Source organism: Netta rufina (genome assembly GCF_964035555.1).
Source record: "Netta rufina genome assembly, chromosome: 1".
Lineage (NCBI taxonomy): Eukaryota > Metazoa > Chordata > Aves > Anseriformes > Anatidae > Netta > Netta rufina.
Genome location: NC_140123.1, coordinates 134,626,002 through 134,770,180, shown reverse-complemented (window position 1 = coordinate 134,770,180; position 144,179 = coordinate 134,626,002). Strand labels below are relative to the sequence as shown.

General features: G+C 40.6%; 2 protein-coding genes across 8 annotated transcripts; one reads left to right on the top strand and one right to left on the bottom strand.

The window, feature by feature from the left end:
- Positions 1-25,544: 25,544 nt before the first annotated feature.
- Positions 25,545-97,253, top strand: KIAA0930. Of its 6 annotated transcripts, XM_084289242.1 has the most exons (11): positions 57,615-57,690; positions 59,069-59,094; positions 59,639-59,787; positions 78,619-78,726; positions 80,042-80,119; positions 82,029-82,130; positions 82,574-82,714; positions 84,428-84,622; positions 86,734-86,896; positions 88,990-89,145; positions 92,261-97,253. In XM_084289242.1, the coding sequence occupies exons 3-11, from the start codon at positions 59,677-59,679 to the stop codon at positions 92,299-92,301; spliced, it is 1,095 nt and encodes a 364-aa protein (XP_084145368.1). In that variant the 5' UTR covers positions 57,615-57,690; positions 59,069-59,094; positions 59,639-59,676; the 3' UTR covers positions 92,302-97,253. The 6 variants fall into 6 exon arrangements, with proteins under 6 accessions (XP_084145365.1, XP_084145364.1, XP_084145366.1 ...); XM_084289239.1 differs by lacking the exons at positions 57,615-57,690; positions 59,069-59,094 and adding an exon at positions 25,545-25,797 and having other exon boundaries at positions 78,622-78,726; XM_084289238.1 differs by lacking the exons at positions 57,615-57,690; positions 59,069-59,094 and adding an exon at positions 25,545-25,797.
- A 4,880-nt stretch (positions 97,254-102,133) lies between these two features.
- NUP50 (nucleoporin 50) lies at positions 102,134-118,578 on the bottom strand. Of its 2 annotated transcripts, XM_084294192.1 has the most exons (9): positions 118,315-118,578; positions 117,706-117,750; positions 115,526-115,604; positions 114,264-114,347; positions 111,756-111,951; positions 110,626-111,285; positions 109,588-109,666; positions 107,843-107,961; positions 102,134-106,080 (listed from the first exon to the last, which is right to left on the bottom strand). In XM_084294192.1, the coding sequence occupies exons 3-9, from the start codon at positions 115,592-115,594 to the stop codon at positions 105,878-105,880; spliced, it is 1,410 nt and encodes a 469-aa protein (XP_084150318.1). In that variant the 5' UTR covers positions 115,595-115,604; positions 117,706-117,750; positions 118,315-118,578; the 3' UTR covers positions 102,134-105,877. The 2 variants fall into 2 exon arrangements, with proteins under 2 accessions (XP_084150318.1, XP_084150319.1); XM_084294193.1 differs by lacking the exon at positions 117,706-117,750.
- Positions 118,579-144,179: the final 25,601 nt, after the last annotated feature.

Genomic DNA, 144,179 nt, shown 5'->3' with positions numbered 1-144,179 from the left:
AAATACTGTATTGCTCCATAACTGTCCTTTCAGTTTTGACTTTCACAAGACTCTTAGAAAATCAGCTGTGAAATTTTACTCCACCTTCATTTACAACCAACCCTAAGTACAATGCGTGGTATAAAAAGCAGATAGTCTATCCAAGATCATTATATTAAAGATTTATGGTATTTATTAACACATGGGCAGATCCTCAGGAGTTTTAGACTGGCACAGCTCCATTGGTACACAGCCAATAAATCCCAGCTGATAAACCTGCCTTCAAAGTCCCTTCCCAAGGACAGTTTTAGAAGTCACTATTGATTTAAACAAGGTTTTCTTTCTTCATTCTGTCAATTTTTCTCTATTTTTTATCAAAGGGAAGGCCCTAATTGTATGTGGTTATGTATGAAACAAATGTATATGGTGTATGTATGTGATGTTCTTACATTTAGTTGCATTCTCTGAGTTTATTTATAACAGGAGAGTGTATTTTAATTGCAAATATATATATAATTTTTCAGATTGCAAAAGTTTCAAATTTCCATTTCTCCTTGGGCCCTAAAGTCATTCAGAGAACAAGATAAATTATGACTAGTAAATGGAATGATTCTGATATCTTCTTGTATCTTCACTGATCATTTACTCACCCTCTGTCTTACCAGGGTAAATTCAAACTCTTTCTACATGGAAAGAGGGGGTTTAGCAGAACTGCCACCCTGGACTTCTGGAGGGCAGACTTCGGCCCGTTAAGGAGAATGGTTGGCAGAGTCCCTGGGGAGGCAGTCCTGAAGGGCAAAGGAGTCCAGGAAGGCTGGACACTCCTCAAGAAGTAAAGCCTAAAGGCACAGGAGCAGGCTGTCCCCATGTGCTGAAAGATGAGCTGTCATGGAAGAAGTCTGGCCTGGCTGAACATAGAGCTGTGGCTAGGGCTCAAGAAGAAAAAGAGAATTTATGACCTTTGGAGGAAGGGGCGGTCCCCTCAGAAGGACTACAAAGATATCATGAGCCTGTGCAGGGACAAAATTAGAAGGGCCAAAGTCCAACTTGAGCTTAATCTGGCTGTTGCTGTTTGAGACACTAGAAAATGTTTTTATAAATGCATAAACAAGAAGAGGACTAAGGAGAACCTCCCTCCTTTATTTTATGTGGGGGGTCACAAAGGATGAGGAAAAGGCTGAGGTACTAGATGCCTTCGTTGCCTCAGTCTTTAGCAGCAAGACAAGTTGTTCTCTGGGTACTCAGTCCCCTGAGCTAGTAGAAAGTGACAGGGAGAAGCATGAAGCCCTCATAAAAACATCAAATATCCGAGTTGGAAGGGACGCACAAGGGTAATGAAGTCCAACTCCTGGGTCTCATAATTCACATGGAAATGTTTAACAAACTGCTAAACCACTTAAATGTATGCAAGTCTATGGGACCAGACGGGATCCACCTGAGGGTACTGAGGGAGCTGGGTGAAGTGCCGACCAAGCCACTTTCCATCATCTTATCAGCAGTCCTGGCCATCACACAAGGTCCCAGTCAACTGGCAGCTAGCAAATGTGACGCCCATCTACAAGAAGGGCTGGAATGAGGACCTGGGGAACTACAGGCCTGTCAGTCTGGCCTCAGTGTCCGAAAAGCTTATGGAGCAGATCATCCTGAGTACCATTACACAGCACGTACAGGACAACCAGGTGATCAGGCCCAGTCAGCATGGATTTATCAAAGGCAGGTCCTACCAGATGAATCTGATCTCCTACAACAAGGTGACTCACCCAGTGGATGAGGGAAAGGCTGTGGACATGGTCTACCTAGACTTTAGTAAAGCTTTTGACACCATTTCCCACAGCATTCTCCTGAAGAAGCTGGCTGCTCAAGACTTGGACAGGTGTACGCTTTGTTGGGTTAAAAAACTGGCTGGGTGGCGAGGCTCAAAGAGCCGTGGTGCATGGAGTTGAGGCCAGTCACTGGTGGTGTCCCCCAGGGCTCAGTACTGAGACCAGTTCTCTACAATATTTTTATTAATGAGCTGGATGAGGGGATTGAGTACACCCTCAGTAAGTTCACAGACAACACCAAGTTAGGCATGAGTGCTGATCTGCCTGAGGGTAGGAAGGATCTGGATAGGCTGGATCAATGGCAAAGGCCAACTGTATGAGGTTCAACAAGGCTAAGTGCAGGGTCCTGCGCTTGGAGCACAACAACCCCATGCTGTGCTGCAGGGGGAAGAGTGTCTGGAAAGTTGCCCAGAGGAACAGGACTCAGGGTATTGGTTGATAGCCAACTGAACATGGCCAGCAGGGTGTTCAGGTGGCCAAGAAGGCCTACAACATCCTGAATTGTATCAGAACTACAGCACTACTAGGGAAGTGATCATTCCCTGTACTCTGCTCTGGTGAGGCTGCACCTTGAGTACTGCGTCTCAAGTACTGTGTTCAGTTCTGGGCCCCTAAGCACAAAAAGGACATCGAGGTGCTGGAGTGTGTCCAGAGAAGGGCAACAAAGCTGGTGAAGAGTCTAGAAAACAAATCTTATGAGGAGTGACTGACAGAGCTGGGGTTGTTTAGCTTTTAGACAAGGAGGCTCAGAGGAGATATCGTACTTTACAATTACATATTAGCAAGGTGTATATCAGTCTCTTCTCCTAGGCACTAAGTGATAAGACAAAAGGAAATGGCCTCAAGCTGTGCCAGTGGAGATTTAGGTGGGATAATAGGAAAAATTTCTTCACTGGAAGGGTTTTGAAGCTTTGAAACAGGAAGTAATTGAGTCACCATCCCTGGCAGTCTCCAAAAAAACACACAGATGTCATTCTTAATGACATGGTTTAAATAGTGGACTTGGCAGTGCTAGGTTAAAGGTTGGACCAGATGATCTAGATATCTTCTCCAATGTAAATGCTTCTATGAATAAACAGCATTCTTACAGACATTCTTAAAGTTTTCATCATAACTGTATCTGATTATTTTAAAACCAGTGACTGCATTTTCATTCAATTTTCATGTGAGATGGTGATAAATATTCATCTTACCATTGGAAGGCTGAGTCACAGAAAGAATTGGTTAAAAACAATTACATTCATCTTGGGGAACCCAGTGTGAGAGATCAAGAGCTATATATTTTTTTCACTGCTATTGCATTTTGTGACATTTCTTATGTTCCAGGCACAAACAGCATAGACTTACCTGAGTTTGTCTTCAGGATACCAGGTAGCAGCTTCAACTGAGAGGTTTTCCTTTCTTTCACTGTAACTCCCCTGCTTCATTTACTACATGCATTACCAGTTTGTGCAACACATGAAGTACAGTGATTATAGACAAGCTAGTTCTCGACACAATCCTAAACCAACTCAAGAGCAGGTCCATGTTGGGGTTAAGTATTAAAGATAGATGTTTAAACTGAAGAAGGCTGTTCTCAGGCTGTGCAAATTAAGTGAAGGTTAGCATTGCAAAACTTCTGAGCAGTTGTGCTATTTTTTTCCATGCCTTTCTGCCATTCCCAACATTCTGCAAGTGTTGACCAAAATGATTTAAAATCATGACCAAGACCCAACAACATGACTACATAGTATTTGTAATCACAAGTCATTATCAAGTTTAGAACATCTCAATATGCAGGCAGAGCACTCTGCCACTTCACCTGGAAGGATCACCACTGTAGTTGGTGGGCATCCCTCATACAGACCTTCTGTTGACAGGATAACACTGATCTTTGACAGTAGGTTCAACAGCATTTGTGGGCAGACGGGAACAAAAGGGCTGACAGGAGTGGGACCTGTCTGGAGGGCAATATTCTACTGCAGTCACAGACAGCCCACCTGCTCTCATTCATTCAGCAATCCTGATACAGCTCATTTTGTTCATCTAGCCACCTGACACCAGCACCTTATAATTTGCTATAACAGGCAAAGATAATGACAATCACTACATCTGTGATTTCTGTACCTTCCAGTCCAATATGGTGGTTAGATGGCTCCCTGGCCAGCCTAAGGTCTGGAGCTACTCAAACTGCAGCCCACTGTCCAAGGCTTAGAAAAAAATGTTGTAGTCTTTAAAAAAAAAAAAACAAAAACAAAAACAAACCATCATCTTACCTTTGCTATTATTACCCAAACTGAAAAGCTAAAATTTCAGAGTTATTTACCAGAAGAAAAACACATATATAAACAAGAAACCAGCAGAAGAAAGAAATCTTAAATTGAATAACACAAGAGCAATGAACGAGGATGTATGTATGCATGTACATGCACGAGTGTTTGACAAATATTTATCTTTTCATTGACTTTTCCTAGAATCACTCATTCTATAAATTACATTATAACTTTAAGCAACCATTTCAGAGATATTGTGGCACTGCATTAAATAATTGACCTTTATTTCTGCTGTCCAACTAAGATATTGACTGTTCTAAAATTAAAAACCAATATCAATAAAGATATGATACAGCAATGTATGTGGCATCTCACCACTGAACAATTTTAATTCTAAGATGAAAAGCTCTGGCTTTTTTTTTCCAAGGTTCTTTCTGTTGCAAAGAAAAAAAAAACAACTAATTTTCTGCCTTAATCATAACAGGCTAGCTGAACTGCTTCAGAGCTATGTACTGTAATTCCTTTAAAGCCATGCCTAGAATGCAGCATGGATGCCATTAGGCAATTATACACCGCTCTGGGCTGCTTATCATACCAGTGATATCAGAGCAGGAAGAGAGCACTTCCTGCACTGCCCACAGGCTAGGCTTACATTACAATATCCTGTTCAGATGCGAGAGAAGAGCTGAACCATCACTGGAAGGCAGCCATGGCTTGAATCTGGATACAGATGACAGGGGAGGAGTTCTCACTTCAACCTCAGCACCAGAAGAGCACATTAAATTTCAGTTTTCTTTGAAACAGTATGAAAAGATGGACATTATCCCTTTCAAATGTATTTATTTAGACAATACTCGGTCAAGACCTGATCTCACTTGTTGTTGATCTCATCACATTTCAAGTTGTAATTTTATAAGCAGCTAATAAGAGAAAACATGCAGAGCTATCGTCCTCTTTAATAAACTAAATGCTGAGTCTGGACTGCTCTTGGTTGTATAGGTCTGGCTACGTTTTTCAGAGAAATGCATGGCAGAGCAATTTCCAACCTAGTATAAAGTTAGGGTGAACTTGCTCAGGCAGAGTTTCCTGCCAATGCAGCAAAGCCTGGACTAGCTTATTTCAGGCTACTTGAGGTATATGTGCACCATTATACATTGAAGATAAATCATAAAAATCTTGGAGCTAAGCCAGATTCAGCACTGCTTTTATACATTTATTCTACATTGGTTAAATAACAGACATTTTGATTTGTTGCTATTTGTCAAACTTCCATAATGAAAAATTGTGCACAGAGCTGATGTCTTTTTTTTTTTTTTTTTTTAGCTGTATGTGAACCAGAAACCATCATGCATTTCTTTCTCAGCATATAGAAAATTAATGTTTCACAAAGAGACAAAATTCAGAGTTCCAGGTTTATTTCTATGTGAATCAAGTATTGATGTCATAAGGAATGTATATTTGAGGAATCTTATTTATGCACAATCTCAAAGTCTGTAAAGGGATATTAGACTTAACGATTTCTTTGAGCAGGAAGAACAAAGGTGTTTCTCCATGTTTCACGCAGCTTTCTGTTGATTTTCACAGCATCTTTCACATACACTGTGCTATAAAATATGTTAACTTTAACTACAATCCACAAAACACAGAACTATCTTCAGCAGACATTTCAGGGTTTGCAATTCTCTACCATGGGGAGGGAAATTTTTCTTCTGTCTCAGTGTATCCATTTATTTTGATCAGGTTTGCTATAACATTTGCCTCAGATTCATCTGACAGCAGCTATTAGCATCTAATTTATTATCTGATTTATTTCATTACAGTAAAGAAATACATGAATATATTACATCAGATTAAAGAAAAGCATATATCTACCGTAACATTTAAGAACCAAAAATGCATTATTCCATATTTTTGCACACAGGATATTTACTTCTGTGGAAAGTTTCTTGTTATGTCTACAAACCAATAAAAGTATAAAAGCACATAAGCCCTTCAAAGTTCAACTAGATTTTTAAAAAGGCTGAGAATCAGAACTTTAGCTGACCAACACCAGCAACTTCTTAAGCTTTTCAGAGTTCAGTGACAACAAGTAACATGCTTGCCACTGCTTTTTCCAGATGAAATTACTGCCAGATATATGGAATATATATATATATATTTAAAAACTCAGCTTAGCTGTGGGCAGTTACTTTGAATGTCCTAGCCAAACAATGGTTTAAGCAGTGTGCTGGGTCTCTGTACTGATGTTAACTTCATGCACTAGTCACAGCAAGTCAAATTTGATTTCCTTCCGGGTTTAGGATGTTGTTTGTCTTTCTTACTTGATTTTTCCTTCTCCTTCCATGCCTTATATTTCTACTGAAATATACTGGACAGGCACAGAAAGCCATAACCCAGACTAGGTGGAACAAAAATAGTGCTTGTAGGTACAGTGAGAATACATGGTGAGGACATAGCCCTGAGTACTGGCACACAATTGTCCCTAAATTAAACTGTTAGTGCAGTCAAATACACACTTCCAGTGCAGGGCAGCAGCAGTCTCTCAGACATCACAAGCAAGTCAACACAGCTCAGACCATTACTAGTAAGGGAATTTGGAAGTGTCCATATTTGAAAGACAATTGTTTAGCTTTATTAGTGCAGGCCATGACATAATGACCCTCTAATCCAAAAAGTAGTCCCTGGCCCATATTCTTTGCCAGTACGGATGTAACCAGTAAGCCCTTCAAATCCATAGAACTTGGCTTATGAAAAAAATCAAGGGGACAATAAACTCAAAATTGTCAGAGCCTAGGTTCTAAATCTGGGGTGTCTCAGCTGTTAAACCATCTTGACCCATCACATTTGTTTTTTTCCCCATACCTAAGTAGCTTCAGGCAATCTTTTTTGATACTACATAGATCAAATAACTTCAGGAAGGAAGTACAGACAAATTCAGAACTTCACAAAATACTCTTGAACATAGACAAGTATTACATGTATGTCTGTTTTTCCTGATACAACACAAGTATTAGACATCAGAACCACCTGGGATTTTTGCTGATTTTCAACTGTTATATTATGGCATTGCATATATTCTGTCCGTTTTCACAAGAAAGCCACGTGTGTGAATATGAATAAATTCACAGGTGTCTTAATGGTAATTGTGCATTTGCTCATTAGTGGCTTTATTCAGATTCTGTCACTTACTGCAGGTTGGATCTACAGAAGATGAAAGCTCTGCTTTGCTTTTCTTTGGTTATGGCAAGGTGAGATCTAGCCTTTGCTGTTCACTAAAAAATAGTTTAGTTATATGATGGTGTGTGGAATTGGTGTTGTAGATAGCCCACTACATGCACCCTGGTAATTAAGTATATAACAATATTAAATATCGAGTGATGGTTTGCTTAAAAAGGTATCACATGCCTGTTCCCGTAGGGGAGGAAATAATTGGCTGCTCAGCATTGAGTTTGTCATTTTCTCCAAACAATTCCTGTCTTCCTAGTCATGTATTCAAGCCACTCAGTTTTTGTTTTCATATTCATAGAGCCAGTGAGCTCTCCTGCTCTTAGCCTGACCCTGTCCATTGAACATGTCATGGAAAACACTACAGTGTCACCATCAAAAGGTCTTATCTAGCACCATTCCACCAAAGCTAATCAATAAGAGCAAGGTAAGGTCTGGGGACCAGTTCTGCTATCTACAGAACTTCATAAAGGGAAAACCTACTCAAGATCCATATGAAGTTCTCAGTTGTTTAATCTCACCTTTAAAGAAATCCTATGACTGACTGACTTCCTTAAATACAGTAGATACTGTGGGATAAAGATGCAGCATCTTCATAAGCCTGCTAGGACAAATTAATTTCATTATTGCTATGATTTCTGAATTTTACCATGCCAGAATTTCCAATACTTTCTCTGCTCTAAAATTAGTTGTGTTAGGTAGCAGGCCAACATGGGAAAACGGAATAGTCAAGCACAATGGATTGCCCTTGCATACCTGTCCCTATCATTCAGTAGCTATCACCACAAACGCTGTGCTCATTTCTTCTGTTTCTAAAGTCTCTTTTCTAAACTCTAAGGTCTTCAAGCTCAGAATGGCACTTCCTGTCAACTGTTTGGGTGTTTCGAAACCAAGCAGAAAACATCATTATGTGAGGCATTCTTGACTCCAAACACACAAGACATATGGATGCAGTTGCTTCACTAATACCAAGTGTCATTTTGATCACTTCATAAAGGCCAAATATAAGGCAGGACTACTTTCTATACGGTTTGGATGGTACAGTTTCAGATCATGCTCTTTCCGGCAGTGGAAGGAGCTGGAAGCAGAGGCACAAGGGTGTGAACTGACTCATGTAAGATTACCCAACAGGTCAGCTGCACAGCCAGTAGAGGAGTCTAGAATTGCTGCATTCGTAGCTTGAGACAGTATCTTCTGATCTTTGCCACATACAGAGTGTTGAGCCTCATTAGTTGCTATAATGCAAAAATCATTACATGCCCAGCAGAACAGCAAATGCTGCTAGGTAGCCAGTAATACCTCGTGAAGACTAGAAAGTTCTCTATTGCTGCAACGAGCACCAACACCAGGTGCATTTGCATAGAAGGTGAAATTTCTGTTCCTCATTAGATCTGTGAATGGATCTGCCCTGAATGTTTGTTCAGCCTATGCTAATAACCAGGCTATTAGGTTACCTAATAGCAACTTCAAGTTCTTGTGTAGACACTTGTGGATGGATTGCAAGTGTTTTGGAATGGCCACGCAATTGTTTTGCACGTGTTCATTTTTTCTTTTTATGACTAGATTGCACATTCAGTGTGCTTAGGTGGCCAAGAAGGCCAACAGCATCCTGGCTTGTGTAAGAAGCAGTGTGGCCAGCAGGACTAGGGAAGTGATTGTCACCCTGTACTCGGCTCTGGTGAGGCTGCACCTTGAGTATTGTGCTCAGTTTTGGGCCCCTCACTACAAGAAGGACATGGAGGTGCTTGAGCGAGTCCAGAGAAGGGCAACAAAGCTGGTGAGGGGTCTGGAGAACAAGTCTTATGAGCAGCGGCTGAGGGAGCTGGGATTGTTCACTCTGGAGAAGAGGAGGCTCAGGGGTGACCTTATCGCTCTCTAGAGGTACCTTAAAAGAGGCTGTAGCGAGGTGGGGGTTGGTCTATTCTCCCATGTGCCTGGTGACAGGATGAGGGGGAACAGGCTAAAGTTGTGCCAGGGGAGGTTTAGGTTGGATATTAGGAAGAACTTCTTTACTGAGAGGGTTGTTAGGCATTGGAATGGGCTGCCCAGAGAAGTGGTTGAGTCACCATCCCTGGAGGTCTTTAAAAGACATTGAGATTTAGAGCTTAGCGATATGGTTTAGTGGAGGACTTGTTAGTATTAGGTCACAGGTAGGACTAGATGATCTTGGAGGTCTCTTCCAACCTAGGTGATTCTGTGATTCTGTGATTCTTTGAGGAAGACATTGCATTGCTGTTCTATTTGTACAATACCTGGCAAAGAACATTTCTGTGAATAATCACCATTAATGGTAACAATCTCCCCCTCCCCCTCCATTACAGCCAGGGAATTACCTGGTATCTCTCAAAACCATCTTTTTGTTGTTCTTTTTCCATTTCTTCACCATGTCATTTTCATTACATATGCACCATCTTTAGTCGCTTATAAAAGACCTTAGGCACTCTCATCCAATTATTTCAAGAAGTATCTCAGTCTGTGAGATGACAGCACATTTTCAGAGCACTCCTTAACCCCTGGACACTTTCAGGGTGTATCAAATACCATGTTATGAAGCCACCACCATGGCAGAAAGTGTTGAATGGTTCTGTGACAAAGTTGATTCTCATTATGAAGAGTGGAGAGTGATAAGGGATTTTCTGTGAAAGTGTCAGCTGTCCAGAACAGTCCACTGCAGCCATATTTAAAATCAACATCTCTTGGTAACTAAAAAGAAATATATTAATTTCAAACCAAAACTTTCTGATGAATTAGTAACAAATATTTCATGTAGGCCACACAGTCATAGCACTGTCTCAGTGCTGGACCATTTGAGAATCAGACTCCTACACCTCTGTACCACAATGTTAGTTCCAAACTAAAGTATGACACTTTTAGGTTGATGTATTTTAGTGTTAGAAAAAAACATTTACTGTGCAAACCCATGTCATTATCCATCCGGCAGTATTAGACTGTTACATATAACCACCACTTGCAATAATAGCTCTTATGATGCAAGATCATGACATGTTGCAATGACATCAGGCCCATGTGCTCCTTAGGGCTCTAAGGGGACACTCCAGCATTGCATCAGAAATTTACATTGGCTGGTGTTCTTCATGACTGAAAACATCTCCAGGGCCACATGCTATTGAAAGACTCCCACAAGTAGCTCCTGTGGGTGGGTGCAAGAGGATAGCCATGAGCCATGGGAAAACTCCATGGGGCTGTCAAGGCTGGGTCCTCAGCAGCCAGAGCCTGTCCCACCAACCCCAAACAGTGAGCAGAACAGGTTGGGGGGTGCCCTGGGCCAACACCAACACAGGGTTTCGAGTAGATTTGTGGTGACAGGCTAGGAAGTCAAGACTGCATGCCTGGGCCCTGTTCATTAGGGTATGTGGTCAAGCACAGCTGCCACAGGGTTTCAACAGAGCACAGACTACTAACTGCAGCAGTCTCAGCTTAAAAGAAGCTCACACCAAAAAAAGGAGGGACAGCCCTTGCTAAGGCTACTTAGAGGAGATGTTCAGAGGAGCATCTCCTGAGGCTGCTTCCATCCCTTTCTTTCAAGACTACCACCTACATTAGCTTTAAGCTCAGGCACCCAAAACTCCTAGGCCCCAAGAGCTCCGCTGAAGCTTTTCAATACTTCTATGCCATGTCAGCTCTCTGACAAGAGATACTTTGGTCCCTTGGGGTCTTATGTCTGTTTACATTTTTGATTTTTTACTGTTTGCTGTGATACACAGTGCTTGAATCCAACTTCAGCGAGTTCCCCAGTCTATAAGTGATTCCATGATATTTTCTTGATTAAATTTCAGTGTTCTCCTGTCACTGGTTCTGTTGGTAGACATATTCAGTAAGTCTTACTGCTCACAACTTTGAACTTCCCCCATTGAACTATTTACCCCAAATTCTTTCCAAACTCTCTGCAGCTTCAGACATGCTAATGTATCAAACAGGACAGACATCCTGCTGTCCCCATTACAAACTGGCAGAGCTGACATCCAGGCAGCTAAACTCCTTTATCCTCTAAGACAAATCACCAGCCCATGAAATTACCTGGACCACAGCTGGGAATTATTTCCCTAGAGTAAAGCACCACCAGCACAGAAGAGTTGTGGGCCACATTTCAGGACCAACCTTGTGTTTGGTTTGTTTGCTGGTACAGAGGTAATGAAACATCCCAAAAGTGATTAGACAGAGCCATAAAGGGGTTTCTTCTCTGCTGGGCTGCAGGATTCAGCTAGGTTTGAGAAACAAGTTGGAGAATGGACAAAAAGGCAAAAATAAAATGGAAATGAGGCCTGTAGCCAGCTGTAGGGAAGGCAGACTTTGGTGGATTGAATGTCAGGTCACATCCAAGTTACAGCAGAACATCCCAAAGACATTTTCATTATAACAATTTCTTTCTGATTTCTGTCAAGCCTAGTCTTTGAAAACCTTCAAAAGACATCTGACATCTATTTCCAAAGCTTTATGCATAAGATATTACTGTTTAATCTCCCCAGGACAGGAACTCTTGTGTATGCATAATAAATAGACCCCAGCATCATTTAGAGACTGTAGGTATTGCATACAAGACTGAAACATTCAAAGCTATATACATGGTGTTTTTCCTTTAGTTTAATTTGGAGAAAAAAAAAATGTACTTTTTCCATAGAGCCTAACAAAAGAATATGGTCTTCCAGAGTGAAATAGCCTCTTCACCTATTGCAAACTTCTACAGATGCACTTACATTTCTGAACATATCAGCCATACAGTGGAAGTCTTTACCTGAGCTTGTCTACAAAGGTGCAGGCAAGCTACCAGTACAGCAACTGACATCAGACGAGATCATCAAGAGAAACTCTGGCAGTTATCAATTACTGCTGAATGAAAACATTTATCTGAACTAATATACAAGCAGGCATCCATGAACAGACAATGAAGCATGAGCTAATTGCCTACCAAGTCTTTCCATCTACTTGATTGAGTTTGGCAAGTAGATTCAGCATGCAAAGTCACCATTCTGCAGGGACTTAACGCTTGCATTTAGAGACATTAGCTCTTCCTGACGGGAAATTACTTTTCTCTCAGTGTTTCCACAGAGAGTTAGGAAGATGGAGGATATACTTCTGCACGTTTGGTATCTGATGTTCACAAAACTTCAGTCACTATAAGTAGCTAGGACTCTATGTAAGAGTGGGCAATGCACGGCAAAATCTTCCACTCAGCAGCCATAGCAGCACCCCTTGGCATTCCTGACCTGTAGCACTGATTAGATCAAGGATTTCCCAGGAGATAAGTTGATAACTACAGTATTTGTTGGATGGATTGGAAAGACATCCATAACACTCTTCCTTTTGGCTTTAGGAGACAAATTTACTTTTCAAGAGCAAAAAGCTTCTGCCTAACTTCATGACCTCAAGTAATCACTCCACGCTCTATGAATAATTAGGACTGTGAAATGCTTTTTTTTTTCTTCAGCTTGTGTTGATGCTATGAAAAGCATTATTTCCTCCAGTGTAGAAAGGCATCTCACTTCCTGTTTTTTCTGTTACAGTGCATCATGAAAAAGAAATCCCATAGCCTTCTGTCCAAGATAAGCACATAAGCTCCCTAAACCTAACAGATGTCACTGCATTTAAACTGATTCAAAGAGCACTTTTGTCTAAAACATTTGGCTAAGGAAGAACAATACTGTATGGAGTTCTTTGCTTGGGGGAAGCCCCAGAAACTATGCCTTAGACTCTAAGCCATCTCTTCCCCTTCTGACTCCTTCAGCCTTAGATCAGCCTCACTCCTCAGTACCCACAGTAGGCAGAGATGGGCAAATAGTCACAGCTGTGACAAAGCAGGTTACCTCAACTCAGTTATTTAACCTGTACTTATTTTGCTTTTACTATTAATCCTGGCAAGAAAAACCTTAACATGCATTTCATAGGCTAGGATAACTCATCCAAGCTCAGCATTCCCTGGTGTGTGGGAGGGCATGCAACTGGATGGAAAACAACCTGCTGATGTGACCCAGTTTCCTTACAGAGGGAAATCTTGTCTATGAAAAAGAAAAGCTTATTTCTCTAGAATACCCTTTGGAAAAGAAGCTACAAGCCCAGTTAAGATTAACGTGTTATTTAATTTTACCAGGAGACTGTGTAAACAACAAGACAAACCATATACACCCTTCAGAAATGAAGTCACAGTGTTCAACCACATAAAGAAGATCTACTGTATTTCAAATAATTTGGAGTTATTTGAAACTGCACGAAGTGTAATGGCTCAAAATATATAGACAATTAAACATGAACTATTGGCCTGTTTTCTCCTAGACTTCTATATATCATTAAACCTGTGACTACAGAACAGCAAGGTGAACAAATAAAAGAGCAAACTGTTTGATCAGCAGATGCCAGTTGTATATATTTCTAGCTTTAGCCTTTATCCTTCAAAGAATCCTTATCGTAAACATGTTCAATGAAATGAGCATGTCGATGTTCACCCTAAGTAGATGAAATAAGCTGATACAAAAGATTGGTCCACTTAAACCTGGTCACTGTTTAATATTTGGTGATTAAAGTTGAACACCTGGGCAAGTGTATGCAGAACATGGGTCTAGGGCAAAATGACTCAAGACAATCAAGTCCAGGAAGGGGGAGTGAGAAAAGAACAGTGACTTGGAAAGCAACAATTCCTTGCTAGAGGACGTGGATTTTCAGGAGTTGGAAGCAACTGGCATTCAAAAGAGGAGGCCATATGGACATAAAGAGTAAAAGTGACAGGGCAAAAGGGGTAAAATGTTGATCAGAAGATTGTTTCAAGGAGGGCTTGAGAAGCATAGGGAGTGAGAGGAAGAAATTAAACCAAAGATATTATTTTAATATTTAAAAGTACTCTCCTATAGGTTCCCCAAGAAACATCAGTAGACAGGTGGCAAGATAAAGCAGCCATTAATTTGATTACTTGTTTGCACAATTTACAGTAACAATTAAGTAGTCTTAATGTAGATATTTACTGAATGAAAATGTTGAAAAGCAGATTTTGTAATAAGACTAGTTCCACTTTCTCCAGCTTTCCCAAGAAGTGCAGCATACACTAAGCTGGTCCAGAAAAAAATATATATATAAATAAAAAAATCAGATATTATCATCCCCAGCTGAAATACAAGGCTGACAGGAAACACTAAGAACTTAGCTTAGCTCTGTTCATATCAATAGGCTGGGTAAAGGGAAAAGTTACAGGTGAGAACAGGTCATGAAAATCTAGTTCAGTTCATATTGACTGTGCTTCTGGGAAATCCAGAAACATTTTTTAAAAGCATTTGAAATGTTTCCTTCCTCAATAGCCTGCTTCTAAAGAGAATTTGAAAATATCAGCAACCAGTAATGAAGTACTTGTTTATTAATGATACCACATACTTTTACATGGATAAGGAACCCAGAGCTCCCCAAAAGGCAGGCAGCACCAAATACCCTTGTTATTATGATTTATAAAGACATAGTCTATCAGTGTCAAAATGTAGAAGAGTTTATGCTTTGTTTGCCCGCCAGTTCTGTTTTCTAGCTCTCTAAAAACACGTCCTTTGCTGTCACAGATTACAGATGTGTAATTCCAGATTCCTTTCATTGTATGCAGATGGTCTTAATGAAGGCTACCGACTTTATTCTATTTTTTTTATAGTCATTTCTAGAACTTCAGATTATTTTATTCCAGCAAAATAAGTGATATGGGTCACAGCAAGCTAAACTGATAGGCATTTTGTGCCATTGATACCATGCTTTGTGCCATTGATACAATGCTTCTTGCATATCCACCTGAAGGATTTGGTGCCAACCACTGAAGTAAAATAACTGGTCTAAAGCAATCCAGATTAAAGAGTGCAAGTGACATTTCAATGCCTGTGTCCTTGTTAAAAAAAAAAAAAAAAAGGAATTACACCAGCTAGAGACTTGTCCATGATATTAGTACATCTGACAAAGGTACTTGTCTCGGAGGCTAGGTCCTAGCCTGGCAGAGATTTCTTGGTTCCTGACTTTTCCCTACCTCAAGGTCACTGTCCTTCCCTTTGCCTCATTAAGGATTGCATAGCAAGGGCTAATTTTTTGCTGGTGAGTCCTCTGCTTGAGCAAATAAGGTCCCAGGCTTCTTGAATCATCCAGCTGTTACATTTTTCATCCAGCTTATATTTCACTTACCGGGGATGAACTTGCTTTATTTTATAGATGTTCATTTTCATGGAGATAAAATTTAAATAAACATTTTCCAGTCACTGATGGCTGCACATAAAATATTATGCTTCTTTTGTATTATGCAGTAAAACTGCCATAAAATATTGTCTGAAGCTTATGGAGCAATTGCTTATAAACAAACTGGTTGAACAAAAGTTGTTTTGAAATTATCATACATTTTTATTGAGCTCACTAGAAGAATCCCAGTTAGGAAATTATACCTGTATTTCTGAAGTGGTAAGTTTCTCCAAGAATAGTTAATTCCATGTCTTATAAAAACTTATTAAAAAGAGTACTGCTAAGAGCTCTCAGAAGTCACTTGGCACTACACACTGCACAAGCCACTGAATAACAATTGAGGTCATTTTTACAGCTTATATCTATAGCTACACTAGCTAATCACATCTTCGGTTTACTGCTGGTATCAACAAAGTCTCATGTAGCCAACTGTGTGGGCTTTATACCTTAACATCTAAGCTTTAAGTGTGGACAAAATGCTTACCATCATGAATACAATGCTCAAAAGCATCAACCTAGCATAACAGTTGATGCCCTGTCTTCATAAAATTCCTAATGTTTAATAGGTTTCTTTCCCTCCCTCACCCTCTTGACCAAAAGAGATTGTTGCCTTTCCTCTCAAATATTTCAAATGCTTTCCTCTAAGCATGTTTATGCTCAACTAAAGTGAGCCTCCAGTTTGTTTTGCTTTAATAGAAATAGAAAATTAGATTAAGCTCTTCATATATAAGTGACTTCATCTTCATAAAAGACATTAATTTCTCTATGACTCTGAAGAACTTTGATAGTAAAGTACTGAATAATTTTCAATATCATGAGATTAAGTCCTGACCTCACTGGTACCTTTCTGCTACAAACTTGAGTCAGTAAGGCCAAGTTTCACCCAAGATCACCTAGTCACATACAGTCTCCTGACTTTGAAGTTCTCTTCTAAGGAGAGAATTCCTCTAAACTTGAAGCATGATTGCCATTATCCATGAAGTATATAAATTTTAGATTATACATATTTGTATGAGTACCGGCATATTTCACAAACGTGAAGAAATATCCTGATTAGATGTCATTGAAAGAGAATCTGAGCAGAGTTCAGCCATGCAATCTAGGGAAAACTTTTGCCCTAGAGGTAAAAATTAGAGAAAATTAACTGAATTTTCTTGAATGTAGTTGAATTAATCTGAATGGTTACTTAAATATGAATCCAAAGGAAACTCACTGTAATGAGTTCTTTATCTACAGATGCCATTTATGCCGTTTGTTAGAGCAGTCCAGCCCATAAAAGTCTTTTGCAGATTATATTTTGCTCTCCACTCACACATTTTACTTATTTTAAATATTAACTATGTATGTGAAGCAGGGGCTGGACTGTGTGGAACTTCAGGTCGGCAATGGCAAAGTTGAGAGCCTCTGGGTAAGGATCAAGGGACGAACGAATAAAGGGGATGTCGTTGTGGGAGTCTATTACAGACCACCTGGCCAGGACGATAGTGCCGATAAATTATTCTTTACAGAACTAAGAGAGGCCTCGAGATTAACTCCCCTTGTCCTTATGGGGGACTTCAACTTGCCAGACGTTAACTGGGAGTGCCACACGGCTGACACGAGCAAGTCCAGGAGGTTCATGAAGCACCTAGATGATAACTTCTTGGTGCAGGTGCTAACGGAGCCAACTAGGAAAGGTGCCCTCCTAGACCTGTTGCTAGAAAACAGAGAGGGTCTGGTGGGAGATGTGGTGATTGGTGGCCGCCTCGGTCATAGCGACCATGAAGTGGTTGAGTTCAAAATTTACGGTGACAGAAGGAAAAGTGCCACCAAAACCTCATCCCTAGATATGGGGAAAGCAGACTTCAGGCTGCTCAGGGAACTAGTCAGCAAGGTCCCCTGGGAAACTGCTCTTGAAGGCCTCGATGTCCACCAGTGCTGGTCATTCTTTAAGCGATGACTCCTAGAAGCACAAGATCAAGCAATTCCTAAATATCACAAGTCAGGCAGGCGGGGCAGGAGGCCGGCGTGGCTGACCAGGAACATTCTAATGGAGATTAGGCGGAAACAGAGAGTGTTTTGCTACTGGAAGGAGGGCCAGGTGTCATGGAAAGAATACAGGGATGCTGTTCGTGTTTGTAGGGAGAAAGTATGTGTGGCCAAAGCACACCTAGAGTTGAAGCTGGCTGTGTCTGTGAGAGAAAATAAAAAGGGTTTTTTTAGATATGTGAATGGAAAAAGGAGAACTAAAGAATACATAGGGCCGCTCCTTGATAGGGAAGGTCTCCTCACAGACAATGACATAGGCAAAGCAGAGACGCTTAACGCCTTCTTTGCCTCTGTCTTTAATGCCGATGATGGGCTTCGGGACCCAGGGTGCCCTGAGCTGGAGGACCGGGACGGTGGGGATGACAAACTCCCAACCAACCCTGAACGTGTGCGGGATTTGCTACTCCACCTGGATCCCTACAAGTCCATGGGTCCGGATGGGATTCATCCCCAGGTGCTGAAAGAGCTGGCGGACATCATCGCGGAACCTCTCTCAATTATTTTTCAACGATCCTGGGAATTTGGAGAGGTCCCGGTAGACTGGAAGCTGGCAAATGTTGTGCCGATTTTCAAGAAGGGTCAGAAAGAAGACCCTAGCAATTACAGGCCTGTCAGTCTCACGTCAGTGCCTGGTAAAATCATGGAGAAGATGGTTCTTGAACTTATTGAGGCGCACCTGGGGGACAAAGCAGTCATTGGTCCCAGCCAGCATGGGTTTGTGAAGGGTAGGTCCTGCCTAACTAACCTGATTTCCTTTTATGATAAGATCACCCATATGGTGGACCAAGGGAAACCAGCTGATGTGATTTTTTTGGACTTCAGCAAGGCTTGTGACACGGTTTCCCATAGGATCCTACTGGACAAAATGTCCACCATACAGCTAAATAAAAACATCATACGATGGGTGAGCAATTGGCTAACGGGCAGGGCCCAAAGGGTTATGGTAAATGGGGCTGCGTCAGGCTGGCGGGCGGTCACCAGTGGGGTCCCTCAAGGCTCCATTTTAGGGCCGGTACTTTTCAATATTTTTATAAACGATCTGGATGTAGGAATAGAAGGTATTTTGAGCAAGTTTGCTGATGACACCAAACTTGGAGGAGTTGTGGACTCGAATGAGGGTGGAAAGGCCTTGCAGAGGGATCTGGATAGGTTGGAGAGCTGGGCGATCACCAACCGCATGAAGTTCAATAAGAGCAAGTGCCGGGTCCTGCACCTGGGACGGGGAAACCCTGGCTGCACGTACAGACTGGGCGATGAGACGCTGGAGAGCAGCCTAGAAGAGAGGGATCTGGGGGTCGTGGTAGACAGCAAGTTGAATATGAGCCAGCAGTGTGCCCTGGCAGCCAGGAGGGCCAACCGTGTCCTGGGGTGCATCAAGCATGGCATCGCTAGTAGGTCAAGGGAGGTGATTTTCCCGCTCTACTCTGCGCTGGTGCGGCCTCACCTCGAGTACTGTGTGCAGTTCTGGGCACCACAGTATAAAAAGGACATGAAACTGTTGGAGAGTGTCCAGAGGAGGGCTACGAAGATGGTGAAAGGCCTGGAGGGGAAGACGTACGAAGAACGGCTGAGGTCACTGGGCCTGTTCAGCCTGGAGAAGAGGAGGCTGAGGGGAGACCTCATCACAGTCTACAACTTCCTCGTAAGGGGGTGTCAAGAGGCAGGAGACCTTTTCTCCATTAACACCTGTGACAGGACCCGCGGGAACGGGGTTAAGCTGAGGCAGGGGAAATTTAGGCTTGACATCAGGAGGGGGTTCTTCACAGAGAGGGTGGTTGCACACTGGAACAGGCTCCCCAGGGAAGTGGTCACTGTACCGAGCCTGTCTGAATTTAAGAAGAGATTGGACTGCACACTTAGTCACATGGTCTGAACTTTTGGGTAGACCTGTGTGGTGTCAAGAGTTGGACTTGATGATCCTTAAGGGTCCCTTCCAACTCAGGATATTCTATGATTCTATGATTCTATGATTAACTAATGTTATTAAATACTGAAATACTAATATAACTACACAATATAGCATATTTAATGTAATTCGTTGTAATAAAAATAAAAAGACGTTACAAAAGAGTTATGCTTAAGATACCCTGCAATGGAATTTTAAAAATAAAATTAAGTATTTAACCATTACGAGATGTATTCATACAATTATTATCCATTTTGCTCCTACATTTCTAGAAGTCTTGAGTATCTGTGTGTATACTTCAAAACCACATTTCCAAATTCCTATATATTTTGGAATTTACTGCTGAAATACTGCTGAAAGCTCAGTTTAGAAGCTTATTGCAACATTTCCCAAGAGAACTTAACCATTATATCCTTTATAAACTGTCCACGATTTGTAAGCAAGTCATTTCTTTTACACCCTCTATTACTGTCTGCTAGGATTTAGCTTTCTTCTTAAAGCAGGCAGAAACTTGTTCGGTTGTTATGAACAGATTTCACAGGTCTTAAACATCATTAAATGCCAACAGCAAGCACAAGATCCCAGTAGCAGTAACCGGATAGGTGCAGTCCAGTGTTACACATGGGGTCAGTTCACAGATCTGACTTATCTTCTCAAACTACTACAGACTTACCATCCAGTTCTGTCTAACCAGACCTGTCATCACACAGGACATAAGCAATACAATTCAGAAATCCAGCACCACTGTATTATCTCTACAAGCTGGACAATTCCTTATCTATTGCTGACCTTGTGATCAGAGTCTACAATATAGGCTAAAAGAACACAGATTCATTGAAACAAGACAGATAATTTAAACACTTCAAGGAGCTTGACAGTACATTAACATCAATTAACACTTCAGTACTAAGCAATGCTAAGTTTATCACTGCTTTGGACAGACTTCTAAGCAGATAACATGAAGCTTGCACAGGCCAGGTATCTCTGCTGTCTAAAGCAACTTCCCAGCTAGTTCAGCTCTTTCAGCAAAGCCCTGTAGTCTGACCACAAAGCCATATTCAGACTGGCAGGAATTACCTTCACTAAGGGAGTGCCCATTTTCTCCTAGGAGATAGGAAGCTATGTAACCCCAGAATTTACTATATAACCACAAAATTTAATAATTTCCTACTGGGACTTCAAATTTGCTGAACCAAGGGAAGGTTAGAGAGGGTTTGTAAGTAGTGAGGTATTCCTAGATACAATGCAAATACAGTTCAGGGAGAACAATGAAACAGATACTGTGCAAGTGGCTTATAAAACCCAGAAGCCTATTACCACAAAGTCTATGGTTCACACCTCATTCCAATTAAGATAACTGCACTCTCAGGAGCAGCACAGGAGCTACCTAGGATAAAAGGCTCAGGCACAGAAGACTCGGTTTTGGATGAAGAATAGATGGATCAAACTTGTTTGAAAATATTCGTATGAGTTCAGAGAAGTTTCCACTCCTATAGTGCAAGGCTGAACACCTCTGGCTTCTATTCAGCATATCCCAGGGCAGTTAACTAGTGAAAATAGAGACAGGTATGACAAGAATAGTACAAAGAGGACACAGAAGGCCACAAGAAAGCTGAACAGGTCGAACACTTCTAACTTCAGAAATAAAATGGCCTTAATGCTCTGGTGTACATTCAGGGGACTATCTAGAGTATAATTTTAAGCTGGAAGTTTTGTAACATTCTATAGTGTTTTGTTTTGTTTTGTTTTGTTTTCTTCCAGAAGCTTTAATTGTAGGCTTGATCTTGGGAACAGAATTAATCTTGCTCTTAACATTGGAAAGTTCCAAAAGTAATTTTGAAGCATATTGCAAGCCACCCAACTTAACACATTTCATTGTGCCAGTCCCCATACTGCTGTTTCCTGAGTGTATATGCCTTGATGCAGTTAGGGAGGCAAGTAAAAGCTGCAGAATTCATGCTTACATATAAACTCACCTAATGGCCCACTGAATCATGTGCATGCCTCCAGCAGAAGACAGCAAAATGTTAAGGATAAGGATATTGCTATATATGATTAAGATACCAGGATTTTCAAGCAAGTTATTTAATTTCTTCATAGTCTATTACCAATAATAACCAGTCCAAAAAGACAGTAAAATGAAGGCACTTTGCATGTTCGTAACAGGTTAAGTAGTACTTTCAAAACTTCAGAGTTTCAAGGGAACATTATTTTCCTGCAAAAGTGCTTGCACATACTTAGCTTGAAGTACATGAGGAACTCAGATTTTTGACAGGCTGCAAGTAGGTACACAAGTCTTGATACAGTCAGCACTGCAAGGCATATATAGCATTGACTCACCCACTAGAAATACATGTACATCTAAGTGTTATTAGATAAGCCCATATCTACTAACTGCCTAGGTCATTTTAATTGTTTTTTGTTTGTTTGTTTGTTTGTTTGTTTGTTTTAAACTCACACACCTTGCAAGCTTATTAACATATAGCATAGACTATCATTATTAGCTGCTGACTATCACTATCAGTTGCTAGTAAAATAAATGCAGTACGAAAAGCATAGCTGCGTATAGAACTGTAACAAATTATTTATGCAAATGCAGCAAAATCTGACTGTTGACTAATTCAAAAGACATAACTCACGTTAAAACAGCTGATTACTTACAGCAAACTTGCCTATTGTTTTATACTTCTACTGTATAACACATATATCTTAAATCCAAGCAATGCATCCAGCCTACCCATGTTGTTGAGCAGTACACAGTTTTTACATCAGGGCACAAAGTACATTACAACACCATTAACCACAAGAACCCGTTACTGAGACATAATGCAGGGAACACAGAAGGACAGAGTCCAATCCTGTCTGAATTTAAGAAGAGATTGGACTGTGCACTTAGTCACATGGTCTGAACTTTTGGGTAGACCTGTGCAGTGTCAAGAGTTGGACTTGATGATCCTTAAGGGTCCCTTCCAACTCAGGATATTCTATGATTCTATTCTATGATTCTATGATTAGGTACTTCCATAGTGATGGGGGAGGTCTACAGCTAAGCTGAGAAATCAGCCTAGACCAGCAGCAGCAGCCATAGCCCAAAACTCCTCGATTATAAGTCAGAGCCCCCGGCCCATGGGTGGAGGCTGCAGGTCAGTCTGGTCAGGGCCATCAAGACCTGTTTATTAGTGCTCCCCGGGTCTTAGTATCCTGTTGTAGGATATACAACTTTTTGTTGTGTGTATAAGTGTTCTCAATGGGAGACTGTTTAAAAATAACTTTTTTTTTTCACAACTGAGGATTTTGTCCGTGGGCCTGTTTTGACAGAAGCCAAGAAAAGTTGAAGGTAGGGATATTAACTGTTTAGAGACAGGAACACCATTTCTTTATACAGAATGCCTAGATGAGGGAGCAACAGGTTCACTTAATTGCTGTTGTTAAACTGGGTTGCTGGAACCATAGGGTAAATGGTAAAGGCTCAGCAGAGGGGCTTAAGGGACCACAGGAACAGCAGAAAAGTTGTCTGCTGGCTGGTGATACAACAACTGACAAGTATTTCCATGCATCTCTAACGTGATATTGGTACCGGAATCAAGCAGTAATTTACTGAGGGGAAATACTTGATCCTTAGGTATCAGGTAGATCCTGATCCTAGATCCTTAGATCCTGTTATAAATGAAGTCTCAACTCAATCTGAATTTAGTAATATTTATAAAATAAATATTTATAAAAGGTATAAAAGGCAAGTAAACAGCACTGGGTGTGCAGGGAGTCTATGCTCCACCAACACGCACACATGAACATCAAACATTCTAAATACATATCATCAATATATCATCAAACATTCTAAATATATAGAACAATGCTTTTAGATACTAAACCCGAGTATGCCTATACATACATACAATCAGGAAAGATAACAAACAATCCTTTAAATTCCATGACTTAACAGTCTCCATTTTCCATTCCTTTTCTTCACTACAAACAAGTCTCCATCAAGCAACTCGGTCTTCGGGCCTTATGTATCCTAATCTTCCCGGATCGAAGAAAAGCATATCCATTTCCTTTTCGAAGCCGATAGGGCCTGGGTCAAAAGGCACGTCCAGGTCACCAGGGGGCGGAACAGGAAAGGCCTGCGATGGCAATAGCGGTGGGGGGCCGATGGTGTAGCAGAAGGGTCAGTAAACGATCCCGCAACTCCCTCACTGTCTGGCAAACCACATGTTTCTGACTGTGGTCCCACATGGCTCTTTAAGGCCTCAGAGACTGCTCGCCAGGTGCCGAGCAATCCCACTGCAACCCTGTCGTTTTTAGTTGCAGAGTCCCACACCTTGACCTCAATTTGGTCCCATATTTCAGGATCATAAAGTGTCTGATTGTTAATAAGGAGAATAAGATGTAAGGTTACCAGGACAGTCTTTGTTTCTAAGGACGTATGATTCCCCATAATGCAGAACTGCTTACCAGCGAGGGGCAGTTGTGTGCGCGGGTCTGCTTCTCTCAGCTTGAGCTTCTTTCCAGCTCCAGCGTGCCATTTCCAGTGACTTTCAGTACAAGCTTCTCTGAGAAGTTTGCTGAGTCTGGCCGAACCTATCTTCATGAGACAATCAATGTGCCTGTTCCCGTCCTGGTCTCCGTTCTGCCAGCCTGTTTCTTTTCATTCCTTCTTTCTGCTTCTTTATTGATGACATAACTTCATTATATCGTGTTGCCTTTTATTATCTTGAGGGCAGGCTCCCCTCTTATACCCTTCTCCCCACAGCAGTCGTTTTCAAAAACAACTTCTCATTGGTCAAACAACTTTGCAAATAACAACAACAGCAAACACTCAGAAACTTTCATGCCTTAATGGCTGGAGAACAAGAAACCGGAGACTGCATGGAGTCTCCTGAATCACCCTTCTTTGTTCCCTCTAAACTCTTTTACATTCCCGATGGCCTCATCGTTAAGAGTCTAATGTTATCTTCAACCACGGGGCTTTCTGACCCCCATGGCCACACTCCCACATCTCCCCCTTCTTTATTAATATCAACCATTTTCTCGACACGACTACCACTCCATATATAAAAACACCATGGCACGAGGTAAAGGATACTGTAAATTCCTCTGGCAGCAGAGAGATTTCGTTTTCCTGTCGGAAGGGTCTCATCTTGGCCACGTCAGGAGCAACCTGGAATCTAAGAGCACAGGATAGTCTTCTGCTCTTCTCCCCTTTGTAAACCCAGGGGATAAATAACTCTAAAGCGTGCATTTGTGGAGCCAGCATGGGACTGTAAACCTTTGTTCTTGAAAAGCTGAGAAACGAAACAACCAGATACAACAATGGCAGAGGTCTTTAAGTCCCTTAATTGTATGTCCACGCTGCCCATTGCATTGTAAAAACTAAATATTTTGCTGAAAAAAATGCAGTGACTGCAAATTTCTCTCGTGTTCATTTCAGCATGTGGGCCTTCCACAGAAAGCATTCTTGTTCATGCCCCTGTAATAGGAAATCAGTATATAGTTGTAAAAAGCTATCATTGATATCATTGATAACTTATTTGTGTCAGAAGCTAGCTTGAAATTTAAACTAGCAATGCGGCATAAATGTCTGCTATTTTGGAGAGCAATCATTCATCATTTGGAAGCTTTTTTTTTTTTTTTTTTTCCTTATTAAGCTCTAGCAGAAAGCCAAGCTCTAAGGTGATGTCTAGCTTAAGTTCTCTGACCTCTTTTCTCCTCCGAATTATCACCTTCAGGACTAAGTTTCAAATGGGACTTTGGAAAGGGGGGAGGGGTCGGAATGTTGCACAAGCCTCGTGATGTTTTTAGGAAGTGAGGAGGGAATAAAACAATATCGTTCAGTGACTGGTTTGCAAAAGAAAGGCGATTGTGTTGCTCTCCAGCTGCAGTCACAAACTGAGGAGGGCCTGGCTACAGCTAGGGAGCAGCACGTGGGGGTGCTAGGCTGCCTGTGGGTCGGGCTGGTGACCAAAGCGTCCCGGACCCCTCCCCCCCCGGGCGCTTCTTCTCGAGGGCCGCAGCCCCCATAGGGTCGGGCGGCCGGAGGCGGAAGGGCTGGGGCTAGGGCTAGGGCTAGGGCTGGGGCTGCGGGGCCGAGCGGCTCCGCAGGGGGAGCCCGGGAGCCGCGGTGGGCCGGGCCGAGCCGAGCCGAGCCGGGCTGGGCTCGGCTCTCCGCTCCCTCAGCGCCGCCACGGCGCGGCCTCGGCTCCGACCGGCGGCGGCCGGGGCTGACATGAGAGCGTGGCCGACGGCACCATGGCCTCTGCCGGCAGCGGGCCGCGGGACGAGCGGGCGGGTGGCGAGCCGGGCCGCTCCCTGCAGCACATGCTGCGGGCGATAGCGGAGGAGCGCAGCCGCGCCGGGCTCCGCCAGGAGATCAGCGGCCTCGGTGAGTGGTGGCACGGCACGGGTCGGCCCAGCACGGCCCGGCGGCGGTGGGAGCCCAAGCCCGGCCTGAGGGCTCCGAGGGTGCCGGCGGGCGCAGCCCTGGGCGACTCCATTGTCTGCGCTGCCCTTGCAGCCAGCAGGCATCGCGTAACAACTATATATATATATACATATTTAATTTTTTTTCAGCGAAAAGTATTTTTTTTTCAATACGAGTATTTTGTTGTTCTGCTAGCCTGGTTCCTTGTGAATTTCTTCCCCACCCGGGAGCCCCCCGGGTGAGTGGGTGGCTGCTTGTTGTGGTCGGGGTGTGGAGGCTTCCAGCCCGGTTGCATACGGCTCAGCCCGTGTTGTAGCCTAACACGCCCCTGTTTAGCTGAGGGTGAAAACAGAGTTATGAAATGGGAGCTCGAAGCAGAGGTTTGGTTGGCTTTCGACACGTGGTACGTACAACAGCTGCCTTAACCTAGGTCATTCGCTATGGGAAACTCTCCCAGCCCAGGTAATGCTTGGAAGTGGCTCGTTATTATGTGCAACGGTGGAGATTGTAACTCTGGGAGACAAGAGACACCGACGTGAGGACAGCTTTCTGCCTTATTCGGGACTCTTGTGTATCCTGTGCTGTGAGGGATGGATGCCCAAGAGTGTTTGAAGAGGCAGGGCTCTCAATAGCATCTGTGAAATCATGCTGTTATTTTTTTCCATGTGGCCTCTGTTAATTACTCAACCTTCGTCAGCTTGCTTTTCCCAAATGTCTGTTTCCAAGTCTTTCTTTGGTCTCTGTAATGTGGGTTGGCATGGGAAATCCTGCTGGTTCTCCTGGGGCCCCATAGGGAGGAATGGGCTCTCCCCTCTTTATTTTTGTCCTGCATGTCATGAAAGCTTGTGAAAATAGAGAGAAATGATGAGTCTTTCTTGTTTCTTTACACTTTTCCTAGTAGAATTGCATCCCCAGATTATATTGGGGTATAAAAATGTTATAGGGCCAAATAAAGTGTTGTGGCAAAGACCCTGTAAGCAAAAGGGGGAGAAAATGACTGTGAGATCACATTTGTTGAAAAGATGTTGTCAGCTCATGTTTGGCCATACCAAGCTTGAATAAGAATAAAAGCTCACTGGAATAGAAATTCTGCCACTGGTTTCTTTTACTGGAATCAGCTGGTAAGAACACAGAAATGCTTCCTCACCGCTTGTGTTAGAACATGTATCCACAGCTACTTACCCTGAGAAGCCCAACTGTGTTGCTTCGGGATGGCCGTGCGAGCTGTGGGACAGTACTGCACTTCTGTCCTGCCAGCTGGAGACTTGTAAGGAAAAACCCTGGAGAACTGCTCAGCTTGGCGTGCTGAGAGCCTTATCTCAGCTGTGCAGGATCTCTCCTGTGCCCGTGCTGTGTGAGCATAGGTTATACATCACCACAGGAGCGTCTTGCGTGTTCAGTTTTTACATGCAGGGAATGGAGCTGAACTTCCACCTGCAGGCACCACGGCTGCTTGACGGGCTGTAGCTGTTGTGCATTTCCCACCATCGTGGTGTCCTGCAGGCAGAGGCGCTGTTGATATGGAGTGGGACCTCTCTTGGGATCAGAAATGCAGGCTCAGATTGTCACGTGAACACTTAAATTGTTGCAACATCTGACCAGTTTTTTTCTTTTTGAATTTGTACCTACTATTCCTTATGGTTTGGGAGGGATGTATTGGAAAGTTTTGGTAAGGCCTAGCAGGTAAAGCTCTTAGTGCTATGAATTGCCACACTTGTATATCAAAGGGTTTTCCAAGACTTCCATTTCATAGTGTTGCATGTTGGTACATAACGTTGTCACTCCCTGTGAATTTGTCCTTTTTCCTTACTCTGTGGTTTGTTACTAGGACAATGGTTTAAGTACTTCTCTTAAGTAAAAATACTGAGCTTTTGTAGTTGGGCTCAGCAGACACTGCAAATGGAAAGGCCATCAGGTGAAACCGCATGGCTGAAATTCACACACGTCTGGACCACAATAGCAAGTGCAAAGCATGAAAGGGAGCCAAAGTAGCCATAAGCTAGCTACATTTGGCCTTGGTAACACTGCAGGCATAAAGGTACAGGCTTTCCCTTGAGCTCAGTGCTCTTGCAACTGGTTGTGGTCCCCTATGGGTTCACACAGCTGACACAGAAGCTTTCTTCTGCATGCTATTATCCAAAACAGCCCTGATGGCTGTATGCTTACCTGGGCCAAGTCACATGCTGGGCTGCAGGACCAGCACAGCTGTGGCTGATTTTATGTGGGTGGTTTGTCTTCTTATAGTGGCCAAATCCTTTTCAGCTGTGTCCAGAACCATGGTAGGCCAAATCTGTTGTGAGTTCTACTTGCTCTTGAAATCAGCTGGCAAAGGCCTTGATCCCTTAAAAAAAAATCTGGATTTTCCTGAGTGTTGTTAACCCCTTTACAGTAAACAGGGACTCAGGGGTCAAATATGTGAAGCCTCTTCCTTTTTATGTGTTTCCTTTAAGTGATCCATTTCCCCACTTTAGGGAGAAAACTTATTTTTGCTGATGTTGGGTTTTGGTGAGAATTGCTTTTTCTCAAGAATATCATGTGAGTGGTTAGAAAAATGTTGTCCAAAGCTGTGTAAATCCCCTCATATGGGATTTTCCATGTTTTGCTGTTTGTGCAGTGTAGAAAATACAGCAAATCCCCTGACATCATGCTTCAGAATAATGACTCATACATGACTCTGTACCAAACTGCTTAGAGGGAAGGATGATGCCACTGAGAGAGGTCTGGGCTGTGCGTCAGTTTCATCCAGTTGTGTGGAGCATTATGCCAACATTGCAGTCAAAACTGGCTCTGAAATGCAGTTTGGTACAGCATTTAAAATTGTTCTTGTTCAGGGGGAGTGATGGGCTTGCTTTGTCTTTTAGATGCTGACAGGTTCATTGGCTGTCTGTGAGTACTGCACCTTTCCTTTTAGGACCTGCTTGATAAGAACATAAATAATGTTAACTGTGGACTTTCCAGCTGCTGATTTTCTGTCTGGAATCCCTTCCCGTGCTATATTTGCTTTCCTCAACTTTGTTGAACATAAAGCTCTGAGGGTATTTTGGCCAAAGCCCTGAACTGGGAGGGGTTTGGTTATGCCTGAAATGGCTGTGTAGTGTTCTAAGATGCTTAATTTCTTTGTGTCCTTCTGCCCTCCAGGGATGAATTGCCCTGTTTTCAGCGTGGCATAATGTGCTTGGATGGAGGTGTGACTTGCTACATACTGGAATTTATAATTAAAAAGGAGGAAAAAAGCAGTAGGTAGGTCTGAATAATGTCTTGAACTGTGGCTGATTGTTAATGGAGCTGTAGCGAGGCTCCTGGGAGGCAGCTGGTTCAGGAATAAGTGAGCTGTCAAAAACTGCTGTCTCTAGGCACTGGGGATCTGCAATTCTAGTGTTTACAGGTGCAAGTCAAGAGGCCAGACCCAGCAGAAAGCCTGATAGTCCTATCTGTAATGAAGTGCTTCCCTTTGGCTTCCTGTCAGTAGAGGAGATGCTTTGTGTCTCTGACCCACTGTTGATAAGGGGAGGGCAGAGGGATGTGTTGTTGGCAGAGGGACAGCAGAAAGAGGAACCTTTATCCTTAAAGCCTGAGGATTGTGTGGACTTGTTTGTGCAGCATTGCTCCTCAGAGCTTGTCATGTGAGTAAAGGCAGTGGGATGATTCATGTGCCAAATGATCTTGATGAATAAATCCTGGAAATACATAGGTCGCTGGCCTTCCAGAGAGAAGGAAAGGACGGGGGCATATGCTAAGTGCTCATGCACATGAGCCTTGTGAAAATATGACAGGAACGTGAAGACCTCAGTGGGAAAATGTAGGCAGAAGGATGAAGCATAGCAAAATAAGTGTTTGGAAAGCCAACTGGGTTAAAACAATAATTAAAAATTACAAATAATTCAGACTTGGAAGTACTAAATTCAGGCCTTAACTTCATCATAGTGTGGTAACTATTTTAATTAAATTATAATATTCAAAAAGGATACATTTGTTTTTGGAACTGAAGAAAGTGTAACTGCTGAGTAGGTGGAAATATCTGCTGGGGATTTGCTCAAACAGAACTAGTTTGACAGGAGTAACTTGGATGCAGAAAGAAAATACATTCTTCATTCATATTTGTAACTGGAGCTAGTTGGGTGACTTGTCCCCTCAGAGCTGAGAGACTACAAAAGCTGAGAAGCTTTTTCTTTTGATGTGTGAATAACAAGAAGGTGTGTAAATTGCTTCTGTTCTTCTGAAAGCTTGCAAACAGTCAAATTCACTAACTTACAGATAAGTTCCACTGTAATGGGTTAATTTATTATACTTATGTATCGCTAAACTTTCCTTTTATTCAACACATTTAGAAGGTTTTCTCAGTTTAAAATATTCTTTTATTAATTGTACCTTAATATTTGTACAAGTGCTTTTGTCCTGTTGACAAAACCTTTTGCAGCTAAGAATGGGAAATGTTCAATAAGGATGAATATTCAAAATCTGCAAACGTATGTTACGGTAAGTAACTTAAAAATAGTAAAATAAAAAAAAAATAAAGAAGTGCATGAAGTAGCTTCCTAATGAATAAAAATATCGTAGTGTTCTAGCCAGGAAGAATGTTTTTCCTTCTAGGAAGTGTTCTAGGAAGTATGAATCCAATGCAAGATAAAATAGATTATTTGAATCTGAGTTAAGTAAGTATATTTTGAAGTCAGTGATGTAACCAGCTTACCCAGGGTATTGAACCTCAGATCCACTGGAGAAATTTGAGCAAACAGCAAGCATATGAGACATAATGAGACAACGCATACAATTTTTTTTAAGGCAGAAGGGGAAGATAAGTTTAAAGCTGCCTGTTTTTGTTTTTGTTTTTGTTTTTTTCTCATGTGGGAAAACTAGCTAGGAGAAAATTCTGAAGTCAGGCGTGTCTGTGTACATGTGACCTGACCTGTAGTACTGCTTGGACATGGATGCTGGTGGAGAAGCTGTAGACAATGCTGGAACCCCTTCTGAGACCCCATCATGTTGGTGCTGGGGTGGGAAGGGGTGTCTGTTTGTCCAGCAGCCCTGCGTGCAGGACCAATGAGGATGTACTCCCTAGATCCTGTGAGGGATCCCCTTGCTCTGTATTGCAGCGAGGAGCAGGGCCAGCCACGTAAGAGGAGCCTGCAGTGCTCATCTGCAACAGACCTCAGCAACCAGCATCTGTGCAAGGAGTTCTGTTTATACTCCCAGTACATCAGGCATGTGAAAATCTGGTGGAGGGTAGCTCTGTGTGCTTGCTTCAGGGCTGGAGTGAGTAATCTTATAAACCAGGGTGTAGCACTGGTCTTTCAGGTAGCATCTCTTGCTGTAATGCATCAGTGAGGAGAAAGTGGGGAAAGGCAGATGCAGGGAAGCGTACTTTCATTGAAGGACAGGATATTTAAGAATATTAACTTAGGATCAAGCCTGTAACGTCTGCTTCCTTCTCATCTACTTTTTAAAATATCACCTTATGACAGCCATATAAGACAGCTTCTGGACTCTCAGGAAGCTGATTGCATCTGTTTCCTACTGACTACTGTGCTGTGGAGAACGGCGGTCTGGGGTACAATCCCAGGGCTGCAGCCCCCCAGAGGTTTTTTTTTTTGTTGTTTTGTTTTTTTGTTTTTTTGTTTTTTTTTTTTTAAAGAAAATTATTATTTAGTTATTCATTAAAATTTCTGTTTTGCTGGTTTATTAGAACCCTGCTCACACTGTTGGAGCTAATAGCCTGTCAGGCTTTCCATTACACACCGGTGTTTCCAAGGGATTTGTAACTTGGCTATGAAAGCTAGTGTCTGGCAGGAGCTTGACGGACATCATCTCAGATCAATAATATAATGTGGTCTTTCTATTACAGCTTTTACATGTTTTTGACCAGCTAGGTTATTAGTTTATTTTTGTTTTAATGGAGATGGTTTAGGGATTTCCATGTCCTGCTCAAGAATATAAATGTTCAATTTATAAGAGTCAGCCTGGAGATGTTGCAATAAGGAGGTTAGATTGAAACAACAACAAAAAAAATCGACAGCTAAAACCAAAATATCCTTTAGATCTCTGTTACCCCCAACTAAATAGGCAGTTTAGTTCTTAAAACAAGGCATGCTGGAGTAGTTTTAAAATCCCGATCTGTATGGATGTAGTTCTAGTTAATAACACCACAGTTTTGTTCTAGCAGTGTACTACATTAATCTTGAAAGGGACTACTGGTTGCAAATCTTTTTTTTGAAGTCTGGGTTCTGTTTTGACCTTTAAAATGAATGGGAGGTCTGGTTTTGGGATTAAAGTACAGTTTGCCATTACAGTTCAGGATGGATCTTTTTCCTTTTCCTTTCTATTTTCCTTTTCAAACATGAAGTTAAAGATTAAACAAGGGTAGGAGAACTGTAGCTTTCCAGGTGTTCCAGAACTATGTTTGAGGCCACCCAATCTATTGTACTGTCTGGTATCCTTCGTGGGAAATTGTATCATTGGACTCTGTCTTTCCCCTTTAACCATAACATGCTCACTCAGCCTTACTGAGACTGCCCCTGGCTTTGATGTCAATTTTTGGGTGATGAAAATCTTTACAGCTCAATCGTGACCTAGCTTTTCATGAGCTACCACACAGAGGAGAGAGGCCCTATATCAATAACTGCCAGAGGCCTCCTCCACGGCTGGATTCTCAGTTTCAGGAGGCTTGCATTAAGCATTGCTGAAGCTTTATCACTCTGTTGTGGCTGTGGAGTCAGGTTTTCTGTAGAAAGATGAGCAGTGCTAAGCTTTTGTATGCTTGGGTGGTGCTTCTCTTGATAAGATGGATGTGGAGGGTGCATTACTGCCAATTATCCGTATTTGGAAATAATACAGGTAGTTTTAGCTCCGGTCTCTGTATATCTAACTACCAAGTATGGTGAAAAGAGGAAAAGTGTTGGGATGTGGCGTAATGACAACATGGACACCAGGGTTCTTTTAAGATCAGTGACTTGAACTTCTTTTATTGATGGCAATAACTTCAACTTCTATCATTGAGGACATAACTTCAGCTCCTTATTGAGGACAGGCTCCCTTCTTATACCACTAGCTCTACAGCAGTACTTTCCCACTCACTATTCATTGGTTAACAACCTTGCCTGGCAACAGCAAACACTTAGCAACTTCCATGTCTTAACGATTGGAGAACAAGTAGTTTGAGACAGCACGGCTTCTCCTGATTCACCCTTCCTTGTTCCTTCTAAACTCTACATTCCTCATGGCCTCATCATTAAGAATCCGATGTTATCACCAACCATGGGGCTTGCCGACCAATACTCGCACGTTGGGACTTCTGGGGTCTGTCCCACAGAGCTCCATTTAATCAGCTGGTACTTGAGAGATGGATTAAAATGCCAGTGAAGCTAGAGCTGGTTTTGTACTGTGAAGAGTTTGATTTAATGGCACGTAGATGCTGAAACACCCTCACGGTGAGGGAAATGTTTTGAAATGAATTTACAGTAGTCTAAGGGACGCGAAAGATTTCACCGGGAATGTGTGTGTTTGTATGTCCGTCCAGAGAACAAATACAGCAGTTCTTGAATGCCTAACTGTTATATTTTTAGTAAAGAGCATGTTCACTAACCTGCTTTAAAGGGCCTTTGAAGATGGTTTTAAATTTCTGTAAATGGCAGTGATCTGCAATTCATGGGGTGTTTGGTTTGATTTAAGTGATCAGTTTTAAGGAGATGAATTTCTTCCCTCCTAAGTGCCGTTCCTGGTTGGTTGCTGCCTGCGCCCATGTTTCCCAAAACAAAGCAGCAAGCTCATTGTGGCATGTCGTTGAGATAAAAGCTCTATGTAAACCCATATGGCTTTCTAAATAATCGTAATACAAAGCTTTATACACTTCATAGAAATGCTTAAATTCTTTTTTGCTTGGTTTTAGTGGGAAGCTTAATTCTGTGTAAATAATGAAGATCTGAATATATGACCTGTGTTTTCATAACAAGGGTAACTAAACTCTGTAGTCAAAGCACCATGTGAATTGTTAACAGGCCATGTTTTACATGAATAAAGGGGAACTAATTTCATACTCTTTATCTTTTGATCCTATAAGTACAGATTACATTGTGCTGCGTTCTTTGGTCTAACTAGTTAGATATTCATATGGGAATTGCTCATAGGCAGCTTTTTTTTTTTTTTTTTTTTCTTTCGATTAAAAATGTAATGGATGGAGAGGTGCTTGTGAATGAAGGTGTCTTTAAAATGTTCCAGGATCAGAATAACCGTTGAATAGAAGTAAAATATTTCACAACTGTCAGGCCAGTTCATTTGTTGAGATGTATGTGTATACGTATGCATAATTCTACACGTTGTTCCTATGACAAGATTAAAAAAAACAAATTGCAGAAGGATGGATTTACTACCTGTTCTGTGTGTCCTTGCTCCTGGCTGCTCCTAGAAGTCATTGAAAAAGTAGCTGATCCTAATACTTGAAGGAAAAAAAAAAAGTGAGACCCAAAGTACATTCTTTGCTGTTTCTTAAATTTTGTGGGTTTGCATTTATTTAAAAATTAACAATACTAGGTGGCTCCAATATGAAGCTATTGAAAGCTTTGGCGTTGCTTGGAATCCTGTCTGGTGGCTCACCGTGTTCTGCACTGAGGCCTCCTGGTTTGGCTCTGTCAGTGATACTGGAAAGTAGGTATGGCACCCAGAGCAGGCGTGTGTCCCTTCTCTGGGAACTGTGGTCTGCTCTGTGCCACCCTGCCAGGAGCATCGTTTTCAGCCAGCAATATTTTACACCCAGAAATGTTTTTCCAGTGTCACTAGGGGTTTTCCAGTGTCACTACGGGCTGTCATCTACCTGATGTTTGCTTGGGACTCTGAGTCCTCAAGCAACCTGAGGTTTTATCATTATCTTTGTTTTTACTGGATGTTTCTGACCCTACCTAAAGAGGGGGAGGAGTGAGCCATTCTCTAGAACCTACTCGAGTTCTGTAACCCTGTAAAGAACAAGGCTGCACCAAAAATTAACACAGAGCTTCAGAGATACAGGTTTAGTTTCCATGCGTCTGTGGATTTTGCGTGTAATTTTGGGGAACTCTTTGTACTTGTGTTCCCCATCTGTTATGGGGTGATAAGTCATTGCCTCAGAGGGAAAACTCTCCTGTGGTTGACAGCTCTTCCAGAGTCTTAGGTTCAAAGCGTGGCTGGGATCTGAGAGCCCTCTCCATCAGTAGTGCCCTGGAGGAGGGGAATAGTGGTGGAATATGCTGTTTGTCCGGCATGGATGGTCCTCTGCAGCTCTGAGCTGCCTGGTGTGGCAGAAAGCAGAGAGCTAACAGGTTGTATACTGCAGCATTCAGGGATTTAAAGGCTTTATTTCCTGTCTGAGCAAGAACAATGCCTGTAAATAACACTTAATTTTGCTTTATTAACAAAACCCATAAACACGAGGCTGTTAGTGTCTTGTTTTGTTGTTATTGGGTGGGGGGGTTGTCAAAACTTGAGTTGTGAGCTCTCTGACCTGAATTATTCTGTATTCCTATGCACATGCCTGAGGTGAAGAAAACTACGGGTTCAAACTTTTGTCTTGAGGTATTTTGAATCAGGCAAAAGGGAAGCATAGGCATGTTCCTCTTCCTAGTTTCTTGGCAAGAAACTTTAAAATGAATCACAAATGTTTCTGCAGCAAAATGCTGTGAGAAACACAGCAATTAAAAATGTAACACTGACCTTGTACTTGGTTGTCACTGTCTCTTAAGCCTGAGCTTTAGGGTATTTTCTAAAGCTTGCAAAACACACAAAGGCTTGGGGGTGGAGTCTGGATTTCAGTGACTGTCTGAAGCTTTTATGCATCTCGTCAAATGTAAGGTCTATGCTGCAGTGCTATGATTGAGTGGAAGAGTATTAAGGTATATAATCTTTACTAGAGAACTGTTGTGACAGCATAGAAAGGCAGTGAACTCTGATCAAAATCCCATGGTAGGGTGTTTGTAACGTAGCTATTGGCTGGTGGTAGGGGAAAGCAGAAAAAGATACTGCCCTCTTGTGCTTTTGCTCAGGAATTTTCTAAATAAGACCTTTCTAGAAAGAAAGAACTCACCTACTCCTACTTGAGCCCTTGTAACTGTCATGAGATGGAGGTAGTGATTTCTCAACAGATGAACGTTGCAACTGCTCTTGGTTTTACAAACTGTGTTTCTTAACTATTTTTAAATCCAGCAAGAGTGGCTGTGTGGGTGCTAAGCAGATGTGATGGCTGTGAGAGAGACCCAGGGTTGGAGAAAAGGCAGAAGAAACAGAGCAGAAGTGTCTAACCACAGTCATGTTATGGGTCAGAGAAAAGGCTAGCAAGTTTCTTAACTGTTTAGTCTAGTATCATATTCCCTGGACGCCAGTTTTGTACACTCGTGCAGGCCTGCCAGTTCCACAGGAATTTGTAGTTGTGCAAAGGCCTGGAAGAGAAATTAGAATGGTGATGCTGGTTAGCAATGGAAAGAGATGGCATGTTTTCTGCAGCTAACTTGTGAATGGTAGGTTAAAATTCCATTAATTAAACCTAGTAGCAGCTTCATAGTAGCTGCTGTTTATCTGAGGTTGTAGGGTGCTGTACTCAGGGCTTTCAAGGAGCAATACCTTTCCTCATGATCACAAGTTAGCTGTAGCACAACAGGCTGGTGTGCTGTCAAGGGGATTGATGGTTCACAGATCTGCTCTTCTGCCAGTGCTGACAGGCCATCAAGAGGCTGATTTCTTGCCCCTTTGGGCAGTCTTACAGTGAAGTGATACGCTGGTGGAGGAAACCTTTTCCTTCTTTGTATGGATGTGGTGTGCTTAAAGAGGGGCCTATCTCTGCAGTCAGAGGAGGCTTCCTAGGGGGTGTAAATGGCAGAGGCCCTTCATTTTTATTTTTAGTTGAATAGGTAAAAGTGTTACCTGAGAAGTCTGTGTCAATAATAATAGGAAGGCTAAAGGCAGATCTGCCAAGTGAACTAAAATATCTAGGCATTAGCAAAGGCATTCAATTTGTTGGGCATAATATTCAATACCACTTTGCTTTATTATGAAGACTTTAGGAAAGCTGCCCTAAGGAGGATTGATTTTTTTTAAAATTTTTTTCCCCACTGTTTTGCTCTTGAGTGTGGTTATTTGCCCCTTTTCCCCCCCCAGAAATATCAAGTTTCCTGCTTCTGTAAACTAGTTTTCCTACATATGTGTGCCAATTTGACCACCCAGTTGACAGATCCAGTGTCAAAGAGGTTTTTGAAATCTTGGCCCCAGGATTGGGTGAAGCATTGGTCATCAGCTTCTTGAAGTGAGCAGGCTTGTGGTTGGGAAGGCAAGTGAGAATTACAGCTTTTGGGATGAAATTACCAAGTGCTTACTCAGAGAGCTGCTGCCAATGTTTCTACTTAAAAACAAACTGAATTTGGATAATACCGGGTTTTGTGTGTTATCATTGTGGGCAGGTGTGGGAAATTTCTATTTTCTTACAAACTGCTGTTGTAGTAATTCGTTCCTTCTGCCTTGATAGTGTGATGTTAAGTAGAAGCATGCCGTAGGGAGAAGATATTAGGGAAGGCAAGTACTTGAAAACATAAGAAACAAACATACTAGGTAGTTTCATAAGACCGGAGTTCTTCTGAAACTTGATTTCCTGGTATTACCTCCTCTACCACAATAGTCTCTTAGATAGTGCAAGAATATTAATTATGAAAATGGAAATATTAGATGCCATAAATTACAGTATTGGCAGACTTTGACAGGCATGAATGATATGGCTTAGAACAAAAATGCTCTGTGTATATATGTAGGATGTGCTTGTCTGTTCCAGACAGGTTCCTGCAGTCAGTAGTGCCAGCATGCTTTGTAAGTTACCTGGTAGTCTTCAGAGACTTCCTGGGAAGCTTGAGGCTGCTGCTGGCAGGTCCTGGAAAGCAGTGGTAGGAAGTATGTAACCACTTGTCCCTCTTCCACCAGGTTTGAAGTGATTGATTGCTTCCAGTGGAATTGTGGTTGCCTCTGTTAAAGGAGGCCAGTCCCAATTGGTACTTTTGCCACTTGTTCCCAATTAGGCTCACTTAGGCCTTCAATACAGTGAGCTGTTGGGATACCCCTGTCGCTCCAGAAACACAAATGGGTTCTGCCCTTTCATAGCGTATTGACGTTAGGGTGCACCAGTGTCCATTAGAGACTTCTGTGGGTCTGATGTGCCAGGCCATCGGATCCACGCAGTCCTGTAAATCCAGAGGCAAGGCCGTCTAGTCCTGATCAAAGTATCCATCACTCAGTTCTTCCAAATGCAAAGCAGAAGTCCCTTTGTTAGGGTCAGGAATAAGCCCTTCTAATCCCTCTGGGGGACTGCCCAACAGAAACTGGAGCAGTAGTTTTCCTAGGAGAACAACTTCAGGCTGCTAGTTTTCCCTGCATGTCATGTACCTGAGCAGCTAGGGTTGACATAGGTTTGGCATCCCACTTCTTTGTGTCCTCTCCATAGTCACGTGGATAAAGCCCCAGGGTACTGTGTGTTGTGCATCCATGGTCTTCTCTCCCTTGAGTAGAAAAATGCTTACTCTTAATAACTGAGATACTGGTCTGTATGAGTAAGGAGGAAGATGTGTTCTTCAAGCTGTTGGACTTGTTGTGACAGTTTCTCCCCAGCTGAGAAGCAGACCCATTGAGGGAGAGAGAGCTTTTCTTCATATTGCTGAAGCTGGCTAGTCATAAAATCCAGTGTTGGTTCCACTCCATCGCTCCAGTTCTTCGCTGCCAGCCTGCAGAGTGTTCCTTAAACCATCTGCCATGTGGACTGCTCGCATCGGACTTTTATCTGCATCCTTGGTTCTGCGCTCTCACTCTCCCTCCTCAAAGGTGTGTGGGGGGGAATATGATCGGAAAGAAAAAGGCTCACAGTTTGAGGTAAGGATAATTTAATTAGGGAAATTAAATTTAATTTAGGGAAAAGAAAGTAAAATGAAGTAAAGGCTCTGCAGATGTGAAGAGAGAACAATTATTCTCTACTTCCCTTCAATGAGCAATGTCCAGCTGCATCTTGTGAAGCAGGGGCTCAGTACATGTAGGGGTTGTTGGGAAGACAGCCATTTTGATAATGAGCATTCATCCTCTTCCCCAGCTTTTATTGCTGAATGTGACACCACACGGTATGAGATATCCCTTTGGTCAGCTTAGGTCATCTGCCATGGTGATGTCCTCTCCCCACCCCTTGCCCATCTCCAGCCTGCTGATACCTGTACAGTCAGCCCTCTGGTTTAGCTACTGTGTTACATTTGTCAGAGACCTCTTCCCCTTGAGGGTGCTGAATTGTGTTAACCACCATTTGATAGGTGCAAGCCAGGTTCCAGCACAGCGCAGCATGCTGTAACTCTGTGGCATTGCCAGGGTCAGGCCATACATCTTTCCAACATTGTCAGGTTTTCAGGGTTCCACACTTGTTCAGGGATGAAGTTTAAAGCCACCCAAGGAGACCACTGTAACAGGTACCTGACCATACCCTCCCTGACACCTTGCCACTCACCACCGTGCTGCCTTGGGGCAGAATCCTGGTGGTAATCTTATTCTTATCCTTAGTGGGGGGGGGGGGGGGAGGGGGAGGGGATGAAAAACACGTTCCGGAGACCTAGCAATGGGACTATGTTGGTTACCTAAGGATGTTCAAAGTGCTGAAAAGCTGCTGTAATTAGCCCAGAGAGAAAGGAGGAGGTACCATTCCTCATATCCTTCACCACTTGGTTCCTAAAGGAGGGAAAAAAGAGTGTAGCTGTTCATTCTCTCCAGGAAATGGTTCCCAAAATATGGAGATGGTAGCAATGCTGGGCATGAACACTGGACAAGGCTAAGGGCCAGTACTTTACAGCACAGTGAACTGAAGGAAACAAACAGCCTTCAACAAGCTCTCCAATGTGGTACATAGCAAAAGATAGAATATGGCACAGGTCACATCGAACAGGATTGCGGAACAACATTAAGAGCAAACCAAAGCAGGGGCTCAGTACACATAGGGGTTGTTGGGGAAGACAGACATTTTGATAATGAGCCTTGTTCCCCTTCCTCAGCTTTTATTGCTGAGTGTGACACCACGCAGTATGGGATATCCCTTTGGTCAGTTTTGGTGATATCCCCTCCCCGCCCCTCTGGCCCATCCCTAGCCTTCTGGCTTTGGGTTTGGAGGGAGTCTCGGTGCTGTGGGGCACAGCTCAGCGACAGACAAAACACTGGTGCAATATCGGGGCTGTTTGAGCTGCAAGTGACTGCTGTATGGGATGCTGTGGGGGAAGTTAACTCCATCCCAGCCAGACCCAGCACAGGCGATGTCCTGGTTTCAGTTAGAACAGAATTAATTTTCTTCCTAGTAGCTGGTGGAATGCTGTGTTTTGGCTTAGGATGAGAAGAGTGCTGATAACACCCCGATGTTTTAATTGTTGCAGAGCAGTGCTTATACCAAGCCAAGGACATCTCAGCCTTTTGCTCTGTCCTGCCAACAGGCAGGCTGGGGGTGCAGTAAGAGCTGGGAGGGGACAGACCCAGGACAGGTGACCCAAACTAGCCAAAGGGGTATTCCATACCATCTGACGTCATGCTAAACAATATATAGGGGTGGCTAGCCGGGGGGAGGGGGCCGGACTGCTCGGGGTTAGGCTGGGCATCGGTCAGCGGGTGGTGAGCAATTGCATTGTGCATCACTTGTTTGTACATATTATTATTACTTTCCTATTATCACCATTGTATTATTATTATTATTGTTATTGTTATTATTATTTTGTTATTATTATTTTCCTGTCTTATTAAACTGTCTTTATCTCAACTCACGGGCTTCACTTTCCATTTCTCTCCCCCGTCCCAGAGAGGGAGGGGGGAGGGTGAGCGAACGGCTGCGTGGTGTTTAGCTGCCGGCCGGGTTAAACCACGACAGGCATCTATCAGGAACTCTGTGTGTACGTGTTAGATTAGCACTGGCTCTCCTTGTCTTTAATCATGAGGTTCTGGTAATTCAGTTCCGCAGCCAAACTCCTTGTTAATCAGTTCAGTGTTACACAAACGAGTCATAATGAAAACAGTGCTGTAATGATATCTAATAGTGGGAGGCAGCCCGAGATCAGTGTTCCTCTGTGCGGCCTGGGACTATTTCAGGAAGAAGATGGGGATAATGAGCACTGCGGGGTTCTTCCTTCCTCGGGAAATAAGGCATTGACAGCTCTCCTCCAGAGCCTGCTGAATCCCTTGTGGGAGTGGGTGCCCAGACCAGCTGCGCTGATCCCCCAGTGAAACCCCAGGTGTCTTCCAAAGGTTTGTTTCAAGAGTAGAAATGGTGTATGAAATTGTAGAAGGTACTTGTTCAAGGGCCATGGCAGAAGTTGGGAAAACACAACCAAATGTGCCAGCTTCTGGAGAGCAAAGACAACACTCATCTCCGAAGCCTTAGGGAGGTTTGTTTTATCTTTCCTCTTGTGTTTCTGCCTCTGTTTTTGGCAGTCATCAAATGAAGATCAGCCAGGGGTATGTGTCAGGACAAGCTGTGCAGCGCTGGGAAGCGGACTGGGGCTGTGTCCCCATGGTGCGTCCCAGTAAGTACTGCTCCCCAGCATGTTGCTGTGGGGATGCTGTATCACAGTGGTGGGGGCTGGGAGGCACAAGCCATGACCCACACTCCTGTGACAACCACAGAGGTGACAGGAGGGACAGCTCTGTGGCTGCAGATTGTGAGTGGCACAAGCACGTCCAGGCTTTGCACACTCCTCGAGTGCGTGGTGGTGAGCAGCCCAGTGGCCATGCTGCACAGGGAAGGGAAGAGGAGCGGCCATGCCAAGTGTGTGCGGATCGTGCTGCCCACCAGGGACTGGCAGGAGGAACGCGAGTGGGAGTGGAGGGAGGCTATGGCCAAGCATCCCTGCCTGCCAGGGTGGAGGAGCCCCAACGGGGCTTGAGGGGCACCAAGGATGTCTGGCCATCCAGAAGATTTCTGTGGTGGAGGCGGCTCATTGCTTGTGTGTGATTGAGAGGACCCCTACGTGAGGTAGGGTGGCTTGCGTACGGCCAAGGATGCCACCTGTGTGACAAGGCACGGCTTGTGTACTGCCAAGAATGACCCCTGCATGGCCAAGGTTAACCCCAAACCCTCATGTGGTGTGGGATTCTTCTCCTTAGGGTGGAACCTGCAGATGTTTAGGAAAAGATAGATAGGCTTCTTAGTTTGTGAACAAATGTCAGCTGTGTCTCTGGTGATGTGTTGTGGTGGCTCTGTAACCCCCATCACAACTACTGTGCAAAGTACTTGTGTCCAACTTGTGCACAAGCCTTCACGCTGCACCTCACCCATCCACAACATGCTCAGGAGGGCTTCCTGAGGTGAAGCAGTTGAGCTTGAGAAGCTGAAGTTGTGTTCCTGGGCAAAGTGAAGCTGGAAGATTCCTGGCTGCGTTTTTGTTTTATTTTCAGCTTTTCCATAGTATTTGTTTGTTTGGTTTTCCTCACAGCACCTTTCCACAAGGCAAATTATCGCTATGGCCATGTAGCACAGTGCTATGATGCAAGTTCATGCCCAGTGCGAGGGCAGCTCCTGTCCTTCCAGCCCCCAAACCCCAAATTGAAAAGCTGCCCTTTATTGCACCCACCAGTGGCATGCTGCAGCCCTGAAGCTGGGCTCCTGTCCATGGTGCTGAGCCTCTGTAGTTGGTTTACGTGGCAAGGTTTTGGTAGTGTAGGGTCATAGGGGTAGCTTCTGTGTGAAGAATCTAGAAGCTGCCCCATGTTAGGTAAGGGCCCTGTGGCTGACCAGAACCGATTCAATAAGTGATGTTGTTTGTGCCTCTGTGAGAGCATATTTAAGAAAGGAAAACAAACAAACAAAAACATGCTGCTGCACAGCAGCTGGGAGAGTGAGAGGAGTGAGGAACAGTCTTGCAGGCATCAAGGTCAGTGAGGATGGAGGGGGAGAGGTGCTCCAGGCGCCAGAGCAGAAGTCTCCTGCGGCCTGTGGTGAGGACCATGGTGAAGCAGGCTGTCCCCCTGCAGCCCATGGAGTACCATGGTGGAGCAGGGTTCCATGCTGCAGCCTGTGGAGGAGCCCCCAGTGAAGCAGGTGGACCTGCACTGATGGAGGCTGCGGCCTGTGGAGGACCCCCACCAGAGCAGGCCCCATGCTGGAGCTGCAGCCCGTGGAGAAGAGCCTGAGCAGGTGACCTGGCAGGAGCTGCTGCTAGTGAGGGATCCGTGTTGGAGTAGCGTGCTCCTGATGGATGGACTCCGTGGTACGGACCCATATCTGGAGCAGTTTTGAAGAGCTGATGCCTGTGGGAAGACCACGCAGGATCAGTTTGGGGAGGATGGCATCCCATAGGAGAGACCCCACTTTGGAGCAGGGGCAGAGAGCCACTGAGAAGGAGTGGTGGAGATGAAGGTCTATAGATTGACCTCAACCCCCATTTCCCCGTTCCCCTGTGCCACTTAGGGTGGAGGAGGTGGAAGAGGGTGGATGGGGGGGAATGGTTTCTTTCCTTTCTTTTTCACTTCTGTAGGTTGTTAGTAATAGGCAATAAATCTTACTGTCTCCCTCTGCTGAGTCTGTTTTGCCTGTCACGATAATTGCTGAGTGATTTCTATGTCCTTATCTCAACCCTTGAGCACTTTTCATCATATTTTCTACCCCTTTCCCTTTGAGGAGGGAAAGTGGGAGAGTGACTGAGGTTGGGCTTGGCTGCCCACCCAAGCAAAACCACCATAGCCTCATATTTCGCTTTCCCAGCAATAAATTGATCAGTGGGAATTGGGCAGCAAAGGAGAGAGAACTTTTTTTTTTTTTTTTTTTTAAACTATTTTCTTCTGGACAGGCAGTGATGGTAAATTTACCTTAAACTTTGAGAGAACTTGTCTCCTTGTTCTGTTACTTGTGGTTTCTACAGTGACTTCATTTATTTTGGAAGGCTTTGAGTGCAACTTATTTCAGGTTTTGAATGAATTTGTCGATTATGTTTAAGACCCAAAGTGCCTATGATCAAGAGGATTTGGCATCCTGAGCAGGATAAGATGTCTAAGGGATCATAGGGCACTGTACGATTCCTGTCTGGTGAGGCAGAGCTCTAGGTAATCTCCTGTGAGAGGCGAATGCATAGATCTGAGAAGACCGTATGTGCTGAAATGTGTCAGTCTATGGCTGTTATTTGAGGATGTTCAGGAGGTTGGAGGGAATGTCAGGGCTTCTGATGCAATGCTGTTGTGGTGTTACCCCAGCTAAGCACCACACAACTGCTCGCTTACTCACCCCAGGTAGGATGGGAGAGAATTGGAAAGGCAGAAGTGCGAGAACTCGTGGGTTGGGATGAGAGTTTAATAGGTAAAGCAAAAGCTGCACGTGAAGCAAAGCAAAATAAGGAATTCATTCTTTCCTTCCCATCAGCAGACAGGACTTCAGCCACTTCCAGAAAGGAGGGATTATCTGGTGGAACAGTTTCTTAAGTAGACCAATACCACCCCTCTGAATGTTTTCCCCTTCCTCCTTGTTTACCCCAGCTTTAATTGCTGAGCATGACACCTTATGGTATGGATGCTCCTTTAGTCAGGCTCGCTCAGCTGTCCTGCCTGTGCCCCTTCCCAGCTCCTGGTGCACCCCCTGCCTCCTCACTGGCTGGGCAGCACAAGAAGTAGAAGAGTCTTTGGCTCTTTGTAAGCACTAAAACAGCAGGTTTTTATCAACAGTATTTTCATCAAAAATCCAAAGCACAGCATCACAGAGGCCTCTGCAAAGAGAATTAGCTCTATCCCAGCCAAAACCATGACAAATGCCTAGGGGGTGAATGATGGAATTTGATCTCCATTGGTTGGAGACGGGGAGGACATGTTGAAAATTACCTGTTAGCTGAAGAAAAGACAAATGATCTGTTTTATTAGGCAATTTGTACTCTTTCAGCCTCTTCCCATTCAAATTAACTCAATAGTTTGGTTGGTATCAAGCCACAGACTTGGTTAAAGGGGACTGGCAGTGCGAGAGGACTTCCTGAATTTGTAACTCCACAGGCTTGTAGCATGGTCTCTAGGCATGGATTGCCTTGAAATCAACACTTGCTTGGCTGCATTTAGATTTCGTGTCCTTTTTAATGGGTGTCTTGTCTCTGTTTTCTGGATGAGCATTAAGCTGGAGATGGTGTGCTTGCTGGGAAAAAATTTACTAGTCTAATTTACTAATTTAGTGCCTTTAATTGGTTGTCTTTCTTGTGAGCTCTAGAACACAGTTTTTGCCTGTAAGTACCACTAATCTATGTGATTCTAGGTTCAGGCTGTTAGGGATATTTTGAATAAATGTGGAAAGTCATGGTAGGTGATTAGCAGACTCATGCTGAGAGGATTTGAGAGGCTGCCATTCCCAGCTGTGTCCACCCCATTGTTTGCTGGAGGTGATTGCCTACACAGCACAGGTTGCAGCATGGTCACTGGGTCTGTTCCTCAGTTGCTTACAGCATGGCAGACTTACAGAAAGAAACCAATGTCAGTTCACATCAATACTTCAAGTCTACAGCTGTTTTGGTGCAAATCCAACACTTGTTCTGTGTTCCTTTCTGCAAGGACAGTCATTTATGGTAGAAAAAGGAACTATCAGCCACAGATGACAACCTCTTTTTTTTTTTTTTTTTTTCTCCAACAGCAAGCATCTAAGTGTATTGGAGTCACCCTTTTGTGCACCCATGGTGAAAAGGTGATACCTGTATGTGTTCCTTCCAATCCCAAGATTATCTGCACTGGTGCTTAGCAATTGAACCAGTTCAGAAGAAAATTTGTGATCCAGATACTGCACTAGGGTATTTTCTGTAGGTGTTGTGCTAGAGGGAAGCTCCCCCAAGTTTTCTTCATTATATGTTTTAGTCAAGAGATTAACCTAGCTGTACAGTTGTCTCTCAAATGGAAGTGTCTTCCTTATTGAAATTTATCATCCTGATGATTCAGGTTTATGAATAATTTTGTCTTTATTCCAGGTATTAAAATTATTCTTAATAATACTTATAGGAGAGATAATTTCACTTTACTTTTTTTGTTTCTCTAGCAGGGAATCCTTGTTCATAATGATTTCTCCTGTTTTCTTTTCCATATTTTAGTTTTACAGAAAAAGTCTGACAAATGCTTTCAGTGCTTAAACAGGACAACAGCAGTGATGTGGCAGTGATGTGAATGTTAGGCATCTTGACAACTGATACTCTATGAAGAAAGCTCAGCTTTTTTCCTGCAGAAAAAGATGCATGTGTCAAAGGTATTGAGATGTCAGATTTCCTATACAAAAGAAAGCTGGGTGGGAGAGCAAATACGAATTTTGGTTTTTAGTTTAAGAAGCACAAGTGTTGGGTCTCAGCAGTACCTCTTTTTCCACTTCCCCCTTTAAGGAGGGGAAGTGTTTATCCCTACTCTGTCATACTCCTTGTCTTTCTTCCAATTGCCCTACGTGCCCAAAACACCAGCCACTTACTTAGTTACATCTGCTCATGTGTATTTTCCAATGAAGTTCTTCTTTCACTAGAAGCTGGAAAGGTTAGGTTCCTTGTCGGTAAAAATAGAAGTACTTTATTTTTCTTGTCTGCTGATCATATGCCAAAAGGCTGTAGAGCAATTGTTACATGTATTAATGGCACTTAATGGTAGATTCCACCCTCCCTAAATTATTTTTCGTGTTCTGGTCTTTGCAGTGTTCTGAATCTTGGCTAAGAATGGTTGACTCAAGAAATTGATTTGTTGCATGTAGCCAGAAGCATCTGTGTCAGAATAGGGTTTGAAGCCTGACGATAGATTTCATGTTCTTCCAAAACCAAACAGGAACATCCATGGTTTCAGATGAAACTGGATGCTAATATGCATGGAGGGTAAATGGATGCAGTTTTCACTTTGAGATGGAGCTGTAAATCTGGGCTTTATGGTGAGAAAGCTAACAAAAAGAGGTTAGAAAGTATGAGATAAATCTTGTTGCCCTTTTTATTGTTTCTGTTGTACCCTATCCTACTTCTTTCCCTGAGGGTGAGTTACAGTTGCTGTAATACAATTTACCAACAATTCGATGTTGTTGTGCGCTATGTAATCTGCAGTTTGGCTACTAGGCAAACAGCTTAGTTGAGAGCTCTCCCATGACAGTTCCCTGGTTGTGGACAGTGTCGTCACAGTTTGTGTTTAAATTGTATTCTGCTTTGTCTTTTCAGAGTTGAAGTATGCCCAGGTAACATTCAAGCAGTGTTCAATAAAAACTCAGTTGGATTTAGGTTTTGGAGCATTTACAGATTAAGTCTGTAAAGGAAACTTGTTTCTCGTCCAGTCCCACAGCCAGAAAGCTAAAAAGAAAAAAAGAAAGTATATATTTAAAAAAAAAAAAAACAGGAAGGATATCCTTTCATATCTTTTGCAGCCTGTGTGTAAGGAATTTTACAGAGGTCGTGTAGTGTAATTCTGACATGTAATTCTGGTGTCACTTATGCTGTGGATGGGAAACAGCATTTAGTGTGCCCCAGCAACCAGTGGCAGAACATGCAAGCATTCCCATGTTACACAAGCCGTTACTTGGCACATTACTCAGTTACTGACATATAGACAAGTGTCAAATAGTGAGGGCTGAATAAAGCCTGTAAATAGTATCTTAACACCTACAGAATGAGATGAACGTAGGGACGGCATGCATTTCAGTTCTGTCTTGTTTTTTTCAGTCAATGTAGCTTCCATTGTATGTGTTGTTGTAATAGTGGAGGTTTCAGAAACCAACAGAGAAGTACAAAGCCTTGAAAAGGGAAAAACAATACAAAAGAACAACAACAACAGCTGGATACATTTCTGCAACTTAAATGAACAGTGCATGCCATATGATAAAGTGCCCCTTATCTTGTTTCCGTGTCAGCAAACAGGGCAGCTTCCTGGCGTAGCTAGAGTAGCCCATAACCAAAAGCAAAACGTCAGTGGGCAATGTAGCCTTTTCTGTGATGTTAGCCCTGCTCTGTGCCATGTGGTGCTTTGAAGTGCTGCTGCGTCTTTCTTTCTGCATGGTTGGTTTTTGAATTTGAGTAAGATTTGAATGCTAGCATATGAATCACAAAATCATCTAGGTTGGAAGAGACCTCCAACATCAACTAATCCTACCTCTGACGTAACACCAACAAGTCCTCCACTAAGCCATATTGCTAAGTGCTACACCTAAATGTCTTCTAAGGACTTCCAGGATTGGTGGCTCAACCACTTCTCTGGGCAGCCCATTCCAATGCCTAACAACCCTCTCAGTAAAGAAGTTCTTTCTAACATCCAACCGAAACCTCCTCTGGCACAACTTTAGCCTGTTCCCTCTCGTCCTGTCACTGGACACGTGGGAGAATAGACCAACCCCCACCTCACTACAGCCTCCTTTAAGGTACCTCTAGAGAGCGATAAGGTTGCCCCCGAGCCTCCTCTTCTCCAAGCTGAACAATCCCAGCTCCCTCAGCCTCTGCTCATAAGACTTGTTCTCCAGACCCCTCACCAGCTTCGTTGCCTTTCTCTGGACTCGCTCAAGCACCTCCATGTCCTTCTTGTAGTGAGGGGCCCAAAACTGAGCACAATACTCAAGGTGCAGCCTCGCCAGAGCCAAGTACAGGGTGACAATCACTTCCCTAGAACTGCTGGCCACACTGTTTCTGATACAAGCCAGGATGCTGTTGGCCTTCTTGGCCACCTAAGCACACTGCTGGCTCATATTCAGTGACTATCAACCAATACCCCCAGGTTCTTCTCTGTCAGGCAGCTTTCCAACCACTCATCTCCCAGCCTGTAGTGCTGTTTGGGGTTGTTGCGCCCCAGGTGCAGGACCTGGCACTTAACCTTGTTGAACTTCATGCAGTTGGCCTCAGCCCATCGGTCCAGCCTATCCAGATCCTCCTGCAGAGCTTTCCTACCCTCAAGCAGATCAACACACGCACCTAACTTGGTGTCATCTGCAAACTTACTGAGGGTGCACTCAATCCCCTCATCCAGATCATCAATAAAGATATTAAAGAAGACTGGCCCCAGTACCGAGGCCTGGGGAATGCCACTAGTGACTGGCCTCTGACTGGGTTTGACTCCATTCACCACAACTCTTTGGGCCCAGCTACCCAGCCAGTTTTTAACCCAACGAAGCGTACTCCAGTCCAAGCCATGAGCAGCCAGTTTCTTGAGGAGAACGTTGTGCAAAACTGTGTCAAAAGTCTTACTGAAGTCAAGGTAGACCACATCCACAGCCTTTCACTCATCCACCAAGCGCATCACTTTGTCATAGAAGGAGATCAGGTTCGTCAAGCAGGATCTGCCTTTCGTAAACCCATGCTGACTGGGCCTGATCACCTGGTTGCACTGCAAGTGCTGTGTGATGACACTCGATAATCTGCTCTATGAGCTTCCCTGGCACTGAGGTCAAACTGACAGGCCTATAGTTTCCTGGGTCTGCCCTCTGGCCCTTCTTGTAGATGGGCGTCACATTTGCTAGCCACCAGTCGAGTGGGACCTCCCCTGATAGCCAGGACTGCTGATAAATGATGGAAAGTGGCTTGGCCAGCTCCTCTACCAGTTCTCTCAGTACCCTTGGGTAGATTCCATACAGCCCCATTGACTTGCAAGTGTTGTAGCATGTCGCCAACCATTTCCTCATGGATAGTGAGGGCCACATTCTGCTCCCCTTCTAGCAGCTTGGGGTACTGGGTATCCAGAGAGCAACTGGTCTTGCCGCTGAAGACTGAGGCAAAGAAGGCTTTAAGCGCCTCAGCCTTTTCCTCATCTCTTGTCACTATGTTTCCCCCAGAATCCAGTAAAGGATGGAGATTCTCCTTAGTCCTCCTTTTTGTGTTAATGTATTTATAAAAACATTTTCTATTATCTTTAACAGCAGTAGCCAGATTGAGCTCCAGATGAGCTTTGGCCTTTCTAATTTTGTCACTGCACAGCCTTGCAACATCCTGAGTGGCCTGCCCTCTTTTCCAAAGGTCATAAACCCTCTTTTTTCTCCTAAGCTCAAGCCACAATTCTCTGTTCAGCCAGGCCGGTCTTCTTCCCCGCCGGCTCATCTTTGGGCACGTGGGGACAGACTACTCCTGAGCCTTTAAGATTTCCTTCTTGAGGAGTGCCCAGCCTTCCTGGACTCCTCTGCTCTTCAGAACCGCCTCCCAAGGGACTCTACCAACCAGTGTCCTGAACAGCTCAAAGTCAGCTCTACAGAAGTCCAAGACTGGTCCCCCTCCTGACTTCACCAAGTACAGAGAACTCTACCATTTCTGCCCAAGACAGCTCCCAACTACATCTCCCACACATCTGTGAACAGAGGGTCTTTGTGAAGGTCTACTGGAGCACCTCCCCTGGTAGGCTCACTAACCAGCTGCATCAGGAAACTGTCTTCCATGCTCTCCAGAAACTTCCTAGAATGCTTCCCCTGAGCTGTATTGTATTCCCAGGATATGTCTGGGAAGTTGAAGTCTCCCACCTGAAACTAGATTGGTGTGGGCTTTCATTAGCATCAGAGAGCAAAGCTATAGTTGCTACCTTCAGTTAGCTCTTTGCTTTAAAACTAGCCTTTTTTTTTTCCCTGTAGTATGTGAATGTAAGGATTCATAAACACCCTGGCAGAAGAGGATTATGTTTTGCATCTCCTCATTTTTACTGCTTGCTATCTACGATTATTTTTAAAAGAAGAACATGTTTGCTGTAGGAGTTATTTCATAATTATTTTTTTTTTGCATTGCATCTTATAAAATATTCAAGACTTCTTAACACTAGTTTGACCTTGTGATGTAGGTATTTACTCTGTATTTATGACAAATCGCAGTCCATTTGAAATTCCTGTTTTGTAGATGGAGGAAATACATGAGATATATAATGCATTCAAAGGGTTATCTTTTGCACATTGTTAATAGTCTGCTACTATAATGTGTTCTTAAGTGACATTTATTATAAATCCCTATCTATTGGAATGGGACTAAAGTGTAGACCAAGTCAGGTAGTGATGGCAGCTTACAAAATGTTTTGTCATCTGTGGCTCTGTTTTGGCTCAGTAGATCTGTTAGCATTTCCAGTAACTTTATCATGATTTAGTCTTTCTTTTTCTTTCCAGATGGTTATGTTTGCATTTAAGACAAAAAACAAAAAAATGTTCATTTGTTTTTTGTGGAAAAATCTTTAAAATAAATTATGTTTAATGGAGAAATTCAGGGCTTTGGAAGAGGAAGAAAGTGTTTTCTTATTTCATGCATAAATGTGTTCAGAGTTCAAATGGTCTTTTCCACTTAGACTCTTAGTTAGCTGTTTTGATATTCTTATTTTATGCTGTTGTATTTCTTACTCAGGGAAAAAAAGTGGGGAATCTGAAATAAAGCCAAGGAATGGAGCAGAGGAAAATAAGATGTGTATAGTATTAATAATGATAATACATATTACAAAGTGACACTTAAAAGCCAAAGTCCTTTGGCTTCCCATGAAACTTGCACTTCAAGTGGTTGCAGTTGCTTGGAAATTGGATCTGGATTTCTAAGTTAGATGTGTTTAAACAAAAAAAAAGTTACTATTTCCTAAAAGTGTATTTTGTTGCTTTTGAGTAGTCTAGTATGTACTTGTTTGTGTCAATATGTAAATAGTTGTCTGTCACAAAACCATCTGGAGAATATTTTGTCTGTACTCTAAAGTTTGTTTGTCTACAGTCATTGCCCTGGAAATTACATATTTACCACTAGCTACAGTAAACAGGGGCTGGTATTGCTAATCCATTTCTGTGATAATGCACAAGTTTCCTTTAAGCTGCAAGGAGAATTTTGACTTCTAGGAACATTTTGCTCTTTTGCAATGTGTTTTTCCAGAACCAGCAAAGTCAGCTTTTGAAATGAGCAGTGTCACTCTTTCTAGTGTACCCTCATCAAGATCAGCTCACGTGTTATCAACTTAAAGAAGGAGGGAAAAAACAAGGAACTTTTAACAAGTGATAGATAGGTAGTCTGAGTTTCATCTCTCTCGATTCTGCTGGGTATTATGATAAAGTACATTTTGAGACATTGTAGTTATTCATGGATGACTTTGAATTGGGAAGGATATGCGCTCCTGATAACCTAGGGAAATACTGTGAAAGTTTAATTTGTGTGAATTATTTTCTCTCCTAGGCAGAAAGGAAGAGATTGTTCATGATGATCACAATGATGCTGCAATGTGAATATGCCATTTCAAATTTTTAGGGAGACATGGAGTTGGTTGTAGTTGACATGCATGCTGTGTTGAAGAAGGTACAATATCATGATTACAAAGATAAACTGTCTGTGAAGTGTCTGCTGTTTGGGTGTTTGGAAATCATGTTATGTTGAAACCAAAGCCTTTTATCATAACATTTATTGCACGGATCTACTCCACCCAGTGAAAGAGACAAAGGTTAGGTAACGGTATGGTTATTGTGCAGGGAATCTATACTTCCTAAAAACAATCTGCAACAAATGTCCCATGACACGGTGATGCATTAATCTGATTGTAGTACAGCTTCTGTGGATAGAAGAGAAAGCTTCAGAATCTAGATGAAGTCTGCATCTAATTATATGAATGAAAGTGTTGTATTAGGTTACAGTGGGATCTAAGAGGGGAAGAGCAAGTCAAGAGATCAAGATGTGTGAGGAGCAGCTGAGGCACAGAGCAGGCTGAGGGGAGGCCTCATGGCGGCCTCCAGCTCCCTCACGAGGGGAGCAGAGGGGCAGACGCTGAGCTCTGCTCTCTGGGGACAGCAACAGGACCTGAGAGAATGGCATGGAGCTCGGACAGGGGAGGGTCAGGCTGGGTGTTAGGGAAAGGTTCTGCACCCAGAGGGTGGCTGGGCACTGGGACAGGCTCCCCAGGGCAGTGGTCACGGCACCCAGCCTGACAGAGTTCAAGGAGTGTTTGGACAAGGTCTCTCAGACACAGGGTCTGGCTTTTAGGTCCTATGTGGAGCTGGGAATTGGCCTCCACAATCCTTGTGGGTCCCTTCCAAATGGGAATGTTCCGATTCTAAACAGTCAGGAGGAGCATAGGCACAGAGAAGGGTCATCACTGTTGAATGTCAAATATGCTTTAAGGTTGTATACTTTGATGCTTAGAATAAAAAGAGGTTTTATCCTGACGTTTTCCTTCCTTTTTTTTTTTTTTTTTTTTTTCCTCCAGGGTGAATTCCATCACTTTGCAAGCAGAGGATAGGATAGGCATGTGATGTGATTGGCAGACATTTCACCAATACAGACCATGAAGTTGTATTGCTACAACCATGGCTTGACTTCAGAGTTCTAAAGCTCTGTGGTGTAGGAAGTAAGCTGTTACTGGGAGGGGCAAACGGTGTTTGATTTTTATAATATAATTGCATTTGTCCACTGTTGTTTTTGTTCTGTGTAATTTATATGTAGTCAGCTCTGAGCCATTTCTGTGCTTTAGGAAATAGAAGTTATCAATTAAAAGTGAGCACAGTTTCTCTCAATCTCAAGTGTTTTGGACCTATTATTCATGGAATTGTTCACAGACCTTCATGGAAGATTTTGTAGTCTGCTCCTGAGCATAATAATGTGTTTCTTCCCCTCTCCTCTCAAAGGACCAGGTTTGCATTTGATACAAGTAGCGGCTTCTGGCTCATGTTATTTTGGGCCTGTCGGTTAATTATTTGGTGACAGCAAGCTTTGAATTTGAGGTGTATGCTGAAACTTCATATTGATTCTGGCGATCATAGTGATGCCTAAAAAAGATCCTTAAAGAAGGTTGAGAAATGAGAGAGATGTGCTGTCATCTATTGGGAAATAAGTAAATATGGCACAGCAGCTGTAAAAATAATTGATCTGTTCTTTCATGGCTTTTCAGTCTTGATGGCCTAATGCTTGAAGTTTAATTTTTTTTTGTCTCCTTTATAGATGCACTATGAAACCGAAGTTAAATCAAGTTTCACTGTAAGAAGTCTGTAATACATGTATACATGTGTGTGAGTTGGAAAGCATAAGAGAATATATTCCTTAAAAAGTGCTCAAAAAGTAATGGAAGAGTAGCAACATTTCCATTTGATTTAGACTATCTTCATTCATTTCTGAACTAGCTTCCGTCTATCCTCCTTGTAAATTACTATCTGTTAGTAAAGAAGCATGGAGTGTATTATTTGTTACAGCTTTTTTCTTGTCTCTAATTATGTTCTGCTTCTCTTCTTTGTATGACCTTAATGCATGCAACATGGTGGGGTAGGGGAACAGTTATCTCCATTTTAGGATAAGGAAAGAGGAGTGCTGTGTCTGTGGCAGAGTCGTATGTTTAATCTATGGTATCTGGCTTACCCCTATCACTGCTGTTACCATGATGCCTTCTTTTTCTAGCTAGAGTTCTGCCAGAAAAACTTATGTTGGAAGTATATATGTATTTTCTGACAGATTTAGGACTTATGTGCTTGCAGAAACATGCTTCTTACAGTGCTCTGTCATTACAGCTGGCATCAGTGGAAGTGCTTATTTCACAGCACAAGTATTTATGAGATATGAATGTGCTGCAAGGATTTGCTCTGGGGAGCTCTCAGTTGATAATATGCACTCTGCAGTGCCTGGTTGGGAATAGTGGGGTGGTGCTAGTGAACTGCAAGTTTGGTGAAGTCCATGTTTAAATAAGGCCAAACTCAAGGGTTTAACTGTTGGCATTTTATGTATGCATGGGGAGAAGGCTGAACTGATTTTGTAATGATCTAGCTAGCTGGAAACTGTCATGGGACAGGGGACACCCATTCTGATTTTATGCAGTTGTACTACAACTTTTTAATATCTTTAACTACATAACTTAATCTGTGAAGCACTTCTCATATTGTCCTTGCAGAATACTTGGCTAAACTCAGAACAAAATTGAATTACATACAGTGTGGATTGCTCAGAACTCGTTTGCTTTCTATTCTAGGGTTGCAAAGATTGTCATAAGCATTTAATTAACCCTTAAAAATCTAAGGATGCTCATTTTATAGATGTTGGTACTGTGACAGAATTGGATGAAACGAGTTTCACAATGTTTCACAGATAAGTGTAGTTCATGGCAGACGAGAGGAATAGTGTAGGAAACCCTGTCTAGCTGAAATAATTGTTTCTCTAATCTTTGAATGCTACATGATGAAAAAGATTAGCTACAAAATGTGATTTTTTTCCAGTTTCTTCAAAGCAAAGTAATATGCTGACACTTCTTTTTAATCCACTGTTGTTTTTTTTGAAAGCGTTAATTAAAAAAAATAAAAATCTAACTTATTATCTGGATCTGGAGTCAGCTCCTTGAAATTAATGCTCAATATAAAAATCTAATAGGTAGAAAGAAAGATTTATTTATTTCATAGCAGCTGGCATAAATCTTGTTGCTAATGAGGATAAAATCCATGTAAATGAATCATTACAGTAAATTGTTGTAATTAGGATTTATTCATTACAAAGGTCTCATAATTATATAATCAACTTTTAGTGTATTGAAATTTATACTCTTGACTCAATTCAATTTTATTCATTGAGAAGCAGAATTCACTGAGGGAGGAGTGTTTTCAGAGGCCGCCTGGCTACATGCTCTCAACTAGAGATGGAATTTTCAATCCTGTGCAGATACTATCTACTTCTTGTGTTGCAGAAGGCTTGAATTCTCTGGCAAAAATAAAACTGTTAGCATTTTGAAAAGACTCCCCGAATACTGAAGTCAAAGCCTCCAGGATTTTTAAGTGTCAGGTGTTTCATTAAGTGCCTGTCAGCTTAACAGTCCTGTGTGTGTGTACATGCACATCATCTGCTGAGAGCTGTGCAAACCAGTGATGGACCGATGTGATAGAAAGTTACTGCCAACACAGGATTGTCTGGGCTATTTAAAACTGGACTCTTTTTGATCTCAGTCCTTGCCAAGTGGTTAGGAGTAGTATCAGATATAACAGAGTTAAGGCCAGCAAACCAGCTGAGAGCTGAATACGCCCACTACTTTGGTGGATGTCCTGTACGGTGGCCAGAATCCCTCTGAGCCCTACCATCTCAAGCCCAATTGAGGCTTCTCAACAGGGTACTGCGACAAAGTCTGAAAAATTAAGGCCTCTGCTTTCTCCTCTGTATTGAAAAGGAGAATTTTGCCTGCCTGGCCACTTCATTACCCAAAACAATTTTAAAAGCAGTGTCTAAGCATCTTCTTGGCAGAGCTGGAAGGCTTCAAGTGATACGCTGTAAATTACCAAAATATCTGTAACGGTATGCCTTGCTTTGAAGATCTAATAGTTGAAGACAAGATTGAATGGATCGATTGGATATGCCAGTTTCTGGCTTCAAATTGAAATTTATTTCTTGTTTTGTTTTGTTTTTTTCCTCAGTTAAGCTTTAGGAAGTCTGGGTTGCAATTACAAATTTTCTTGCTTCCTTTTCAAAGTTATTGCCATTTAATAGTAGATTGTAAAGGCTAATTCTTCTTATATGCTGCTCCCCATCCTTCCTGCTTCTACTAAAATTTAATAAAAGCAGCTGTATTGCTGTGGTTTGGCTCTTTTTGGCTTCAAGAAAAGTCCTCTAGTCAACACTGTAAGAACAGCTAGAACATCCTCATGTCATTCTTAATTATACAGTAGTTCTGAAAATATCTCTGAAGTTTGGAGGACAACTTTATTCTGATCTGTTGCAGGTAGGGTTTTGAATCGATGGCTGTCCAACATTGCTGTAAGGTCTGTCAGTTTTTTCCACTGCATTATGCTGCAGTGCAGAAGTAGCTGCATTACTGCAGCACTTCTGTCCCCTGGTTTTCTGTTTAGACTAATGATAGATAAATGCATTGAATTAGTTTGTCCTGTGTTCTTCAGCAAGGGCAGGAGTGTGTAAAAAGTCCTGGTATCTTCCTCTGTTCCACCATTCTCCTGCACATATTAATGGGCTGTTATAAGCACCCATAAATCATTCAGAAAGAACATATTAACTCTTGTATGTTATTGTGTAAAGCATTTAGCACCTTGTGTGACAGCTTCTCAGAATTTTGCAGGTACAACCAGAATCTAAAAATGATTCAGCCCTCATTTATAACCCTGGATTTAGTTAACTTGTTGATTTTTCTTCTCTAAGGGAAAAATAAATATTTCCCACTGATAAAAAACCAAACAAACAAAAAAACACTTTTCTATAAAAATTTAGGAGTGCCTTGCCTAGGCATATTTTGTTTGTCTGTGTCTGACGCAAAACTAAAGTATGCTTCTGAACACTAGGACTTTTTCAGAGATGATTCTTAAAATCCATGGATGCTTTTTTTTTTTTCTTTTGATTTTCTTAAAACTCCATGTGAATTCAGGGCAAACATCTTTCCCCATTGCTTCATCTCCCTGCTCTGCCTCCCATCCCCCTAATTTAAATAAGGCTGGGAATTTAGTTACTCGAAACCCTTGAGATTTAATAAGTTTCTTTGAGACTGTTAATGAATCATGATGAATGCATGCCCTATTTCCTACTCTTTGCTAAATATAGAGGTAGGACTGGGTCATGATGTCCTCTGGTGTCACTAGTACAGCCTTCTTAAATGAGTCAAGCTCTTTTTCCAGCTGTAGGGATTTTTGCCTTCACTATTCCTACTTAAGAGGTTGTTCCTGAACCTTATGGCTTGAATGCTTTAGAATCTATTTCTCATTTCTAGCTTACATATGGGTGGATGGGTACTTCAGACCAATTCATTCCTGTGTCGGCAGTACATCTTTAAATCTGAGTAGCTCTTCTCTCTTCCTGGTGTTTATCAGTGAATATACTGACTGATGATAATCTTGTCTTTTTTCAGCCTTTTTCTGGGAGTCTGAACACATTTGATTCTCCTCTTGTGCTGTAGGCTTACAAATATAACTTTGCCATACAGTCCTGTTCACTTGTGCCCAAGGGAGGGCTTCAGACGGAGAAGGAGCACAGCATCCTGGATCTGATCTCTCCAGTGCTTGGTTCTCTTTCCCTGCTGGTAAAAATAGAACTTATATACAGTGCAGATTTTATTCACAATTGCACATCATGTTCTGTGCTTGCTTAACTAATCACAAAGACTTCAGCACAGCTACGCAAATAAAGCGATTGCAGCTTGCCTTGAAATTAACGTGCACTGGAAACTCTCAATCTTGTCCTCTTCCTCTTCTCTCACAGCTTTTTCATTACTATTTTTTCCCAGATACAGTAAACTATATGCATGTTTTCAAATACCATCCTTTTATTCTGTGTATGTTCTATCGGTGGAATTTCATTTTGTTTTCAGTATTGCTTTTGGATTTAGCTGGAAAGACATAACATTTTTATTTCAATTGCCCATTTGTCTGCTAAAAAAATTTTGAAAGTCTAACCTCCTGCCCACCACAGTAATTAAAGATTGGAAGAAAGATTTGGCTTGCAAATATTGCACACATAATGAAGTAGGAAAATGTGCTGAGTTACACTTGTGGATTAGAAGAGCGATTGATTTCATTCATAAAGCCCTGAAGTTGGCCACCATTATCTAAGAAAAATCGTGTTCATTGCTATGGTATGTAAACTTTCTTTGCTATTTACTGGGAAATCTTCTAAAGCTTAATTCAGATACCACCATAAATAAATGTCACTTATTCAAGACTTGTCTCCCTGCAGAAATACTTAATATGCTCAGTGTACCGCTGAGAGGGAAACAGACGGGAATAGCAGCCGAGGGTTGGGGAGTGACACACGTGTACAAATCTAGCAGCCAGCATATAGCTTTGAGGGAAATAAGCCACTGTAAAGGATATCTGGTCTGGAGGCTGTGCTGGCAGCTGCACGTGTACACACACACATGCCTGTCTTGTACGTATCCCTGCCATCCATCATGCATTTCAGCTTTTTACTGTTTCTCAGCAATGTAGGTTTTTTAGTGTCATTCTCCTCACAGATTTCAAAACAGGTAGCCAGCACCTAACAGCTATAGTTATCTGCTAGCAGGGCTGCAGGGGAGGGGATGCAGTGACTCCATGAAGAAGCCTCCAGCAGGACTGAGGAGCACTGGAGAATTTCAGCTCCCATGTCACCAGGAGCAGTACTGGCTTCTCTGCTTGTCTGCGTAACTTACGGACTTAAATTGGCATTTTAGCATGGAAAACATGCAGCATCTTTTCTGTTTTTATTATAGTTAACTATGCTGAAGAGTTTCACAAAATGTGATGTTGCCTCTACTGTGCTTCCTTTTCCTGCTGAGAGATCAGTGCCATGCCATTGCTGATGCTGTTGTACTTTGTCTCCCGCCTTGAGCAAGACTTAATTGCATCTTCCTTTCTCATTTTTCCCCTTCTCTTCTTTAATTGGGATTCACGACTACAAAATGCTTTACTTTGTTGAGGAAGATCTGGGCTTTGTTTCTAGTCAGAGGGTGAGTTACAGTAGCTCCTGCACAGGTACATTCTTGTTTCTATGCATTGGTTTAAGAAAGGTAGCAGCTGCTAGTTTCTGAAGGACTGTCAGTACTTCCAAGAGTGTATGACAAACCTGTTGGCAGCTGAGGGGTTCATGTCATTAACTGGAGCATATGTTGGCACAACATGCCTTTGGGACCATTCCTTGAATGCATCTCTGACAAACTCTGACTCAATTTATTAATCCAATCTGAGTGACACAGGCATAAGCAGGATATATTCATCGGCCCTGATCTGTTTTTGTTATGCAGGGGAGCAGATTGGTTGGACAAAGGCAATTTTGGTTGACAGTGGCCAAAGATGGGTTCTGCATTCATGCCAAATGGTGGCTGTGCTATACAACTTAGAAGATCTTACTTACCATGAGCTGTACAAGAATGTTTCTCCTGTGGTTGGGATTGACTGCACCCTTGCAAAGACATTGTGTGTCGTATTAGGCACAGTCAAATGTGACATGGTAGTTCCATGACTCTTATTTCTCCTTTCTTTTATGCTTCTTAGGGTGTTTCAAAGATGATCGTATTGTGTTCTGGACTTGGATGTTTTCAACATATTTTATGGAGAAATGGGCCCCCCGGCAAGATGATATGCTCTTCTATGTCCGTCGAAAACTGTCCTATGTCAGTGGGGATAGTACAGAGGGGAAAAAGGTGAGTGAGTAATTAAATATTTTAATCTGGGAAATTTAATGGAATGTGGGGTTTGGTGTTTTGGAGTACCTACCACATCTGAAGAATTGCAAACTGATGATGAGGAACCTCCAGATCTGCCCACCATGAGACATAGGGAAATACTGTGGTTAACAGTGAACATCTGCAGCAGTTTAAGTGAGCTTCACTATCACAGACTTGGTGAGATAAATGAGTTTGCACATTTTTGGAAGCTTTTATGATGGTCTCCATCATAAAAGGAAAAGGAGGGCATCCACACTGATTTTTGTTTCCCTTTTCATTAATAATACTTTATAAATGAAGAGTTTAAATCTATAGAAAGGGGGAGAAAAAGGAGGAGGAAGATGGTTACTAAAGTGTTTCTAGAAAAAGGCTTCGTAAGATATTGGAGTATTTGAAATAAACAGTTACTAAGTACTCGGTAGCAGAATACAAGCAGACTCCTAGAACTGGGATGCAGTAGTGACAAACAGTGGAGAAAATACTGTACTTTCACATATATAAAACTACATTTAAGACAATTTGCGCTACTATAGAAGTACTGTTTCCTGAAAGCATGTAACTGGGTATTATACATGGGTATTTTTCGGTTAAAGATTAGAGAAACTTCTCAGCACGCTGTGGCAGTTTTCGCTTTAGTTGGGGAAAACAGAAGCAAGAGAAATTTATAATTTTATTGGGAATAAAGCAGATGACTGTAGAGGATTGAAAGAAGGAAGTTAATTGGGGTTAAGTTAAGAGTCTGGGGTTAAGTTCCTGGCATATGTAAATAGTGCATACTGATGTTGAGTCACAGATATATGTGTGAGTTACTTGTTTTTTTTCTTAAACTGGGTATACCCAAGTTCTTGAGGTCAAAATTTGACCATACAAGGAACTGTAATTGTCAACTCCCTTGAAAACAGGATTCTAAAAGACTTTCCAAAGGTTTTGTTGGAGAGACGGGAAATAGACAGGATTATCTTCTCTTTACCCCACTTCCCCACGTTTGGTCATGACAGCCAGTAAGGAGAAGATGGTAAAATATCGATCTTTTGCTGTCAGATTGGTGGTTTAGTAGTCCTCAGCTACAAATTCAGGATAGCACACTTGCACCTTTAAGACTTTTGCAGGAAACTTTGATCCTAAGTTGTGACTTAGGATGACATGTCATGACAAAGGAACCCATCTAAGGAATGACTACAAATTCCTGTTTCACATCAAACAACATCGTGGCGTTATTTAGCCTAATAAAAGCATGGATCATTTAACCTCTTGTTCTTCCCAACAAGAAAGGCAAACCTCAGAGGAAACCTGATTGCTTAAAATTCATTCTCAGACCCCTGATCAATCTCTGTTTAGCTTATTAATCAATTTAAAGTGTTTGAACCTCCTTTGGAGAGATGAAAGTGAAATAACCCTTGCATTTGCTCTGAGCTTTATTTAAGCCTCATAAATAATTTTGATTTGTGAGTTTTTTCGTAAGTGGTAGTTATTAGAGAATCGGCGTTAGTGAATTGCTTGCCATAACAACTGACTTGGGGAGCATGCATTATAGCACATAGTGTTTTGTATATCTCCCTTGACTGTTTGCATTTTGCTCAGCTTCTGAGAAATGAGCCTTTCCTGTGACTCTGAAGTACTTTACTTCAATCTGAAGTTCTGAAGTTCGTGAAACTTCAGTTCTGTGGTTCTTTGATATTTGTGTAGCTCTCCTTCTGTTTTATTTTAACTGACTGCTCTGCAGCTCCAGCTGCTCTTGTATCTGATTTTTGTGCCTGTTCTGTGCAGTGAGACACTACACTGGACTACCCCTGTTTTTTGAATTATAACTAGACAGATTTTTATTTCACTTTATAGTTTTGTCAGCTCTTTCTTGTAAGATGGGTATCAAAACACCAAAGTTATATCATTAAAAGGAGGAAAAAGCCAGAGAACAATTGTTTTTTAGAATCTCAAAAAGAACTTCCAAGTATCCCTGCCACCCACCAGACTGTGTGCTCTCATTTACATCCCCAGAGATAGACTGGCAAAGTGGAGAATGGGAGAAGTTTGAGGTTGCTTGTGACCTTGAAGAGGTACAACAAGAGCTACACCATGGCCTACCCCTTGTGTTGAGATGGTATTGAACTGTCAGTGGTGATCACCATCAGTGGAGATGATTTCTCCACTGGCTGCGCAGAAGCCTGACTGTTAGGTATTTGTAGAATTTGGTCTATGTAGCTTCAGCATAGAGTAAAGAAGGTTCATTTTATTTTTTTTCTGTAGACATGTATTTGCTCTTCGTTTGCCTGGCTACTGTAGATTTTGACTGAAGAATGCTGGTAGAGAGACGTGAGGTGAATCATTGTCCTGTGATATCTCAGTATTAGTTTACATTCATAAAAATAAGACCTGCAGAGCTTTGAGAACAGTAGTCTCCTGTAGGACTGATAACAATGACAGTGAAAACAAACTGAGAGAAGGGCTGTTTGAACACCAATAGTGATGTTTGGTTTCTGACGTAAGCTCACACATCATGTTCATATTATACACTATGGTGTGATGATTCACATCAACAAGAAACAAGTGTTGATTTATTACACTCTTGACGATTTTGATGTCCGTCCCATATGATTTAAGTCATTCGTCCTTGTGCTTTTTTCCCCTATGCTTATTGGAACGGGAGAGCATCAGCAATAACATTTGAATTAAAATGTAGCAGAGAATAAGCAGAGAAAAACTATTAGGAGCAAGATTAGTGAGAGGCTTGGTTCAATTTTAAGGCTGAATGAGAAGGGCTTTGAATTCAGCTTGAGTAGTGACAACAGCTTGAAGTAACACAACTCATAATCAGTAGATGATGATAAGCTTTCCTATCATCTGAAATTTCATTTTAAAGAGCCTTTTAAATGACCTGTTTCATAGGCTCCTTAGTGTAAGAGTCTTTACATTTCCACTTCAATTTCCAAGTTGTGTATATCTAGGTGAAACAGCAATTAAGCCCTTAATATGGTTTATGCCATATCTAATTCTAGGTTACATCCATTACAGACTTCTGGATCCCAGAGAAGTATCCTTTTTTTTCCTTGGCATTTTCCAGTAACAGTCCTGCAGTATTTCTTGCCAAGTTTAGAAGATAATTTTTCTCTCTGTTTTTAAGCAAAATCACAGACCCTATATGTCAGGATTGGTGAAGGCAGAGCAATGTGGAGCATAGTTCTTAGTTAATAGCACATAAAAAGCCTATTAAGTAAAAATTAGAAAAATCTTTTTTGCTGCTGCCTCACACACTAGCTGATATGACTGACTGGAAAATGCAGGCCCTGATCCTCATTTACAAAGGGTTCTGTACATTACCAAAAGCCACAGCTTTAAGAGATGAAAGCAGTTGGACTTGGGATTCTGATTTTAAAATGGCATTAGATCAAGATTTAATATCTCTGCCTCTTCCCCGTGCAATAAAGGGTTATGCTTTGTTACAGTTGCAAACTTCTGATCTTTCTGTAGAAAGAAGCTTTACTTTCCCATGGGGATTAAGAAAAATCGTAGTATGTTCTTAACAGAGGCAACGGCTGAGTAGGGGTTTTTCTCAGAGTGATGCATCAGCAGAGCTAGTTTGTAGTAGTGCCTTCAGTCTGGCATCTTGCTTTGTCACATGACAAGGGTACTGTATTACAGTGCAAAGTTATAAAAAAATGTATGCAGGACACTGTCAGTATATGTTCTGAGTGTGCCTGGATTTTAGAGTAGATCCTGTTTTCTTCAGTGTCCTATAAATATGGAGGAGTGAAGTTGCTGCCAAATGCACGTGGTAATCATTCAGGCTGCTGAATCTTCACAGAGCTTAAGCTACTGATGTTGTGGCTGCAGCTTCGGAAACAGAAGTGAGCAGGAGCAATGTTTAAATGTTTGTGTGCATCTGGACCTCTGACACAAAAAATACTGGCTGTGTTGGGAGACCGGTGAGTTTCTGAAACTAAATGGCTTTAGGCACATGACTCCCACTGAAATTCACAGCATTTCTTAGCTGCATCTCTAATTCACTTTAACCATCTGTCTGGCTGGAAGATTCAACAATCTGAACTGAGCACCCAGCAGAAATGAAAGGTTTTAAAAAATCTCCTGTTCCTGTCCCTATTGTACCTCTCAGACCAGTGCTTTGTGAACACTGTAAGCAAATAGGATGTCACCTGAAGAGCTACTTGATACAGTTTGTGGCTGGTCCACATCACCATTTGAATACAAAACAGGAAAGCAAATGGCCAAATTCTGCATTTTATTTGCCAATAAATTCTCTTCTCGTGCATGGATAGTATGCAGGTACAAACAATGATTATGACGTGCAAGTCGATACAGAGAGACAACTGTTCTGCCTCAGCTCCTTTCTAAGCTCTTGGAGGTGTTGCAGTGGGTAGGAACAGTGGCTTCTGCAGAAAAGGAGAACGTAAACATACTGCTCTCATTTTGAAACATGAAAAAGGAACACTGGTGTTACAGGGTTGATACTACAATTTTCTGTAAGGGACTCAATGTCTGAAATGCAAAGATCTGGCTTTTCTTGTACAACTAAGTCTCCCCAATCCCTGTGTTTTGCTAATGTTTGATTATATAAATACACGAACATAAAGGAGTTGCTATTTGCTAGTCTCTGCTCATATTACATTTTTTTGAAGACCATCTCCATCCATATCCTGTGTGTGATATGACAGGCTGCTTGGCAAAAAACAAAAATAATATCACGATGAGCGTAATGACATTTTTCCTGTGCAAACTGGATCCAGCTGTCTGTGACCTAGGACATGCATGTGACATTTCGGGCAGGCTAATGAGTATTAGGCTTGGAGATGCTTTCACTTTGTCCTTTTTCCTGAGTCAGTTTGTGTCTGAGACAAAGCAAGAAATACCTTCCTGGTATCACAGTCAGTAAACTCCCAACTCAGAAATGGGGTGTGGTCTGCAGGGACATTTCTGGTGAATTGCTTTTCCATTGATTCATGTATCTGAAGAACTCTTCATAACAATGCAAATTGGGTGACAAGAAAGCAAGGATCAGAGGTTAATTTAATATGAATTACACTGAAATTGTGGCAATGCTGAGTCTTGTGGCTGAGAAGGTTCTCTCTGTGTGACAAGGAGAAATTTAATCAGGAAGAACAGAAGTCTAGACCCAGTTTCCCCAACTGATAATATGGTAATGAGTGTCACAAAAGCAGCATACTTGATGCACCAGGGGTCTGAGGGACAGATGAACACTGCTAGGCTGGGCTGCTCACCCTGAAAAAGGTACAAGTGTCTGCTTGGAGCTCCCTGAAAGCCTCATCAGGCTACTTCTTCAGCAGAGCACTTAGTGTGTTTGACTTAACTGTGTTTGTGGGTTACACAGTCCATGTTGGCTTGCTCATGAGAGGTGTGAAAATGTCTGTTTTTGGTGTTCACACTTGTATTAATGTGCAATTGAACTGAAGGTCTGGAATATCATAATCGAGTCTCTAATGACACTAGTCATTAGACTAGTATGCCTACTCTACCATTTTTCATCTATTTTCTCTTCAGTAACCCAGTTTATACATTTCCACATCCAGCTGAGATGGTTTGAAATGCAATGATTTATTAACATTCTGTAATCTTCCTTCTCCTGCATCTTTGCTGCCTCAGTTAATGATGAAGCATGTCTCCTCTTGTTTTGCTGACTGTATTCTGCATTGGCTCACCATGTGTTGCTTCAGGCACTCATGCTTTTCTGTAGAGGACTTCAGAAAGGCTGGCAAATAGAGTAATAAGATGGCAATGAGCAAACTGTTGCATTTGAAAATATCAGTTACTCCGTAGTCTGGGGCCACAGTTGATAATGCTTAAATAGTCATGCTTAAATTAGTCTTTCAGTTCGTGAATGTTCATTTAGCAGATTTATAAAATGTTCAAGCCTGGGAATGAAAGTTGATGCAATTCACAGAGTCTGAATGTCAGGTAGCAGCTAGGATTATTGTGTCATTATCTGAAATGTAACGATTTCTTGCCTTTCTGATTCTTGTCAGTGTGTTTTAAATTCCAGCCTTGACTTGCTTAGGAACAGTTGCAATGGCTTTCTTGGTGCCTAAGCTATGCAGGGGAAATACATTTTCTGCACTCTGTGTGTCTCATGATTTTCAGGTTGTTGTTTTCCCCTCATTTGTTTGATAGACATAATCAAACATTCAGACTGTTCCGGTAATTTGAACACCTTCCAGTTTTTATTTTTGGATCTATTACATATATTTTTAATATATATAACAATATACATATATGCTTAGTTCTGTCTATACCTCTTTCAGATATATTTATAACGCCTTTGCTATTACTGGGATTGCAAAGACAGAAATGGACTTTGATTTTTTTACAGGAATCATGCTTGGTTGAAGTCAACTTTCAGGTGTGTGTGTCCCATTAGCTGTGTTCAGTCTCATAATTTACTCATTCTTACTACTGCTTCAAATTAAGCTTCTTCATATTCACTATAGAGATAATAGAAACACTAAGGTATATAGGCTTGTTAAGTCCTTATTTTCTGATTATGACTTGCCAATCTAGAATCTCTTGTGCTTATTGAAAATAAGAAAATGGAATACATTTGGTAGGAATTCCTTGTGATTAAGAATTACTTGTTACAAGAGCTATAATCAATTTTAAGGTGTTTTCTTTAGTATCGAGACATAAACTTATGTAAGAATCAAAAAAGGAAACAAGAATATATTTAGAAAACTAAATAGTTTTCTCTGTGCCTTTTGCTCTCATCTCATCAGAAATAAGTGAGATCTGACTTTAAGGTTTGCCATTCAGTTCGGAAACAGTCATGGAACAAATTCAGTTCCTCCCCCAGGAGCGCAGTTACTTGGAAAGTGATGATGCCAACAAGTCAAAGTGGGGTGATGTTCACGACTGTGCATTATACTTTCTGAAAGGGGTTGGAATAAAGAGCAATGTAATAAAATTTGAATTTCAGGGGTCAGGACTCCACAAATCAGAACATTTCTCATTTTAAGATAAACTAAGATGTTGACTTCAGGGCTGCCGTGTGCCATTAAGCTGTCATCTGCAATCAGATCAATAAATGACGGGAGAACAATTAGGTTCTAGGGAATTACAGCAGCACTGAAACCCGTGTAAGTAGTGAGAACAGCTTTGCAGAACTGAGTATCAAGAAGAAAGGAAATGTGAGAGGAATAAAGGCTGCATGTAAGTTGACTTTGCTGTTTTCAAGCTTGGACTGACACTGAGGTTGCTCGGTGAAGAGTGACTATGATGAGTCAACCAACATGTAGGTACAGTTTCCTTTTTGTTATCCTCCAGCCTCAGCCTTTCTGTGCCACTGCAGGTTAGTCAGTGGAAGGTACAAGAGGGTTTTGTAATGAGATGGTGCAAGAATAGGTTTTAGCATATCTTGCTCAGAGCTTTGTTTGTGGAACCATTCTGAACAGAAATACTAGAAATCTTATTGTTCAGATGATTTCAAAGGGGACAAAACGGGAGGCAGAAGAAGCATTCCTCTCCTTAGGAATGAAGTTAGGATAAACCCACGATGGGTTTATACCCTGACTTCCGTTTATTCAGCACTATAGTCAAAAGACCAATGGGGTAGGGTGCAGAGCTCAGCTTTGCTGGCAATAACAGTTGTGTGAGGCTTTCTCCCTGAAAAAGTCTTGGTTAGCCCAAGAAAAGGTTCCTAAGCCATCTAGTTCATAGTTATGGTGTTCCAGGAAGGATTTCCCAAATGCATCTGTCCAGTTTTCTAATTGCAAGTGGAACCTTTAAGTGACATCAAAATATAAATTCATTTTACAATGCAATATTTTACTAACCTTTATTTTTGTACCAAACAGAAACTTCTTATACAATCAAATGTTTTCTTTCTAGCTTCCCCAGCACTTACTACCTTCTTTGTAATCCTTACTGTTGCTTTATATATTCCTTATATGAAGGGTAATAAATTTTGTGAGGTTTGCAGCTTTTAGTGACATGACTGCAAATAGGACAATAAATCTAGCAAATAAATTTGGTCCTAAAGAAAAGACCCTGTGTGGTGAATCTTTGTATTAATGAATGTTATATGTAGTTATTCCTCTTTGGAATCTGATTAGTTACAGTGCCTTGCCTGTTTTTTTAAAACATTACAATCTAAACTAGTGTAGAGACAACGGTGTTAAATACACCGTGAAGCATGTGGATAGACATTACAAATACTTGGAAAAATCTGAGGTGAAGTCCCAGATCCTCTGAAGTTAATGAGAATTCTGGAGAATTTTGCCTTTTTTTCCTTGCCTTTTTTTTTTTTTTTTTTTTTTTTTTTTTTTTTTTTTTTTGCTTTTAACTTCAGTGGGTGAGAATTTCATTCCCATTAAATATAAAGTTCTAAAATAAACTGGTCAGTGAGCTGCAGAATTATATAGCTGGGTCACCATATATTTGGTGTCAAAAAAATCCTCCTCAGCTGCACTTGCTTCTCCTCTTGTCCCTTCCCTGGGCCCCTCCAGTCTCCAGAGTAGAGTTGATCTCTGCCCCCAGCGTCCCACCAGCAAGGTCCCCTGCCTCTTACCTGTGTATGTCCTTTTTCTATATGTTTTTCTTGGTTGCTACCAGAGCAAAAAGTAGTCTTCCACCTTGGTGGTTCACAGCCATTTGCTGTGAACCACCAAGAAAAGGTGGTTCACAGCAAATGGCTGCCAAAAAGTTAGAAAAAGACTGAGTTTCCCTGGCCCTTCTGCACCAATACTAAAAACATGGGGTTATCTCACTGCTGATTGTTGTGATGAGATAATCCTTGAGACCTCTGTCAAATTTGTTTCAAGTTGGCCAATCATTTGAAAGATGGGTGGGAGTAGGAAGGAAGTTGATGTGTTCTGCAAGTCCCATCTCCTTAAACTAAATGTTGAATTTTTTCCACCCATTATATGCAGTATTATATCAGTAACCCTACACCTTTTTATGCATGTAGCTAGTTTGCTCTAAGATGGAATCTGTCGGGTGATCCCACGTTCACATGAGGTGATTGCTGTTATCCTGAAGTCCTAAATACATGCAAGAAAATTAAAGGGAGAGGACGTTCTGCAAGAAGTTCAACTGCTTGTTCAAGGCAGCAGAGCTTCTTCAGGACAGGAAATACAGGAGCTATTCTTGCAATATAGTCTGAATGACTTTGACATGAGTGGGTCTCCCATTTACAGATAAATGTGCCAAAACATTGTTTGTTTACATTCCAATTTTAAAAGCATGTAAATTGGTAGCCCACTTTGAACCCTATGCTCCTGATGAGTACAGGCTGGAGTAGGAATGGTGTCTGTGACAGCAGCACCTTTTGTCTGTCATCAGCCAGTCTGCAACATGTGTGATGAAAGAGAAGGGCAATCCACTGCTGCTCTAAGGTTCTTATTCCATCTGCAAACACCCTCCCATGTCTTTGCCTACGAATTCAGGTAGCATTTATTTGAAGTAAATCAACCAAGTTGATGATAAAGCTAAATGTCAACACAGTGTTGTCAGAGGAAGGTCATAAATCTTGTCCTTTGGGATGATGTGGGCTGCAAAGTTTCTCACCTGCAGGTCATGAGTGAGTAGGAGAGGTTAATCACTCAATGTTTCTCATGCCAACAAATGGAAGAGAGAGTCCAAAGCCATGAACAGATTCTCTGGGGTAATCACAGAAAGATGAGAAACTGATGTTGGCATGCAACTTGTCCCATTTGGACATATGAAGGAACTTCTGAAAGATACTGGAGACTGAAATACCTTTTTGCTGTTCTGATTTATCTAGATACAGTGGCAAGTAAAGTCAGCTTTTTAGATTGTTTACTGTTCTTTCTTGAAGCCGTTGATACGGCTTTTGATTATACCGAAATGGTTATGGCAAGACAATTCTAAGTAACATTGCAACAAGTTTTGTTTTGTTTTAATTTGATTTTTTCTGTCTGTAGCTGAACTTTGTCTCTTGCACAAAATTGTACATAGTTCCTTTATTGCAGTGGGCTTTGTTTCAGCTTTACAGCCACGGTGCCTGTCTAGTTGTCATAGGTACTGGACTATGCTGCCTTTTATGTGGGCTCCAGAATGTGTTCTAGGAGTAGCAGGTACTAATTGTAAAAAATTAATAGTATTGGGGAAAAGGGAATTGGAATTTTGTGTTGGAGGACTTTTTCTTACCATTGTCCTGTGGAGTTAATGCCAATGAAAATTACAGTAGCCAATAATCCTAAAGACTATATTATATCTGAAAAAAATCTTTTTCTTTTTAGTACAATTGCATTGTTAAATACACTTGTCCCCTTTTAAATATTATTTTGAATATGAATATTTTAGGCAAGTCTAATAATGTAATCTGTTACTAATGTTGTTGTCCCTTCTGCAGCGTCTCTATATGACAGGACTAGGGATGCACCATTCCCACAGGGCTTCTCTGTATGCTCCAGAAAATGCCTGACTTCTTTGATTTTCTTCCCATTTAACAGAGACGGGTCTGTCGGTGCCGAGCAGATGAGTGAGCAGATGGATTTTCATGGGTGACTAGTTCAGATCAGTTCATGCTGTCTTATTGGGTATATATTCCACAACGATGCTTGGCAGCCTGTTACAAAACACATAAACTGCCTCATATACATGTCTGTATTACTACAACTAATTGCTTGGTAAATAGATAAGAAGCCAAAGTCTTTGGAGGTTGGAGTAGACCTTGCCACAGTCGGAGATATCGTGTTCTACAAAAATCCCATATTTCTGTGCCAAAGAGTCCCAGAAGCTCCCATCATTCTACTACTGTCATTTCCCTTCAAATTGTACCATGTTGTTGATTTGTTATAGTGCATGGGCAAAGAAGCCAAAGAGTGACCTGTATCTTTGTGCTTTGAAGGTGAGGAATTTTTGCCCAAAGAGGCAAACACTGCTGTAAAGGCAATTCCAGATGCTAGAGAAAGGTTGCATACACTTTGAAAGATTTTTGGCAGGTCGGCTTCTGTGCAGCCAGCCTTGGGTCTGATGAGGAAGAGATAAAGCCAGAGCCACTGCAAGATTTTGGCATTGTCACACAGATCTGTGTTGCCACTGGGTTTCAGGTAACAGTCTCATCTCCCATGTTGTTTTTATCTGTGTGAATTACTTCCACTCCCTTCCCAAGAGCCAGATGAGCTGGACTCACAGCACACAAACCCTCTCTTCTGATACTGTGTAACTTTGGTTCAGACTGAATTTACCTCCTGATATCTGCTAATCTGACACTGGACACTTACTGGTAAAAATACCATGGTATGTTCTGACCACTGTACAATGTTCTGCATTGAATCAGGGTCCTTGAGCTTATTGACTTCTGTTGTTGTGTTTTTTAGATGCAGAAATCGATATAACCCCTTTATCTTCCCATCACCAGTATATTAAATGAGCTTGAAACTTTTTATGAGGCTGATTCAAAACTTAGGGTTGTTACATCTTTAAATTTGATAGTATTCTGACAGTTAAAGCATGTGTGCACATATTTTGTTCGTTTTGTTAAAACTGTAAGGACCGTGTCTACTGGGATTTGAAGTCTTTCAGGGGTACAGTGAAAGTCAAATAGAAAAGTGCATGCCCTTTATGTTCTCATCGAAGTCCATGGGTTTTCCTTCTTGCATAAAGTCAGAGAATTTCTATCAGAGAACTTGGGCTTGAATTTTGTCCTTAATGCCTTTTCTGGAACCATCTAAGCATTGGAATACCTCATCACAGCTTGAGTGCTGCCTCCAAAGTGTATTTATATCTATGATAACCCTGTGTAAGTTAGTCATTGAGGTGATGTGGAAGTCTAAACCTGTATTGGTTTTTGAGAACATGCTGAAGTAGTGGGAGTGAGAATTGATGTCTCTGAGTATGTTGGGGGAAAAATAGATTAAAAATAGATTTTTTGGTGGAAGGAGCTAAAGAGGACTGTTTATGCTCCAAAGGTTGTTCTGACCAATTGGTTCTAATAAAAAGCCGCTGTAATAATAAATTCTGTCTCTCTTGCATCCATAAACTGCTTTACTACAGTAGCACTATTGGTGCTGTATGAAGCGTTTCAAGTTACTTTTAACATAAATGTTCAAAGGATCCAGAAGGAAAATGAGTTTTCTGCACAGCTTGTAAATATAACTGAATTTATAGTTAACCAACTGGACTAACTGCAACATTAATGTAATTTTTTTCCTTGGCATTGCTTGATTTTATCATTTGGCACCACTTTTTTATTGCACTTTGTTTTCTCTGATTTATTTTTTTTTTTAAGAGATCTTTCATTCTCCTAAATGAAAAAAAATTGTTGTAGTTTGTTTACACTGGTAAAATTTATTCATCCTTCACAGTCTTGGAAGGTAGCGCATAAGGAGAGAACAGAACAAACTAGAAATGTGCTTGTGGGGTGGGGAGGAGGGAATCTGAGGCATGGCAGAGGACATTAGTTCCTTTGGTGAATTTAGAAAATTATTTAATTTGATTAATATTTTTAAGAAACCACTTCGGAATCGTACCTGTGTATTACAGGGAAAAATAGTAAAGAGACAAACTAGTAAAGGGATAAATGTGAGAAAGATGCTTGAAGGTTGAAAGCCTCTGGGCTTTGCAATAGACGAATGCACCATGTGATGGACCTTTTAAAACTGCTCTAGTGAATGTGCTGGTGAATAATACTGTGTAGAAGGAAGAGCAGTTTTTGAAATAAGCTTTTCTCTTTTGCTGGTTTTCCCAATCTTTTGAACCCCGAAGTTTGGTAGTGTAAAATCCTATAAATCAAGCTTCAGTCTCTGTATGGCAGCTGGGTCTGAAGATGGTATGAGGGTTTCCTAGCTGAACTTGTAAGTTGTTCTGTAAATAAATAAATAAATAAATAAAAATAATAATAATAATAATCTTGAGTATTGTTTACTGTCTCATCCTCCTCTCTTCATGCTTGCCTCCCTCCCCTTCAACTGTTTTTTAGTAAATGTGGTCTAGGAAGCTGAAAAGTGGTACTATTACTAGCTAGGCTTGTAATCCTATTGGATTTCTCTTAAAAGAAAACCAGAATCTGCTCTTTTTCGATGGCTTCTTAATACCAACAAAATAGCTTCTTGTAAACTGTGTTCTTATTATCTCATTCTTTCCCTGCTGCCCAACTGACAGCCTGTATTGATTACAGATTTCTTCTGATGAGTTTTTCAAGGGCTTATGAGCTAAGCTGTGTAAACAGGGCGATTCTCAATTCGCACAGGTATCACCAAATAGCTCTAATGTATTGGGAACTACATGGGATTAATCCTGTCTTGCAGGAGGGATTTTGGGGGGGGGGGGGGTGAAAGCAAAGGGGTTGCTTAATATCCTAGTGTTCATATTATTAATATCAATTTAAAAGATTTGTCATGTTGTTGTAAGCTTTGGGGAGCAAATGGTCATGATAGTGAAAAAGTAACCATTTTATCACAAATATTTTAAACCTAGACTAGAGTCTCAGATGGATTTTTCTCAGGTTTTTTTTTCTCCGATTAAATGTTGTTGTTTTTTTCTCTGATTAAATGTTTCAGCTGTCTGTAAGTATATAACTAATGAATGTAGTATATTGGTTTCCAGTATAAAATCTGTGATTTTCTATCACTGGAGTTGTTCAGCAAGCATAATCAGCCTGTAATACATCCCTCTGAAAGGCATATTTCTGTGAATAAAACTCATCAGTGTTTGTCTGCAATAGATGCTTTGTTCCTTCTCACTTAGGGTGTTATTTCTGTGCAGGTGATCACTCCTGACAACAGCTCCAGTAATAACACACGTTCCCTGCTGCAATAAGCTCATGCTGGCCCTGCCACGCTCACTTCAGTGCCTCTGGTGTCACACCGGTGCAGGCACAGACATTGCAGTGCAGAAGGACGTGAAATCCTTGAGACAGTCCATAGCTTGCCTAGTATACAAGAGCTGTGCAAGAAGGTAGCCAGAATATTTGCCAGTCATGGAAAAGAAATGGGGTAAGGAATGGCAGGATGATGGAGGAGGGTGTCCTGGCTAGCTGAAGTGGCAGAACGGAGCAGGCAAAATCAGGGGAATGACACCAGGTGGAGGTGTTTGTAAGGGACCTCTGCAGGGACGAGTGGCAGGGACGGTAACATCACAGCAGATTCAGATGTGTGGGTGACACAGATTGGTGGCACAAGAATTACAGGGAGGGCAGCACCATAGGGCTGCGTGATCTGATCCCTGAGAAGTGTGGATCTGTTTGTTAATGTTACAACACGTCAGTGTTAGGAGTGCATGCAGGCTCTAGAAAAGATGCACAAGTTATTTAGCATGAGATCATTGATCCTCTGTGCAGAAAGGAAGCAATCCTGAGGTGTGTAAACAGGGGAGTAGTAGGAATGTGTGCCAGTGCTGTGCCAGTACCAGGAAACTGCATTACTGGGGAAATACTGAGAGTCAGAAAAAAAGCACAATCTGCAGAGCTGCCCTGCTGTGGGAGGCACAGAGACCTCCTAACAGAATTTTGCACAATCCTATCAGAAAGGTTAATGAAAAACAAATTTAAAGTAGGCACGCTCCTTCATGGAAAAAAAAAAGCGCACACACACAGAGATATAGATATACACACACACACACACACACATTGAATATTAAAAAGCTTCCTAATATAGTGGAAATACACATGGCAAGAACCAGAGGCTGAAAAATGAAAGCAGCTGAATTAAATGAAGTTGCACATTTTTAGCCAAGAGGATGATTAATCATTGGAACAAGTTCTCAAAACAAGGTATTTTCCTAGGCACTATGTAGTCAATTGTGATTTACTTGGCTTTATGGAGAAAATATCTGTCAGAGCAAAATGTCTGTGATGCATAGGAGGTCATCCTGGCTGATTTAATTCTCCTTCCTAGCCTTAGCTTGCTAACTCTGTGAAAACTGTATAAAGGTGTCATAATGGATTTCAGCTTGCTGAAACTGTAGAAGGGTCATTATCTTGACTTGAATGGGGAAATCTAGGTTAGCTTTTGGATGTTGTTGGTAATAAATAATTAGTATTTATGCAATTCTTTCTATTAATATTTTTTTTCACATGTGCAGGAAGGTGCCTCTAATCTAAAGCCAAATAAACAGGCGTCAAGGTGAGATATGACCAAGTGAATCAGCAGCCGACCTGGAAAAAGACCCAGTCTGAGACAGGCATGTTTTCATGGGAGGACTCAGCTGTGCCTGAAATCCAGTGTGTTCTTCAGTCTGTATCATTTCTTAATTCTGGAAAGCCAAACATGACAATGTGAATAAAGCCCAGAAAATCACAAAACTGTGTACTGAAAAGCATGAGATCCTAATCAAATTGTATGCATACAAAATACATGTTTATATATTATATAGTCGTTTAATATAATATATTTTTTGTTATATTTATGACATATATATCATGTATTATATATTTCTATAAAGGTATAATGTTAAACCAAACAACAACAACAAAAGATTTACTGCATGATTTCTACATGTATGTAAATATAGGGCAACACTTCTGTGTTCCTCTTCAGGTGTTTCTCTTCAGTCAGGAAACACTGTGCTCAGCGTTGTCAGCATTGGCTTACCTAAATTCATGTAATGGTTTCTGTTATGTGGGAACCAGCTGAGATTTTTGGCAGCTCTCCTATTTGTTGGTGTCTGAACACTTACAGGTCAGAACAGGGAATGTGTTGGTCTTCTGTTTTCTGTACTGCCAATCCCAAGTGTCTTCTAGCAGTGCTGCAGGTACTTAAATATAGAAGGTTAGTACCTACCCTTGATTTTTAGATTTTTGCATGAAATTAAGAAAATCCCATGATGCCAGTTGAAAGACAGCTAAATGCACCGTATTTGAGATCTCTTAACTGCTATTCTTTTGCACATAAGTAACCTGAGAAAGGAATAGGGGCTTCAGGTTTTGATTTTACATTCTTGGCATATATGCTGCTTCTATATAGTACCAGGATAACAAGCATACAGATTGAATGAGCTTTCCAGGAAAGTGAACAAATTAGGTCATCCTGCCAAAGAATTTAGATTGCTGATTTTAAACAGTAGTAATTAACATGTATGAAACAATTATTTTGAACAGAAATTGTGTTTAAAGTTCCTTGTGTATTTTTTAAATGAACATTTTCTTGTGAATGATTGATTTAGATGCCTCCTTTAGTAGCTAACACTAAGCAAATGGTTGTAGGCTCCATGTGGGGTCAGCCCCAGTCTTCCTTACATCTTTGGCCCTGCCTGGAACTACACAGTGTGCCAGTGGCAGTGGGATCATTTACTACAAGTTGAACCAAGCCTTCTGATTTATTTCATATAATATCAAAAGGCCACCATCACATGGCTCCATGGCAGAAGAGGGAGATGAAATTATTTTGGGAGCAATGGCACTTGCACAGGAAACTAAGCCCCTGGAAGCTGCCATTTGGGTTGGCTGATCCAGATTTAGCACGTTGTTCTATCCTAAGATGTCTTTTGGCTATTTCTGGAAGGTGATTGTTTGGAAATGAATGTGAGACAGATGTTGCAGATACTGTGGTTATAGGATACCAGATGAGATTTTCCAAAAGTGACTTGTAATTTGGGTGTCTTCACTATGTAGCACGTCAGCTGGCCAGTGGGGAGTGGTGGTGCTGTTTGTCACAAGGACAAGAGCTCATTGCATTTTGTTCCTCAGATCCCTTCTACAGTGGTGCCTGAAACCACAGGCTGCCACGGCAGGTGATGGCTAGCCAGGCCCACATTGTGGAGAGCATTCAGAAGTCCATTTTCTGCATTTCTCTGTTTGAATTAGCACTGCTTCTGTAGCCTCTGCCTTCTGATGCCAGCTTTCTCTCTGGGAAGAGACCGTCCATGTCCTGGCTGGTGTGACCTGTCAAACTAAGGTCTGTGCCTCCTGCAGTTTCTAGTCTGGCAAAAGAACCATCCATCTCCTTTTGAATTACAGTACAGTTTGAGTGCTTGGCACTTGAGGCAGAGATTTGCTATGAGCCATGGTGCCCTAACCTGTGTGTTGTTCTGCCTGGGAATCAGACCCTAAGTTAGTGGAGAAACTTCCCTAACCTAGGGAAAAATGTCAGTTGATTAGAGAGAGGCTGTTCCTTGTTGTTATCTGTAACAGGATGGGAGGTGTGTTAGGTGAAAAAGGACTGAGGTAGTGCCTGCTGTGCGCTTCATCTCATTTAACCTGGTATTAGCTAAACCTGGAGTTGTACCCTTTAATCGCTCAGTTACGCTTGCTTCCATCCAATCCTTCATTTCTAGACAGCCTGACTGTCTCACAAGGTATTTCTGGAATCCTGTGACTATGTGTTTCTGTGCTGTTAGACAAGAAAATGCAAAAATCACCTGAAGTTTATTTGGAGATGAATTTAGATGAGATTATTGCCCTCAGCTGCTCCCACCTTAGTCTCGTTTTTTTTACAGTAACTCTCAATACTTTGTGCAATCGTGCTGCCAGTAGAAAAACTCATGGTTAGGAGGTTTAGAAATACAGGAATGACATCTGTATGTGTCTGTAATGTTTTTAAAAGATATTTGTAAGTGGGAAAAAAAATCATAACAAACAATGCATTCAGCTTTCATGCTATCCAGTGATGGTATCAGCCTGAAATTTTGTAGTGTTTTGTTCATCTTCACTGTACTTCAGCCTGGTAATTTTGTCCTTCCCAGAGGACTTGAAATAAATACGTGTTTACTATAGGACATAATCCTACTCTGTTTGATTTCATTCATGTATTCAGGCTTCTGTGACAATCTGTTTTCTAATAAACTATTTCTACCCTTTTTTCTCCGCCCTATTCAAAACAAAATAAAAGGTTCAGGAATTGCCCTGTTTGCAGCTATGTTAACTGGTCACAGTATTCCAGATGTTTTAACATATCTCTAAGAAATGTTAATGTTAACCAAAAAGATTTTTGACAAAGAGAAACAAATGTTTTTCCAGGTTTATCAAGACAGTACATAGCTTTGGCATCTAAAAAGTGTACTACCTACCTATTCCCCTATTTTGTTTTACTCACTATTTCAGAGGGTAAGCTGTCCTGCAGATTTTTTGTAAAGTGTCTTTAAAGCAGTTAAAGATGCTTTAAAGCATCTTAAAACTGCTCTTTAATTCTGCACACTACATTAAGTGTTAGTTATTGTCTTAGTTGCTTCAATTTATTAGCATTTGTGGGGTTGTTCCTGCTTTCTGAGATTACTTGAGCCTTTTGGTTTTTGCTTCTTTTTTAGTACAAATGAAAATTTCATACTGGGCCCGTAACTGGGTCCAGTTAGTACTGTCAGTGTGTAACTTGTAGAAGAGGGATTGCCTAAATGATTTCTGTGAACTTCATCATCCCAGAGTCTTCCACTGCACTTGTGAACAAGCTCAGTTCTTTCCTCCTGCCTCCACAGTGATGTGCAGATCTGTTTCATTTTCATCGTATCCCTGGTGACATTCAGCTGGCTTTGGGTAAAGGGGATTCTTCGTCTATGGGCTCCTTGGGATGAAGGTTTCTTATTGCCGATAAGATGGCTTTGGATCCCATTTCCCTCTGCATTGTGTTTTTCTTCAAACAGCTACCAGCTGACAATGGTGTTAGTCTAGTGACATGTTTGATTCCATGGGATTATGTTAACAGAAATGTGTGTGTGTGGAAGGGAAATTTTATTTATTTCACTTACGCTAAAACATAGCCATCATAAGGAATAAATGAAACTTCACTTTTATGCAAAGTCTTCCACAAGAGTTGGCCTTGCATGGTCAGCAAAATCTGATCCTGACAGAAAAATATATCAGGAAGCTACACAATGTGTGATTTCTGATGTCAATATTATGTATGCATGTAGGTACCTTCAGATAATATTTTTCAAGATGTGATATTTTCTTAGCAGGTTGAAGTGGAAGTTTACCGGAGAGATTCTAAGAAGCTTCCTGGGCTGGGAGACCCTGACATTGATTGGGAAGAGAGCGTCTACTTGAACCTCATTCTACAGAAGGTAACAGTGATGCTTATTTAATTTTTATGAGCTATTTATGCTAGAGAGATTTTGTGGAAGGCTTTGATCTGACCTATTTCCTCTGTAGCTTTGGGGATCTGAACACCTCTGGAGAACAGAAACAAAGCATGTTTTTTATTTTGCCTTTCAGAGTCTAACTGAACAAAACCTGAGATAGTTTTTAGTAGAGTCCTGATAGCTTTCTTCAAAACCTTTAAGTACACCCAGTGAAGCAGAACTGAATTTTATTCTCTTAAAGTTTTACAAAATGGAAGGCTTTGCCAAGTATAATAGTTTGAAAGTGAATGAGACTGTTAGACTAGCAATGTTTTCATTAGAGTTCACAACACCAGTACAGCTAAGAGAGGAAACTGTGAAGTGAAAATACAGTAAAGGTGTTATGTATTGCACTGGGAGTTTGCTGTTCTTGACATCAGAGCTTTAGTAAGCCTTTTCTCTTTGTTGATGGGAAGATTAAACTAGCATGTTATATTTATTTTTTTTAATTAACTTACGTGTTCTTCAGTTATTACATACGTTACATTGGTGCTTAGGGAAGGTGAACAATATGATAGTCATTCTAGATCTCTGAAAAGTTTTGTTGATTATGATTCCAAAATGAGAGACTGCTGGCTCATTGCACACATTCTGGAGAATAACTTGTTTTTATTCTGTCCCCTTCCTCCCAAAATTCTCATTGCAAGCCTTCTCTGTAGAGAGCAGTTTCTGCACTTATTTAATGATGAATTAAAACAGAATCTGTTTGCTACAGTCAGAATTCAGAAGATAACATTACAGCTGGCATTGCAGTCCAGAGTTGTAACACATGCACCTTTTAAGTTTTTTCAAGTTGTTTGGCAGGCTACGTTAATGGTTTCTGATCTCTCTAGTGTATTGCTTGTGTTTATTATTGCTTCAATTTCTTTCTTTTGGAAGGGAGGATATATTTTCCATTCCTACCTTAAAGTGTTCTTCTGTGTGGCATGCGTATTCCACAGCTGACCAGTAAGCTTAATGGTAAACAATGCTGATAGGAGTTACTTTACCCATAGCTTGTGCACTCCTTCATGTATATTTGTAAAAGATTTCAGTACCACTCATATAGTAAATAAACAAAAATATCGTGGACTACTAAGAGAATTGAAGGAGTTTGGGGATAGTAATGAGAATGAAGGAAATAGCAATACCAAAACAGTTTACTTTTAGTTAGAGCTGAAAAAAATGAAGGCAGAATGTGTTCTGCTTCGTCCACATGTGTGGTTTTTATTTTTTCTAACTCTAAATCTTCATTTGTCTATCTGGTGTGCTGTTTTAGCTGGATTATGTGGTGACGTGTGCTGTGTGCACACGCTCCGATGGAGGAGACATTCACATTCACAAAAAGAAATCTCAGGTGAGACTAGCCTACGTTTACTGTGGGTAAGAGCATCCAGTATTACCTGATCCTAAAAACTGTATCAACACCAGGACGGCAGTTCTCATGCTGTGTTCTGTCACAGATTCACCGTTGTCAAGCACCTCGAGCCTGTCTGCTAACATTTCCTGCCAGTCAGCTAAAAGCACTTTATTGCCCCTCGCAGAAAGCCATAAAGACCTCTCTGTGCTCTCAAGATTTGTGTCATTGCTTACTGCATTTGGGGAGAGTGTGCTGGAGGGAGTATGTCTAAGTGTTAAAAATAACCTGAGGGTAAACCCAAAATTGTACTAGACATGAGTTACAAGAAACCTTCAGAGTTAATCTGTAAGGTAGGGATATTAAATGATAGACTACTTACTGATTACCGCTTTTTCTATTGTTTTATGTGATTCTTGTTTTCTCCCTTCAACTGCTCTTTCCTTCCATCACTACACAGAAGGCTTTATTACTTATTTGTGTGCAGTATAGAGTTAATCCAAGTTTTAGCGTAGTGGTGGAGACTGAATAATTAAGCATGGGTAGGAATAAGAAATGCTAGAGTTCTTCAGTTTCCAGCAGAACTTGCAACAACTTTTCCTAGCTGGCAAAAATTCTACATCAAAAGGCTTCTGTTGCATAAACTGTTTATCTCAGGCATTTCCATTCCTTTAGCTCACTCAGCTGCTTGTGTGGCTTTGCCTAAAATAAGCCAATATTTTTTAATCCTTTAATATTGTTTTACCATACTGAACTCAGTTGTTGTTTTGCCTACAAAGAAAACCAGCAATGCTGATTATCTTATTTGTAATTAGTATGTTGAGCACACTATTCCCTTCTGCCATTTCTGTTATACCATGTTAGATCACTGACAACAATCCTTTTATTTCTCATTGCTGTTTCTGCTGTGTAAAAGTCCAAATTTCACCCAGAGAACTTCTGCACAGTTCTTTTTAGAAAAAGAAATCTCTAAATATTGCACGCCCGTTTGAAAACTAGGAAAATGAGGATAAGAGGCCTGTGCGAAGCATGTGAGCAGTATTCAGAATAAGGAGAAGGTTTTTTGTTCCTCATTTTTAGAGGCTTATGCTGTGAAGCAGCTTACAAATTTTTATTTGTCTCCCCTTTTCTAGGAGAAACCCACATTAGAATTTATCAGTACATACAAATAACATTTGTAGCTGTTATATGAAGAGAGGAAAAAGGCAATTCTAGGTACTGTGGAAAGCATATTTGCATTAAGGCATTTCATTGGAACATGCACCATTGAGGCCATTCATTTTAAATGAAGAAAAGCCAACATTTTAAGATCTTTATTACTCTGTTCTTGCTTTAGAAAGCGTATATTACCCTATCCATGCACAACCAGATATTGAATAGGGAGAAATCCTGTGCAGGATTATGACATGCTATACTACTCCAGAGCTGTGACAGAGCTACTGTGCTCATACCAGGAGAGTACCTAGGGCATGAAACCAGTGTAAAAACAGGCTAACTTTCCCCTAAATTATTTTTCAGACTATATCAGTTTTCTGTTGGCTCAACAATAAGATCTCTACAAACTGTATTTTCCTTTCGTGTATGTGACTGGAGATGAGTTTGGGGTGTTTTTTTCTGGATTTAAGTTGGATGGCATAAGAACAAGGGTGCCTGGAAGATGTCCTTGTTTCAGGCAAGCCTGAAACATTGACAAGTCACATTACTTTCTAACGTAATTAAATTAGCCCATGGTGAATGTGTTGAGTTTCATCATGTTACTTTAATTCAAAGCTTTGCAAATGGAGGTAGAAGCAAAGAAAGCTACTCAGTATGAATTCTTCTCCCTCTTTAACTGTTTAATATTGTTGGAATGATAAAATCTAAAACCTATATATATATATATAATTTTCTTTTTCAATATTTTTCTCAGCAAGTGTTTGCATCTCCTAGCAAACACCCAATGGACAGCAAAGGAGAGGAGTCAAAGATCAGCTATCCCAACATATTTTTCATGATCGACAGTTTTGAAGAGGTGAGTTCCTTGCTGCAGCAGGGTTTTGTCCCTGTCTTATGTCCAGAGTGGTTGTTTTCTGGCACCTTTTGAACAAATGTTTTTGGAGGGTTATATTCCAGGGGGTTTTATGGGGCAAGTCCATGATGATTTATTTGATATTCCTCATTTTTTAATATGTTTGAAATCAGGATTTAGAGCTGGATTTTGGCACGCATTTTTATGATGGGCTGAAGCAAGAGAATCTGATTGTAAGAGCTGCTTACCCAAACACGACGTGCAGTGGACATTTCCTGGAGTCTGTGGTTTTTGGAAAAGCTGTGATAGAGCCTACATCTCTATTACTTTTCCCCATTTTACATTAAACCTACATTGGGCCTGAGGAGAATCACGGGAATCTCAGTGTATTTTTGATTTTTACCAGCTGCAGTTTTCCCTGAAGTGTTTTGTCTTGCACTTTGCAGGTTTTCAGTGACATGACTGTAGGAGAAGGAGAAATGGTCTGTGTGGAGCTGGTTGCCAGTGACAAAAGCAACACCTTCCAAGGAGTGATTTTTCAGGGGTCCATCCGCTATGAAGCACTCAAGAAGGTCTATGACAACAGGGTAGGGTGCTTCTGAAAGACAATGTCTTTTGTAACAATGATACTGACTACAGTGTTTCTGTGCTACTGTGAGGCTGTTGGCTTTTTGTCGTGTTAGATATCTGCATCATGACCTATCCTTTTTGGTTTTGAAAGCTGCTCCAAAGTTAGTGCTTTTGGGTGCACTGAGGTTGCAGCTGAGGTTGCTCAGATCAGGTTTTGTTGCTCTTGTGTTTGCCAAAAGGAGTGAAGCTGATGAAGATGCAAGAGCATGACATCAGAATGGATCTGAGTAACAGAATTCTGGGAACCCTTTCATTTTTCTGAAAACTCATGGATTTTTCTAGTTACTTCAGTGAAGGCATGTTTTACATGGAGATCTTAAACTCTGATAACTATCTTGTTAAATGTAAAATGTGTTTGTGTTTAGTGTGTTCTGAACTTGTGGATATTTTCAAAAGGCCACTGTAGTTTCACTGCATTGGAAGGAAGCTTTCATTGCTTTCCTATAGAAACATGAAATGCGTTCACTTGTAGCTTCAAATTCAGTATTTAGTCAAGATTATGCATGAGCCAATAAACTTCACAAAATATTTACTGTGAAGACAGTGCTGAAGGATTAAAAAAAGAAAAGAATGCCAGTCACTACCTACTGTGACTGTAAACTCCTTCATCTCCCTTTGTTCCTACCCTCTTCAATAGAGGGCCTGAATAATTACCTTCTCCATTTTTTCACGTGTGAGTAGCTTATACTCCTATAGTCGTTTTTCCAAAGAACAGGAATATAAAAATTCTGCTTCGTATTGTTTAGTTAGATGGAATAGAATTGTTTGTTTAAACACTTGATTATAGCCAAAGGCAAAACTTGAAATCTGATCTGCTTGTATTTTCACTCTTCTTAAGAGAAGAGAAGCAAGCTCTCTGTACTTCTGAAGGTTACTTGATTTCAGTTGTCTGTATTAATTCTTAGTGCAATATAAATTGTTAACGTATAAACAAACCTGGGCCTTTGATGGGATAAACTGCTGAAAGTTGTGATAAACCACTTAAGCTTATGCGTAAGTCCTCCTTATTTCACTTGTCAAAACCTCGACTGTTTTCATATTGGTCTGTTCCTTTTTCTAGTTCTCAGTTCAGTTCTCAGTTCAGTTGTGTTCACTGGAAATTGAACCCTTTTCTCTGTTGAGAGGGTTCAAAAGATGTCAGGGTTCTGTGGTGAGCAATGTGATACAGGTTAGTTGTGCATGGGAGCTCTCTTTTTGCTTTGGGTTTGACAATGTGAACACAAATGTCTGAATTGTACTTGCCACACAGTAGTGCTGGAATTGGGCTGTGTGCCTTGCTGGTTTTTGTATGTGTCTGTTACTTTTTGGGCTCAAACAATTGTCCTTGTGTGGGTTGTGTTGAGTTATGTGTGTGCTTTCCTGTGCTTCAGTGTGCCACGTTGTGTGGGTCTGAAAAAAGCTTTTGTTTTATATCAGATTGTTATTGGATAACTGGTTTTTGGATAGCTGAAGGAGTTGATTCTCCTCTGAGCGTCTATTTTTGTATCTGTAAAATTGCTTCCCCTTTGGAAATCACTTCAGGCTTTGGCTTAAAGTTTCCTAAGAATCAAGATAATGACTATTATCTGCTATGTTTTTGACTTATACTTAGATAACTGCTTTCAGAGAACATTGTTTTATATTTGAAGGTGATATTTTATGTATTTCTCTCCTGTCTTGGTGCATTGTAGGTGAGTGTTGCAGCAAAGATGGCTCAAAAAATGTCTTTTGGCTTCTATAAATATAACAACATGGAGTTTGTCCGAATGAAAGGGCCACAAGGGAAAGGACATGCGGAAATGGCAGTGAGTAGAGTTTCTACTGGTGACACTTCACCATATGGTACAGAAGAGGACTCAAATCCAGATTCCCCAGTGCATGAGAGAGTAAGTAGTAGACAGAAATACTGACTTAAGGTTAAGCATGGATGTTTTGTTTAATTCCAGTGGATGAACTGAAGCTGGCATTCACCCACATCATGGTTCTGAACTTAGTTTTGCTTGTATAGATTTCAGAGCTATTCAATATATGCAGATGGATTTTTGTCGCAGTTTCCATTGATCGAATAATGAGTACAGAGATGAGAGCATGATTCATACTCCTGGAGGAGTGTTTTGCTGAAACAACGGTGATGTTGATGCCAAGGAAAATTATGGTTCTGCCTATTTTTATGAAAATTAATAGATCCCATTTCTGTACAAGATGGGTGTTACCTAGAAACGGGGAATTTGTATGTGGTGTAGGTTGCTAACTAAACTTCACAGATTTTGAGGAGTGAATACCAGCAGTGCAAAGCCTGTATAATATTAAAGCAAAGACTGTGGATCAAGATGTATGACCATATTTATGCTTAATGTTAATACAAGTGCAGTAAAATACCAAGAGTCTGTCCAAAGATCCTGATTTGGCCCTTTTTCAGTTTTGAGCATTGATTTCAGTTAAAGCATTTTACCTAGTTATTGGGAATTAGGCAGTGTGTCTTTAAAATACCTATACAGATGTGTCCTGACTCAGGCAGAGTGATTACTGATTCCAGCCTGGTTTCCTGTGTAACATCAGTAACCTGTGGAGTTTAAAGGCCAGCATGTCTGCTTCCAGTGGTGTCCATGGCGAAATGAGCTGTCAGCACAGAGCTCATTAACTCTGTGCAAGCTCTGTGCTGTAGAGGTACAGCCTGAAGAAACCAGGCCTGGAGGGACTTCCTGAGCTTTTGACTCCAAGACTTCCAGTGCCTCTGTTTGATAATGTATTATCATTGCTCTTTGCTAATGGCTTTAATGGTAATTTGTCTGTGTCTGGTTTTCCCTGCAGGTGTGATATGAAATGGCTACAGAATTAAAAATAAATTGAGACAAGCATAGGTTAGAGATCAAGTGCACTCAAAAGAGGATCAGTTGCGTGGTAGAATGCTTCTGGTTTTTTTATGTTAATGATAGAGGGATGACATAGCGGGTTTCTGCAGTGCAACATCAGCTTGGCTTGGCTGTCATCCTCACTCACACATCACCTCCCTCCTTATTTGTAAGGACAGATCTGAGCAGTGATCTCGTCTCAGGAAGCATTATGGGATCATTAAATTAACGGTGTGAAAAAGTAAGAATGAGATAAAAGTTGATCACCTCTGTTAGCCTAGTAGTTATCCTTTTTTTTAATTTGAAAGGAAACAGTTAAAATATTACCAGCAAAACCAGTCCACAATTACTGAAATTGAAATTGTTTCTGAAGTAGGTATGGCTGACTATAATTGTGGTTTACCCAACAGCAACTGCTGCTCTGAAGGAACGGTGTCTCTGTAGTTCTGTGCCTAACCTGCATTTCACCATAGACAATTATATCCCTATATTTGTCATCACTTGTTGTAACCAAATCATCACTGGCCTTTCAGCTTGGTTTTGTCCGTCCTATAGAGAAATAATATACATAGAGTTGCTCATTGACTTGTCTTTTGCATCAGCATCTTGAGTTATTGTCTTGTGACCCTGCTTCACAGACACAGTGATCTCTTGTGGCATCTGTTTAACCAGGCAAACAGCTACCTAATCTTTACCAAAGAAATGAAGATGCACAGTTTCGTGTCCAATACAGTACATTCTTAGCCTATTAAGTCTTCTGAATTTCAACATATAAAAATAATACTGACATTCTTGGTGCCTAAATAAATTATTAATCTGCATTTTTATTCCTTTGTAACTATAAATCCCTTTGAAAAGTGATCACATGACAGCTCTAGAGTTCTTTTCATTATTTACATAATAGTTGAGGGTACTGATGCACCAAAATACTTTCATCTTGATGAGTGTCTTGAGATGACTGTGCAGTTGACACAGTCAGTTTATCAGACCACTCTGATAAAACTTGCAGCTGGGCACCAGTTGTGATTCTGATTTTCACATGTGATTACCTTATGGTGCATATCTGAAACTGTTTATTTCCTACAAGAAGCACAGAACTTCTTAAACAAAACTTTCCCTAGCATTTCCTTTATTTTTCCTTTCAGGTCACTTCTTTCAGTACACCACCAACACCAGAACGCAACAATCGCCCATCCTTTTTCTCCCCATCCCTCAAGAGAAAAGTGCCCCGAAATCGAATTGCTGAGATGAAAAAATCCCATTCAGCAAATGACAGTGAGGAGTTCTTCAGAGATGATGATGGTGGAGGTGAGAGAAATAACACCAGCTAAGCAGACTTTCAGAGTGGAGGGGGAACACATTTGTGGAAAGCGAAAATCCAGTGCTGGATTTTCCAAAAGGTTTACAGTGTGAAAAATCTAGCTCCACAGAAACTCCTCTGATGGTGTGTCTCAACCAGTCCATCTCTGGTGCCACTCTGAAACTGGGGTTATTTTTTCAAAGCATCCCTCTGAAAGCTGGAGACCAGCGTGCCTCCATGTTTAGTTATAAAAAGGCTAGAGCTTGGGTCAGTTACTATGCAGTGTAGTGAGAAGAACTGCTTTCCCAGATGGAATCTTCTGTCTTTGATGTATTTCTACTGGAGGCTGTGCAGGATAGAATGGAGTTCTAAGCATTCATCCAGAAGCCCTCATTGGTGGTGGTAGTGTCTACTCAATAGTTTTGCAATATCAGATCCTAGCATACTTAGTCATAATTAAGAACATCCTTATTATTTTCCATTTTCTTTTATTTATGTGAGTGAACAAATTCCAGGTTTTCCAAATGTTTTATAGCATACATATAATATAATATACATATAAAATACTGAGAAGTGTGGTTTTATTTATGGTTATAAATATTTATGGTTATAAATGTTTTGACTTTATTGTTCCTGGACCTTATTTAAAAAATAATATTATTTTAATATATATATATTAATAGCTTACACTAGGAAGTTTAATTTATTCAAGAATGAGCTTTCTAAAAGGGGAAGTATCTAAATTCAATATGATTGCAAATTAGAGAAATCTGAGTGTCCTACCAGTATTTGCTCAGGAGCTGCAGTAATGAAATTCTTTTTTTTTTTTTTTTTTTTTTTTTCTCAGCTGACAAAAAGATGGGCTTTTTGTAAAAGTAGGGAAATGTTGGTGTATATTGGCCTTGTGGGTGGAGAATAACTGGCTTGTCTGAAGATCAGCAGTGTCCTTGGTCTGGCCAGTGCTGCTGCAGACCTGACCCCAGCGCAGACAGAGCTGTTCTGGACAGGAACAGTCTATTAGGCTTTGCTCGCTTTTGCTGTGGGCATGCATGACACAGCAGGAGAATTATGCTTATTCCAGCTACCAGAGTCAAGTCCTTCTGACCTGATCACCACAGTGCTCTTGACATAGTGGTAAAGTGTGGAAACCGGGAATAGACTGTTTGGCCATACATACTTACAGGAAAGGAAGGAAAACAAGTTTTGTTTTGTTTTGTTTTTCCCTCCATATCGTATGTACATTACCAGAGTAGCTGCCACTTTTTTCCTCAGGACTTACTTTTAAACAAATGACTCCCAGAGCTTGGATTGCTCTGGTCCAGAATTATCTTCACTTCAGCATCTGCTTTAAGCACTGTGAGGCTGGACTGAGTTTTACAGAGGAATGGAGAGAAAGCCTAGAAACACTCAACAGATGTAACATATGCATTCCTGTCTGCAGCTATAAATATCTCCTCTAGTTTAGAGTGGATTCAGTGTCCTTTTGTTTTAAAATACATTTTGGATCTCTTAACTAATTTAATGAAGAATAAATAACATGGCAGAATAATCCCAGGTTTGGCTGGAGGAATGCATGGAGATTTGCAGTGAACTTCCTTATTAATACTGACTCTTCCTGTGTCTTGTTAGATATTAATCTTCTTCATAGGATAGATTTTTCCTTCTGTTATACATTTCTGCATGAGTAACTACTTAATTGTAGAGATGTTATTTTGTATATAAGGGAAGGCTGGGTTAAGATTTTGCTTGTGCAAGTGCTTCATTTCCTCTCCTGGCTGGTTGATAGTAGATGATGATTTGATTTACTACTACTGCCAGTTGTTGATATAACTCATCAGTTTCAATGTAAATGGTGAATTCTGTACTGGGCATGATCTGACTGATTTAAAAAATAATAATAGTAGTAATAAGCAACCTGTGTGCAATTTTTCTCTATAAAATTAATAGATGGCTTTCTGGTTTATATATATATATATATATATATATACACACACACACACGTGTATATATATATATATTATTTTCAGAAGCTTTCGTTGAATCTTTCAGTAAAATGCAGAAAGTACAATCATTTTAAACATGCTGTCTTTTACCCTTACAGATCTACACAGTGCAACAAATCTGAGGTCACGGTCCTTATCTGGAACAGGACGGTCTCTGGTGGGCTCGTGGCTGAAGCTGAACAGAACAGATGAAAATTTTCTACTCTATGCACACTTAACTTACATCACTTTGCCATTGCATCGAATTTTAACAGGTGGATTTTAATGTCCATTACCCATAAACAGTCATTTGGTTCCCAGGCAGCCTTCAATGTTGTGGGATTTTGCTATTAAGATAGAGGAACAAGCCTTTCTCTGAAAGCAAACATGACTTCAAACCTTATTTGCTGACTGTAGTAGCAAATCAGTTTGAGTAAGTGGAATGATGTCTAACTGTTCTCTGGCTTTGGGCTAATTTTGCTTGGTGAGAGTTCAAACAAGCTGGTAGGTTTTGTTTCTGGAAGAGTGTTAGTGGCTTTAATACTGGAATATAAAGTTCATCCATCTCCTGAGTGGAGGGCAACTCATTGTGAGCCTGTCCACTGACAGCAATAGTTGTAGCAGAGACCTGTGACTGAAGAGGGTTATGTGGTTTTTTTTATGCAGTTTTGGATTTGGAATGATCTCCTTTGCCAATTTTGAGTCCTAGATTTATTATCCACGTGAATTGCTTGAATTGATCAAAGTGCCCACACTGATAGCTATAAATCTCTCAGGTGCCCAATTTCTTTAATCAAACTAAGTAGTGGTTATGTCGCACCAGGAGCAGTCAGTCCCATGTTGTTGTCTAGCTATGCCAGTTACTACATTGATGATGGCCAGCTCTGCATTTGTTCAGCTGGGCTACAATATCACAATAAATTACATCTTACAGCAGGCAAGTACTGAAGTATCAAATATGACATCCATGTAACCCTTGTCTGCCTGCAAATATAGGTGGGCTAGTTTGAACAGATGCCTGCATCAGCAGGAATGCTAGCCTTTCAATGGTATAGTTCATGGTATGAGGTAGCTCATGGGACTCTGAGATACTTAGGAAAATTGGGAAAGAAGTAGTGGTTTCTCTTCTCTGTCTAAATACAGTGGCGGTTTCTTTCATATAGCCATTACTAGTGTTACTGTGGAAAGTGACATCCTGAAATGTATTCCCTCTGAAAATACATATTGATTGTCTCAGGTACAAAGAAAGTTTGGTCCAGGTGCATGATAGTATCTCAGGCAAAGCTGTTGCTCAACTCCAAATTCTATACTGGAATAAAGTTATCATCACATGGAATAAAGTTATGATCGCAGAGCAATTTTTGAAGTCCTGTCTCTAACCTTTGAAGATCCTTTTAATTTACCTAAGAACTTAATCTTTTTTCTTTTCATCTACCAGATCAGATGACTTATGAATAGCTTTGTCTAGATTGTGGACTTCTGATCAGCGCCAGCTTTTTCTTGTCTGGGTCTGAAAAGAGAACTCAGTGGTTATTTCCAGATTGTTCCCAAAAAGTAGCTAACAGGACAGGAATTGAGAAATCTGTTGTTAAACAGATTAATCTACTGCTAGAAGAGATAGGAAGATAGCATGGGTGTGTTCTTCATGTCATTAGTTGTACTGTGCTAGTGTAACAGTAATAGCTACAGTCTTGTCCTCCTGGACAAAAGTAGGCTGGCTCCTTCCCTACAGATAAGGAAAACTGTAGCTGATAAGATGCAAAAACATACTTAGCAGAGAGATGTTTCTACACCATTTGGCCTTTCACTCTATGTAGAAATTGATTTCAGTTTAGAAGAAATTACGAATTCCAGTCAGAATTGATCCTCTATAATTAAGGGTGGATTTTGAACAAAGTTCCAACAAAATATACAATTACTCCATACAACAATTCCGTTGATACCATTAGAGCTGGTTAGCTAGAGCTCACCACAGGCATTTTGGAGTTCACAGAAGATACATTGTTCCTGCTGGCATTTAATACTTGCTCAAGTGGGTAGCATAAATGCCTCCATGCTCAAATATTTGCTTTTAGCTTGAATGCACTTTCTGAGACTTAATTTGTTTAACATACAATTGCAGGAGTCAGTGTATTTATTGAGACACAGTGAAAAGAGACATAAAATGTCTGGGCTGTAAGGCAGAATTTTAATCTGCAGTTTTTTCATTATCTGCTTTAGCTTGGTGCTTCGGATAGAACCCATTTCCAGTGCCTTTTTGTAATTAATGCATTTGTGCCAGTGGCAGCTTTCCAGCAGAAAGGAGCATTACACATGGGGCAGGATGCAGTGGGAAAGACATTCATCTCCTTTGAGTAGTTTAGGCAAGTCTGTACTACAAAATTAAAATGCTAGGGATACTGATCAAAATATTCAAAAATATCTGGAGTTTGTACATATTGAGAAGACTTCCTCTGCTGTGAGTTTTGTCTTTCTCCATGCTAAATGACGCAGGTCTCAGCCTTTCCTTGCGTGTCAGATGGTCCTATCCCTTTTAATCATCTTTATGGCCCTTCACTGGATTCACTCTATGTTTCATTCTTTACAAGCATGTCTAGAACCCTCTGAAGGTGTGGATCAATTTTTACTCAGGTCATGCCCTTTGTGTGCAGCTATGTGTGACCTGCTGGTTAATTAAGCATATGCTCCCTTTTCCGACATTCTTTATTCTTTGTGTAGCCTGGAAAAAGACCTAGCAGCCCAGTTTCCAGATACTTCTGCAGACTGCTGTGCCAGTGCGCTAGTTTTATTATCCACATTTGGAAAGATGCCCATTATGATAGCTATCTGGCAGGTTCATATTCTGTCACATTTGGGCAATATGGGGCTGAGGAGCTAACAAAACGAATGTTCTTATTGCAGCCTTTTGAGTGCAGAAATGTAGGCTTCAGGCTATAAAATAGATGAAACTGTTGAATTGTTTGTGCCAACATCTTCTGAGCCAAAAACCTCTGTAAGGGACTTGGGGATGGTTCCTTTCGGGAAGGAAAAAAACCTTTGGCATAATGTTTCTTACACTTGTTTCTCTGAAGATTGCCACCATCTCCATGCCTGACTCATGTTGTTTCATGCCACTATTAATGATACTTAAATCAGCTCTCATTTCTATATGATGGTTATACTTGCAGTTTACCATCCTTCAACTAGGATGCACCTTGGGAGGGATTAGAATAGATTTCATTAATAGGCAAAGTCTCATTGCTATTTGTGATTTAAATTCCTTTAGTGTTGTAACCAGGGGTCTATGCAGCAGTCTAGAAATGAATCTTCAGTTCTTACTTCCTTGTGCAGTGGCTACTTTCAGGAACCTCCTAAATTTGCTGTTCCTTTTTGTTTCTTTCCCTTCCCCAGATATCCTGGAAGTGCGTCAGAAACCAATTCTGATGATATAGCAGAGTGGGCACAGCCTTGGAGCCTTGTTGCCAAGTGCCTAACCACAGTGGTTTTCTGTGCTAACACTACCATCTAGTGTCAGGAACATAAACCTCCACTGGAAAAAGGGAAGTCAAAGAATACCAGCCGATCAAAAGTGCCTCTTTCTTCCTTCCTCTGCTGTCATACGCCGTATGCACATTTGCAGTACATCACTTGAGTGTTTCCAATTGGAAGTGGACTTTCAGCAAGATAAAACAAGAAGGGGCTGCGTTTAAAAGGAGTCAATGCTTTATGAACAGTTTATTACTGTGTTTACTTTATAACTAAGAAACCAATAATATGGACAGAATGTGTTAAACTTTATATTCTTTGAGAGAAACAATTTGAGAATTTCATAATGATGTGCTAATGAACGTTGTTCATTATGGACTCTCGCCCATACTCTCCTTGTTGGATTGACTTAATTTGTGTGAGTGCGTCTGTGCATGTTGGGATTGAAGGGATGAGAAAATTTCCTGCTGAGGGAGGAAAAGGAAAATGATATCATAAAGATACATTGCCATTTGGATATGTGCAGTCGCATAGGTCAGAGTTTAAAAAGAGGCTTAAGATGTTCCCATTTGTTCATGTGTCAGTGTTAGGACAGGAGAACTCTGCTGACAGATTTCTGTATCTACCAAAGAACAGCAACATTTTCATCCTCAAGACCTGGCAAAGAAACTGAGCCAGTGAAAAGAAGGCTAAAATGTGCTGCTATACTAAAGCTGAGGTTAATATCCACTACTAATGCTGCTTATCTCTGTTAGTTGATTCAGTTTTAGTTTGAGGCTGAAATGGAAAAATAGGAGGCCACAAATGGACTCCAAAAACTGAAAACCTTACCAGTAACCAACACGCTCCTGCACACACTGGACCAAAGTAGGTAAAGTTGTCCTTAGTGATAGTGTTCAAGGCCAAGGAGGGCATGAGAGCTGATTAATGTTTTGGCAGCTTTCCCAGATTCATCTTTTCCTGTTGTTTTGCTGTACTGTTACATGCTGAAGCACAACAAGTTTTCTTTTGAGACAAATGTTTTAAATGTAATTCTGCTCTGAAAAGTGACTAAAAATAGCATTAGTGGGAGGTTTGAAATTTGTGTTTTGGGAGGTCTCAGGAAAAAAAAAGCCTTATGTTTACAGGTAAAATGCCGCTTTCTTAAAACAGAAAAAGTTTGCACTCCTTGACACATGAAATCTAAATGATAAAATACTGAGACTACTGCAGTTTGATTCATTGCTTCGATGTGAGAACTAGTCATACTTCACATTATTTACAGCCACCTAACAGGCATAGCAAAGGGTGGGGTAGCTTGTCACTTATGGCAAGTGACACTGATACATGCACAAAGAAATCTATGAAGAGTGAAGGTGTCTTTTTTTTGTCACTATTCAGAGTCTGAGCACCTAACCTCTCTAATGCTGGTGCCACACTTACATGTGCTCTGAGCCTGGACCTTTGTCTCCCTCACACCCAGCCCTTCCTAAAGTACTTTGTTACTTTCTTAATAGCCTGTGATGACTTAACCTCTCAAATAGGACTCTGCCTTTTTTCCTCAGGCCATGTTCCATGGGAATAGCTCCACTTCAGTGTTAAAGGTAGACTAACTTTATCATTCAGCCCTACATGATGAATCCAGTATAGTAAGGAGGTCTTTTTTGTTTGTTTGTTTTTGAGGCTAGCCCTGGAAGTAGTCACCATAGTCCAGAGTGATGGCATTTCTAATACTGGCAGCATGACTGCATAACAGGGACAGCTGACCAGTAGTTAGTTCATTTCGTATGTTTTGCAACAGCATTACAAAAAAGTTCACATGGTCATTGCCAGCACAGCCACTTCTCATGTTGCAGACTTTGAGTCTCGTTCCATGGGAGTATGTGCTTGTGTGTGTGTGAGGGTGTTCACGCTGTCTAACCTGAGGCATGCAACTCAGGTGCCTAGGTTTCCTACCTAATCCCAAGGAGAGAGACTGACTCCTAAATGAGCAGCTGAAAAGCTCTCTCTAGGAACTTCAAAGGCAGTCCAGGTGCTTACCTGAGATCCCTGGGTAGTGTGCCTAGAGCCAGACAGCACAAAGATTCTCCTTCCCAATGTCCATGGCAACAGTTAAACCACTCTTCAATTAGAACACCAGTCCTACTCTGAAGCCTCTGAACATGTTTTATTTTTTCTGTGTTTTCATATGGGCCTGGGCAAAAGCAGTGCTGTTTTCCTTCAAATATTCATCAGGGATGGAAGGGAGAGAGATCTAATATTTGTCGTACTAGTGGCAATTGATACCTTTTAGTCAAACAGAGAAATAGCAGACATGGAAAGGAAGCGGATCCAGATCGGAACCTGAGTCATGGGTGCCTGAGTACTGCCTAGTTGACAGTAATTTTTAATGCTTTTCTGACATTGGTATATTAAATTTAGGTAGCTTAATTTCATGCATTCTGAAAGACTGGAACAGATCTTACATAAGATTTCAGAGGAAATAACAAATGAAGAAAGATTCTAAAGTAGTACAGTAGTAGAAAGGCAATGTTACAGAAAAGACAGCACAGATCCCTTGTCTATTATATGAGAAATATTGTCTGCTTTGTTATATGTACACAGATGAGTTCTGATGTCTGGTTTTTGAAGGGATGAATATAAAATTCCTATAAAAAAAAACTAATTGGCTTATTTTATCCTGCTAGCAGGTATCCTATGTCTGTATTGAAGACAACTTTTTTAGTAGAAAAGGGCTACAGGTATGCCCAGATGGACATCCATGGAAAATGGAAATGAAAAAGTCTACTGAATGTCAGTAGTGCTTTTTGGAAACAAGTTAGATGTACAAGATTCTCAACTATTTCCTCTCTAAACAACTGATGTGCAGTTCCTATGTGTCACACATGTTTTCTTAGCTTGTTATCAGGTAGGAGGGAAAAAATGCATATTTTGTTTTGCTTTTAAACCCTTATAATTTATTGTCCTCATACAGACAGATTAACAGAGAAGGTGATCCAAGTTTTGCCTGGGTCAAGGTGGCACGGCTGGTTCCTTAACTTGCTATTGCACTGTACTAAAAAAAGAAAAGGGAATGTTAGATAGAAACCTCTCACGCTTTTAATTTGGAGGGGGTTTTAATTCTGTAGCTCCGAAGCAGTAAACCATTAGATTTGAGCCTCTGTTGACCATTTACGTTGCTGAGGAATGAACCGGAATGTTCTACATACCATAAATAGTGCAGGAAAGTGCAGCTGTCCACATCCTGGCTGTTGGAGTGCAGCGGTTTTCATTAGTTATATTGATGTTGATACTTGACATCAGCTCTGTATGAGAAAGCAGCACAGTTAACAGATTTGGGAAGCTTTGCAGAACCTTTTTATTTATTTACAGAGTCCCACCATACCTCATTCCGAGTTAACTTCTTCCCTCGCTCTACCCATTTGCTCCCTCTGGAGACCTGGGGCTTATCACTTCAACTCTTCACTGATGATATATGTTGACAGATGTCAAATGCAAGACTGTAAATTTTTTCACCCTACACAGGTTTTTCTCTGTTATCAATTTAGCAAGTAGAAAGCCTTTGGTTTTTAAAGAAAGCTCTTAAATCACTTATTTTGTATTAGCGTATTATTGCTTTGCCTTAGAGACCACAGCATATGTGAAATCATGTTCTTATTGCCAGCCAGTGCAGGATGGGTTCCAAGTCTGCTTTTAAAAGAAGCCTTTTTAAAAAATGTAACAAATCTTTCAGCTGTCTCGGCTAATGCAGGCAGCTGAAAATCCCAGTTTGTGTGGGTTCATGTTCCTTCTCTTTTTGTTCTCCCAGTCCTCATTGTTTATAAGGCTTGAGCATGTTGGGGATGTGGATCACTTGGTTTTGCATTTCTCATCACAGTTGGTGTGGTTGGTTTCCTAAAAAGAGTTGTTTGTAAGGATGAGTTTTCACAGTAAAATGGTTTGCGCAAAGTATGTTATTTTACCATGTTTTAATTTAAATAGTCAGGTCCTTGGCTCTGCAAACACACTTTTCTGGCAGATCCTCATGCACAGAATCCCATTCTAGTCACAGAGGTTGGACATGGAGACCACATAAACAGTCTGCACTTTAAGATTGTTGAACTGCTGCTTGCCAATTATGTGTTGTTTTTTTTTTGACTTTCCAGATGATTACTTGTGCTGTATTTTGCAGTCTAAAGATTCCCCATATTAAAGGTAGATATAAGACACAGTCTTCAAAAGTGCCTAGGTCCTGTTGTTAATCCAATGGGGTTTAAGAACTTTTTTTTTTTAATTTAGGAAGTTAGTACTCTTAAATTCTGTGTGGTGAGTAGCAGTGTCAAAAAATCACAAGTTTATAGTTCTTGGAAGAACTGGCCATCTCCTACACACTCACCCTTCATGTTAGGTTCTCATGGTCTCCAAAGGTTATGACTGAAAGCTCTAGAAATTGGATTTCTTCTGGTCACAGCAGTCAGTTATCTGCCAATGCCTTATCTTGTTTTTTGAGGTGCGACTGAAAGTGTGTGGTGTTGGTATATAGAAATTCTGTGTCAAAAATAGGTGCAGCAGAATCCAGTAAAAGGCATTGTTAAATAAGTAGCTGTTACACCAAACCTTAAATGAAACAGTATTTTACACCAGAATGTAGCTGTTTTGACCTTTGATCGAAATAATACAAGACCGCAAGCAGGATAGAATGTTGAATGTGTAAATATATAAATACTCTCAACCTAATTTCATCAAACTAACACTTGTTGCATGGTATGTTTTTTTGCCTCATTGATGATTAGTGTTGATAAAACGATGATGGGTTGGAAATGATGCTGGCACTGTATTGAGCCCTTTGAACAAAGAGCAAGGAGAACCTTTGTGCACCAAAAACGGAGTTGATTTTGCATATGGCAGCAGTGAAGAAAGCGTTGGACCCTGCAGCCAATAAACAGACCTCTTAAACGACCATGAATTTTGTTAGCAGTTTTTACTCTCTACTGTGCCTGGTGGGATTTGAGTTTGAATGTATTCTTTACTGGTGGCAAGCACGAACAGTGGAATAACACTCTGTGGTACTCATAATAAGCATTGCCAAATAGACACTCATGAGAAAAAGTAGTCTGTTTACTCTTTTTTTTTTTTTTTTTTTTTTTTCCACTTGGGCAAAACTTAACTTTCTGACTGCTTGCTGAATCTTTCAATGAACAGCCTCTGGCAACTTCACATTGTATAATAGGGGAAGAAGGTAAAAGTCAGTGTACTTCTGAATTTGTTTTAAAAGGCTTTTTGATGTTCCCATTAGATGCTGGCATTAAAAAAAAAAAAAAAAAAAAAAAAAAAGTCCTTCTAAACAGGTGTGTTTTCTTTCAAATTAAGTTATATAACCATTAGTATTTGGGTTTGTGTAGAGTGGAATATTGAGACTGTTGGCTATAATGATTTCTTCATGATAAATTCAGGAAAAAACTTCAATATGGATTTGTATAGTATTGTTAAAATTTGATTACTTTTTAGTACTTCCATGTTTATACTACCATAACTTGTACTTACCAACATTGAATCAGTTTTGGTTTAAAGACTTGCAAGGCACTACATCTTCCCTCTCCACCTGATTTATGTGACTAACATTTCACAGTAGGCTTTTTGAGGGGATTTTTCTATATAAAAATATAGAAAAAGAAATACCAAACACACCAGTTATAAAGTGGACCTGGTGATGGTTCCATTTCAAAGAAACAGAGACCAAGACTGTTTCACAAACTGTGTGGTGTAACATCACTTCTAAGATATGCATGCTAGCTTGGTAATCAGCGATAGGTGAGGCAAAAATTAAAAATAGAGGTTAGGGAGAAAGAGAACAGGGCACTTAGGTTCTTTTAGGTTTTTCACTATAGACATTTGAGTAGACTGTTGGCAGTGTCATTCTGTGTGTGCACGTGCAAGTGGAATCTTAACTGGTTAGAAAATGCTAAAATACATCTTGAAAACTAACAAAGACTTTCCTTGAATGCTCTACATTGAAAGCTTTTGAAGGCAGCCAGACTAAGAGAATGCATTAGGTGAAATAGTACAAAAGACTAAGACAGTGGAAGGTTACAAATCATGGTAAGAAAGCTCACCTGTTTGTTTTAGTAGGCCTTTCAACATCAGTTTGTGGAAGGAAAAGGTGTGCCTTGTTTGTTTGTTTCCTTTTAATCAAAATGCTGTAGGGACAGAAGACTGATGCATGCGTCTTTGAAAAGTGTTCATGACTTTCATTAATAACTTCCCTAAATGTTGAAAGAAGAAGATTGTTTTAACAACGTGCCAGTATATCTTGTTCAGCAGAGTCCCTGCTCTGGAGAGGCAAGTTAACTTGCTTCCTTTCATCCTGATGTAGTTTCTGTTGTCTGCCCTCATCTGGAGCAATGCTCCCAAGAAATACCGTAACATTGCTTGGCATGCAAGTTTATCATCAAGGGCTGATGTCCTATAATACCCAAAGATCAGTACAAAGTAAAATCACACATGGCAGACTGAAGAAAAATATGAAAAATAAGAAAAATCTTTGCTAACAAATGGTTACCATGCTTGCTTACTCCTGTCAGAAATGTTTCTGAAACTTGTAATAAAAAGTTTGTAGAAAGCAAAGGAGTAAAATTTTCAAAAAGACCAGGTTCCCTATGCAAATCTGGGTAGAGCTTCTACTTTTAAAAGAGCTTTTTCTTGAAGTGTTAATTCCAGCTGCTTTAATGTTTTCCCTGTCATCAGTTTATGCCAACATTCAGTTGGGTCTGGTGATTCATAACAGTATTTCACAATATGCAATTGCTTGATCCATTCTCTTCTCCTTCCATCTCCTCACAGCATAAAAGGATGTTTATGTCTGGCTCTGCTTCTTCTGCCGGAGCAGTATTACTGGGGAAGTCCAGTGCAAGCAGTTCTACTGGTCTCCAAATTCTTCAAAATCTCATATGCACACTTTAATTCAGATGCAACCAATGTGTTCATCAAAACCTTATGCCACTTAGAAGTAGACTGACTGCCTTATGCCTGCACTACATCTAGAGGCATTCCTTTGCTCTTGAAGGAAAAGGTTGGCAGAGCCCACTCTTCCATCCCTGCTTTTCCATGCAAGTGTCAAATTAGATAATGCTTGAAAATGGTTGAGTGATAGATGCTGTGTCAAGGAGCATGAAGAGTTATTGTGCAAGTCCCGTTCCCAGCAAGAGGAATTCTGAATCACGTGCTTCCCGGTAAGTACTCCCATAGTTAACCTGCCTCATAGATATGGTCATCATAGGTGGTAATTCACAGTGATCATTTCTGACTTTGTTTTAAAGGTAAGGAAACACGGATGTCATAAACTGTCAATATTGCTGAATTTGGTATATGACCTATGGTTTTCTCTTCAGTGTTAGGAACTTACTTTTCACAATGGAGAAACTCCCTGTAAGTTTTTCCTGGGACTGGAGTTGACAGAGTTACCGTTCGCAGGTAAGAAGAATGCATTGAGTGCCCACCAATTAGGGTGGGGCTACAAAGCTAGCACTGGCTGTAACTGAGACAGAAATTTGTACTGTATTATGTCATTTGTGATAGAAGATAACAAACCAAAGTTAGAAACTTCTACACAGAGGTAACTGCCTGAGCAGACAAATTCTAATCATGTCTTTGAAGCCTATGCAGATTTCCAGAGATGATCAAATTACTACGCTACCTCTCAGTAAAGGTTGTTACATTCCTAACAGTAATACTCACAAAACTGGTGATAATGACTACTTACTTGGATTATAATGCTTACTAATAATATTCAGAATGTTTGGGTGCAAATAAGAATTTCTAAATGAGTATATCTTTAAAGAATGACCGTGTGCTACCCTAACAGAAGGCTGCCAGAACTTGGAAAAGTGTATCAATGACTACGTCAAGCAGTCTAATTTTCTTATAGCTCTTTACTCATCTTGTGTTGCACCACCATCCTTCCTGTGGATTCTTGTGTGCCACTCCTGTGTTTCATGCAGCTCCGTATCATAACTTGTGGAGCAGTGCAGAGGTTTGTAACCCAGTCAGCAGCTACTGAATATTCAAGGAAGTTTGTTGCTCTTCTGTGCCTGAGCTTTACTTGTCTGTGTTATGACAGTTGTGTGAAGTAAGCGTTTTACCAAAGCAAGCAGTTTACTAAACTTTGAGTCTGAATTCATACACAGCTTCAAACCTTGTGTCATCTGGAAGGCTACGTTAAGCAAAACTACTTGGCTGGCTGTTGCACTTCACTTGGCCTTCAATTACATCTTTAGCACTAGATCATTTAGAGCCAGTCATCTGGTGATGCATTGTTAGGATCGTGGTAAAGTTATCTTCTCATCTTCACTCGTTTTTATAGCCTAGGTCATGTACATAGCATTTAGCTTATACTTAATGTGCTTTTTGGATGAATCAGACTTCTATATGTCTCAGTTACTGCAACTAGTCTGTGAAGAGCAGCATTTTCCTGCTGGAGTAGGAAAGCGACTGATTTTGATTAATACGCGCTGTTCCTGAAGTGCTGCATTTGTAGTCTGGACATTCAGGAGTTGCTGTCTTCTGGAAGATTATATTTGCTTTTTCTGTTTTGCAAGTGGTAAAATCCTTGGTTTGATTAGAGTTTCTGCAGCCACATTTTTTTTTTTAAATGCAAGGATACTGTCATCTTTCATCTTCTATTTCTTACATTTGTGAATATTATGTGTTAATATTACATGTACTATTTGTATTTTCATGCAACCATTTTATTCTAACATTACACGCTTTCAACTGGAAACGAAACAGTAGTAGAAACCTAATAATTTCACCTTGAGCAGATACTATATTACTTTTGCTTTCTTATCACTAAATTATCTGAAAGTTTGTGGCTTTGTTTTTTTTTTTTCCCATTGTGGCATGTTGCAATATTTGTGATTATAGTTGGTGTCATATAATCTTGATTTGAGTTCTCAGCAACATCTGGGGTGGGAGGATCAGGAAAAAAAATAGGAAATTGTATTTTATGATTTTTTTAAAAAACTACCATCAGATAACTTGGAAAAATTAGCATGAAATTCTGTGCTGGTTTAGGAAAATCATGCCCCAGCATTAGTTCTAACGGTGTGTCACTTATACTTTGTTATTTGCAATAAAAGCTACTAAGAGCCTCATCTTTGCTCTTGAGAACTAGTGTTACCTTTCTTTATGGTTGCCCAAATCTAGGGAGAAGCAGTGCTTTCTTTTTTAAGCAGAGGGCAGTAAGGTACGTCCAAGATGTGGACATAGCACAATAGTGGCTAACATGAGTTAGACAGCAGCCATTTTCTTGTGGTCTGAGCAGGTCAGAGTGCAGTGGAAAGCTGATCATCCACTCTTGACTCTTCTTGACACAGTTGTTGATTTTATTTATTTTTGCTATTTATCATACTGTTACAAAACCAGAGAAGAATCACCTTATGGCCTAGCTTTTGGGTAGTGCTTTTAGGCTAGATCTAAAAACCTCGTGTTCTGGATACTTTGTCAGGCAAACACAGGCAAAGTGTTTTTAATCTGGAGTCTTTTAATGTTTAAGTTGCAGGGATTTTTAGCTGTCAGCCCCCACAGTAATTCTCCTAATGTTCAAGAACCAGTTTTTCTCTGTCTAGTAAAAGGTCACCCAAGCTCTTCCCTCTGAGCTGATTCAGCTCACTCTCCTTGCAACAGGAAAGCGTTTTGTTGAACTGGCTGTTACTGATGTGCCAGCAGCAGTAAAGCCATGTGCAGGATTTCCAAGGCTGGAGTTCACCTGCAAGCAACTGAATGTAAAATTCATTTTATTCATATAGTGTTTAAAGTCAAAGTGAAAGGAATACACACAAGACATTTCTCCCATTCGTTTATTCACATTTTCCATGGATTTTTGTACACTTCCTCAATGTGTTAGAACTAATGAAAACATTATTACATGACAAGTTATGTGAAAATTAAATATCCACTGAAAAATTCAGAGCAGTTTGAAATCTATTAAACTCTACCAGATCGTCACATTCAACATTTTAATTGAATTTATACTAGCTCATGCCACTTTAAATTGTTTAATGTCAGTTATTTCTTGCCTACAGGCACCAGTTACAAAGTTTTAGCAAATACAAATAAGGCATTAGAAAGATTTTAAGGACATTTTAAGTGTTACGGTGCTGCAAAGGGAGCTGAACGGGAGTTGTTACTAAAGCCTACCTCTTAATTGTTTTATGTTCCACAACATATGGAATTTTAAATTTCACTTGAACTTTCATGTCCATCAGCCAGAGATTATTGGAAGACACTCACTGTTGTGTTCCCAAATCGATCATTTAAGTATACTACAAAAAAATAAAATACATATAGCAATGTGGTATTTTAAAATAAAATTCACACGAACTATAATAATTTCCCGTAGTGATGACTCTGAAAATTAAAAGAAACTGAAATCTTGATTTACTTTTTTTGGGGAGTACAAAAGTGGGAGTGAAAAGATCTCTAAGATGCTGAAATTTCACAATCACAGCAAAAGGAAGAATGCATAGTATCCATTAGATGCTTCAACACCTACGTACAGTTTTACCAGTCAAGGCATTAACTCAAATTAGGGAGGACCCTTACATCTTTAACATCAGGCATTTGATGTCCAGCTGTTAAATATAATATGCACCAACCAGGAATGCTTCATTGAGTTGAAATCCCAATCAAAATTCCTTCCTTGTATAGCATATGCCACTTTGTTATGAAGGCATTAATTGATTTCTGTGCTATAACAACTTGCTTTTAACTCCTTTTAGGCCTTTTTTTTTCCCCCTATGAAATAATCCCTGGCTTTTTGCAATAACAATGTATTTCAATATTTAACTAGAAACTGAAGCATCAAAGATTTGTGATTTTTTTTTATTTTTTTTTTTAACAGTCCTAGAGAAGGATTGTGCTTTATACCTGACCAAGTGCAGTTTGACTTCCTTCTCTTGCTTCGTAGTCCAGGTAATTGCAGTCACTATGAATGGTTTTGATTCAATCTCTTATTTGCAGTAAAACTCTTTCCTACTCTTAGTGGCAACTTCCCCCTTTAAAAGTTTTAAAACCATATGTTTATACATATATCTGACATTCTTATTAACACAGGATTCCTATGACTTTCCGTTAGGCTTTACTGATAAATATGTAAATTGCTAAAGAATCTTGATTTCTCATCTCAATTAGTCTTTTGCACAGCTAATAGAAAATAGTACTTGCTGACATGGATGTTGTTTTCCAACACATTTATTACTCTATTTATCTTTCTTTAATATTCTGTGCTCATGCTCAGAATGGCCACCCTTGAATACAACAAAGATGCACTTGCCAGTTTTAGAACCAGGCCAAAGATGTGCATGCAGAACACCAAGTCTGCCTCAATTTGGAGGCAAGTCACTAAGGATACATAGAAAGTTCAGTTTGTCTCTAAGTGGTTTCAGTTAATTGGTCCACACCTCAATAAATATATTAAATCTATATAGCCATCAGATTGAGGAAGTAAACAAACATAAAACTAAGGCCCCTGAAACGCTCCATACTGAGTTGTTCTTAAAGTGAGATATATAAAAAAAAAATCCGCTTACCCCATCCAGCAACCTAATCTAAAGACACCTCTTCATGGAAGCATGTTTAGAACACTACAGTCAAAAGACAAATGCACTATTAACTGAGCCCTTGGACGTTAAATCTGAGCCTATAGTAAATTTTCAGGCAATGTTCTGTTTTTCATTCATACACAATTAACATGCAAGCTGTCAGCTTTTGTGCCTCCAATCAAGGTATCAGAAAGACCAAAAAAAAAGTCTCACTTATTTGCAATGGTTAAACACTAAGCTGGATGAAAAGAAAAAAAAGGCAAAAGGCACCACTTTCAAATAATACTTCAAATGGTATCTCCACTCCTTTTGCACTTGAATATTGAAAATGCAATTCCTGTGACCTCAGCATAGCTAAAAGGGGAGCAAAGGCCTTTGTTTTTTAACTTTGGTCTAGCAGGCTATAGGTCTTCTACTTTAGTTAAGGGGTAGAAGGCCTTAACCTGAAGCATGCAGTAAATTAGGAATCCAGGCTGCCATTTGTTCTCCCATGGAGAGCAGCAGAAAGCAGGTGTGCTGCATCTCATCAAGAAGTACTGCTGCTTTTTCCCTACCATTCAGCATTGCAGAGTCCCTGTGAGAATTGCATCATGCTGCTGCTTTCACCTGCGTTCCCCATGCCCCATTAGCCAGAGGCAGGTTGGCATGTTTCTTTCACCACCCCAAATCTGGTCAGTGAGACAAATACGAGGGCAGTTTAAGTTAACCATTAGCCTCTAGCTCTTTGATATTTTCTAGAGCTGGAAATGAAGCAGAAAAAAAATATTTAATAGGGAAGGAGTTTTCAGACAACTGGGACAAGGTTTGAAAAGGATAAAAAAAAAAAAAAAAAAAAAAAGTCTGCTAAAGCCCAGATGGAAACTCAGAACAGAACAATTTTCTGATCTGTGAATTATTGCCACTTGGTTTAACTCTACTGAACACAGTTACATATCAAATGCTCCCTATTTGTGAGGGAAAACTTGTTCTAGAGCTGCAAACTACTGCTCTGTGTTAGGTACTACAGTAACACACTGTATTTTTAGCACAGGGGAAGGGTAATTACTGAAATACAATTGTGCACACGGTCTTAGTAGCAGCCCAAGACAAGGTTTTATAAAAATCCTGAATTTTGTCTGTGAAAAGCTATCTTCAATTAAGTAGCACAACACGTACACTTACAGCTCTGCCTCTGCTGTGTTTCAGTTTTAGCCCAACAGATTAGGGAAGAATTCCTCTGAGTGACCATAATGGAGACAGAAGCCTTTGCCTCTGACTTGTCAGATAAATGCCATCTGTGCTTCTGGTCCAAGATAAACAGTCTTCCAGTTGTCTGCTTATAATATTGCACAGTGTTAGCTTGTTGCTACAGAAAGAACAGAACAGACAGTTCTTCTCTAAGAAACACTACTGTCAACAAGACTATGCAAGCAAACTTTGTTTTAAATGGCTGGAGATGCAGTCTCCAAGTCCCCCAAAATCACACAAGTCTGTAAGAGTTAAAACAGTACAATATATATCATTATTGTTTGGGTACATTGTCATCAGTGACAGTTTAAAAAATTAGTCTCAACATAATATGTTAAAGTTAAAAATCAGAGTACAGAAACCATTTAAACAATTACATTTGAACATTCTCTCAAAACAGGAGGGTTTTGCATTGCACCACAGTCTATGAAGAATCTCTGGTACCATAATTTTCTATTCTGATTTCAGTCCGTTCAGTCAAGTTGGCCAGTGTTAAAAACATGCTTTAATTTAAATCGATGTGGTTTATCCAGAAGAGGTCCTGTATTTGGATGTTGAAAGAAGGGAGCACAGTCCAACACTTGTGTTCTATTAAAGCTTTTATTAGCTAGTTTAGATTTTCCTCACAGATTTTTCCAGAGTTTCTCTAACAGTTCTTAACATCAGAGTAAGATTTAAGTGTTCAAGTGAAGTTATGGAAGAAAAACAAAGAACAGCAGCAGTTTGGCAATAATTTCTGAAATCACTGACTGCAATATACTTAAGCCTCCTTCTTCTCCAGTAAGATTTTGTGCAACTCATCTGCGTCCTCACTTGTTTTCACCCTTATTAACATAGTGACAGGAACAGCTGGATTGTTCTCATCAACTGGTGGATTAGGAACACAAACTATAAGAACATTGTTTTTTCCGGTTCTTGTACATGGCATCTTGGATGGAATTATAACATTCAACAGTATGTTTCCTGCATAGGCAAGAAGAAAAAATTAAAGTTAAAAAAATCCATCTTTTACTGTAATATGGATGTTAGTATACTTACTAAATAGCAATTTAAGTTTGTTTTGAAGGAAGGCAATTGACAAGTGCCATATAAACTTGTCTTATTCTTTTCTAAAGATCTGTGCAAAGCCACTGTTCCTGATTTGTTTCCTTAGTAGTAATGAGGAATCTCTATACTATATCCACCCTTTTTAAAGGGAGGAATCTGAAGAATATCAGATGATAGCAGGGCCACTCGAGGAAGAGGAAATGAAAAAAGGGAGAATCAGCAAATAAGGAATTAAGTCACAGTACTTAGTTTATGCTTACTCAAGTTATTCATTCTTAAGCATAGACCATAAGCAGAAGCAAAAAGTTAGCTTTAACACACATACAGACAAAAAATGGACAAACCACTGTAGAATAAGTACTTTGTATCCTCAAATCATACACCACAACTGCTGTTGATACCACCAAGTTACTAATAACAGCTTTATGTCAACTTCTTAAATTCTGTCATGAGTATGAGACACTCAGTATTAGTGGTGTATTAAAACAATTGAAAAGAAGCTCAAAATCTACTTCAACAGAAGATGGACCCATTCTGTAAGCCTGGTAAGTAGTTCAGAACATGGTAGTAGCATTTAGGAAAGTCAGTCTTTGCCTTCCTTTCCTGTTCAGTTTTTCAAACACAGATTTTAGGAAACGATTACAGCACTGTGTGAAGATAGTAAAAAAGGAAAGTGTGCATCACTATGACTGTAGCAGCTTGTACAAACCAATGCTTGAAGACACCAAACTAACATGTCTTAAAAGTGTATGAGCTTAAAAGGGATTTCCTGATACATCACCTCAGATGAAAGTAGAGGGAATTAAATCAACATAATGAAGATTAGTATCAGCTGAGTAAAAACAAAGACTTCTGTTATAGGGCATGCAAGTTGGAAAAAACAAGTTTTCCCCTGCTCTACTCATTCAAACCCCTAAAGAAATGCTGAGAGCAATGACAGCTCTGCCATACATCTGCCTTCAGTTTTATTGCTAAGAAGAACTGCCTTGATGGAACCTCGTCTCCATCAAAACAAGTAAATGATTTAGAAGTGACTGACACAGGAATCCCAATCTCACCAGACATTTGAAAGCTTCACCTAATGGGTCTGCAGAAGGTTTTTATAGGCTTACCGGAACACTATAGAAAGTGAAACTGAGATTTTATCGGTGACCTACAGGTACACCATGGCTTAAGTTCTCACATCTTTTATATGCATAATTTATTCTGTTTTGCTGAAGTTGTGAAGCACTTGTGAACTCCATATTCACATTTGCTGAAGTGAGGTACTAAGAGGCAATAAATTTTCTCAACAATTAATATCAAAACATGTGACAGTTTGCCTGCATCTTAGCAGGAAATATGTTGATCTTCATTCTTCACACCTCTGATACGTTTATACATGATTGTGGCATCTTAAAGCCAAGCTTCAAAGCCTTTAAACAAATCAGGAATAGAGAACAGCCACTAAAACATAAAGGGGAAAAAAGTATCCAAACAGAAATCATAACCTATTTCTTCCTTGCACTGCTTAAAGTGTGTTATTTCAGAATACTTGTTGGAGGCATACAATTGCTTGAGATTATTCAGAAGAAATAAGTTTTTCATTAACCTTATCACTTACACTGTGTAACAAAATCAGGGGATTTTTTGCAGGGAATTTTACATCAGGACTTATTAGTAGATTGAATTTACTTACCTAAATTGGTATCTGCACGGACTAGGAGCTGCGTTTTTTCATTTCCTGCTGGTTTCAAGTGTAATGTTCCTACACCTTTTTCTTTAAACTCATTATCCTTTTTGTAGAACAGTTTGCATCTGTGCACAAAAAAAGCAAACCTAGTTTGTGTAGATATGCAGAGATAAAATACAAACATCTCCAAATATATACATATGTAGATATATGCATGTACCTGACTCCCAGTAAGCCATTTAATAATCAATTAATATGCTGTGAGTAGCATAAACATTTATTCTTCCTGATCTTGACTGTTTCATTGCCTAACAGATGCACTAGAACAGTTCAGTTGGAAGGGACTTTCAAAGATTCAATCCAACTGCCTGACCTCTTCAGAGCTAACCAAAAGTTAAAGCCTGTTACTGAGGGCATTATCCCAGTGTCTGGAGCACCAACAGCCCTGGGGTATCAACCACCTTTCTAGGAAGCCTTTTCCAGTGTCTGACCACACTTGCAGTAAAGATTTTTCCTAATATCCAGTCTGAACCTGCCCTAGTGCAGCTTTATGACACGGCCTACCATCCTGTCAGCAGCAACCAATTCCATTTCCCTTCCTCAGGGAGCTGCAGAGAGCAGGAAGGTTACCTCTTGGCTCCTTTATGCCAGACTGGGCAACCCAAGTGTCCTAAGCCTCTCCTCACAGGACGTGCCTACCAGCCCTCCTACCAGCTTTGTTGACATCCCCAGGACACTGTAAAGGACCTTAACATCCTTTTTATATTGTGAAGCCCTGAACTGCACACAAGATTCAAAATGAGGCCACACCAACACTATATATAGTGGGGGAATCATCTCTTTTGATCAGCTGACTATGCTGTGTTTAATGCACCCCAAGATGCGGTACAATGGTACTTATCAGTTCAGAAAAAGGAAGGTCAGTCTTTCAGTACTGAAATGAAAGATGTTACTTTCAGGTGAAAAAAAGACAACATACAGCGACTTGTATTCAGGATCTATCAGGAATAATTAAGGAGTAGCAGCTGTAATTACTGTTAGGCACTATTTTAAAACAGTGATTGCAAAACACTACAAACTTACTGTATTATCTGGACTTATAATAGGACCTCTACATAAGATTTGAAAACACTGGAGCTTGTCTTAAAACAACAAACCTAACACCATTCTTAATAAATTGGTTTGCAACTTCTCATAGATAAATTAAACCGCTTTTGTACATGAAAATTCTCTGCCAAGTGTTAAGCAGACATACAATTACTTGGACTACTAAACGTGATTTGAAAAACTGTTTGAGGTGGAGTTAATCTCACTTTAACATTAGAAGTACAACTTATTAACTCCTTCATACAACAGTTTGTATTTTCCAGCTGAAGAGTTGTAGTTTAGGTTACACAAATAACTAAGCATCCAACTGGTTTTGAAAGTACTGTAAGTTATTTCTGTAGTACATGCCCTACAATTTAAGCTTACAAAAGCTGATGAAGACAGAAATTTTTTTGATCACTTAAAAAAAAATGATCACAAATGGTGATCACAGCTGTGTCCAAGACACAATATTACTAAGATCCTACTTATCTTTGTAAGTACCTTTTTACAAGTGGAACTTCCTGTTCTACATAGCTTCCTAAGAAACTTTATTAACTAGGAAGTCAAGAACATGTCATTAATTTTTACCCTGCAGTGGTTAATAGCAAAACATAGATATGAATTATATTTTCAATTTGCTATTCTAAGGTAACGTCACTTACTTCTTTGAGTAGAAAGCATCATCCTCTTTTATTTCATTAACAATGACTTTTGGTGGCTCTTCTTCCTTCTCTTCTCCATCTTTTAAATAAAAAGTTTTAATACATCCCATATGTTAATGTCATAAGCATATAATCTGGAAGGTGTTTTGGCTTGTTAATTAGAACTAGTTTATGCATGCTGTATGTTACATAAGCATGCAGAGCCTGTCAGTAATTGCCAAAATACCTTTAAGTCAATGTGGGCTCTAAAGAAGCTTTACCTACAGAAAAAGTCCTTATTTTCATTCAGCCGCATGCCTCAAACAACTTCATGCTCACCTTCAATTTAAACTGAATGAAAATACCCAGCCATTAAACAATCAAAAAACAAATTAAAATACAAAGTTTAATGAGTAAAATTTAAGTTAAAGCCTCTTGATAGGGAAAAACAGTTGTAAAATTTCCAAGAGTAGCCTTTACAAATTATACATACCCGCAGAGACTAAGTTTAATTTGGGGGAAGGGTAATCAGGTGCAGGAGTGACAGCCAAGAAACAGGGACAGGATTATGCCTTTCCAGTCCCTACAGCTGCTATAGCATTTCTATAGCTGACTATACCCAAATTAGCTAAAAACTTTCAAGTAGCATGCAATTTTATTGTCTCTTGTGGTCTGGTAAATAAGATGTATGAAATCACGAGGGATCTTTTAATTAATCTATTGGGGAAAGGCACCAGGTATGAAGTGTCCCACAGGCTCAAAGCTGAACATACCAGTTGTTTTAAGTTTTCATTGTTTCAAGTCTTATATTCAGCTAAAATAAAACATTCTATTACAGAGAGTATAAATTTGACAGACATGCACAGGTCTTGGTAATCATACTTTGAGTGTTACTTAAGCAGCATGCAATACTTAGAATTCCACATTGCTAGTAAAATTTTGCAGTTTTCAAATTCAGTAACTTAGTTCAACTTAGTGTTATTTCATCTTTGCAGATGAAATAACAGTCACAATCATTCACCATTTACCATTAAAATGGTTTTTGAAAATAGATTTTACCTTTATCATCACTATTCCCACTTTCTGTCTGAGCTTCTAACACATTGGTGGATGCTGCAGTTAGAGACTTTGTTGGGTTTGTGTCTTTTCCAAACAAACCTGAATTTCCAGGAGAGAATGAGAAACTACTAAGTGTTCCTGAGCCAAGGGAACCCAAAACAGAACTGTCGACACTCTTGCCAAAATTAAATGAGACAGTTGATGTAGCTCCTAATGATGGGCCTCTTTTTTCTGCTGTAACTTCAGGTTTTTTGTCCGAGGTATTCTCAGTTTTGTTGTTAAACAAAAATGTTGATCCTTGCTGTAGCTTTGAATTCCCAAATGTGGAAATAGACTGAGTGCCAGGTGTCTTGCTGCTTTCATTTTCAGATCCACTATCACTACTGCTTCCATGTTGTTGTTCAATAGTTGCTAAATACTTCTCATAGTCTCTAAAGATGGGTGTCAGATCACACAAGGGGTTTGTGTTTACATGCTTAACTATCCAGTCACGCACAGAACAGTTTAAAGCTGCTAACTGTTTGTGATAAACACTAGAGCTGCAGACTTTACTCTGAGTATAGCCAGAAGATGATGGTTGGCTGCCACCATTAGCTTTTGGGCTTGCAGCCTTCTTTTCAGTAAATGCAGTAGTAGCCGGACCATTTGATATGGTTGATCCTATTAAAAGAAAAACATGGTTTAGAGTTGTGTTTGTTTTTTTTTTTTTCTCCTACAAACTGCATTTCTCATGAAACCCTAAGCTAATATTTCCATTACCTCTGTATTATATCTATTAGTTCTGTTCAGTTATTACAGTGTAGTGTGTTGCATCATGACACTGTATGCTAGATAGCAGAGTTTCAAAGTGTGCGATAGCAAATGTGTTCCATCACCTTTACCTCTAAAAAGGTTTTATCTCCAGTATTACATCAAGAATGACTTCACTTTCCACCTCTTAAAACTGCATGTATTTGATACCTTGTCTCTCCACTAGTATAAAAATCTCTAGGAAATTTTACAAAGATCAAGTCTTGAAACATTAAAGCAGAACTACAGGGCTAGTGAAAAATCAAATTCCATCATTACCTTACCCTACAGAATTTATGGCTGAATTTTCTGATGAATACACATGCTTATTTAAAACTTACCAAATACAGATTGCGTTTCAGAGGTTGTCTTCAAACTGCTGAACGGAGGAGTACTAGAGATACTACTGCTTCCATTAGACAGGCCTTCTAAGGGCTTTATTCCTGCACCATTACCAAACCCACTGAAGCCACTGCCTCCTTTTCCAGAAGGCAACATAAAGCCTTTAAACCCTTTAAATGCTCCTCCACCTTCAGGCTGGGGAGAAAAGAGAAAAAGACAACCAGTTACATATACCTCTATACTTCTATCCTCACTTGATATTCCATTTATTTTACCCTTGTTCAGTGTGTCATTTCATGTCCCTTACTCTAAGTCAGCTATGTAAACAGAGTTAATAGCTTCCTTATGACACATACTGCTGCTATTTTTAAAAGACTCAGATGTTTGGAATGAAAATAAACTAGTTATAGGAAGTGGATACCTAGAAGCTGTTTAGAGCAGTGGATGTGTCTGATTACCTATTTAGAGATTCAAAGCATTTTGTTTTCTTTAAATAATTACCTACCAATATATAATTGTAGGCTTATTTTCAGGAACTTTTAACATTTACAACCACAGTTAAGAGTCCAACACTTCAAACCACTCATCAAAACAGTGTATTTTATAGTCACCTGTGTAACATAAGTGACTTACAAAAAATATTCCTATGTCACTGATGGGAAAACTTGATAAAGTAACACGTATGCTTTCTGCGACTTTTTCATTACCTAGTTCTGAACATGATCTTTATGACCATAATATTTTATGGTGTAGTTTCTTACATGTTTTTAGAATAGGGTCATACAGCACGATTAGCATCCAAACAGGTACTGCTACTTTTAGCTACTACATATAACATCTTTTGAGGTAGTGAGGACATACATATTACTGGAGTAGAAATTCTCTACTTCCAATGTCTTTAGACAACAGTCAGAGGAAAAGGAGAATCGTTTCCAAGTTTCATCTGCTTTTGTTACTTAGAAATAGCAGAACTTCGCAACTGTAGGTTCATTTCCAGTATCTGGCCTCACGGGTCTGGGCTCTGCTTCCCTTCGTGCTTTACTTTTTCCAATTAAGTCCTCAATTCCTCATTTCACAGAATCACAGAATCACAGAATCACAGAATTTCTAGGTTGGAAGAGACCTCAAGATCATCAAGTCCAACCTCTGACCTAACGCTAACAGTCCCCACTAAACCATATCCCTAAGATATGGTCCAATTACGGTTACAGCTTTTTGTCTCTTACTGTCAAGTAGGACCTAAAGGTTGCCTTATGGTATTCTTGAGAAGTGCTTTGCAACCTCTGGTGTGGGAGGCATGTGCACAGCACACTCTGAGGAACCTTCCAAGGCGAGAGCTGTATTCTAGTTAGCTATTTTTATTTTTGTCTTTGTTCAGTCCTACCTCTCTCTCTGGACATTCCAGTTAAACAGCAGTCTCTGTAGCATTCTGCTTGCTTCATTTAGGAACTTCAGCAAATTTCAAGTTCGTTTTTGTAAATGTTTCACAGATTTATCATGCAGACTCAGCTGTTCTGCCATCTCTTCTGCTTTTTAGACTTTGTCTAGCCTACCCTACCTTTTCTTCCAGCTCTGATCCATAACAGTTAACTCCCAGCCTTCTGACTATTTCTTTTGCAATCATCTAGTCCCCTTTCTCAACCAATTGTTTTTCCATTTGCTATTGTCCCTGAATCTCTCCTGTTCAAGTTCTGGTTTTTGTTTTTTGTTTTTTTGTTTTTTGTTTTTTTCCTTACATCAGAGTCCTCTACCACCTCTGTGGCTAAAACTACCATAGGCAGAAGTGGGATGGGACACAATTTATATTGGCTAGAACAGAAGGAAAGTGAAGAGCACAAGAGAAAGTAACCTAACCTGTAACTGTGCCTAGTCCTGTTCTATCTAAAGGAAAGGTTGGATGTGGTGCTTATGGACATGGTTTAGTGGGTGATGTTGGCGGTAGGGTGATGGTTGTACCAGATGATCTTGAAGGTCTGTTCCAACCTTAATGATTCTATTGAAAAGCAAGTCATGATGACAGGTAAAATTTCTGCCCTGTTTCTAACACGGAACGTGCACTCTTGAGAGAGCACAGAAAGATATATATGACAAAGCATCTGTCGAGGATTTTTGAAAGGACCCACAACAAAGTCCAACTTCCTTTCTGTGTTCATTTGTTATTGCAAAGAGTAGGAGGCACTAAAGCTCTTCAGTGGGAAAGAACATTATCATTCTTTAAAAGAAACATCTCTTTCACTCTCACGTCAACGTAACAATTTGGCTTTTACTTGTTTAATGCCTGCCTTGGACATCCTCCAGCCCTCCAGTATGGTTAACTAGTATCTTTTGATTTCCAGGCTTTTACCCCTGCAAAGACGGGAAGCGCAGGGAGTTGAATAGTTGCATATACCCTTTAAATTATAATTTTATGTAGTACTGTTACAGGCCCAAAGTAAAAAATTTGAACACTTATGACATATTTTGCAATTGAGTCAAACTATGACAATCATGTTCAGTGATTACATTACCTCTGATCCAACATTTCGGCGCTTTGCTTTTTTAATAGCTCTGTTCTTCAGGACTTCCTCACTAGCCAGTGAGAAGGTTCCCACCTTTGAGAAGAAGTTATGAAATCATTAGTGAAATTCTCAGAATGCATAAAAGTATCAGTCTGAAGAAATGGCTGAGATGCTGAGGTAGGGAAAAATGTTACAGATGTGTTCAAAAACTAACAACTGAGGAATGAAAAAAATTACAGTACTGTGATTAGTAAAATATAAAAATATTATAGTACTGTTGATACTGTCACAGTTCTGTCTTCCCTGTTCTACATCTAATTTCCTTTCATACAGACTGCAATTTTTCTAAGACAAATCATTCAAGAAATTTTGTGTGTTTTTTTTTAAACAAGAAAATAGTATCTCTGCTGAAGGTAATCTGTCAGTATTGCACTGTTACAAACAATATTCAGCTTGGAGGAGGCATATTGAGATATATTGACAATATTCCACAATCTTGGAAGTTCAGTTATTAGGGAAGGTAGATCATTATTAATTCCTACCCCCAAAATAAATGAGGAAATTAAGTTTCTTTATATTCATATTTCTGAAAGAGTACTATCAGTTTTCTTTCTTACATTCTATAAGCCTAAGCATTCAATATTTTTAGTAGCATAGAAGCTAGCATAATTTGTTTAGAGATGAAACACAGGTCTTAAATAAATACGAGACACTAACATGAAAGTCTGTTTAAAACCAGATGAAGCGTCTCATTTGACTGTTTACTTAAGCTCCCTGGCTGTGTAGGGGCATTCTGCTAAGCACTCCAAACTAACATACTTATGAAATTAACTACTACTGACCTATAAAACAGCTGGTAGAGATATGAAGAAAAATATCCAGACTGGATTATGTCAGTGAAACTTAAAATCAACTATTTCAAGAAATTTCAAGAAACCACTTTTCTTGTGAACTGAATAAATGTCCATCACACAGCTGGAGGGTTCAAAAGTACTATACATTCTAACATGACTGGGTTTCCCTTTAAAAATGTAAAGTTGCTTTCCTTTAAGCCACTAATGTCGTTTTAACTGTTAAAAGCTGCTTTGCCACATGGTCTGCATATACTGGAAGCTTTATTAAAAATAACTAAGTTATATAAAATAATCTTTAATACACTTTCAACCAATTTCACTGTAGATTTCACCCACAAGATGAATAGCGCACGTAAATAACTATCCTGCTACCTCCTGCAGGGAAAAAAAAAAAAAAAATCAAAATGTATCGTTTACCTCCTCAGCTTCATCCTCCTGATCCCAGTTTCTGTCAGTCAGTTCCTTTTCTGCAATTCTCTTTGCCATTCTTCCACGCCTGTGTATAAAAACAATCAGAAATGCAGAGAATCAACTACACAGGAATTAAATTCTAAGCAACCCTGATTTGCATTATTCAGAGCAAGTAACGAGAATCAGAGTTCATACAGAAATCAGTCAAAATTGGAATGACCGTTGAAAACCGAGTGTTTTTAAAAACAATAAATAGCACTGGACAATACTGGACAAAAACTGGAGTTGTGGTTATTAGCCAAACTTGATATTAAATTTAAGCAACAATAGAAACATGCAGTTCAACTACAGGTTAACTGTTTAGCAGCTGAGCTGTCTAAAAAAACATCCTTTCAGTCCTATGACCTATTCCTTGTCACTGCTTACTCTGAAGGGCTGGGGAAAAAACAAACAAAAAAAAAAAAAAACACTGAACACATAAAAAAGGATCTGGTTAAAAGATCCCATATCCCAGTCCATCTTCCTTCAGGATACCCAAGGTAAACACCAAGAGTCTTGCAAGAGTAAAGTTGCTTGACAGCACCTAAAATGAATACTGGTAAGGACCTACTGAAGCAACTGCCAGCCAGCTTACTTTGGTTAAAGATTAACATATTCTGCTATGAAAAACAGGGTTGCTAGGACATTAATGAGAATGTTGGAAAAAAAAAAAATCTATTGCAAATGAATAGGTGACTTTTCCTCTAAAAGACACCTAAGATGTGTTACTGGTTTTAGATTAACTAATGTAAGCAGCTAACTGTTGCTTGCATTACTTACAGAGTTGTAACTCTGCAATGTAAAGCAAAAGCAACTCTGGAGAAGTAATGCTTGTAGTTTTAACTTCCAACTTCCATTTTAGTAAAGTACAATTCATTAGCTGTGCTCAAAACACAAGAACGAATCCAGCTATGTTATTTTATCTGAAAGACTTGGCAAACAATTACTAAAGTTTTAAATGGAAAGAAGTTATTTTGACTATGATTTTATCATCTGACATTAATATGAAAGCTTTTCAGAGAACGTAGTTTTATCTACATTCTTTTTTTCAGAAGATGTAGTTTTATAGCAACACAAGTCTTAAGCAAGTGCAAGAATTAAAATTCCTAAAAAAAATATAAATAAATCTTAGGTTTATGACTGAGACCTGGACAGAAGATAAATCCACAAATAGTTGAATTTCAGAGCCAAAAATGACAATACATGATTACAGAACATCTTGCTTAGCCAATTAAATATTTTTAAACAGAACAGTAAATCTGCACAGCAGTCTTACAAAGGTCATAAGTCAAAGCAGTGAGTTTTGGTCTGACACACAAATTTCACAAGCAAAGTTATTAGGATCTTTCATAAGGGCAGTGACAAAGACTGGTTTATATAAATAGTTTTAAATGGCATAACCCACACCATACATAAAGCAGGTGTCCTACTATGCAACTCATGATTCTCTGCAGACTGGCTGTTTAAATCTAAGCCAATGAAAAAACTAAAAATACTTTTTTTTTTTTTTAAATTGGTTCTGTGATATAGCTTCCCACAAGAGTATATACAAACACATCAGAGGAAGGCAAGACTGCATCTCTTTGGCAGCAGCCACAGCCCAAAGGCTTGTGAGACTGTAACCTAGAATTACTCCATCAGACCCCACAGAAAATCAAATTACCACTCTTGACGCTAGCCACTAAAGCATTACAAGCACTATGTTTACCAGAAAGCATATTCTCAACTAAAAGGAAAAAGCACTAACCAAATTGGCCTAGGCTCCAGGTTCTTTACACCTACCTCTGTTTACATTTTTCTAGATCAGTACTGAAAATAGGAGCAGACAAGAGTGCCTAACATACACAAAGACAGCAGCAAGAGAATTCTAGACATTTCTAACCTGTGAAAGAAGCAACACAAAGCCATCTCTATTTGATGTTTTCTACATATACAGGACAACCTTCAAGAAGTTTTTGTACCAAGTGTTCTGAACAGGTCGAGATGGGAGTACTTTGAGAAACAGCTTTTTACTCAAGAAGCACAACAGAGAGTTTTTGTTGAGCTACTGCAACCCATCTAGTAAGTTATTTACTAGATCTTACTTCATGTAACATTATGACAAGTCTGAATTTTAACATCTGCATTCCACAGAACAGTTTACTTACTGTAAGGCTTAAAAACCTGCCCTACTGGAATCTGGAATGCACGACCTAAAACCGGGGAGCAAAAGAAGTCATTAGTCCCTCATCCACGCTGAGAAGCCTTCAGCCACGCCACGTGAAGATGCCATGTGCACTGCAGCCACTTTTTAACTCCTGCTCCAAGGCAGGACGCACCCGGGGCTCCTGGCAGTGCCAAAAGCCCCGAGACCAGGCGGGCGCAGAGCCGAGTTTCCCCCTTCCCGAGGCACTGCTCCATTTTAGCGCAGCCTCCTGCCGCAGCACGCGCGGTCCCTCTGGCTCCCTCGCCAGGAGTCCTGCAGCCGCACCAGGGAGGTCCGTCCTTTCCTCCCTTCCCCCAGCCGTTAACGGCAGCTCGCACTTCCCCCAACCGCCGGTACTGCCCTCCCCAAGGCGCCGCCCGCCCTTCGCAACGCTATGCGTGTCCGTGAGGCCCCGGGGGCTGCCCAGCAGCACCCTCCCAGCAAACACGGCCTCGTTTGGGTGTTGGGGCGGGGAGAGCGGCACTTTTTCAGACCGATCCTGCCCTACGCCCTGCGGGAAACCCGCGCCTTCTCTCGCGGGCCAGACACAGGGGACGGTGCCGCCACTTACCCCCTGGACGCCTCCCCTCGCGGGGAGCGACGCTCGCTACGGGGCCGAGGCTGCTGCGGGTGGCTGTCAGAGCCTGCTCGCGGCCTTTCGGGCTCCGGACCCCGCTCAGCATCCCCCTGCCGGGCTTCCCGACGCCGCCGCCCAGCCTCAGGCGGCCGTCGCCGCCATTTTGTGCCTGCGGGAAGGCGGCGAGCCGCGCGCCGAGGCACCAGGCGGACACCGTCCCCCTGGCTCTGCGACAGCGCGCATGCGCCCCTCGCCCGACCGCCGCCTCTCGTATGGCGCATGCTCGGTGTGACGGGCGGGCGGCTGTTCGAAATGGGGGGTCACGTGCGCGCGCGGCGGTTGCGGCCGTTGGCTGAGCCGTTGCTGGGGGGAGGGCAGCCCGCGGGTCACGGTGGCGGTAGGTTCGCGGCCAGAGCCCGGCTCGTCGCCTGCCTTCCGCCCCGCGTGATTAAACCGTGGGGTTGTAGCTGGAAGCCACTGAGGAGAAGGTGATGATCTCCCCTGTAGGTTTAAAACAGTGGTCTCCAAGCGCTTTTGCACGATGTGCAGTGCTCGTGTGGCCGTAGGGCAGTAACGGTGACAATGAGTGCCGTCAGAAGGACCTGAACACTGTAACCTGAATCTTAGGATGCCAAGCCAGCAGGTGGAAATACCCCGACCTGAAATTAAAACAACGAACTTTTCACAAAGAACACGCTCTTATAAAGCTTACCGCTTCAATATATGGGATGGCACCCCCCCCAAAAAACAAACAAACAAACAAACAAAAAACGCTTTGCATCACATAACAGAGTGGTTTTCAGCCTATCATCCTATCCAGGACCCTAGGATTCATGAAGCAGAGAGCCCTTCCTCCACTGTTACTGACTTTCAGTCTTCAAATGCTGTATTTTCACGTGTTACCGTTTTTCTTTATAAAACTGTAAAAATATTTTGAACCATTTTCAGGTAATGCTTTGGAAAAGTCATTTTACCTGCTCTCTTGGGATTCTAGATATACTGTTTTAAAATGTGGATCACTGCACAGTGATGGCATAAATGATCATTAATGCCTTGAATTTAAAGTTAAATATTTCTTAAATACCTTGTTATCTTTTACTGTAGAAATAGGACTGTGGTGGTGCAAGCAAATTTTTCTTTAGTTGGCACTCCGCTGGTTATGCTTAGATATCATATATGTTTAGATCCCATCAGTGATGCCATATTTTAAATCTTCACATAAATGCAGGAGCACACTAAACATTCTCTTGCATTTTATAGTATTGTCTATGAGGTAGTCCTTTTGAAAAGCTCTCTCCTTAAAGTAGTCAAATCAAAAGTGTGAAACATTCCAACTTTATTTGCTCTTCTGCAGGTTCCTAGTAGTTTAAGGATATCCTTTCCCAGAGTTTGTGTGCACTCTGGTTTACCCCTTCATAGTTGCAAAGGCAGTCAGAGACAATCTTTAGAAAGAGTTTCTGGAATAACTGCACTTTGCTTCTGTTTGCACAGAAGATACTCAAGGCTCTTACTAACAAATATTAAGACTCTATTGTCCAATTTTCACAGTTTTCAGATCAGTGTTCCTAGACTTTTGTCTGTAAACCAGGGTTTTTTCCCCTGAAGTTCTTGTTGTTTGTTTGGCTTGCTTAGCCCCAAAACCTCAAAGTTGCTTCTGTCTGCAGGCAAGTTTTCTTGAGTTCCTCTTTAGTGAGCTTTTCCTCTGTTTTTTAAAGACTGTTTTGGTGCTAATATTTGGTGCTAATATTTTCTGTTTGGTTTTTACTCTGTCTCTTTGAAATGTGGAGAGCATTTGGGCTGTAACAACTGTGGGAATATAAATGTTGTTTTTGCAGAGTTACATTGTTTAGAAGGAGGGAATGTGGTACTGAGATATGCTTACAGTGATAAGAAAACTTAGCAGGTGACCTTGTAAAATGCAGACAACCAGACTCCTTAGGACAATTAGGTGAAAATCACGGTGTGAAGTTAAGTCAGGTAAGTGAAGAAACATTACCACTTCAAGCAGTAAAAATGTCAAAAGAAATTTGAAATTTAACAGGCCGGCAACTGAAGGCCATGCATTGTTTGTGAAGCATCAGATAGATTGTGAACCTGGATTACCCACTCAGTGGGGAAACAGGGGAGGGTCCTGTCATCAAAAAGTATATAAACTGTGTTTTGGAACTAGTAGATGCGCTCTCTCCTGTTTGTGGAGTGCCCGCCATTGCAATCGCGAATAAATTACTACTTCACTGAGATCCTCGCCTGAGCCTAAGTTATTGGCTATGGAGTGTTTCTCACACAACTATTTTACTGAATCACTGCTTGACCTCTTCAGTTGCTGGGAGCTGTTAAAAGCTGCTTCATTTATACCCCTCTAAGGAGCCTTAAACTCTTCACACAAGTTATTTCTTTAACAACAAGCAGATAGCAGTGCAACTATGAGCAGATAAACCTAATCAATATGAACTTTTGTAAAAATGCAGTATTCCGTGTTCTCCCTATGAGTTCTGGGTCAGGTGGCCAGTTCTTGTCGCTCTCAAAGAGCTTTCAGTTTTCAGATACTTTTCAGTTGTCCTTGCTACTGATTAGGCTCAGTGTAATACAAAACAAGATGGGAGTCTGTGGATGAGGTCTGTTGGATTTACCAGGTGTTCTTGATTATTTGCACTCAGAAATGCTGAGGTGACAAAGAAACCATAGCAAGAGGCAATAAAGTGGTCAAGAATATGATGGTCATGGTAGAATAGATAATCTTATTTTTATTTAATTCCATAACATAAAAACGGGTTCAACTTCATGAGATATTACAGTCTGTTGGCATTGTTCAGATGAAGTGCAATTGTCAGTGGAAATTCTACCTGGTAGAAGGCAGTGACTTAACAGATGCAAGTGAGAAAAGTTTAAAGTATGACCTGAAAAATTAAATGAATAGGCCCTGAACAAATGGGAAGTGTGGAATAACTGGTACAACAGAAGCAGGCTGGAAAGGTTCGGGACCGTTATTTTAGAATGTTGTAAGAGGAATGCAATACTTAAGGCTTGGAAGTTTACTGTTGAGTAATGTCAAAAAATTACAAGCCCTCAGGTGAAACGTTTAAAAAAGATTTGGGCACTAACATTTCAGATTGATGCAAAATATCCACATGATCACAAGAAATTATAAAACTGAAGAACAGGTGGCTGATGAAGCAAAGTCAAAATCATTGTTCGTCTGATGTAGAAAAGTAAAGGGGCAAAGGATGATTTGTCCTCCAACATGTTGCCAGGAAAATAGTAACCCTCCTGTACGTCTGCTGAGGGATGAGGAAGTAGTAATATGCTTTATTTATAGCAAGGGAAAGTAGAAGTTGACATAAGAATTTCTGTAAGTGTAATTAAGTACAGGCTACCAAGGACAAATCACATAATCAAAAATTTTGAATATGTATTAATGACAAGTATCTTCCTGTTACATTTTGTATAATTTCAGAAGGTCTTGTCTGGCATTGTCCTTCTATTGCATTTAGTTAAAATGTACTTCGAGCAAAGGCATGTGGAGGATACACAGATACAACTCCAGGCCAATCTGGTTGCAAAGCAAAACAACATGTGTGACAACATAATAACTGTCAAGCAAAATGCCTATGGAAACCTTAAAATGAACAAACTTACACCAAAATATATCTAATTCTGTTTCAGAAAGAATGTACTGATTAAGAAATGCATGAGAATATACAACATTTTTCTTACCAAACAACAAATTTCTAAGGACAACCCCCATGTGATTTATACAAACACTAGCTTTGTTGTTATGCTGTCTTCCCCCTTGCTTCTGTTTTTCTGTTCATTTTCCTCCGGGATGCTGTCAAAATGCTGTACTCCATGTTCTCTGAGATCGGGACCTGTACAGCTTATTTACATGTGTAGTTTCTCAGTGATGTCTGCAGTGAACACTATCAGTTCATATTACAGTGCCTCTTAAACAGATAAAAACATTATTAGTTCAGATTATAAAGCTTTTAGCTTTATAAAACTCTGTTTTTCTTAGCTTTGTACAGCACCCAGCACATTGGAATCCAAACAGAGGAAGTGCTCATCTCTGCATAATAAATGCACATAAGAGTACTCACAATAGGAATATTCTCTGCCACACATACTCTTCAGGACAGGTTTTTAACACAGCTAATATGATGCTATATAGGATGCCATTTGCTCATAAATGAGTTATGCTACAGATTGAAGTGGGCCTTACAGAACTTGTTTGTCTTAAAGACTGGAACACAAACTGGAGCTAAAGTAACATGGGAAAAGAAGAGCTGATATTTTGGCATAGATGCATAAATGTGTATTTTTCTGTTCCTGCATATTGATCATTTTGACTAAATTTTCAGGAATGGTTGTGCGTGAGTCGCTTGCTGGGTCCAAATTTCTGGTATACTGAACACTCAAACACTGACAGAGATAGTGACCTGTCTGCAAGCAAGTCATTTGATGTCTCTAGTCATCTTTGAAACATTCATTTATGAATATATTTTGCCTGGTTTATACATGTATACTTACCTTGTAGCACATTGTGATAGAGAATTACATAAAATTATAAAGCTGTCTGTTTCTAAATAACTTTTACTGTAAATTGAGTCATCTCTGCTTTATGTAACTTTGCTATTGTTACAATACATAAAAGTTACATTCTGTTTTCTTCTCAGTGCTTTCTTGTACCAGGTCTTGAAATACTGCCACCTGATATGTAAGGCAGTTTTCACTGAATGCAATAGCACTATTTTTAGGTCTTGAATCTGCAATGCTAGCACATCTGAGCAGTCTTAAACTCAGTAGGCCTTTTGACAGGTGTGGGTGTTAAGAGGCTCAGGGTCTTACTTTGAGAGGTTCTGAATTGAAGTGAGCTGCTATGTCCAGACAAATGTCTACTAAAATTATTGTTATAGTTAGACCTCAGTGGGCAGAATTAGACCTGTGGGTAGAATTTATTTAAGCTTTCAAGTGAAAGTAAAAACTAAAAGCTGAAGTACTTATTTATTTATTTATTTATTTATTTATTTATTTATTTATTAACCATTAACATTGACAGTAGGGCTGAGCATCCCATTTGTTTATATGCTTCAAGAAATCACATACTTTTGAGAAAAGTGATGTGTCTTAGAGACCTTGCAATCCTTTATGTAGTAAATTGAGCCTCTCTGATTTTCATGGGAGAGCAGACCTGTGTATCAGTTTGTAGAAGTCATATAAGATTCCCACCCAGTGAAAGCAATCCTGTGCTTTTGTAATGACTGATTACTTTCCAGCATGGGAAATCAAAGTATAGTAAATGAAAATACTTTTTTGCTTGCTAAGTGAGCTGAATTGTCTCACTAACACCAACAGGAAGTCCAATGTTTACAGTCCACACAGTTCTCTTAAAATCAGCGTATCCTGTTAGAAAAGCCTCAAAATCCTTCCCATTCATTATTGTAACATTCTGAGGTCAGAGTACCTCCAGCATATCCCCACTGGGGCAGCCCAACCTGTTCAAATAGAGATTGCATCCAATTGCTGTCTGGCAGGTAGGCGCTAGCACCTGTCTTCCACTGAGCAGAAAGTGAGAGAAAGGGTGTTTGGGGATGCCTGCACCCCAGCCAGCCCTAGCTGCCAGCTGGCCCTCTGGGTCCCTCTGCGAGCTGTCACAGGCAAGAGCAACCCCATGACTCATATGTGCACTGCAGACTCAGGGAACCGTAACCCGCCCTTAGCAGATTTTGGCACAATTCTGACCCACAAAGGGTTTGAACTTGCTCACCAAAAAGCACAAATGGGCAGATACAGTCCTAGTGATATGGGAAAATTTCCCTGGAGAGTTTGCTTGGGAAATATTCAGGTTAGATCCAATTAAAACCCTAAATGCAAACTTGTGCTGGAGAAATATTAATTCACTCCAGCATTTTTAGTTAAGCTCTTTGTTCAGCCAGGTTGAGCCAAGCCTCAGGTCTGCAGCTACTCTAGAGCACTGTGAAAATGTAAGCCAGGTTTCAGTAGAAATGGTTGTAATTTAAGTCCCGTTCTAGAAAACACTATATAATGTCTTTTTCTGGCAGCAAGAAGTCATCAGAAGTAACCTTATGAGACAAGAAAAATGCATGTATCATCCGCAGGCAGGGCTTTGTGTCCAACTCTGTCTTCAGCCTGAATGCTGAAAAGAAAGATTGTAATTTTGTCTCAGTAGGGGGCAGAGAGGAACTGTAAAGTTCCATGTAAAGAGAAACTGAAAGACATATCCAGCACTGCCCTTACAAGACACTCTATTTAAACTGAAAAGGTCACTGCCCACGTGATTGCATCTCTCACTACGCCATGTTTGCATACAGTATGAGGCTTTGACAGGTCATCTGTTTTTACAGAGGGTGAGGCATTTCAGGTGTAGTTTGCTGAAAAAATGCCAAAATATTAAATACAGGTATCATGTTGAAAAGTAATCAATGGAGAGGAAAGAAAAGGAAAAAAATCTTTGTAATACATTTTCATTAAAATAGATGTTTTCTCCACTGTTTACACATTTTATTATTCCAGGAGTGTATCTTTTTAAACTGCTTTGTCTGTCAACTCTCATTCATTGTAACTAAAGTACCCATAGTGTTTAAGGAAAGGTCCATTTATAAAATGTTCTTTCAATATGGTTTATTTTTTATTTTTTTTCTTCTCTGGGGTCACTTAGTAGGATTCTAGGCATTTACTGCTTCTGGTTTTTACACTTGTATGGTTGTACGTTTTTCTCTGGAAGGTCTCTGAGGAATCACTAGCAAGTATTTTAATTGGAAATGTATTTGTTAGGCAGTATAAGAACTCCTGGTCTAAACTATGTGAATGACTCCACGATTAGAAAATATTCAATGCTGTGTAGTTATACGGGGGTTAGAACCTACAGTTCTGTTGGCAGGTAACAAACTCGATGTTGATCCAGGGTTAGAGTGTCATTCCAGATTTTCTTCTTGTCATTTTCTCTGTTTTGTAGTGTTTATCTGTTAAACCTCCAACTACCTCAATAGAACTATCTGTGAAATGAGTTTGCTTTCTTGGCTGTTTCTTTCAAGTCCAAAAATGATAAAGAGAGAATTAAAGGAATATCTTCCAGCAGTGAATTGGATTTGCTAAAATGTCACCATCAATCTCATAATTAGCCCCTCAGAATACCATGTTGTCTCTTGGTCTTCAGTAAGAAAGAATATGAGTGGAAATGAAATGCAGTTCGTATTACTTCTAAACAACAGAAATCACAATTACAAAGTCAGGGCCCATGTGAGAAATCTCTTACAGAAGCTGCATTTTAAAATACTGATTTATTTAGAAATATGAAAGTTGACAAAAATAATGAGACAGAATTATAATTCTTACAGAAAGATTAGTGCTTGTGTTTAAAAATAAACTGCACTTGCATGTGAATACCCAAACTTTTTTTCCTGAGTATGGCTAAGAAACTGCAACATTTCTTCCAGTGGTCTTTAAGGTGTGTTGACTACAGCTGTTAGCCAGTAATCTATTTACATTTATTTACACTTAGGCCTAAAACCTGTGTTTTCAAAAAAATATATATAAAATTTAATTTTCACTTCTGCTAAAACCAATGTCTTAAACACAGCTGTTCTCACCAGTGAGGAAGACCTTAGAGAATGAATGAGAACTCACCTTTTTTTTACAATGCTTTTGGAGGGAATGAGCACAATGGTCATTCCTGTAGACTACTGGTACGATTGTCCCTGCTATAAAATATTTCTAATGTGTTGTGTTCATCTTCAGTGCTACCAAGCACCAAAGAAGGCTGTGTGGACTAGTTAGCACATAATTTAGGTTTTTAAGGGAGTACAAGTCACATTCATCACTGCATGAAAGAGTTCTAGAAGATATAGCACCCATTTCCCCAAGGATACAGAGCTCTACATCTTGAAGAGGGTCAGTACAGCAGAGGAGCTGTCTGAGTTGTTAATAGTTTAGTCCCTAAAATATTCCAGTTGACATGCCTTGTCTGAAATGAAAATAAATGTTTTTATTAATTTTTTTGTACGTGTTTTAACAGAGAGGGGAGGGAGGGTGGAGGGGATTCTTTGCATTCTTCCTTTTTGGGGGAAGCAATTGGCTTCTGCCACCTCAGCTAGAAAAACACCTGTGGAAATCCCATCCTTGTTCATAAAGAGATTTCTTTGATGCCATTATCAAGATTCTTCTGTTATTAGAACTCTACTTTATCATCATCATTGTAATATTAATTACTTACTTCAAAGTGAGGTCATTAGCCCTAATTAATATTTACAAACACATCACTATTGAGGTGAAACATTATGAAGAGTGGAATATTTTGTCATAATAATGTATCTCAGCACTCCAAGAGTGCTTACAACACTCTTCAGCTCAGTCTTAGCTGCAAGATTGTCCCAACCGTCATATTTTCTCATTCTCTGACTCTACAGTAAATACTGCTCTACCAGACTTCAAACAAATGATTAGTTTGTACCAACTTTGCAGATCTTTGCAGCAGTAACTTTCTTCGTTAAAAAATGCTAATTACTTGAACTAATTTTCACATGTAAGCTTTTTCCCATTTTACAAACAGATGTCATATTTTTCTCTGCATTTCCATAAACTTTCAGGAAACCATCAGGTTTATTAACATTTTCTATATTTATAGAAACCTATTTATTTATGAATATCGTATTATGTTATTATCTACATACGACAGTTTGTAGAAATACAGAGCCTAATTCTACCCACAGTGAGATTGTGGGCTAAGAGCCTAACTGTAGAGAAGCATTATTTCTGCATTTCAGTGTCCAGATGGCTAGAATGTTCATATGGGATTTTTTTATTGTTGTTGCTGCTTTCCGTCTTCTCAGTTGGAAATAAGAGTTGTTATTCTAAGCCTATTCTAAGCCTACAGTAATTGTTAGAAAAATGAAATTGCATCTGCTATTGACTGAAGGAAGATGGGGGAAATCAACAGAAAACCCAATTTGCTAGGGAGCATTCTAGGGAGCAAACTCAAGCCACTCTGGGTGAAGAACTTTGTATAGCTGATGGTTTAACCTGCCGGACAGATAGGCAGGTGCACATTTATTGAAGAATCTTTAGCTGTTCATGTTTGGGTTTTTTTGTTTGTTTGTTATGTTCTAGTTACTAGCCACAAAACTTCTACAAGTTTTAGCAAAGTGAGAGCAAGTTTGCCATTCAACAAGCTCAGACTTTGTGTATTCATTTAGGTAAAGACATGCTAAGTCAAGACAAGGCTTCTCACTGCATACAAATATCTTAGCTGTCATGTATGGCCAAACTTCCAGAAGCCCCAGGTATATTGCAATTAGTTCAGTGGAAGTTGTGCTGTTCGGTGTTGTGTTTTTTTTTGTTGTTGTTGTTTGTTTGTTTGTTTTGTTTGTTTGTTTTTTGTCTTTTTGTTTGTTTGTTTGTTTGTTTGTTTCCCATTAAATATGGCCTTGCTTCCAAGATTCTGAGTGCATATGTGTAGACTCACAAAACTCTGGGGAGTGAGAATGGCAATGATACCTTTTGTCAGTAAATTTCCCCATGAATATCTTTCATGATCACACTGGTATATTTTATGTCACAGCGCTAGTCCTAGACTGAGCCCTGCTTGTCCTTTGTCAGTCTTTTCCTAACTTCCTGTGACTAGAACAGTCTGTAATGTTGACCACATAAAACTCGCATGTCAAATTTGTTGCTGGTGTGTAACTTTTTGTGCATACCATAAATTCTATAAATCTTCCTTCATAATCATTACCCTATAAATGATACCACTGTAAAATTGCATATTTGTATTTTTGGTGCTACTATAATCCTTGAAGCCTTTTATAGAGGTCTTAGGGATATTTAAGCAATTGGGCACCTTAAGAGACTCAGTTATAAGTCCCACACCTCGACATGTTTGGCAGAGCTCATACCTCCTCCCGTATTTCCCAGAACTGTAAAACTTTAACATAATCACCAAACAGTCTGACAACCTGTCTTCATCTCTGTCCTCTTCTGCACCATTGTTCCTTGCTACCAATTCATCCTTCTCTAGCAAGATTCCTGTTGAATCCAAGCTCGGAAAGAGCCACTTACATTGGTTCTGTGTTCCCTGCATAGATTGGTGTTAATGAAAACTTGGAGGAAGATGTACGATCTTGGCTGGACTCTACAAGCAAACTTCACCCGAGTAGGCTTCCTCAAAAATAACTACGTATTGTGAGGCATGCACAAATACTGACTATCAGAGAGGTCCCACCATGGTATGTTGTATTTCCCTGTTCTTCACACCTAGTCCACATGGGGGCCCTCTGCTATTAGAAAGTTGTCTCCTGCTTTGCTCAGCAACGTGGTCTCTTTGCTCCATCCCATGCCATAGGGGTTCCACCAGGTCTAAAACCTAATCCACTGATTGTGATGATGAACAGCTCTGTGGAAATAACAGCTGCCACTGACTTAGGTTGCCAGAGTAAGCCATTTCCTTCATGGTTGGACTCACTCTTTTATTGCAGTAAATACATGTACGATTCAGGCTCTCAAGAATTAGCAGCCTGGGCCTCTGCATGTGCTGCAGACGCATAAGCCCTTTTCAGCTCTAAGTGCTTACAGAAGCCAGATACTGACTTGAGTTGCTCTAGAGTAGTCATCTTATGGTCAGCTCAATAGGTTTCTAGATGCTACTAGGCAATATTGACTGTATCTCCATTTGATTATAATGTAACCTTATAGGCAAAGTGCATACTTAATCACCTGCATGCAGATACCTACATGTATGTGTCTTCATCTCAAAACTGAACCCTGCCTGTAGCCTCTCTGTTACAGCCTTTTATAGCTGGTTTTGTAGCAGGTATTGAATTTGACACAGTGAAAACTCTCATTCTTCCTCTTGTGATGGCAAAATAGAGTTTATGGTCCTCCCGCAGCTTTCTATAGAATCTCTTATTTGAGAGACCAAACTTGCTTGTCTGTTTAAAAAACGTGCACTTCTGTCTGCCTTTGATCCACTGTAGATGTAATGTGCCTGCAAACACTCACAGCACCCACAGATTGTTGGCTTTTGTCTTGCTTGACTTGAATCTATGTTTCTCTCCCAAGGTAATAGAAGAGTCCATGGTAAGGGGCAATATAAGGCAGAAAGTGGTACCTACCCCTTGCAGAGGTAGTCTGAGTTTTTTGGTATTCCAGAAAATTTGTAGCCTTGTCTTTTTCTGGGGCTTTCTAACAAACTGGTTACAGACTGCCCTAAACTTTAGAGTGTTGGTACACTATTGACCACAACAGTAAATAGCCATGCAGCTTTTGAAATGTAATGAAACTCAAAGTTTTTTGTTGTTGTTGATGTTTTAATGCCTACCATTGTACTAATTCAAAATACCATTTATTCCAGGGGAAATCAGCAAAGGCAAGAGCAAAAAAATTTAAAGTGCCAAGTAAGCTATTTTCTGATTTATCTCTTAACTTCAATACTTTCTTTCTTTTTTTTTTTTTTTTTTTTTAACTGAGTTTACATGGTATCTTAGCAATGAATATGAGATTTTCAGTGACTCCAGAGAAAAACCTCTTGCAAAGCTGAAACAGCAAGAATAGATAGCATAAGAGAAGTTATGAACTTTAAAAATTTGAGCTATTAAGTTTCTTACAAATGAATGTTTAGTTTTGTCCTCATTGGACTTAGCTCTGCAAAATCAGTGACAAATATTTAGCAAGGTGTTTATGGATATCTTTAAGTCTCAAAAATCATCATAATCATCCAAGAATACCATCCAAGAATAATGTACAATACCATCCAAGAATAATGAATGTTTTCCCCATAGTGACCTACTTATCCTATCAATAGGATCCCCAGAGCCAGAATCAAATCAAATACTTGTAAGACTCATTTACTATGATAGAGAGCAAATTAGACATTTTTCTGGGGGAAAAAATGTCACTGAAAGAATTGGTGAAAGATTTAGAAGTTTGAGGAGTATATAGGTAATGTTTCTACTGGAATAACTGAAGGTTCTCAATAACTGTCAGCATCATCCATAGTCTTTGCATTGGTGTACAGTCAGTCCACCTTTGTTTTATCCATGGGTGGATTATATGGGTTCCTGGGTAATTCATGTTGCAGATTGTGGTGGTTTTACCGTGCTGGGCAGCTAAACCCCACAACCGCTCTCTCACTCCCCCTCCTTTAGATAAGGAGGGGGAGAAGTAAAGCAAAGAACAACTCACGGGTTGAGATAAGGATAATTTAATTAAAGGGAAATAATTATAATAATTAAATAAAGACTACCATGAACTAAACAATTTAACTAAGGGGAAATAAAAGGGAAAGGGGAAAAAGGGAGGAAAACAAACAAACAAAATAAATGAAAGCTACATGGAAGTGCAGAGGAAAGAAATTACTCTCTACTTCCCACAAATGAGCGATGATTGACCACGTCCTTGAAGCAAGGCCTCAACGCACGCAGCCAGTGTTCGAGAGGAGGACCGACGTCTTCTCAACGAGAGCCCACCCCTCCCCTCTTCTTCCTGTTTCCACCTTTTATTGCTGAGTGTGACAGCACATGGTATGGAATATCCCTTTGATTGGTTTAGGTCAGCTGCCCTAGTGATGTTTCTCTCCTCACTTTTTTGCCCACCCCCTAGGAGGGTTAGAGAAAGGCCCAATGCTGTTCCACTGCTGCTCAGCAGTAGACACAACACTGGTGTGATAACACTGCTGTTCCAGCTACAAGTACAGAGTACGGCACTGTATGGGCTGCTGCCGGGAAAGTTAACATTCCAGCCAGACCCAGTACACAGATGTGCAATACTCAAGCTTATGAGGCACCTTGCATCTAAAAGCAATACACTCTCATATTTCATTTCACTGTCTGCTCCAATCATCTAATTTATATAGGTGTCATGTCATCTGTTTTGCTCTACTCTGTGCAAGGGTATGCTGCCTAATGACCAGTTCTGATGATGAGTTAAGAAACATGGAGTTGGAAGGAAGAGGAGAAGTGATTTGCTAAGAGAGACATCTTGAAACTCTGCTTTTAGTTTCTTTGGTTTTCAGTGTTTGGTTGGTTGGCTTTGTTTTTGCTTTTACAGCTATTAGTATTATTCAGTAGTCATTTATTTAGGCACAGTAATAGCTGATTCAATTTACAGCCACAAGTGTGTCAGACATCTGTAAATCATAATCTTTGTTCTGGCAATGCAAAAAGAGAAAGATGCTAATAGCGATCACTTGCAAAAAAAATCTGCATTGAGTACTTTGAGTAAGATTTTACAATTTTCAAATGGACTTAAAGCCTCAACATTTTTAATATTTAAAATTCTCTGATAAGTACTTTAGAGATACTTCAGAGTGTCAGAAGTTGCAATTGGTCCCTAAAATCCATACTACTAGAAAGATGCAGAGAGGATGCCCAGTTCAACACTAGCCTCTAGAAAGCACGTTCCACAAGTCATACTCCTTGCTAGTTTTGCCCCCTCTCTTGGATGTAATGCCACAACTCAGCATTTAAAATGAGTGGATTCTTTTGATTTCAGGTCTCCAGCAGCCACTCTTTGTACTTACTAGATATTTCTGAGAAGTTTGCTACTCAGGAGACAACCAGGCATGCTCTTGTTAAGAAATATTGAAGAAAAAAAAAAAAAAAAAAAAAAAAGCAAGGAGAAAATTATTTTATTTTTAGAACAGGATTTGAATTTCTATGATTCTATGAATAGGCTTGAGTCTCTCACAGAATGAGGAAAAACCACAGATTTATGAGAGTATCATCCACCTTGTGTGTAGAATGAGGTGGGTTTCTGTTGGAAGCAAATCTAAAGATGATGTCAAAGGAAACTATGAAATGTTTCCTAACATAAGGTATCCATAGTACACAGTAGCAGTCCTGTGATACATGACAGCTGTTTTCTACAAGGCAGAGAACTTGAAGGTGGTATAGAGGACACTGGGATGCACATGTTTTTGTGGATAGTGTCTGCTGTTATACAGATACGCAGTATACCTCATAGACTAGTATGGACATGTCCTTTGAGCTGATTAAAAACTCCCTCTATCTGTCAACAAATACCTGATAAAATATTTATGTGTGCTGTTTCTTGACAATATTATTGTACCTGCAGCCCAACATGAACCGTCTCTTAATTCTGTTTTATAGTAAAATTATTTACACTCATCTTATCTTTGAGGCTGAACAACGTTTCATACGACACAGTTCCACATGTCTTTTTTGCAGGGCTTTTTGTGCTATGTTTACAAAGAGATCAACATTTGTTCTGAATTCTGTAGCTATGGATGTTTTGTTATGATGAAACAGACATTTATTTACACCTAGAAATAACAGTACATCTATGATGTAGGCAGCCTTAGATTTATAGTGTCCTTAAATACTCATTTTCTTGCTTTTAAGTACTTGGCTTTTCTAAAGGAGGTGATAGATAACTCTACTGTTCACACAGATATAAGGGGAGGGATCTGGACCAGTGCTTTGCACTTCACTGTAGTATTTTTATCTGCATTTAATCTAACTGCAAAGATCTCCATGCATGTGAAAAATGTATATTTGTGATGTTAACCTGTTTTATCATATGCCTACAAAAATACAGAGATTTCAGCAAATGTAAATGCATCACACTATATATAATCTCTATACATTTGTTTCCAACAGATAATACCTTTTTGGCTTTGTTCTTTTTTAGCAAGTTTCTCAACTACCAAAGAGGGTGGGTGTGTGCGTATCAAATTTCTCTTATCAGATCTTGATATTTCCTTCCTTCCTTTTTTTTTTTTTTTTTTTAAAGTTTTGAAAAAATTTTTTTTATAAGTTTATGATAAAATGCTTTCTAATAAATTTCAAAGTGTAGAAAATGATTTAAAACATTTTTATCCATGCTTGGGAAACTAGCTCTTCTAGGTATCATTATCAAGATACAGTCCTGTTTTGTGGTGTGATACACTGCAATATCAATAGATGATAGAAGATCAGAGATATACAGAACACAACAGATTAATAATGGGAGAGGTATTGTAATACATTTTAAGCTTAGGAAGGTATTAAATTTTTAGAATACTCTCCAGTTGTCACAGTACTGAAGATACATGCTGGCTGTTTGGAGTTTTCGTTAGATCTCTGTGTGTGCTTGGGATACCCATATGATCCCCATAATAGCTCCCCTATGTACTAAATGGAAACCTATCACCCATGGGGCTGTAAGTCCATTTTTTCACTTTTTTTTTTTCTTCTTCCTTAAAGAGAGCAAAGGAAAATCTGTCTTTTTAGTCATAACATAAAGGAATATTTTTGTGTTTAAACAGTTGCACTTAACAGCTATACACACACTTAGTGGTAAATATTATATTAAACTAATGGGAGACTGTATTCCCACATCCACCCAGTATTCATCATTCTAAATGCTTCTCACTCACACTTGAGGATCTTGCTAGTAACATAAAATGCTACTTTAAATGAAGTCACTGAAAAAAAAGTGGTGAAAAAACTCTGATATCATTGAGTCAAATTGGATTGTCCATAGAAAAATTCTTAATGGTTTTGTCTTACTCTATTGCCTTCAATTATAGCTGACAGATAAGATTTTAAGGAGATTTAGTTGAGATGGGGTGGAGGGAAGAAAGGAGCATTAACAAGATGCTTCTAAGTTGATGGAAAAAAAATGATTTTAGTATTTCTTAGTGATGATTATTTTATTACTCAGTAGCGTGGATTCAGACTTTGCAAAAGCACTGTCCTTTATCATCCCCAAAACTATGGTGTTTTTCCATTCATATCAATCTTTCAAGCTGAAGAGGCAAGGAAGTTAAAACTGGACTTCATAAAAGTTTGTAGCTGATTCAGTGGTTACATATTATCACTGTTACCCTTTGTAACACCAGTTTTCCCTGGAGTCTCATCAAGAAAGTAATGATTTAGCCTACTGTGACTTCCTTTAGATCATTAGGTAGCAGACTGAAATGTTGCCCTTCTATTAAGAAAAAGAAAGAAAGTACAAAACGTTGGTCATAAAATAATGAGGAAAGAACATTCATCCTGATATTTCTCTGATATAACTCTCTTCTGGGAGTTTATTGCAAGATGATATTTAGCATCTTGTACTTCTGCAGCTAGCTTCACAAGTCTTGATGAATAGGGAAAGGAATAGTTTTTACTTTTTTTTTTTTTTTTGCACTTAAACTGGTACTGCTGCCAAATAAAAAAAAATAAAAAAATAAAAAAAAATAAAAAAAAAAAAGCAGTCCTACTACCCATTCACAGTTCAAATTGTTCTTTCCTCTACGTTGGTAAATGTTTTTTTCTTTTTCCTCTATGTCTGTAGCTGAGGTTAGAGAACTGGCTTGGATTAATACTAACTGTTACATCTCTTTGACAGAATGGTTTCAATTTAGTTGAGTTTCCTGATCAGGTTCAGCACCTGGCTGCAGAAACAATTCTGCCAGCTCAAGGGAATAGCAGCACAAATAGCAGCATAAAGTTCTAAACTGAAGCTGTTTTAGTTTAGTGGCAACTCTGCTTTAGTTGCTATGAGAGTTTATGAATCCACACATTAGAGTTGGATGAATAACAGATGTATAACAGAGGCTATGTGTAATTTGCTTTGCTTGATGCTGTAAAGATCACTCTTTGGGATGGATAGGTCATGCCTGTTCTGCACACCGATCCCAGTCCTCTGCAGCTCTGCAGGTACCTCATAAATGCCTGTGTATCATTTATTCAGGCTTCTCTAGCATGAACATGTCTGCCTCTGTCACTGTTTTCAGTGACCATATGTAAGCTGGAAGTTATATCAACATATAAAAGCAGCTGGATTATTGGCCACTCTTAGCCCATCAAAACATCCTATAGGGTTTTCTGTGTCCCAGTGAACACAGGACAGTACAAATGACCTCTCTGTGGGGCAATGTCAGGCTCGTGGGGACATCAACAGGTTTTACTGGCCCTGTCCAGCCCCACCTGTGACCACCCCATGGCCCAGAAACCTATTTCAGCCCAGCCTAGGGCCATCAGTCCATGCCCCAGACACCCTGCAGTAGTGCTAGTATGCAGCTCTCCTGATCTGTCCCATCTCTGTCCCCACAGAGGTGCTGATGCCAAGGACTAGATTGGACCCTGGCTCTCCCCTGGTAGCAGCCTGCCCTGCTCCCCCTTAGGTATCCCCCCTTGCTCCAAGTGAGCCCCCAGCTGGTGTGTTTCTGTGGCACCTTTCAGGGCTCAGGTGCAGAGTATGAAGTACACATCTCAAGTGACAAGGCAGATGATCAAGTTAAGAAGAAGGAGTAAATAAAACTGAAGCCATTAAGAAAAGTGAAAAGAGAGGCAGTCCATTTTCTGGCAAGATTTGAAAAGATTGTAATGAGGCAAGGAATAAACGGTTCAGTGAGAAAGCTCAACATGGGGCAAACCTTAGTGGCTGCAACTCAGCTGTCAGTAAGAGGACAGAGCTGTAAGTGTTGCTTTGAAAGGAAAAGAAATTAGGCAGAATCTCCATGGGCTGATGTCAGGCTCCCAAAACATGAGAGGGTGGCAGTGAGCATGGTTGGTCAAGGGTCTTTCCTGCCTTCCTTGCACAATGGCCTACTGTACTGGGTCTGGCTGGAATGTTAACTTTCCCGGCAGCAGCCCATTCAGTGCCGTACTCTGTACTTGTAGCTGGAACAGCAGTGTTATCACACCAGTGTTGTGTCTACTGCTGAGCAGCAGTGGCACAGCATTGGGCCTTTCTCTAACCCTCCTAGGGGGTGGGCAAAAAAGTGAGGAGAGAAACATCACTAGGGCAGCTGACCTAAACCAATCAAAGGGATATTCCATACCATGTGGTGTCACACTCAGCAATAAAAGGTGGAAACAGGAAGAAGAGGGGAGGGGTGGGCTCTCGTTGAGAAGACGTCGGTCCTCCTCTCGAACACCGGCTGCGTGCGTTGAGGCCTTGCTTCAAGGACGTGGTCAATCATCGCTCATTTGTGGGAAGTAGAGAGTAATTTCTTTCCTCTGCACTTCCATATCGTTTTCATTTATTTTGTTTGTTTGTTTTCCTCCCTTTTTCCCCTTTCCCTTTTATTTCCCCTTAGTTAAATTGTTTAGTTCATGGTAGTCTTTATTTAATTATTATAATTATTTCCCTTTAATTAAATTATCCTTATCTCAACCCGTGAGTTGTTCTTTGCTTTACTTCTCCCCCTCCTTATCTAAAGGAGGGGGAGTGAGAGAGCGGTTGTGGGGTTTAGCTGCCCAGCACGGTAAAACCACCACAGTCCTTTTTGGCGCCCAACGTGGGGCTCGAAGGGTTGAGATAACAATAGAATTGATTAAACGCATACAACTAACACACTTGCTTGCTAGTAACCATGTTCCTTGCCCTGTTAATAATAATGGCTTTGTTCATATGTCATGCAATTCGTGTCATATTCTCCTTTCTCCTATATATCCGATCCGACCAAGTGCTACAATCTGTGTTCACTTTTTTTAATTCGTTGTGCTGCCAAGCACTGACCTTGGTTTTACTCTGGAATTCAGGCTCTGCGCTGTTATCATTTGGGTCCCATGGAAACTATCTTTCAGAGAATATTCAGAACTACACTGCCTTCCTTTTCTCATCTGGACACCAGTTTATTAATAATATCAGGAATGGTACCTTTCCCTTCTTTCACAGTGGGATAATTACAACAGTTTGGGAGTATTTTGAAGATCCATCTGTAACCCATGTATTGCTATTTCTAATTCTGAATAACAGGTTTCATTTTCTCTCTAAGATTAGTCGATTGTTTAGAAAACTTATTTGGGAATCTGTCCCGAAACAGTCTCGTGGTGAGTGGCACGGTGTGTGGGATGATGTTAGCAGATACCTGTCACGAGTGTCTCCTCCAATAGTTTTGAACTTCACCCCTGAGCAAGTGCTAAATCCTAAAAACTTGGTAGAATGTTTGAGAGTTGTATGTCCTGATCCTGATAATGCCGGAGAACAACAGCTTGCAGCATTGTGCTGGGTCCTGGTTTATTCCTATCAAACACTGTTTAACATCATCCAGCAACTTGAAGAGAGGGAGGAAGTCTCTGAATCTGATGACCAAGTAACACATGCTGTGGCTGACCCAGAGGACCAACCAACTATGGTATCAGTCGCCCCCATAGTCAAGTCAAAACAATGGAAACGGAGGTCAGCTCGTTTAGTAAGGGAAGAAGGCTCTCCTAAGAAGGAGGGAGAAGGGGAATTGGCAGGCACCTCTAAAGCAGAGCCATCACAAAAACAGCAGGAAGACGAGACGGAAATCATAAAGGAATCAGAAATCACTCGATCCTTATCCCTGAGTGAGATGCGAGAAATACGAAAGGATTATGGTCGACGCCCAGGTGAACACATCCTCACTTGGCTGCTCCGATGCTGGGATGCTGGGGCCAGTAGCCTACAATTAGAAGGCAATGAAGCCAAGCAGCTGGGATCCCTCTCTAGAGAAAGGGTAATCGACAAAGTAATCGGGAGAGGAGCACAGGCCCTCAGCCTCTGGAGACGACTCCTGGCAGCTATCAAAGAAAGATATCCCCATAAGGAAGATATTGTATATCACATAGGCAAGTGGACCACTGTGGATAAAGGTCTCCAACATCTGCGGGAATTAGCTGTGCGGGAGATGATTTATAGTGATTTGGACAATGCCCAGACACCTCAAGACCCCGATGAAGTCCAGTGCACAACATCCATGTGGCGTAAATTTGTGCGGAGTGCACCAGCAGCACATGCCAGTACCCTGGCAGCAATTCACTGGGATGAGGGGATGGGACCAACAATGTATGATGTCTCCTGCCAACTTCAAAAATATGAAGACAATCTCTCTGCTCCACTACAGTCCTGTGTCTCAGCTGTGGAGAAATTGTCTAAAGGACTTGACAAGCTTGTGGAGAAAGTATATTCCCCCTCATCTAGACAGAGTGATACTTCAGCCACTAAGAATCAGCATTCGCCTGCTCAAGAGAGAGAGTACCCAAGACGTACACCACGTGGCACCTTGTGGTTTTATCTGCGTGACCATGGGGAAGATATGAGGAAATGGGATGGTGTACCTACTTCAACCCTAGCTGCTCGGGTACGTGAACTGAAAGGAAATACAGCAGCAAGAAGAGGGGCTCCTAAGAGAAATGCTGCTCCAGTTTCTATTGGGCAGTACCCCAGAGGCAGTAGAAGAGCTGATGTTATTCTTGACCACGATGAAGGGACCTCTACCTCTCATTTGCCAGAATTTGTGCATTTGCAAGAATTAAGTGGCAGACGCTCCAGCCAGGACTAGAGGGGCCCTGCCTCTGGCCAGGTAGAGGAGAGGGATAACCGGATTTATTGGACTGTGTGGATCCGATGGCCTGGAACATCAGAACCACAGGAATACAAAGCTTTAGTGGACACTGGCGCACAATGTACCATAATGCCATCAGGCTACCAAGGGACAGAACTCACTTGTATCTCTGGAGTGACAGGGGGATCCCAACAACTATCTGTACTGGAAGCTGAAGTGAGTCTAACTGGGAATGAGTGGCAAAAGCATCCCATTGTGACTGGCCCAGAGGCTCCGTGCATCCTTGGCATAGACTATCTCAAGAGAGGGTACTTCAAGGATCCAAAAGGATACCGGTGGGCTTTTGGCATAGCTGCTTTGAGCACAGAGAAGATTAGGCAGCTGTCTACCCTGCCTGGCCTTTCAGAAGACCCTTCTGTTGTAGGATTGCTGAAGGTTGAAGAACAACAGGTACCAATTGCTACCACAACGGTGCACCGACGGCAATATCGCACCAACCGAGACTCCCTGATTCCCATCCATGAGTTGGTTCACCGACTGGAGAGTCAGGGAGTAATCAGCAAGACTCGCTCACCCTTTAATAGTCCTATATGGCCAGTACGAAAGTCTAATGGCGAGTGGAGGCTAACAGTGGACTATCGAGGCCTGAATGAAGTCACGCCACCACTGAGTGCTGCAGTGCCAGACATGCTAGAACTTCAGTACGAACTAGAGTCAAAGGCAGCCAAGTGGTATGCCACAATTGATATTGCTAATGCATTTTTCTCCATCCCTTTAGCAGCAGCATGCAGGCCGCAGTTTGCTTTCACTTGGAGGGGCATCCAATACACCTGGAATCGGCTGCCCCAGGGGTGGAAACACAGCCCTACCATTTGCCATGGACTGATCCAGTCTGCACTGGAGCAAGGGGGAGCTCCTGAGCATCTTCAGTACATTGACGACATCCTCGTGTGGGGCAACACAGCAGAAGAAGTTTTTGAGAAAGGGAAGAAAATAATCCAAATTCTCCTGAAAGCTGGTTTTGCCATAAAAAAGAGCAAGGTCAAGGGGCCTACACAGGAAATCCAGTTCTTGGGGGTAAAATGGCAGGATGGACGTCGCCATATTCCAATGGATGTGATCAATAAAATAACAGCAATGTCTCCGCCAACTAGCAAAAAGGAAACGCAAGCTTTCCTAGGCCTCGTGGGATTCTGGAGAATGCATGTGCCAGGCTATAGTCAGCTTGTGAGTCCTCTATATCGAGTGACTCGAAAGAGAAACTATTTTGAGTGGGGCCCTGAGCAACAACAGGCATTTGAACAAATCAAACAAGAAATAGCTCGTGCAGTAGCCCTTGGGCCTGTCCGTACTGGACCAGCTGTGCAAAATATACTGTACACTGCAGCTGGGGAGCATGGGCTCACCTGGAGCCTTTGGCAGAAAACCCCAGAAGAAACTCGAGGTCGACCTCTGGGCTTCTGGAGTCGGGGCTATCGAGGATCAGAAGCCAATTACACCCCAACTGAAAAGGAAATACTCACAGCATATGAGGGTGTTCGAGCTGCTTCAGAAGTTGTGGGTACAGAGGCACAGCTCCTCTTGGCACCGCGGCTACCTGTGTTACATTGGATGTTCAAAGAGAAAATTCCCACTACACACCATGCAACTGATGCTACATGGAGTAAGTGGATAGCGTTAATTACACAGCGGGCTCGAATGGGAAAACCCAATCGCCCAGGAATCCTGGAAGAGATTATGGACTGGCCGGAAGGCAGAGATTTCGGAGTGCCAACAGAAGAGGTAACCCGTGCTGAAGAGGCACCACCATACAATGAGTTGCCAGAAGACAGAAAGCAGTATGCGTTGTTTACTGACGGATCCTGCCGTGTGATAGGGAGCCATCGGAAATGGAAAGCTGCTGTGTGGAGTCCCATACGACGAGTTGTGGAAGCCATGGAAGGGGAAGGTGAGTCGAGTCAGTATGCAGAAGTAAAAGCCATACAACTAGCCCTAGATATCGCCGAAAGAGAAAATTGGCCAGTATTGTATCTTTATACTGACTCATGGATGGTGGCAAATGCTCTGTGGGGGTGGCTGCAGCAATGGAAACAGAGCAACTGGCAGCGCAGAGGTAAGCCTATCTGGGCTGCTACCCTGTGGCAAGATATTGCTGCCCGGGTAGAAAACCTGGATGTTAAAGTACGTCATGTAGATGCCCACATGCCCAAGAGTCGCACTACTGAAGAACATAAGAACAACAAAGAAGTGGATCGAGCTTCGAAAATTGAAGTGGCTCAGGTGGACCTAGACTGGGAACGTAAGGGTGAGCTGTTTGTAGCTCGATGGGCCCATGAAACATCAGGACATCTGGGGAGAGATGCCACTTACAGATGGGCTCGTGATCGAGGGGTGGACTTGACCATTGAGGCCATCACACAGGTTACCCATGAGTGTGAGACCTGTGCTGCAATCAAGAAAGCCATGAAGGTAAAATCTCCCTGGAACAGGGGGAGATGGTTAGGGTTTCAATATGGTGAGGCCTGGCAAATTGACTATATCGGACCACTCCCAAAAACTCGCCAAGGCAAACGGTACATACTCACCATGGTAGAAGCAACTACTGGGTGGCTGGAAACATACCCTGTAAACCATGCCACAGCCCGAAACACTATCTTGGGCCTGGAAAGACAAGTATTGTGGCGTCATGGTACACCAGAGAGAATTGAGTCTGACAATGGGAGTCATTTCCGAAACAATCTTGTTACCTCCTGGGCAAAGAGGCATGGTATTGAGTGGGTGTACCACATCCCTTACCACCCACAAGCCTCTGGGAAGGTTGAGAGGTACAATGGACTGTTAAAGACTATGTTACGAGCATTAGGTGCTGGGACGTGGAAACAATGGGACACAAATCTACCAGAAGCCACTTGGCTAGTTAACAATAGGGGGTCTGACAGCCGTGCTGGTCCTGCCGAAACAAAACCCCTACACACTGTGAAAGGAGCTAAGATTCCCGTAGTGCATATAGGAAGGTGGATGGGGAAGGCAGTGTGGGTTGCTCCTGCCTCGGGAAAAGGCAAACCCACTCGTGGGATTGTCTTCGCCCAAGGACCAGGGTATACCTGGTGGGTCATGCAAAAGAATGGGGATATCAAGTGTGTGCCTCAAGGAGATTTGACATTGAGAGAAAACTAATCTATAATCTAAGTTATATGTTGTAGGAAGATGCTGTAGGATCAACGACAGGTCAACTTTGCAAGGAGCCGGGCAGTGCAACAAGGACTGGTGCTGGTGTCCAGACATCCAACTCCGCCTGCCTTGAGTGGCCACTTTGGCAGATGAAGACCTAATCATCAACAGTTCTTATGAACATTTTCCAAGAAAGACTTATGGAATGAAAAGATACATCTGCCTATTAATCCTGTCCTGTTAAATCCTTGTCCTGTTAAAGGACAAGGGATAATGATGAGAATGCTTGTATGCTAAAGTATGGGGATCTGAGTGTGACACAAATGTTATGGAATAAGGGGTGGAGGTTGTACTGGGTCTGGCTGGAATGTTAACTTTCCCGGCAGCAGCCCATTCAGTGCCGTACTCTGTACTTGTAGCTGGAACAGCAGTGTTATCACACCAGTGTTGTGTCTACTGCTGAGCAGCAGTGGCACAGCATTGGGCCTTTCTCTAACCCTCCTAGGGGGTGGGCAAAAAAGTGAGGAGAGAAACATCACTAGGGCAGCTGACCTAAACCAATCAAAGGGATATTCCATACCATGTGGTGTCACACTCAGCAATAAAAGGTGGAAACAGGAAGAAGAGGGGAGGGGTGGGCTCTCGTTGAGAAGACGTCGGTCCTCCTCTCGAACACCGGCTGCGTGCGTTGAGGCCTTGCTTCAAGGACGTGGTCAATCATCGCTCATTTGTGGGAAGTAGAGAGTAATTTCTTTCCTCTGCACTTCCATATCGTTTTCATTTATTTTGTTTGTTTGTTTTCCTCCCTTTTTCCCCTTTCCCTTTTATTTCCCCTTAGTTAAATTGTTTAGTTCATGGTAGTCTTTATTTAATTATTATAATTATTTCCCTTTAATTAAATTATCCTTATCTCAACCCGTGAGTTGTTCTTTGCTTTACTTCTCCCCCTCCTTATCTAAAGGAGGGGGAGTGAGAGAGCGGTTGTGGGGTTTAGCTGCCCAGCACGGTAAAACCACCACACCTACAATAGCTGAAGTGCTGATATTAAGGATGGATCTGAAGGTCCTGGAGTTTATCAGTGGCAGCTGATGAGACAGGGGTGTAAAGTTAAATGAAGTGTGAAGGCTACAGAAAGACTTAATTGTATTTTAAGGAAAATACAGATAATGTTGCAAGGGAAATACAGAAAAAAAAAATCACAAAAGTGATTTTTTGATTGTGGTTATATATTTATAACTGGATCCACTTTCAAAGCCAATAGAATACATGTTTAGTATTATGCTGTCATTCTTCAAAGCCCCCAGACAGTGTTTTGTTTCCTTCTTTAGGAGGCTGGAAGGACTTTGAACTCCATTATCAATATTTTTTCCACCTTCCTGTGCTCAGGACAAGTGTCCTTGAAAGGGCAGCAGTTTCGGATTCACTGATTGTCATGTAGACAAGGATGTTTTCAAAATAAAGGCACACAATCCATTTGTAAATCTTCCTGAATATATGAAAGTCTAATCAGTCTGACTCAGACAGCCAAACTATGGCATATCTCATTTGAATTCTCTCTTCCCCCAGGCCTCGTCTACAGGAAATATGCATACATTGTATTGTAAGTAGACAACATGAATGATAACAATACTCAGCCCTGGTAGAGTTCTGAATGTATTTTAGTTTTAAATACATCTGAACATTTACCTTTTTCATATACTGCATGTAGCTGTAACAAGCTCTATATCATGCCTTTTTTTTGTAGCCAGACAATATAGTCCTGAGGCAACATAACTTTCCATTGCCCTATTTTTCTTTACTATTGCTAGATGACAGTATTTCCTGTGGTATTTCATGCAGTTATGTATTTATTGATTTGATAGAAGAACAGTGCCCTAGGCATGTGAGTAGTTCATCCTTGCAGGAAAGATTCTGTTGAGTACAGCTGTATCAGTTGTTTATGATTTGTGGGTCTTCTGTCCATTTTAAGACATCTACTTTTTTATTCAAATAATCATTTGCTTGTTATTTTATATACTGGACTTCTGGCTGTTTTGGATTTTCAGTGTTACCTTTCATCATCTCAATGTAAACCATGACCACTTCTCACAACTTTGAAAACAGTGTTCTTCATGGCTGGCTTTCTTATAGTACCTATTTTCAACATCTATCTTTGCAGTGACAAGAAGCACTTGAAGAAAAACTGCTACAGAAATAAGCAGCAAGTTCAAAAAACGTTTGCTGCTCAGTACAAGCAAAATTAAGTCCTGCCGCTCTCAGGATGAGGTGCAAAGTAGTCTGTGTGATCTCACTGCTGGCAGCAGCAAAGGTCATTTTTGTGGTTGCTGGGTGAGACCTGGACTAGGTTGCTTGTGCTTTGGAGAAGTAAGTGTAGGAAAAGTGATCCTAGCAGGACTGTGAAAGTCTGTAGAAATAGAAGTTTATTTATTTCTTCTGCTAT

Coding starts and splice junctions, on each gene's coding strand:
- KIAA0930 (XM_084289238.1), top strand. CDS start 25,665: ATGGCCTCTGCCGGCAGCGGGCCGCGGGACGAGCGGGCGGGTGGCGAG. Junction 80,120..82,028: donor TTCACAAAAAGAAATCTCAG/GTGAGACTAGCC, acceptor TATTTTTCTCAG/CAAGTGTTTGCATCTCCTAG. Junction 86,897..88,989: donor CAGAGATGATGATGGTGGAG/GTGAGAGAAATA, acceptor TTACCCTTACAG/ATCTACACAGTGCAACAAAT.
- NUP50 (XM_084294192.1), bottom strand. CDS start 115,594: ATGGCAAAGAGAATTGCAGAAAAGGAACTGACTGACAGAAACTGGGAT. Junction 111,952..114,263: donor GCCGAAATGTTGGATCAGAG/GTAATGTAATCA, acceptor TTTTCTCCCCAG/CCTGAAGGTGGAGGAGCATT. Junction 111,286..111,755: donor TGAAACGCAATCTGTATTTG/GTAAGTTTTAAA, acceptor TTCTTTTAATAG/GATCAACCATATCAAATGGT.